This window comes from Trachurus japonicus, chromosome 16 (assembly GCF_045865225.1).
Source record: "Trachurus japonicus isolate A0001 chromosome 16, Traja_1.0".
In the NCBI taxonomy this organism is placed as follows: Eukaryota; Metazoa; Chordata; class Actinopteri; order Carangiformes; family Carangidae; genus Trachurus; species Trachurus japonicus.
In genome coordinates this window covers 12,359,667-12,496,534 of record NC_140922.1, presented here as the reverse complement: position 1 = coordinate 12,496,534, position 136,868 = coordinate 12,359,667, and the positions used below count along the sequence as shown (strand labels likewise).

The following is a 136,868-nucleotide window of genomic DNA, read 5'->3' as shown; positions in this document are numbered from 1 at the left end:
GGTGCCTGACTGTGGAAAAAAGTGGAGGCTGGTGGAGTGCCTGTTTTTGTGCACTGAGCCCTGGGGGGTCGCGACAGAGAGACACAGACAGGATGAGAGAGTAGGACAGAGAAGTCTCAAAGGCAACGATCAAAGTGTCACAATGAGTCATCACTTTACATTTTATGAATAATCCCCTGACACACTGCTGGTCCCCTGCTCAGTCTTCATCTCAGAGGGTCCCAGGTCACATCTTGTCTCACCTCCTCCTCCACTGTAAGTACTGTAGCAAGACATTTTACAGCCTGTTGCTCTGATAAATGTTCCGTCTTGTTGATTGATAATGTTAATGTCATCTCACCTGCAGTATAGGATTTTAGGTCGGTAGATTGTTTGGATTAGTATAATGCTAAATTTCTAAGTCTACTTGATTTACATGTGTTGCATTCTTTTCAAATCTGCATTTTTTGTTTTTAATGATTAACTAAGTGTCTGTCATGACTGTGGATGTCACCTGTGTTAATCTTTTGCTGTTATCATGTTACTATTCTCTTATCTGCCAGAATAAATCATATCTTTCCTCCTTCTCCTTCTCTTCCTTCTGTGTATCCTCCTCTCTCTCTCTTTTTTTACTTCCTCTTGTTTCCCTTTTCCTAGATGCAACCACTTTGTTATATCGCCCTTACTGCCCTGTGCAGCCTGTTTTTGCTCTCTTCTGCGGTTTCCATACAGTGCAATAAGTCACAATATCATTGGCCGGTCAAAGACCCCTCACTATGCTGCAACAAGTGCCCACCAGGTACGATGGCGTTTTTTTTTTCATCTTGATACATCTAACAGTTGTGATGTAGGTTGTAACAGGTCATATTTCCTGGTGTGTTACAGGTCAGAAAATGAAATCGCGTTCAGAAAACAATTGTGAGATTATCTGTGAGCCATGCAAGGGGGACCGATACTCAGAATCTGACAACGTGGATATGTTTTGCAGTATCTGCACATCTTGCCTACAATGTGAGTAATTGTCTTTTGGGCTGTACATGAGAGATCTGAAGCGTGTTACGGTCTACTTCAAACATATAACAGGGACAGTTTTGATAATAGCAATGATATTAATGCAGTGCGTGTGGTGTATGGTCACAGAATTTGCTTTAATGGGGTGATTACTTTTTCCTTAATGTTGCCAGTTTGTGCTCTTCGATAAAAGTTAAGAAGAATGCTGGAAATCTTCAGAAACTGAGGTGAATCAGAAAGCAGTACATAGCAATGAAGACCAGATGAGATATGACCTAGATATTTTTTGATTACATAATACTATAAAAACATGTTGTATTTACCCCCCACCCCCCTGTGTCTGCCTTTTGAGGATCATGTGTGAGTGAGTCATCACTTCTCTGTGATCGTGACCAACAACTTCGACCAGTTACAGCACAAAACCTTAAAGAAGACACACTTAGCTGTTAGTCAACTCTGTCTGTACATCATGATTTCAGAGAAGTTTGCCCATAGAAACCTCATATGTTAGGGGGATTTCCCTCTCTGTCTGTGATGGTGGGATATAGTCAGAAAGAGATGAACAAGAGGAGGGGAGGGACGGTCTAAGAAACCCTGAGTGAACCCAGGTCTGAAGGGGGGTTTAGCAGGGTGGGATTCTTCATCAGACATGATAGCATCAGCAGCACAACCCACCAACGGTGGCAACGACAGGAGGAGGTTCAAAAAGTAGACCATCGTCATGTCAGTGGAAAAAAATGAAAAACACAGAAAAGTGGTAAACATCGGAAAGAGCAGCAGACACAAAAGACACTTATTACTCAGGTCTCTGCCGTGCTACAGGTGAGCAAAAACAGACTGTTATGCTTATTCTTAAATGTCACTGTGGAAAACGGTGAAGAGAGAACACACAGAAGCGAGTCTGAATTATGGGTGCATGAATATTTTAGCATTTACATTGACTTTTACTCTTTATGTACTGACTGGGGTTACAGTGCATCTGTAAACAGACCTTTAAAATCTGGCAATACAGTACGTGCAGAAACCTTTGTGAGGCGTCGTTGTACAGTTATCTTTTTTTAGAATCTTAAAACTCTTATTTAGAATCTAGGGTGATGAAGGTGGGCGTTCAAAATGTCAATAACAAGGCAGTCCTACATATGCTGACGCTTTAAACTGAAAAAAGGGGATGGAAATTTATTCAGGTGGAAGTTATTCAACCCACACAATAATCTCACACACTTATGCAATACAACTGTTTTCTCTCCAGTTGGTCTTTGGTCGTTTGTCAGGGAGCTACAGTATCATTTACAAGGATATGGATCAAAGAGAGCACCATGCCAAATATTATAAACTTTGCGACTCATATTATACCGTACAGTTGCATTTTCTGTCCTTGACATCACTTCAGTTATTGCCCTTAATCTGCCATCAGCCATAAATGTTATGTTACTTTTTCATTTGATTGCATAACACAATGCTGTAATCTTAGAAAAATCCTCTGAAATAGTTTTTTCCTCATTTTATTGTAATGGATTATCATGGGACAACAGGGTGGGGGGAGCAACTTGCTCAAGTCCACCAACTGAACCCGATTGAGCTGGACTCAGTGACCTGAACTGTGACCTCTCGCCTCGCAGTGAGGCCAACAAGCTAAAACAAAATCAACATAAATCACCAGTTGTAACATTAAATTCACTTCACTTGCAGTTTTCTTTTAAGTTTTACATTTTTAACAGTGCTTGTGAGGACATTTTTTGTTTCCAGTGTTGTGAAATAGTCAGGTATAGCTGAGGAAAGAAGTCGTCTGAGATTGCGATTGATTTTTTACCTGATAATATCAGTTAATGTAAAAACTACTCAGATATGAAGTCTCTCTGAACTTTGACCGCAAATGACATTAAATTTGACGTCTTCATGATTGTCATTGTCTTAGTTTTATTACATTTCCTAACATTAGTTTCATGAAAACAAATGAGAAGTGATGACTCAGTATCAGTGGAACTCATATGAGTAGTTTTCTGTTAGCTAATTTGTAAGATCGCAATGAGGTGTGCACATTAAAGCATCCTGTTAGGATGAAACTGTTTAATCAAAATGAAATACTGCTTTCACTGAGACATAACAGTTCCGTCTGACTCTAAAGAAATGGTATCTTAAAGTGATAATAAAACTGTCTTATGACTTAAAACTAGACCCTTTACCTGCCATGCCCAATTTGTGAGTCATTTCACATTTTCTGATATATGTCATGTTTGAACGACAACCTTTGTGTGTGTATGTGTGTGTGTGTGTGTGTGTGTGTGATGCTCATAAACATACTCAGAGTTATGATTATGCTTCTCATAATGACAGCTGTTTTTTTTAAATTATTATTATTTTGTTGTGTTTACAGCAAACATGGAGTACAAGTCACACTGCAATGCCACTCATAACGCTGTGTGCAGATGTAAAGCTGGCTACAGATGCAAAGACCAATCTTGCACCGCGTGTGAGACAGACACCATCAGACCCGCACTCCCTACATCCACTACAAGTAAGCCACGCCCTCCTTCCACATGGACCTGTTGAAATAGTGAAAAATGTTTTGAGCACTTTCTGCATTACTGACACATTTTACACAAGTTAACCTGGGTTTCTCTGTTCACAATGTGCTCCATCAATCTCAACATTCAAATACATTTTCACAATCTGAATATGGAAAACACTGGGAAACTACACACACATCACTGGGCAAAAGTGAAAAACAACACGCACATCCTCTTGCCCAGTTTTGGGTGGGTGCTGGACCAAATAAGAATTACATGTAAAATCAGGAAAGTCTGAAACACTAAAGGAGCTCCAATGCAAGTATAATTTATTCACACATGACGTTTCGAGCCCAAACTTTACTCATTTTACATGTGTGCATCACTAGCGCAAACATAGTAGCCTAACATTTTTTTCCCTCTGTTTTTACAGCAAACATGGCACCCAAGACACGCCAGTCACGTACATCTCCTCCATCCACTACAAGTAAGATAACACCCAAATTAGACCTGCTAAAACAGAAAAAACACACTTGCTCTTGCATTTACACAAGTTAAATTTTATCTTTCCTGGTGGGTGGTCGGCTGCTTAAAATTAACAGTGCATTTGCTCTGCACAAATGCACTATTTCCGTCAATCCGCCCCTTCAAATCAATGTTCATACAGATGTTTGAAAGAGACAAACTCTAATAAAAAAAAAGAAGTCTAGATATGGAGAACTCTAGGAAACTAAGTTTACGCCAAGATGTTATCCTAGAAGTAACCATATGACAATAAACTGTTTCATTAAGCCTTTTGGTTCAGCATCTATTGCACCACAACCACCATCCGACTTGGGTGTGGTCTGAGATGCGGTCTCTTGCTCTCATAACCTCACATTACCCTGATTTTGGTGTGCTGGCTGAGCTGGTCGCTGAAGAAGGGCAGCCACACTACAGTATTAGTGTTACACCATCTAACTTATCCCATTCAACAACGTGAATTGTGCAATTTTGTTCACTCAAACACGTATAACAGAGTCATTTTATTTCTTGTTCATCAAAAAATTGCTTTTACGAACTATTCTGATTTTCATTTTCTGATGATAAAATTGTCTTGTTTCATAAAATGTCAATGACAATGTCAACTTTATAGCACATTTCATATGACGAGCATAAACTCAATGTGCTTCAGAGACAGAAATAATAATTCATTGCACCTATCTGCAACCATGTCAACACAATACTAACCACAACAACACTGTGACCATGGCAACATGTACTGTAGCAGCAGTCTACAGTTTTCCTGAATGGTTGCTGAGCTGAAATGCTGGATGCCATACTGATGTAGCCAGTGAACATTGGCTACACTGGTACACCCCTCACGTGTTCCGACCTCTTTAAAACAACTGTTTGTTTACACTAAAGTATCCACGGAGACCTGACCCCCACACACACACAAGGTGACACAAGTTAATCATCAATCGTGTTAGGATGATTATAAATCCTAATGTCGGTCAGAGTGTATAGTTGGAGCTCACTGTCTAATTTAAACCATGAACAGGTGAACTATTAACGCCCCACTGAGCTCATTTTTTTTTTTTCATCTTGTCCTTTCAGCCTCCACACCTAAAGCCGTCTCAACAACCGTGACACCATATAGGCCTACTAAGCCAATGAAAGGTAAAGTTAGCTAATGGTTGTGTTCTGATGAAATGATTGAACTCTTTCGCCCGTGTTATTGCATTTTCCAAATGTCTCTCTCACACATTCGTACAGATACGATCTGGTTCCTGGTGATAATTACCCTCCTGTGTATCGGGATTGCACTCGCTCTTGCAACAAAACTCAAACCCTTCCTGCGCTGGATCAGATTCAAGCATGGTAAGCTTGCCAAGCCATAACCCTGCACCCTAAAAATTCAGGCAGAGCATAGCACCACTGTCATCTTTTTTTGTGTGTGTGTGTGTGTGCATAAATGTATGTTTTGATATCTAATTCTAAATCTTCAAAAATCTTGTTGCACAGGCTACTTTCTGGCTGTGAAAGAAACACCAAGCCCTGTGGATGAGGAGGTATCCAAACCTGTTCAGGAAGTGTGTGGGAAATGTGACCAACCTATTGATGTGTGAGCTAAAGACCAGCTGCGTGCCGAGACTGAAGTTGGACGAAGAAGACGACAAGAAGTCAAGAGGACGTTTAGTGACATCAAATCATTAAAAACATCTTTTGTTGCTTTGGATGTCTACAACTAAATGGGGGGGTCAACTGGGACCACAGAGGATGTACTTAAAGGGATAGTTCACCCAAAATTGAAATGTCACTCATTACAGTATCTACTCACCCTCATGTCGACTAAGGGCTGGGAGAAGTTTCAGAGTTATCCGTGGCTTCTCTGAGTTACAGGGGGTCTCGGCGTAGCAGTCCAGGTCCATATAACGGTTGCAAACAAAAAGACACTAAGTCTATATTTCAAGCTTGTGTTGTTGCGGAAGCTTCTCGAAGCGGGAAGAGGAGCTTCCGCTACAAACAAGCTTGAAAAATAGACTTATTTAATTTTTTTGGGGACAATTTCGCATTTCGGGGCTTCAATACAAGACGGACATTACATACGAGCAGCATGGAGGTATTTGGTGTGTCTTTTTGTTACGAAGACAGTTGGAAAACATTTGCAACTGTTATATGGACATGCACTGCTAGGCCGAGACCCCCTGTAACTCAGAGAAGCCACGGATAACTCTGAAACTTCTCCCAGCCCTTAGTCGACTTGAGGGTGAGTAGCCTAGAGTGAAATTTCAATTTTGGGTGAACTATCCCTTTAATGCTTCAGGAATGATACAGTTTCCTGAGAGGAAATATGACTGTTTTACATCTGTGACGTTGATCTGATGGAAAAAATTACTATTACAAAGGGTATAAAAACATAGAGAAAAAGAATGTGGAAGAAAATGAAAATATGGAGAGGGACATATCCAGGAGTTAGAAATTGTGCACTGTGTTGCTAAAAGGTGGTATGTACTATGGTACACAAAAGTAAAAGATATTTCACATCTTTACATTTCTATGTATATATAATGTAAATAAATATATATATATATGTATAATATATATATAAATTGACTTTTTGCTGCTGCTTTGTAGTTCAAGGATACATTCATAGCCATGAATATTTTGTAATAACTTTTTCTTCATTCAAATTAAAATTTCATTGTAAATAAACTGCCTCATATTTATGCAAAACATTAAAACAATCAGGTCTTATATTTTACAGTGATATTTATCAAATAGTATTTACAGGATTTATTAAATTACAACATGGAAAAATAAATCAATCCCCGGCTTTTCGTCACAGAATTAAAGTCTCTGGTTCTTACCAACCACAAGTTTCCCAGAAACTGCAGGAAATAATAACACCATAGAGCATTGTAATCTTCACAGTTTGCCAGAGGAAGATGTAATATGCTCCGTGCTCATCTGTAGTTTAACAGTTTTATAATCCCTTCCTTTAAAAGGATGCGTTTAAAGGTCATAGTCGTAACCATCTGGGAATTCTGCTATGTATCATAGCTCTTCCTCTTTGGACACATGGCAGTCCTTCCCTTGTTCTTGGGAGGGGAAGAAGATGCTGTCAATCTCTTCGCTCCTCTCTTCCTCCGAGAGATGAATACTGGGAGAGGAGGTGGGATGACACACATGACAATCTCTTTCTTCCTCTTCTTCACTTCCCACTGTCTCAGCTATCTTCCCTCCTTCGATTGTTGAACCAACATGCCCTGTAAACTGGCTGAGGAAGCTCAAGATGACTGTCCCTGGATTGTGGAGATGGACCGGACCTACAGACATCAACGAGAAAGGAGGCACACAGACAAATGTTTTAGTTAACCTGCTATACCAACATATAGTTTATAGCGTAGACACAACAACGATTCATAACACAAACCAAGATGCATCTTTCACTTCATAAAAAACTTCTAAATGACCCCAAAAGGTCAGTCAGCTATTTCACATGAAAGTTGTCATTTCATTCATCAGTACCTAGATTGGCTGCTGACAGACATGGTGGCTGCTGCTTTGCACTGAATGAGTCTCTGGGGAACTGATGACTTGGCTCCTTTGACTTGTGAGAAGCATCTAGCCTTTCCTAAAGAAGAACATGTCCATCAGTGTAGAGAAAACAAAGTCATAGTAGAGAAATGATTCCTTGTGTGTAAATAATGCTAGAATGAGCACCGGGGTCCTTTAGATACTTACCTCATTAGGCCTCCACAACTTTGCAATAGCTGAAAAAGAGTAAATTAAATAATAAGTCACAGTTATTGATTTCTTTACACAATAAATGATGATTCAACACAACTATGATTCACATAGTATAGGAGAGCTGATGACAAACCAGTGATCACAGTCAAAATACACCTCTGATGTCAAACGTTTCGTTGTTTCCAAGAAATCATGCAACCAACCGAACTCTGTCCTGGATGTAAATGCAATCTTACCTTGCTTGAAACATGTTTCATCTCCTGGGCGACAGAGGCAGAACAGAATAATGAGGGTCAAACATCCCAAAATAACCACAGGACACAAGATGGCTGTCAGGTGGCCGCTGACTGAAAGAAAGACAGAAACAAGAATGAAGAGTTTATAGTAACACTCACATCTCTGCAAGGCTCGGGCACAGCAATGATTTTATCCAAATGGTCATTCTCACAATAACAGTGCTGATATGCTGATGTGAAACATGTGCCTCTGTTGTTTAGTGTTGTTTAGCCCATCATCATGCTAACATAATAATCAAGGCAAGTCAGTCCATATGAACAAATTTGAATTCTGACCTGAAGATGGTGCTACTGCTAAAGAAAATATATCAAAGAAACGACAACTATTCAACATGAATGTTGAGGAAGCTCAAAGAGGGGCAACAGCAGCAGCAGCAGCTAGCTGTGGCACATCCTGTGGCACATCCTGTGGCAACCTAAGATGCCAGTGACTTGCAACAGCACCTGCCATCGCTGCAGAGGAGATGTTACTGACATGCCACCATCTGCTTTGTGAGCCTCACGGTGCTAAAGAGATGCTAAAGTTTAGAACATATATTCTCGCCATCTGCAACATGGCACATTGCTATTTCGCTGCCACCCATGGGCAACCTGTGGGTTATTTTTGGAGAGAGTATGATCTTATGCAGGGTAGTTAAATCGGTTTCACTGCAAGTGGTGGTTTGACAGATAAGTGTTAAGTTGCATTGCCTCTAGTGGTAGCGTGCTGTTTGTCAACTTTCAGAGGCACTAGAGGTCGATCAAACACCTCGTAGTTCATCACTGTGTCTCAAACATACTGACATCGATTTTCCCCCAACACTCATACAGTACACACTCACCTGCACTCGGTGTCGGAGGGACTGGCTTCTGGCATCTGTGTCAGATACAGGTGCAGTGTTAAGAAAGTTGACTACCTCGAATATAGAACAAAAACTGGTTGTGGTGTCTGAACCAAATGCTAAAGTAATCATAATATAATAAGGCAACGTGGGAGTTAAAACTCCACTCTGTCTGTGGTCTGTTGTGTAGCTACTGTATCTCAGGAAGTCAGCGACTCACTCAGGAAGTTGACAGGGTGTGCTTGAAGTGCTGGCTGAGGTTCTGGTATGTCCTGAAAGTAGGGAAGGCCTCTTCGTAACATTTGCTGCCACTGGAGAATGAAAATATCACAGGTTTGGTTTCAGATTCTGAAGGGCAAAGTTATGTAAACCTAAACCAAAACTACTGGCATGTCTCAGCATTGGTAACATCCTGGCAGTAACAGATCATACACAGGTGCGTGAGAAAAGTCTGCAGGCATGGAGAGAGTCAGTATAGATTTGCTCTTGTTATGATGCCAAGACAAACCAATCTCAAACAATTAGAGGAGGTTCTGATTCATTTCAAGTACATGTGCTGTGTGAGGGAGATTTTTCTGCCACAAAAAGATCATATCATCATGTCTGACTGTAAAACAAAATCTCTGACTGGACGACTATGCCTTATCTCCCTCTGTTGTGAGATATTGACGCTTCAGGATTTCAATTTTGCCAAAAGGTTCAAAAATTAGCTTTTGTCCAGTTTTTGAGATACATTTTTTAGACCTTGCTAATTTTTAACCAGATTTTAGTCATCGAACATCTGGTTATCAGAGAAAAAAACAAATGTTATACACTCAGCTTCAATTCCCTCTAAGACGTCCTGTGTCTGCAGATGAGTATCTGAGGATTTGTAACATAAAGCTGCTTAATTTTTTTGTTTCTACTGGTTTTAACCCTCTGATCTGTTGGTTACGGACACCACTGTCAGTCAAAACCTCCTGAACATATAACTCATAACTCATAAGTTATTAGAGAGGCAATCGAACACTCAGCACCCAACATCTCGTGTGCTGCAGGCCAGTAGCATTGGTGACACACTGACTACAAATCTGAAATTGTTTATTCAGGCTTTGAACAGTCATAATCTGTCTGTTTCTTTGATGTTATAATTCAGCTCAAGCAGCAAAAAACTTGTAAATAACATCTGGAGTCGAACACAAATCTTAGATTATAAATGGAGCCTGTTCCAGCAGCCCTTTCCCAACATCCCACTTTAATGACTAACAGGACTCAAAAGACAAACAAAAAATGTTTGAAGAGGATTTTCCAAAAGGTGGCAAGATTAATGCTGTTTTTATTAAAGGCTTACAACTGATCAATAAAGCATTGTTAAATTATCTCTTAACAAATATTGATAAATCGTGCCTTATCAGTGATAAGTGGTCTTTTTTTTGGAGAGGGTAAGAGTTTTAGACAGTCTTCTAAATAATCTAAACTATGTCACCCCACAGCTGATCTCAAACCATTTCTTTCAATTTACATTTACAGTTTGGGAGATTTTTAATGTTTCATTATTTCCTATGATTGATATTGATGGTGAACATACTGATCTGACAGGGACAGGATACAAATATTATTCTATGTACTTATCTAGAACTAAAACTATATAAGTATAATTAAGTAATATGAGTAATTTTGGTTGATTGTCACTTTGTTACTGCTGTGATGGTTTCTCACAGGACTGTTTACCTCACTGAGGGGGCAGCCCCCTAAGATCAGAGTGGAGCCTATCAACATTTTTGATTAATGTCACGTGTAATTAACACGTGTAACATCTTTGGTATCATTGTTGGTCATCCTCTTACAGTGGGTAAAATCCCTTTAGAAGCACATTTGTGTTTATTACAAGGCCCCCTGCTGGCTGAACCCTGTCTAATCAGAGTTTGGAAACTGCACTGCTTGGTATTTACCAGTTGAGGGCGTTTCTGGGACACAGGATCTACAGTTGTCTTCAGTCGAGAAAGGGACCTTGTCGATGCATCTGAAACCAGCCTCACAGACGCACTTCAAATCACGAGTACTGCTGCAGTTCCGAACCACCTTTAGATGATAATCTAAGACAGAGGACAACAGTGGAGACCTTAGTTATTTAACAGCAGAAGTTCATTTCAAGATATGAAAAGGTATCATTGTTGTTTTAATCTATATTTTCACTTAATTAAAGAAACCCAAAGTTCACTGCCATCATTTCAGTCCTGACAGGGAAGGGTGAAATTGGTAAGTTAGTAAAAAAATGACTCATAGTTTCTTTACCTGCCCTGCAGTCTCCAAAGCAGCGATGGCAGCTGTCTTCGATGTTCCAGTCATTTGTGAAGCTGCCAGCAGGACAGGGCTCACACTCTGCACTAGACTTTTGAAACTCACCTGACAGAGCAGAAAGAAACAAATGAGAGCAACCGGATGACAAGAGGAGCAGAGACCGCCTGCTCCTCTAGGACTGCATATCAATGAAGGATGTGGTCATATGGCATGCAATATGCGTCATTTTTGATCAATGCAGACACAGAGACGTGCAAAGAGAGAGAGAGAAAAAGGCACAGAGGAAGAACTATAAAGTCATTTCCAAATACCAGTCAGTACTGATTCATTAATTGCAGTCATAGTCAGATTTGGAACATACAGGAAAACTAGATGCAGAAATAAAAGCTTATGACAGGTATCCTGAGTTTCTTACCTGGAGGGCACAAATGTTTGTCGTTGTCAGAATAAGACCTCTTAGTCTGTTTATGGATTGATAGAGATATAAATTAAACACTATAATAATTCAGCAAAGTCCTGAATAACTTAACACACAGGTCATGTTAACACACTTTAGCCTTTAAGTTATTTCTCATTCTTCAAAAGCAAACAAGCAAAGGTCTCGTTTTCCTGTAGCTATTCGATGATTTATGTAGATAAAGTGAAGAGGAAGGGCTTTGTTACCAGTGGAGAAGTGAGCACTAACTGTGCAGACAACATCAGGGCAATCACGAGGTATTGCACAAGTCCCATTCTGTCAAGAAAAACGTGGAGCAAATGGCAGATATAAAACACCACTTTGGAAGGTGGGGCACATGATGTTATGTTCATTACACACAACAACAAAACATCACATCTGATAAATAAGGTTACATTCAAACTAAAGGGTGGAAATTTAACAAAAGAAGAGGTTAAAAAAACTGCCAAATATTAGGCCTACCTTCAATATCATGCGTCTTTTGTTCTCCTCCAAATGTTTTGTTAACTTCCTCTATTGTAACTCTCTCTTTCTCTCTCTCTTTGTCTTCTCATACACTCTGCCCATCCTCTGTGTCACTGTTTCCTTACCTGGTTACATCTTCCTGTCTTCCAGTCTCCCCCGCCTACTGCTCTCTTATCAACGTACTGCTGTCCTGTCTACACCTCTACAGCTCTCGCACACAGACCCATCCACACTGTGACTAATGTTTCTGCATCAAAGCCTCATCACTTTCCGTGCAAACTGTCACATCTGACGGAGAATGAAGAGAAAGACTCAAATGTTCTCAGTTTAGTGAACGTGTGTCAACAACAGGATGAGGGAGTAGATCTTTTTGATAGCGGCGGTGACAAATTCTCCCACAGCAGTTACAATATATTTCAGTCATGTTTGATTGATTTTCTTAGATTTCCTTCTGACTGTTATTGTTTTCTCACACAATGTTTTTTAGCAGAATCTGAAGGTCAATTACTGTAAAGAGTTTGTCCAATTTAAAACAAATTCCTATATAGAAATCTGGCCATGCAGAAAGTCATTCAATAAAGAAGTATTGAGATCCATTCAATTATGTCAAAAATACTCCCAATAATCCTAATTGACAGTACAATTAATTGCTATTGCTCATGAAAGTATTATGTGTTAAATGCACTAAAGTATCAGAGTAATACAATGAGATTAGAGAGCCAACAAAAAAAACCCCTCTGCTTCAGAGATAAACATCTCTGAAGCGAAGCGGGTCTTTGTGGGATTCAAACCTGTGCTGCCGCAGCCTTGCTATTGGCTACAATTTGCAGGAGCACAAGTTGTTTTTTTCTGTGAGCACCGCACGAACAAAACTTCACTCATCTCCATCTCCTCTTTTTCTTCTTTGTAATTTGGTTTAGCCAACTCTTTAATTAGCGATTGAAACATATCATTGTGCGTTTTACAAACAAGCACACACACCATCTTGTTGCTCAGTTGCATCTTTTATTCTTTCATTCTCTCTTGACATGTTACATACTGTTGCTCTGCATTGAAGCCTTTTTTTTTTTTTAGCCGAAATTACTGTGTCTTGATGTTTAAAGCTGCAAAGTCGCACATCTGGAGAACTCCATCAATAACCAGGATTATCATCAAATTGTTTGTGTGAGGCCAAAAATGATCAAAAATAAGAAGTGACAAAAAGAAAGAAAGAAAAACCATACACACGCGCTACATTACCGTAATTACAGTGAAAAGCTTCACAGATCAATCTGGTCATTGTATCTTAATTGAAAAGCAGTTCAGGTGTGTGACTGTGGACATTCTCATTCTTTTGCAGTCTTTAAACACAAGTATATATTTCAAAGCTATAATTCCTTTATACGTATAATATCAAAGCCATCATACAGTCATTTTTGCTAAAGCATTTGCATTTCAATAGATCATATTTTTTACTTGAGTTATTTTTAAATTGACTTTACTTGGCAACCACGTACACTCATAAAGAAAGTACCTATGGAAAAAAGAGTTCCATTGTTATCTGATTTATATACTCACATTTTGTAGGTGTGATTGTCAAAAGACAGCTCAGTCTGACATTTTACTCACTTGGACATACTGGCGATATCAAATTAGTCCTGTTAAGTTTCAAACTTCTTCATGTTGTACATTTGCCCCAGTAAAAGTCTTCTTTTTAAAAACACTCACTGTACATAACACTCAAAAACATACACACTGGCACATGCATACATAGACTCAGATAAATTCACTCTGTGCATGAAAGTAAAACTATACAAAGGGAAATGATGTGTTTTATGTCTCACACAATATATCTCTGACATCTGCGTCCAGCATTCAAATTGTAGTGAAACGCTGAAATCAGCATCCAGCTGATTCCACCAGCCACACATGCATCCTCCTGGTTTTTATTACTGTAACCGTGAGTGTTGAAGAGTGAGTTGCAGTACAAGAAATAAGAGTCACCGGGTTCAATCACACATGAGGAGCTACAGTCAGGACTATATTTAGACAACAGTATCTGATAACAGTGATGATTGGCAGGGGGGTGTTCCCCCTGACAGTGACAATTTCCAGCAGTGTCCTCACACGTTTCAGTGTAGCAGTGTGTCTGAGTTACACTTTATTTTGAAATGTGACCAGAAAATGAGGTATGTGTTTATGTTAATTTATTATTCTAGTACCTCACCTGCGATGTGTAAAAGATGAGGAAATATGAACAGAAGGAATATAGTACATCCTATTACAAGAGTGTTGATATTTTTTCTTACATGTTTTACAAGTACTAGTGCTGATTGTTTCATATAGTACATTTTTGCTTTGCTCTTCCTCTCTATGTGCAAACGTTTATAGGCTCAAAAATAGGTTTAGTTTATATACATCAAGCACCTTGGTGAAATAGCTTCGGCAGCTATATTTAGTCATTCTGGGTTTTTTTTCAGCAATTTCCTGTTGATTCACAATATGACCATGTTAATTTAGTTTTTGGCACAAACTGGCTGACGTATTGTTCTTTCACCATCTTTAAAATGATTTCATCATGCAGCTCTGTTCTAACAATATAGGACCTTCGCGCTATACTAAGCATTACTGCTGGAAATAAGATACGTCATTAACAGCTCCTACCTGACTTCACCACAAAGTAATGTCTTGTGTGAGCGTCGGTGTTACAAAATGTAGAGCAAAAGTGACTTCAGATCAGCCACCGCACATGTCTCTGCACTGCACCGACAAGATCCTTCACTGCTACTCTGGGTTTCTCATGCAGCACCATTTAAAGAAAAAACCTCAGACAATCTTGTCCGTGACGTTCAATGCATTTAAAATGTTTTTTTTGTTTTGTTATGAGTTGCTTTAAATGACCCTGTTTATGTTCCCAGTTTCCTTAGAAAGGCTTCATCTGGCTCAGCTTTGTTATGTTGCAATCTCACTTTCATCAGTTACCGCTGAGAGATTGATGCAGGTGCTTACTCTAGGATGGATTTCTCTGTGGGAGAGAGTTGTAATGTAGGTGTGCTTCGCTCATCCCAAGACTGACGCCTTAATGGCTCCAGTACTCACTGCCAATGCTGTAGGTGCTGCTGTAATGAGTTACCTCCGCCAAGGAGATTATGTTTTCACCCGTGTCTGTTTATTTCTGCCAGAGCTTGAATTTTAATTTCCTGTTTGTTGCTGCACACTGGAGGTCTGCGCTCTCCGAATGCCATTCTAGTTTTAACTTTGTTGGAAACATTGTGAGAGATCATGAGCTATTTCCGGCCATTTATTCAAAGATTCATTGCAACATTTTCCTCTAGGTCAGCCAGGAAAAGCACAAAGCACATCAGCAACAGACAACACGGTCAAACTATTTGAATCCAGGCGGGTGACCACAGTATAATGATGTCGTTTGACCATGGAGATCAAAACTTTCTTTTCAACATCATACCCAACAATACTGGCCAGAGGCACAAGGCATCTTGGTTGGCGTGCAGAGACACAACCCTGCTGCTCCAGCTTACACACACAGCTAATGTTTTGGTTATTTTTATCATTTTTCCTCTTAATGTTTTGCTAAATGAAGCACAGATGTTATGACTTATTGATGACTTTAGCTTCACTTTGCCCATAGAGTACTACAGATACCAAGTGAGCCAATCTGCGGCTGCGAGGCAGTAAAATGCTGAATCATGACATCATATCAGACTTTAAAGGCTCAAACTCATATTTGACGCTCATCGGTGCACTTTTTCATGTATCAGTGCCAAGTCAGGTCACCAACGCTGCAGTGTTAGACTGAAATGAATCTGCCTCCTGCTTTTGTGTAGGTTTGTAGAGAGAGTGTAAATTCTAGGACTGTATATTTTGTGAAGTTGGCTTTGAAGCTGTAACCGTATAGTATATGGTTATCTAAATGTGCTAGATTATTGTACTCATTAACAGGTTAACAGGTGTTTTATTGGTGAGTGGGTGGTGAAAAAGTCATGCTTTGCTCTTTTTGCAGCCTACAGCACTGCACTGCCTCACTGTATCAGAGGGGCGCGGGCCCACGACTCGCAGCCGCTTCTTCAAGCGTCATCCAGCTCGCTGCTCAAACGCACCGCTCAGAGTCTCCTCGGACCAAAGCTGATTTGCGTGGACAGCGCGAGAATGATTGATATAGGTCAATGAAGAGGAGGTTCAGATGTAAACATGGTGTTGCCATAGTTACAGGTGTATATTGCGTCAGTGTGGTACTACTGTATAGCTGGGTGCGGCGGAGGTCGCGTGTCCGTGGCCTCCTCCTCCTCCTCCTCCTCCTCCTCCTCCTCCTCCTCCTCCGCTGCTGCAGCCGGGTTGAGGAGGTGTCAAGATCTCCCAGCGCTCGAGGACGAAGGCGGAGACGACGAAGACCGGTCGTTTTCTCTCTGGTCGCTTTCATCGGACGACACGGGCGCTGCAGTGTTGCTGTGAGAGACAGACACAGAGATGCAGGCTTGGATTTTACAGGTCCCATGGTTTCAAATCAATTTGATTGATTTTATATCGTCAGTTCTTTGTGGCTCTTTCCTCAGTATTAGTCTCAGTGTTCAGCTGGTTTCTCTGCAGAAGAGTATTTAATCCTGTGCACCGCAGGTCTGATAAACATGCAAACATATAAGATCTGTCCACAAGCGAGCAAACAGTTCAGCCTATTTGGAGAATGAAGTTTTCAACATTAAATGAAACAATTCAAAGGATTTTACGCTGAAAATCAGCAATTTAATTCTCCCCTCTTTAGAATTTATAAGCAGCATTAACATAATTAACAAATGTTTTATAACACACTAACATAATTGTAAGATGATGATTATGATGTATGGACACCCACTGATAGAGGCTGGTGTGTACAGATAATAAATAACTGAATAAATATAAAGATATTATAAAGATATATATATTATAAAGATATTTCCCCATAATAGACTTACATGTAATTGCAGACAGATGTAGTGCATTACAACTACACTATATGTTACAAAGAATTTATTTAATGTTTGCAGACTGTATACAAATGCTGCATGACGACTCTACATGTTACCTACAAGGGAAATAAAGTGTTATCAAATGAAAAGAATTGCAACCTATTAGAGAAATAATGTACACTGTGTGTGTGTTTGTGTGTGTGTTACCTGTCTCCACTCTGTGTGATGAGTCTCCTGCAGGTCTCCATCTGAACGTCCAAGCCTCTCTTCATCGAGCACATCTCCATGTACTCGTGCAGGTGTCGGTTCATGTCACTCTTCGCTGTGGCCAGTTCCAGCTGGAGCCAGAAAACGTGCCGTCAGAAACCAAACAGACAAACCACCAACCAAACTCTTAATGTCACATCTAAATGAAGAGTTGTTTCTAGAAATGTTGAGAATTTCTACAGTTTGTTTGTCTCTAAAACACGAGGACTTGAAGAGCTTGTCACTGAATTACATGCAAAAAGCTGAAATGAGTCCTAAAGAATAATTCAGGCATTCACTAAAGCTACATGATGTTGTATAGGAAAATTAAAAACAGAATCAATACAAGCCACAAACCCTTCTACACATGTACAGACATACTTGAAAGTAGAAAATATTAAACAGCTGCCTGACCTCAATCTGGTCAATTGTCTCTTGGTATTCCTTCTCTCGGGACTTAAACAGACACTCTGTGTCGTTAATCACCTTTTCCAGAGTGTCCTCCTGGTAGAGACAGAGAGACACAGACAGAAGAGAGAGGGACATTTTCAAAGAGTTGATATTTCTGGTTGGATTTAATTTGGCTGTAAATAGTATGCGATAAGATAAACAAACACATAGCAGCAAGAATGACGTGTTTGCGTGCTAATCATCTAACAAGTCAGACACAAAGAAAATGATGCTGCAGTTGGAGCACACAGCTGGCTTTCTGCTCCCATCAGCTCGAATTTCACTGACTAATGCAGCTCCTCCCTCTGAAGGGGCAGCAGACTGTTCAAACAAACACACAGCCGCTGAATGAAAACAAATACCTACACGCATTTCTTGGAAACAAACACACTGTACACCGATATAGGCCGGATATCGCATCTGTCCGTGTGTGTGTATGTGTAGTGTTTTATCCTGAAATGGCCCTCTCCCAGCAGCAGAGCAGTGAAGAGCAGTGAAGGTCAGTGGGCTGGGCTGCGAGAGATACATATAAATCGGACCTGAGATGAAACTGTATCCACTGACGGATCAACTCCACCCGTGAAGCGACTACATCAACACACACGGAGCCGTCTGAAGGATGACAACTGAGAAAAAGCAGAACTTGAACACTAACAAGTGTCCCTCCCTCATCCAGTCAATTACAGTGAAAGCAGGACTGACTAATGAGAACTTAAAGTAAGGATTCGTGTCAGCAATAAAAACAAACAAGGTTAAATTTGTCTTTTTGGTTTCATTGAGTCAACTGTGCCAGACAGTGAATAAGAATCTGAATAAGTCTAAGTAATTGTGGAAACAAGAGTGTTTGCTGAATGAAGGCTGATGTATTGTTGTATGGATGGAGTGAATGTAATAAAGGAGTAACTGTAACATGGAGTTCTTGAATTAAATTATAAGATTCACAAAGTTAGGAAATGTTACAAGACAGTTTTGAATTGAATTACCTTCTTTACAGTGTTAATTCCCTTATGTCCAAGTAAAGGTCTATGTCCTGTGATTATAATCATCATCATCAAAGTCATTGTGTGAAATACAATGTTGTTTTTACGTGATGCATAGGAATGACAAATAAAATCTAATCTCATTTTACCAGAGTCAGTTGTACTGAGATTACCTCGCCTGGTGGATGGGTGGGGTCGGGAGGCAGAGTGCATCCTGGGAAATCCTCCCAAAGAAGCAGCGTTTCCTCAGTCTCCTCCCAGGCCAGACTGTCACAGTCATCTTCAAACTCACATTCACGCCTAGAGAAAAAAGTACAAAACACGCACACGCGTTGAGAAGTAATTAGTGGAAGTGCAGGGCTGAATGACACCTCTGCTACGCTCATCACATTTCAAAGTCAAACCACTTACAGTTGGTTCAGCATCCTCTGCATCTCCTCATTGATCTGATTGGCCGATGAGCCACAGTGGTCGTCGTCTTTGACCACGCCTCCGTCACTTTCAGAGGTGCTAACAGGTTCGTCACACTCGCTCCCGTTAAATGACAGAGGGGTTTGTTTCCGGCGACAGTTTAAGGATGATTGGTTGTTGGGAACCTGCGCGGACGTTTTCATCATCAATAAACACATCCGACATCTCAACGGCAAGATGATTCGGAGAGCATAAACCGGTCAGATACCTGATACATCTGGATCACATCTTCACAGTTCCTCTGCTGAGCCACGTCGCACAGACGAGCGGTGATGTCGATCCTGCGGCAGATGTCCATGTCCACCTTCATGGCCTTCTCCTGGATCTTACTGTCCAGCTCTGACAGATTCTGCAGAGGATGGAGGAGAGAAAAAATGGAAACTGTTGAATATATAGTATATAGGGCTGCCACAAACGATTATTTTGATAGTCGACTAGTCACCGACTATTTTTTTCGATTAGTCGACTAATCGGATCATACGTAAATTGAATGTAAAACATACAGCTTATCGCACCAGCATGCAGCTGCTCTTATATACCATCATTAGCTTTCAGCTTGAAGTGTTTAAGGTATATGCTAACTAAAAATAAAGACAATTAAGATGGTAGTTCATTAAACTTTTAATGAAATATGCAGCTTTAACTGTAGCATTAAGTGCAAACAGCTGAGTAAAATAAGGATAAGGCACTGGCCTAAACAACACCAAAATAAATACTTAAAGGTTTTTTGTCTTTCTTTAATTTGTCTCTGGCATTAAACATAGCTACATTTAAATAAAATGAGGTGGACACCTGAAACTAGCCTAAGGAATTGTTCACAATAATAAAGTTTTGGTAGGCCTATCAATCAAATATAACTTGTGCTCATTGTAAATAATAGGAGTCGTTCTGTTAAAAAAATCGAATAGTTTATAAGACAATCGTCTTGTCTGAAAAAATGTAAATTACTGTCCTTTTTACTGTCACAGAAGGAGAAACATGGAGAGACTCAACAGAAAGTTCTGTGTGAAACTGTCAAATGAAAACAAGTGAAACTGAGGTGCAGCTCAAACTCTGCAAGGTGTGGACTGTGATGAGAAGCTACCGGAAAATATTGACGTAGTTTTACGCCGGGAGAGAAGACTTGCTCGTTAAGATGAGCGCTCATTACGTGACCAGGACGCTGTGACCGGACGCGGTAACGTTCCAGTATTCTCCAACACCGACTCTCAAAGTCCGCGGTTTTATTTTTAAATGACGAACGGCTGTTTTTCAGTCCGTGATTTAAAACGATGGACCGGCGGTACCGCTCCTAGTAGCGCTTCTCATTTAAAATGACACAGAGAGAGAGAGGGGGAGAGGAGCGGCGGCGGCGGCGGCGACGGGGGGGCGGGCGGGGGATTACACCGGTGCCGCTTGATGAGGGACAAGACAGGTAGAGAGAGAAAAGAGAGAGACCACCTGTAAACTCACCTTGAGTGAGTGAGTGCACGTGTGTGTGTGTGGTGGGCGGCTGCAGCGGCGGGTGTGTGTGGAAGGTGCCCCAGCAGTTTTGAGAGAAAAACAAAATTAAAAAATAAAATAAAAATACGACGCATCGACTATTAAATTAGTTGTCGACGATTTTAATAGTCGACGTAGTCGTGACTAGTCGACTAATCGTGGCAGCCCTAATAGTATATGTAATATGTTGAATTATGGCACCACTTCCTGATACAGCAATCATATCAAATGATTTCTAATGTGTAAAAATGGCTTGATCAAAGATTAATAACTCATTTACTAAGAAAGGGTCACATTTCTTTTTTTACTAATACAGTAGCCTAAACCATCAAGTCTACATTTGGAATGTTAATAGCTTCTAATAAATGGATTTTAGTTCTGCTATTTACTACTCATCCGAAGATGAGTAGAGAAATAAAGAGCCTATATGAATAACTGGAACTCCGAGTTTTGTTTGACATGTTACACTCAAACCACTAATTAGAACGTAAAAGTAGTGCCTGATTAGAGAGTGACGTCAACGAGACAGCAACAAAATCATTTACTATTCAATACATCTCTTTTGATCGGTGTGTGTGACAGTGTGTGTCCGTTTAGGACAGCAGATTACTGTTATTAGCTGAGGGTGTGTATGATGTTATATTGGTGTGTGGGCTCCTCCGCGCTCACATTGCTCATGAGGCCTTTGAAGAGAACCAGCTCCGCCTTCAGCTGCTGAACCCTCAGAGCCAGTTCGTCCTGACAGCCCTCGCTCTCCTGCAGGTCCTGCAGATACAAAGGAGGCCATCAAGAACACACATGTAAACACTAATTACAAAAATGCACACACCCACAGAGCTGGCCTGACACAGCACCCACTCTCTTATTATTACAGGAAATTAGCTGTTACATTATGCAGGCGGGGGTCATCAGCAAAAATAAAAGCCTTTACTTTGTCTGCAAGAGAGAGAACGATTGTAAACACTGAATGCATCATCTCCTCCAGGGAGCTTTACATTCATCTGATGGCATCATACTTCTCTCTTCACCCTGTTAACTTATTCATATGTGCTACAACTCTGGCCAAGCCCACCTCAGTCTCACATGGTGTTTTTGTTGCTTGTGGTCTACTGATCTACTGATGTGGTCGTGCCTGCGTAATGGGGTCACGTATAGATTCCTGGTAATGATACACGTGCATTGAATCTGAGGTAAGAACACTGTTTTCCCACACGCTGCAGTGCAGGTCTGCGGCTCTGTGCCTACCTACCTACACACACACACACGCACACACACACACACAGAGGATGTTACCTCTTGCAGGTCTGCAATCTTCTGCTGCAAATCCATCCTCATGGTGTATTCTTCTTCCCACCTGAGAGACACAAAACAAAGAGGAAGAAGAGAAGTAGTGAGCCATTGGTGTAAATAAAGAACAAACAGATCAGACACAGGTCACATTTATATTAGTAGTGGTACAGGACGTGACTGAGTATTTGGCCTCATACACCTGGTCAATTAGGATGTTTTGTCTTTATCTGCTGAAGTCAGGCAGGCATAAAGAGAAAGAATTTTATTAAGCCCTCGGGCAATCTGGCCAGATGTTGACTAACTACTACATCTGTCCCAAGGAAACCTACTGACAATAAAATCTGACAATGGCTCAACTATTTTCCCACAGGACCACACAGGGGAAGTGTATGATTGTACAGGAGCCACATTTGCAAAAGCTCCAGCCACAGTAGCAGACAATGACACTGGAGAGATGAAAAATGTCAAATCAAGGAGGAGCTCCTCCTGGCCATATGTCTGAGTGGGTCTGAGCGCCCTTGACCAAGGCACTGAACACTTGAAGGTTAAGCCAGTGCATGGGAGCTTACTCTGGTGTCTACAGTGCAGTGTTTTTTATCACAGCCTTCTGGGGTTTGTGTTCTACATGCATGAAAATACACACTGGATTTCAATCTGGCTGAGTGAAGAGAGATCTGACAGAAAAATGTGAATGAGGTGTAGTGAAATCACACTAGGATGCAATCCACGGTCCAGGAAATAGAAAAAGTGTGAGTGACCGAGTGACTGTGTGTGAGTGATTCACCGATGAATTGGCTGTTTGATGGATGGCTTGCGACTATGATATTGCTCAGATGATTGGACCATGAATCTGATTTTTAATACATTTAAAAGCCTGAGCACAGACCCCTGTGTGTGTGATCTCAGATTCTGTCACTTCACATAACACATGTGGGAAATCCACATCGCTGCAGAGACTGCAGCCTCTGTTTTTTATATAAATGCTCTTTGAAATGCAGAATGCTGCGGCACATGAATACCTATAGGGAATACTAAATCTGAAAGAAACTGAGTCATGAAACAGGAGTTGTTGTTGCCGTAGAGGAGGCTTGTTTGATCAGTAAGGTGAGAGCGCGCAGACCGTGCTTCCTTCTGCAAGCCAAGCCCCCATCCACCCAGCAGTTACAGCTTGCAGTGCATGCTGCATTGCAGATACAGTGTGGCGTGTAGAGAGAGAGGGGGGGTGCACAGAGGGGGAGAAGAGAGGCAGAAAACATGAGAGAAGCGGGGGAACAGCTCAATGTGTGGGAGTGTATCTGGTTTAAGCGAGGAAACAAAAATGGCATTGAGAGTATGGTGGGCAGAGAGAGAGAGAGAGAGAGAGAGAGAGAAGGAAACTTGTCCTTGAATAAAAGGAAAAGGGCTAGATGTCACACACAGAGGGGTGTGCAAAAACAACAATGTCAACTTTCTGCACCAAAGGGCCTGGAAACATCCTCCCTCAAGTCTCTTCACACAAATACAGTATGTGTGTGATGTCACACAGTCAGGCTCGTCCCTCTCCCTCATTCACAAAGAGCCCACTTCACTGTGGTCGTCATCTCCTCAGTGGAGAATGCATGGCTGCTCATTTGGACATAATATGAGGGGACTCATATGAGGGGTGTTGGATGTTCTGGGACATGAGGCCTCCTGTAGTTGACTGAGGACAGAAAATACACCATCCTATTACATATACACTTTATGTGTATATAAATCAGTCTGATCTGCAGCTACATAGGACACTCTGCTGCTCAGCACACCATGAGTGACCGAGTGTGGGCTCAGAGTGATTTAGTTGGAGATGTCACGTGATCCGTGGGCTGCAACTAGCCATTATTTTCATCATCATTTACTTTATTGATTAGTCTATCTATTTCCTATAAAAATCCCCATTGTGATTTCTTAGAGAACACTGTGACATTTTCAAACCAGGTACCATTAATATTTAGTTATTTTGCTTTTAAAAACAATGCATTAAAATAGGCCATAAGTAATAGAAATATTATTTTGAGTGGACTCACCAATTCAGATCTATATCTGCATTGTTTACCTGAATTTAGGGCTAACAACAGTGAAGCACAAGTCTGATGTACGCTACAGCATCACAGTGTTTGTCTCCTTATACACAGTGGCCAGGATTTGTGATGAGGTGAAATTACCACCCATTTTTTTTAATCTATGGAAATTTGCTCAATTTCAGAAATGAAAAATCGCCTGTACAGTCAAAATGAGCTGTATGTCAGGATGGATTTTCCCTAATGTTCCTGTAAACATTGTCACCCAAGGGTGAGTCATCTCTCTGTGGAGCTTCATGAGCCCTGAGCTGAACATTTGGACGTCCCTGCCAAGCTTTGACCTTCATTCTTCTTTATATTTAGCCTGTGATGTGTTAATTTTTTTGGGGTGTATTTCTAGCAGCAGCACCTGCCTCTCTGGTCAGACATGAAGTGGCTGCAGGGTCAGGCTGGAGGTGATGGATGGAGAGGCTTTGTGCTGACTCTGCTCCTGTTGGAGACAGCTGGTCTGCAGCTGCTTTACTGCTCTGCTCACTCCAACTAAAGTGGATCATTAGGAGAACCACAGTCCCATGCTCTGTGCTGTTATAAGTGTAATAAAAACATGGTTGTATTTCATTTACCTGCGTTTATACTCATCTCTCTCCCTCTTCACCTTGGCCAGGACATTATACAGGGCCCTTATCTCAGGGGTGATGGTGTCAATCTGGACCCCGACTCCATCAGGATGCACCCAGGACACTCCCGGGCTGGTCAGACGCTCTGCGCCGGGGCCAAACTTGCGGGTGTGGTTGTAGGACCAGATGGTGCCTGGAAGGAACCGTGGAGGAGGGTTGGTGGAGCTGCCCTGGCCTGCGCTGGTGTAGGGGGCAGTTTTATAGCCAGGGGAGTCCACACAGGGAGAGGACTGGCTGATGGTGATGGATGGGTTACTGGTATTTGTTTGGGTTGAACTGGTATTTTCAGAAACTGCAGGTGGGGGGGCTGATGTGAGCGGCGGGGGGAACAGTGTTGTCGGCCTCCTGGCTGAGTTGTTGGTGTTGTGGAAGGGGAGGGATCCCGGCCTGAGCGGTATGGTACCAACAAACCCGGTCTGCACACCTGCCTCCTGGGTATGAGCGCTGTTGTCACAACACCCACCCTGACAACCCTTGTTGGCATCCAGCGCCTGTTGCAGCTGCTTCTCTAAAATCTTATTTCTGCGCTCTAACTCATGCACTTTGGCCAAAAAGCATCTGAACCTCAGGTTGAGAGTCTTGAGGACGCTGATGTTGGATCCCAAGTCGTTCCTGAGAGCCATGGCTGCGGGAGGATGCGGCGCGGCGCGGTGCTGAAAGTGGCTGCTGTGGTTGTGGTGGAGGAAAGGTGAGGTCTGAGAGGGTGCGGTGAAGTCAGGCCCCGGCTGATCAGGCCCCGGGCCAGCGGGCTCACCTAGCAGGAAGGACGCTGGGTCAGCTCCACCGAAAACGGCGTCGGGCAGGAGGCCTGAGGGAGAGTCTGGGTGTCCGGGTGTTTGGCTCTGTTGAGGATGCTGTTGGAGATGCGCGTTGGCCAACAACAAAGGATTCATGCTATGGTATGGAAAACTAAAGCGCTGCAGATCTGGCATGAACACGGACGGGAATTTTTCTTGCTCAGAACAGAATAATGACTGAATAAATAAAGAAGAAGCGGCTACAGACCTGGAAGACGTGCGCACAGAACGCCAGTAGTCACCTGCTTATGTAACCGTGTCTAAATAAGAATCTGATCCTTAAAGCTGGGGTCTTAACGGCGGCTGATGGATCAGTGCTCTCTGTCGGTCCGCAACCAAACATCCATAAGCGGCTCCAGGTTTTTTGGGCTGCGGGGAAGCGGCGACGCTGGCTCTGCGCCTCGGCGAGATGTTTCGCAAAAAAGAAAACGCAATTAAGCGACGAAAAACGACGCAGAGCGTGAATGAATAACAAAGAAATCCAGTGTCACCGCGTCACTGAAGTTCTGGCAACAAGATGTGACCGCAGGCAGGAGAAAGTGCTGCGGGATTGGAAGAGCACGGCTACCGTAAAGACGCGACTAGAGGAGCGCTGAGCCATTAACCGTTTGGTTCCCGTGGATTGGCTCGGTGCCATGTTTTTCAGACGGTGTGGTGCTGAATCTGGGAATAACAGGCTGAAATACACAGGGCTCAGGCTTTATAGATGGAGAAATCAGCAGTGTCAATGTGACTGATTGTGATCTGAATCCAAGGGGAACATCTGTACAGCTGTTAGGATGTGGTCCCCTGTTGATTTGGGAAATAAAAGGCTGAAACTCACAATCACGTGTATCTAGCTATTACAAAAAGCCTAAGTTTATACCTACAGAGAGAGGGCAGCACCATCTAAACATCAGGGAAACACCCGCTGAATAAAGTGAATAATAACAATTGCTTTGTTATAATAACTTCACTATAATAACCAGGGTAATTTCAACTCTAGCCTATCCTACACAATGTCTGAACCGACCACGGCCCCTGTCTCCTGTAGGAGCCACCTCCTGCAGAGGTCGCTGTTTCTTAGGTTAAACTGTCACACCCAAGTTCATAAAGCTCAAGGCCAGATTTACAAGAGCTCAATTAAGCTTTATTAATTTCTACAATCTTTCAAATCTTTAACAAGTTTGTTTGAAAGTTCCACTGTATAAAAAAAAAAAAGATTTCTCGCCAGGAATAGAGTTAGTGAAAAACTTGACAGAACATAAATAAGTCACAGAGAGACAGAATCATATTTGTTTTGCTACTTGTGCTGCATAAAGCAAGCTACACTTTATCACACAGTATTCAGTTTAAGGTGTTTCTGTCACTTATGTGGTTGACAAGTGAAAGACAAGTGGGTGTGAAAACCTCCGCATTGGGGTTAGAGTGCAGGCATGAGACAGACAGAGCAAACAGCAGTAGAAAGGATTGGGTTGTTATGTAATTATAAATAATAACATCTATCTATCTATCTATCTATCTATCTATCTATCTATCTATCTATCTATCTATCTATCTATCTATCTATCTATCTATCTATCTATCTATCTATCTATCTATCTATCTATCAGACTGTGCTTGACGTGGTTAAATCTCCTCCTGTCTTCTTCCATGTGTCCAAAGAGGCAAAGTCCAACACATCAGCCTCCTCTGCTCTACTATCAACCCAGGGGCCTGTTCTTCCTCCACTACTTATGTTTCTCCTCCCCACGGACAAAGAGTTGCTCTTCTTCCTCCTATAGTCCTGGGAATAGGAGAGGCTGATGATGCTCCCTTAGGAGAGAAGAAAGAAAAATAAGTTCAAGAGACTTGAAATTGGCTAAATCTAAACATTTGAAACTTCCTTTAAGCTGTAAGTTTAGTAATGGTCCTTACTTTCATATAAGCTCCTCTTTTGCACTCGCCTCTTCTCTGCCTTCTCTCGACCAAACAGCATCACATAGACTTCGTCCCTGAACTCCCTGTTCATGATCTGGTAAATTAAAGGATTCATCATGCAGTGGGACTTGGCAAACATAGCAGGGATCAAACTGACCACAGGTGGCAGAGAGGAGAGCAGCTGCGGGCTCCTGGTTTTTGACTCAGCTTCCTTGCCAAGTGCGGAGGTGAACGTGCTTCCATTCAGGCCCGAGTTGAGATTCACGTTGGCCACATGACCCCATTTCTCCTCGGGGTTGTAATGCATTTGTCTATAATATTCTGTGGCCGTCCAGTTGAGCAGCGAGGGGACGTCCAGGATCTTTGGAGGGTGTGAAGCCGTGGCAGTGGACTCCTCTACCGCTGTGCTTTCTGCCTCTTGGTCGTCTGTGGGGATGAGGGCTGAGATGAGAGACATGGTGGCGTAGGGCATCCAGGCCACGAGGAAGGCGCTGCACACCACAGCAGCCATCTGGAATAAACAAGCAGGTCATTGTTCGCTTCCGGGTTGTTTATCAGGGAATGAAATGTATTGTCACAAAGCTCTACCTTTGCAAGTCTGAGGTCTTTACTGGTGTGGCTGACAGAGGAGGACGGTATAGATGCTAAGGTGCGATTTGATCTGTAGACCTAGAAACAGAAGCACTTATTTCAAAATATGCACCTTGATTCATAGCACCTTGAATTATGACCCATGTCCCATTAGAAATTACAACGTAAATAGAGAACGGCTGTTAGTTTCAATTGATTGTTTTGATGTCTGGTGGTGCAGGGTTACTGAATATTGACTGTTTTTCATTAAATTCAATTCAATATGACTTGGGTTATGTCATAAAATGACTACAAATCAATTGATACACACTGTATCTGTGGGCTTTACGTAAGACCACAGTGTCTTTTTTTGTTACCATCACTAGGAGGTGCCAGAGTTGCAATTTTACACTGGATTTTTCCACTTCCTTGATGCAACAGTAATTGGAAAAAGTTCAGGTCATAAATAACTGATTGCATTCACACTGTTGCACATATTCACACCTGGAAGCTGCACAATACAGTGAGCAGCTCCAATGGAGCGGGGACTCAAGGACACCAGAAATGCTGTTGTTTCACTTTTCCGAACCCAGATTTAATCCTGACACTCTGGGGATCGAATCAGCGACCTCCCTGTCACAATCTTGCTCCTCTAATTTTCACGCCACCTCTGCCTGATGTGCAACACATCAGCGAGAACCTTTGCAACAGTGCCAGGATGAGCTTTCTGAACGATATTTGATTTTCATGGAAGACAGAAGATCATAAGTGTGTTCAGTCCCTGGATGAGTCAAAAATGTATTAATAAGATTTATATAGTCCCTTAAATAAATAAATAAATAAATAAATGTTCAAGCTATTCTTTAATTTCAGAGTACTTTGAGACATCAGACTTAACTTAACAGAGGTGAAAATAGAGGTGTGCTAAAACATTCAACCATTAATATTTGTACACATTCAACAAAGTAAAGACCAAAGAATGGATGATGAATCAGCTGCTGTACTCACCGTCAGCAGGATGGCTAAATATGAAGTGATGATGGTGAGTGCGGGAAATCCCAAGCACCAAGTCAGGATGAGGAAGATATAGAGTCTGTCTTTTGGAGACAACCTCATTCTCCACCTGTAGTGAAACAGGCTGGATATAATCATGTTTGTCTGCAAATGTATCAGGAGACACACTCGTAACACAAATGCCTGTGTGATATTGTACTTGTATCAATAGGTAACCAAGATTACCAGTCAATGGTGCAGCTGGTCCCATACGGTTCTGGTCCATAGCTGCCAAAGCCAAAAGCAGGCAGAGTAGCCCAGAATAATGTGTAAACCCAAACCAGAGCTATGGACAGAGACACATGGCGTCTCTCGATCCATTGACCTGGAGAAGTGAGATATGTGCAAGGCACTTATTGAACTTTTCTTGTCACTACCTAAGCAGTATGGGCATGTGTGAGCATAATGGGAACTTAACCTCAAGGGAAGTCTTGACATTTCACTTAACAATTTTCCTGAAGCAACATTAGATATAATTGGCCTTTTATTGTTACATAAGCAATCACAGAGAGACTTTTAAATCAATAACTCTTCAAGTCAATACATCTGTATAATTAAGGAGGTGTATCCTGCAGACTGTTGTGGAAGCAGGCTAAGGTTTGTGTAAAAAACTATGTGACCTTGGAAACAATCATGGCAGTCGTCCACAATGAGTCGGATGGGTTTAGAGTGCAGTTGTGTGTAAGACTTAAGATTGTAGATTTTATGCCTGTGTTAGAAGAAGAAGATCTCAGACTTGCCGTATCTTAAGCAGCAGATCTTTAGGCAGCGGTCCACAGAGATGAGACAGGTGGTGAGCAGAGAGCTGATGCCAAACACAAAGCCCTGCATGCCGTACCAAAGGCACCCAGTCTCCCCAAACACCCAGGCGTGACACAGGCTGAGGGAGAGAGGGCTTAATGGATCGACAGCTTCTGTTGCACACACATGGCTGCTGGTCTGTTGTGTGTGTATCCGTGTGTGTGTTGTTAGCATCACACACAATGTCAGCACTCTGACTTTAGGACTACACTAGTTGAAAGTGGAGCATCTCCTACCTGGAAGTGATGAAAAATGGCGCTCCGAGGAGGCTGAAGCCAAAATCACAGACAGCCAGGTTGATGGTCATGAGCTCTGGAGGTCGGAGCTTCTTCTTTTTCCTACAATAGACTAACAGCACCGTGCCATTCCCCAGCAATGATGTGACACCTGGAAGAATTAGAGGCAACAACAACAACAAGAGGGGACAGTGGTAAATGTGAGGGAGAGAGCAGGGCCTGGTTTAACAAACATGTCTCACACCTGTCTGCAGTTGCAAAAACATTAAGCTCCTTATTCCCAGGGCTAATTCAGGTCTAAGATCAATGTTACCTTGGTAACATTGTAATCAGTGACACCTGCGCTGAGCGTTAGCACTCCACAAAATAAATTAAAAAATAAAAAAAAGACAGAAGCATTGCTAAAAAAATATATAATGAGGTTTTAGAGACTGCAGTGACTTTTCATTTTATCGTTTCAGTCTTTGCTGAATGTCTCAAGTAAAATGTTATTATAACTGTTGAATTCATCCAAAAGGAAAATGTGTTTCCTGATCAGTAGTTGACTTTTTTTTCTTAATGTCTTAATTTTTACAGAATCCAAGTTCAAGGTCAAGAACTGAACTGAAGTCAAGGTATGTTTTTGTAAAACTGACCCCAGATTAAATTTTTAGAGTTACTTGGGCTTCAGGATCAATGCACATTTATTCACCCATGTTTCCTCCATATCAAGAATGATCCTCTGGAAGTGTCTGAAAGTGAAATAATCTGTTTACCTGTGAAGGTGAGGAAAACAGCGACAGCCAGGTCTGCAGACGGGGACAGCTGGGAGTGGAACAGCGGCTGGATGGAGGAGGGGGCGAACCAGGAGCCGCTGTGTGCGCCATTCTCTCCCATGGAGGTGCTGCACTGGTTCACAGTGGCACAGAGTGAGGGGAGTCTGCTTGTCAAACTTCAAAGAGCCACTGAAGATCTGGAGATGGATTGAAATCACCCCTCTGCTGCAGCAACGGTAGGACAGGAAGTCTTTTTTCAGAGGAACTCCCACAGTTCAGACTCAACACACTGATCAGAGCAGATCAAAAGTCCTATCATATTTGATCTAGTTTTTTTGTGTCTGTTTGATTGTTTTCAGTGTAATTCAAGCAAAAGTGTATCACAGAACAGAAAGCCTTGTTGCTGATGCTTTATAACAGTGAAACAACAGTGAATCTCCTCTCAGTCGTTTGTCCCTGCAAAACCTTTACAGCAACAGGATTCAGAGTCCTGGGACTGACCAAGGGCTCAACAGTGTGATGGGTTCCAAGAGAAAAAGATGAATGAAAGCAATAAAATCAAGACAGAGAGATAAAAAGGAGAAGTCTTATTAGAGTTTAACATAATTTACTAAAAGTTGAACCTTTCGTAAAAACTGACACACACACACCTGCTGAAAGACAAGGCACCAAAGCATCTCTACTCACCTCCGTCTCTGTCGGTCAGTCCCCTCTATTGATCTCTCAGCTGCTCCTTGTCGTAAATATCTCCACTTATATAAATATAATTTATTTTATTTTATATAAAATGTTAATCTGAGCCCCTCCTCCATAAATCCATGTGGAATTTCTCTGGAGAGAAAATTTGCTGTCAACAAATCTGTCTTAGAAATGATCAGTGAGAGACACGCGAACTGAGCGTGCACCCATGTGTGTGTCTCTGTGTGTGTGTGTGTGTGTGTACCAGAAAGAAAATAAAGTCAAGGGAGGAGAGAGAGAGAAAGAGTAGAGGCTATTGGAGGGTCTTTAACCTCTCTCCCTCCTTTTATCTCCCACCAAGCCATCCACAGTCTTTCCTTTTAATCCACTGAATCCATATTATCCCCGTCATCCATCACTGGGGTGCATTTGTTTTTCTTTTTTGTATCAGGTCCCAATCCGCATCACTTTCAGTGTAATGCTCAGAACTGTGCCCTCAATTTTGAAGATTAAAACAAGGACAGAGACGTTCCGAAATTACTATGTTACAAAATATGCAGAAAGCAAACTGAATTTTAGTGTCTGAACCACTAGACAGTAAAAATTACCTCATTATTTTTGCTCACTTAAATGAGTTTTTGAAAAGATTCTGTCATTTTCTTAGTCTTGAAGGTTTTTTTATTTTGAGAAATTTTGACAATCACTATTTTTCTGTTTACACCTTAATATTACAATTCAATAGGAAATTGAATTCAGGAGGAAATTAAAATGTACTTAATTATTTACTTATATTCATAGTATAGCCTACTTTAAGGACAGCAACAAAAAGGAGTGTTGACGCTATGATTTTAAAGTCAGTCACATGAGCTCCATCATGAACAGGGAGTGAAAAAAGTCATCAATACTCGGTGGCTGAGTGAACAGAATCATTTTCTAAATGAATTTCCCACACGCTTTCATTCTGTGAGAGCAAATCACCTGCAGGCAAAAGCCTCAAATTGAACTGTATTAGGTCATCACCAGCAAGTTGCTATTCTACTCTCAGCCACCCACGTGGGCCAGATATCGAACGCAACTAAAGTGAAAGGAGAAAAAAAAAATTGTGACCGATTTATAAAAGCAATGTAGTGGTGCAAGGATCGATATGTGCGGCTGAACCTGCAGATATTATCCTCCAGATTTCCTCCCAATCAAGAGTCGAGGCGATTAAGAGCTGTCAGGGTATTCCCATAGGGGAAAGTGATCAATGGGCAGAAGCCCCTTGTAAGTGTTTGGTAAAGTCAGTGACCCACATAAAAATCCATCGAGCCATAGTTAATCCCACTGGAGGGATATTTGATATTCATTTGATCCATGCAGTGATAAAAGACAAGTAGAGCGTGATTCTCACAAAAGAGGACTTTATTCCACAACTGACTGCAGCACCTCAGTACTACAGACAGTCAAAGACTCTCACACCTTCACTCCATCTCACACAAGAACAGAACTGGGAATTTTACAAATAAAAAAAGGAATTGGTCACCAATTTATATCTTTTCATTTGCTCATTGTGGAACCGTTCCTCAGACGTATAGTGGGGGGGTCGAATATCAGAGGGAACCAAGTAGAGTTAGAAATGAATAATAAGACATTATATTATCTCTAAGTCTGGATTCAGGAGATTGTGGGTGATGATTGATTGATCGGCTGGTTGTCTTTACTCCTTGGAGGCCATGTGGACCATCAGGTCGCAGACACGGGTGCTGTAGCCGAACTCGTTGTCGTACCTGTTGGAAAAGTGAGACAAAATAAAAACCAAGTCAGTGTGTATCAATGGAGACAAATATGAGGATCTGACAGCAACCGCATGCTGAGGTCGTACCATGTGACCAGCTTGACGAAGTGGTCGTTGAGGGCAATGCCAGCGCCAGCATCAAAGATGGAGGAGTGAGTGTCACCGTTGAAGTCTGTGGACACAACCTACAGGAGAGAGAGAGAGAGAGAGAGAGAGAGAGAGCCACGTTAACAGACAAAAAGTGATCAACAAATTACTTTAAAATGATGAATGGGATAAATGAAAAGCACATACCTGGTGCTCTGTGTATCCAAGAATACCCTTCATGGGTCCCTCGGCGGCGGCCTTCACAACCTTCTTGATGTCATCGTATTTGGCCTGAGGGGGTGGGGGTGGTGGTTGAGAAAAGAAAGGATTTGTTTATATTCTAAAAGCTTTAAGACTGACAAACATGATCTAAAATACCATGAGAGAAGCATGAAAATGAAATGTGTTGAGTATAGAAAAAAAAACAAGAAATCATTTCATTTTGAAAAAGATAATCCATGGGCTTTATCTTAAATTATTCAAATGGAGGAAAGAGTGGCCTTGTTGGGACTAATTCCAGCGACAAATTCATGCAGATTTGGTGAAAGCTCATCACAATGTTCACTGTAGTTTACAGGGGTGCTAGTCAATTTGTGAAGTCAAGTTATGAAAGCTTCTGTTGCTCTGATACTTACGGGTTTCTCCAGACGGACTGTCAGGTCAACCACAGACACGTTGGGGGTGGGGACACGGAAGGCCATGCCAGTCAGCTTGCTGTAAAAAATGGACACGCAGCAGGTTGAGGTCAAAAACTTAATTTACTGGATTTACTGCAAGCTCTTATCACCCATAAAGTGTAGTACTGTCATGTGTTTTTGGCACTGACCCGTTCAGCTCGGGGATGACCTTGCCGACAGCCTTGGCAGCACCAGTTGAAGCGGGGATGATGTTCTGGCTGGCGCCACGGCCATCCCTCCACAGCTTGCCGGAGGGGCCATCCACAGTCTTCTGGGTGGCAGTGATGGCATGAACTGTGCTCTGATGGACAAAGAGGAAAACAGAGGATGATTAAATGAAGCTTAACACCCCCCTCCTCTAACTTTGTGTGTAAATCTGGTTTTAGGTGCTGCTTAGTGTTTTTCTGCTAGATTGTTCTCAGTTTTAATCCTCACCATCAGACCCTCAACGATGTGGAAGTTGTCATTGATGACCTTAGCCAGGGGAGCCAGGCAGTTGGTTGTGCAGGAAGCGTTGCTATGGAAAAATATTAGGAAAAACACCATCAGTAATCTGAGGATTGTCTAGATAATGATATTGTCTCAATGTTTTTGTATGGCAAACACAATTTCTTGTTTCCGTGTTCAGTGGTTCAAACTAGTCTTCAAATTTTGATTTCTCGCAAATATATAAATATGCATAAAACTAATCACCAAATAAACCGTGAGAGAGATGCTTCGACTCTTACCTGACAACCTGGAGGGACTTGTCGTACTTCTCGTGGTTGACACCCATGACGAACATGGGGGCATCAGCACTGGGGGCAGAGATGATGACCTTCTTGGCACCGCCCTTCAAGTGAGCCTGTAATGTTGTGTTAAAAAATGAATTAAAACTGCATCGTTTCACTGCCAATTGCACAGCAGGTGTCACAGGGAAATCGGACTGTATCAGGTTGAAAAGAGAGGAGTGAGTACGTACAGAGGCCTTCTCAATGGTAGTGAAGACACCAGTGGACTCAACCACATAGTGGGCACCAGCATCACCCCATTTGATCTGGGTGGGGTCTCTCCTGCAAAACAAAGGAGAACAGAAGAGTCAGACAAGGGGGGAGGTTTATTCACCTCCACCTTTTGTTGACATTATCAACAATTCGTTACATTAAATGTCTGGGTAGATTAATATTAAAGATGCCAAGTTGACGTACTCGTGGAAGACGGTGATCTTGTGTCCATCGATGACCAGCTTGTCACCCTCAACCTTGACCTCACCGTGGAAGCGACCGTGGGTAGAGTCATACTTGAACATGTAGACCTACAGAACAGGTAAGACAACGTGAAAAACTGTGCAAAGCAGAATATCCTAATCCTTTATATTGCCAATGATCTTCTCGACTCACCATGTACTCCAGGTCGATGAATGGGTCATTGATGGCCACAATCTCCACCTTCTTGGAGTGGAAAGCAGCACGGGTCACCAGGCGACCGATGCGGCCGAATCTGAAAAGTGAACAGTGTCGTTTCTTACTCTGGCCTCTAGATGGTGTTGTGACACCATGGAACTGAAGTCACCAGACGATGTGATTGCTTTAAGGTACTGTGAAACAGATCCTCAGACGCTTCCTAAGTGAATATAATCAAGTCTGAAAATCTAACATTATGTAAAATCGTTTTTTTCTATTTCACATTATGGCTTTGCCTTTACCCCCCCTTAGTGTGGGACACATAACGACCCCCAGGAGACCTGAAATTATGGCTGAGGAGAGGCCAGGGTTCAGGAGGAGGGGCAGAGGGGTGTGTGTGTTGCAGAGCTTATAGCTGCACAGCTCTCACACTCTCCTCCGTTGGGGGCTAAAGTCGAAAATGAACCTCTAGTGTGGTAATCCTGGTGACGGCAGTGCACTGTTTGATCAGTGGCCGAGTTACTTTTTAACCACGGGTCCAAAATCCTGGCACAGATACACTCTGTCCTCAGACATTGGGAGAGGAGGAGGAGGGCGGAGAGATAAAAGAACATCCAGGAAACAGATAGGTAGACTTTAACGTCAGATTATGTGTATTCAACAACATTTAAGTTGCGTAGGTTTCCCCTCCACTTGCTCCACACAGCAGAAAAACAGAGGCCTGTTGATCGGCCCCCATGCTGAGGCCACTGCCCACATTGTTATCAGCTGAGGGCCAAAGTTCAAAGATCAAGAAAAACATGAGAACAGATGTGTAACTGTGCACAGGTTAGTGAGTGTTTTTGTCCTACATTTTTTCCCCTTCCTCAGCAGCTATATAGTCACTATTAATTAATCACAAAGGCTGCAGTTCGTCCTGCTACTCAGGTGGTGAGGGTCAGGTCTGATCCAATCAGAAAACACCAGCTCCTCTGAACTGAGCACCATCAGTGCTGTGGATTCTCTGGAAGCATCTTACAGCTTCAAATAAACGATTGGCATTTCAACCTTTTAACCGAAATATCACTGCACCCATTCATATCCTACCATCTAGTCTAAAATCATCTTTCTGTGTTACAGTAATGTAGTTTCTCATTTGGATGCCAGACTTACATAGTGCATCATCTTTTAATAAAAAATACTTCTGTGTTTTCAGTTTTCTTTTCTAAATGACAAACAAACAAGCCTTAAGAAAACCTTAGATTTTGGAGACTGAACCAGAGATTATAATGATTCACAGTTAAATGCTGTGTGTGCATGTTTGACAGGGGTGTGGCAATGTGGGTTAGGGGTGCAGAGAGTGAGTGTTGAAGTTCAGTGTGTTGCCAGGAGATTTGGGTTAATTTTCCCCCCCCTGCATATGAGAAGATTAAAAATGTTCTCTTACCCATTGATACCGACTTTCACCATTTTGTCTGGGTTGGTCTAGTCCTCTGCAGGGAGACAAATAGGAAGAGAGGGATAATGCTCCCTGTTAGAGACTGATACACCAAACATTTATGGTGGCATGCATTTATGAGGCCATATACTGTATTAGCATAGACTCAATAGCAGAGACCGTCACTTGGATTGTGTATTTAGATAAGCCAAGAGTTCGAAAGAACATGCAAAAAAGTATTCTACTGATAAGTTATCTGTGTGAACACAGAGCAAGAAAGAATTGCAATGAAAAAGCTGCAGCCTGCAGCCTGTTAAACTTTTCCTGCAAGTGCAGAAACGACTGCAAAGCTGAACCGACTTTAAACATTTAAACATCTTCACATTTAAACAAGATAATCAAGCAAAGAAAATTTCTCTGCACTTCATGACCCCAGTTACTTTAAGCAGAGGCTGAGTGAAGCCCATGCAGGTGATCTACACCTAGTCGCTCAGCACTGCAGCCTGCTGCCGAGGCCCTGCAGCCTCCTCCTCTCTCAATAATCATTTCAGTAGTGAAGCCATTTACCGTTTGTGAGAATCCTCTGTCTGTCTTGCGACTCCGGGTGTGAGTGAGGAAGAGTAAAGTTAGGCTGTGTGTATTTATGATTGACCAGAGAGTAAACCACGCCCCCTCATAATGGTCACTGCTCCTCGCCCCACCCCTTCTGAATGTCAAGGTCGGCAGCCTGCAGGGAGGCATGTTACCTGGCCTACTTCACTTCATGTGTGTGAAACAGTCTAGTAAATTCTCTCTTATCATCTCATGTCTGCTGCAAAGCAGAGGCCAAATAGGACTGGACTTTATCTTTGCTTAATTCACATTATTTCATTCACAGCTCCATTGCCATCATGGCCGACTTTTTGGGGCACACCTTAGGAGGCGTTCTGTAGATATTGATACTAAGACATTAAGATCCTCATATAGTGGACTGAAAAAAGAGAGGAGTCCCTCACTGACCTTCTCAGTAAACACAGAGCTTCAGACACAGAGGGAGCAGACGGGGGATCAAATCTCTGTCGTCCGACTCTGACATTTAATGTCCAAAGACCATGACCCTTCACTTTCAGAAGCTCACCTCCGTCTCCTAAAGGCAGAAGTCAAAAGTTGAGCCTTGGATACTCAGCATGTGATCATTAAGCATGTGCAGAGGGGGCGTGTTCAGTCTGTCTGAGTCCACTTTCTCCCTCAAATTGCTACTTTTTCAGGTTATTTTGAAATGTCTGACTCAGTCTGAAGTGTTGTACTCGCAGTCATCACAATGTGTTTTTCTGCTGCAGAAATCTTCACATAATTCATTATATGCTATCTTATTTTGAAAAGAAAGCACTGCTGTTGTGAAGTGTTAGATCAGAATAGTGAGGACATCAGTTTAAAGAATCCTGTTGTAAGCGTCTCTCAGGCTGCACACTGGGCCTGGCCACAGTGAATTGTAACCATACCCATGTCGTGGCATCTCATCATGACAGTAGACTATGAATGTGCAGCGCATTTTACATGACATTCATATCTTCTATATTTTTCAACTCAGCGGGTCACATGGTTGAACCCATTACGCTGCAGGTTAGCAGACATGCTAGTCTGCACCAAAACTGGTCAGTGCTGGTGTGTTTTTTTGGCTGCTGTCCAGTGGTCTGAGCATAGCTGAACTACCACAACCCTGGGTGCACGCATGCCGGTCTTGGCCTCTGCTTTGCAGCTTAAGGTCAAAGAGGGGACGTAAAGGTCAGGCTAAGATTAGACGCTGGCTGGGTAGTCAGCACTCAGGCCATGTTGAACTCTCAGTACTGTAAATGCTGCCTCATACAGATCACATGTTCTCTCTGTACCATGACAGCCAAACTCCACCCACTATAGGAAGGGGAAGGTGGTGGATTAACTTAATTAAATATCTGGGCAATTATATTCATTTTCATTCCGTGGGAAGATGACGGTAAAATGACCTAAAATTCATTTGAAACAGCAAGAATCACAGAAATGCTGATTTAACTTCTAATTTATTAATGTTTGAATATTAATGCAAAACTTTAATTCACTCTGACTGGTGATCTGTGCACTTAAAAGGTTCTTTCAGCTTCAGCATTTATACAACTTGTATCCTGTATGTACAGTACAAAGTTCAGGTGGGAACACTGTGCAGCAACAACATGCAAACAAACATAGGCTCAGACTGCCATCTAGTGTTGTGGTACAAAACTCTTTCTAATATTTAATTATGTAAATTCGTAATTTATTTGAGCAATTAAATCCAACAACCAGGAATGATCATACTTAAATATATTTTATGAAACATATTTCATTGTTGCTGTGCTACCATTACCAGTTATGTTTTCAGTAATTATTCCAAATCACAAATCATTTTTAGTCCATTTAAAAGTTCCAACCCACATGGTAAAATTAAACTTTTGCCCGGACATACAGTATCTCTGAGTCCTCAGCAGAAGTCTGGCCTGAACACCCTGATATCTGATCCAGATGTGGAAGCAGTATTTCATAATCACAATCAAGCTTTAAATGGGTCAGATTTGAGCTGTGGAACTGGTGAGAGGAAATAAAGCATTTGGCCTGAGTATGAGGTGTATTTCATTTTCTCTCTAGGAATGATTTACAACACCACGAAAAGCAGGAAGCATTTGAATTTGAGTATTTGAGCGAGAATCTGATCTTTAATTTCCATTAGAAGAACGTCTTCCATGTTTGTCACTTAATAACCAGTCTATGTTTTGCATAGGCCTTTAAAAAAAACTGTCATTGGACCAGTTACACTGAATTTAGGATATAAGAGTGACATCCTCACACCACTGTGCATATTATTGATATTCATTCATTCATAACCTTTAGTTAAACTCGGAGATATATTGAGGAGCAACCTCATTTACAATACAGCCGAGATGAAACAGAACATATAAAGACAGAAGACAAAACAATTGAGACATACATAAATATTCAGACATAACAATAAGCATAACTTGAATACATAGTGTAGTTAAAAGCAGGAGCAGTTAGAGGTAAAATATGATTTAATTATGGATTTAAATTGCCCTATTGATAAAAGTGAGGTAAGTTTCAGATGATTTTGTATAGAGTTCCAGGTTGAAGGTGCACAGTAAGAAAAACTAGTCTTTCCAAGTTCGGTGTTGACAGAGGGAACCTGCAGTGTGAGCCAGTCTTTTGAGTGTGTACGATAGAGACCTGCATTAAAAGATACTAGCGAGTTAATATAAGATGGTAAAAGACCAGTGAGAGCTTTAAAAATAAATAAAATCCAGTGTCGATCACGCCTGGGCCATCCAACTTTGGTCACAGTGATGAGTGTTGTAGCTGTCGCCAGTAATAAACCTCAGGGCTGAGTGATAAACAGTGTCAAGTGAATGTAAAGTTGTAGCTGATACATGCTTATACAAGATGTCTCCATAGTCTAAGACTGACATAAAAGTTGCCTCGATAAGTTTCTTCCTGCATTGAAAAGAAATGATTGAATTGTGTTGAGATTTTTTAACAGCAGTGCAACTTATCTCTGCATTATTACCAAGTTTGTTCTTAAAAACTTTACAGCTGTAACAGATTCTCCCCCCAAAATACCAGGTTTTATTCTCACCACATCAGCCTTTGCATTGAATTGCCTCTGAATCTGAAACAAGCTGTTCATGCTCATGTCTTCAAGCTGGGCACACTGCTGGTGTAGATGCTGCCAGTATACGAACATTAAATATTCAGTTGCATCATATTTACATATTCTCTGATGACGATGCCAGAATATTTATTTCCGTTTCCCTGTATAACATTTGAAGATTTTTTTTTTTTTGCTCTGGGATCTTGGCTGTAATACCAGAACAAAATTACCATCAGAGGGTTTTCATACATAGAGCTGTTATTAGCATTGGCCACCCATTCTCCAGATTGACAGGGGCAAAAATGTAACTTCCTCCAAATAGCCACTGGAAGATTTAATAAAGCAAGTCAGGAGAATTTGAAGCTCTACTTTGACAGACAAATTGGGATGACGCATGTCATTAGGGAGTAAACAAACTGCGATGTAGGTGTGGGATAGAAGTGCATGATGAATCTTACAATTATTCAAAAAGCAGAAAACAGTAAATGTCAAATCCATTTATTCATGCAAATCATAAGTAGCCTAGACATAAAAAACAATGTGCAGGAAATACAGGTGTCATCTGAATCCACCACACCTGATTTTAAACACATCTCCTGACGACAGAAATGTACTGTACGCAGACAAAGCTAGAAATACATAAAGTACTGATGCACTTTAAAAAAAAACAAGCCCAGCAATCAAAGATGTTTATTTGATGTAAACACAACTCACATGTTCTAATATTCAGTTTAACACTTCAACATGAAATAAACTACAGCTCCTCTGTTAAACAGCCATGATAGTGTGAAGCATCTGATCTAAGCTGGATGAAACCACATGAGCAACACTGCGAGTTTACACCATACTACATGTAGTCTACTGGCCTGTAAACATCCTTCACTGCAGGTCAACGCCTGTTTCCCTTTATCATCATCTAAGAAGGATGTCATCAGTCTTTATTTCTCACCTCCCTCCACTAACAGCCCAGTCCGCTCATGGACCCGATCCGGTCCAGTTTCAGCCCAAAGCATCCCCGGTTCCACCCCCTCCGTGACCGGTCCGGTTCTGCGCGTTTCTGGTTGGCCAGGGCCCCCTTCAGCAGCCGCAGCCAGGGGGTCTCGGGCTGCGTTTGTGTGTCAGCCCATTTGGGGTACTCGGCCGCTTTGACTCCAGAGGAGAAGGTGGACTGCTCCTCTGGTTGGCTGTTCAACAGGTTCTCCAGGTCGTCCAGGGTCAAAAGGTCATTGTAGCGCTCCAGAAACTGCTCCATGAACTGCAGAGTGGAAAGAAAGATTCAATTTAATTGTCAGGGAGTGTACAAGGAAGAATAATTCAATCAGTGATACATTTCATTACTCGCTCCCTTCTAGACTATTCTCTTGTATCCACCATTCATCCACTCTGAATTCCCCTCAGTCCACTCCTATTCTTCCTTTTCAATACTTGCCTTCCTCTCCCCCTCCCCTTACCTCACTAACCCCCCGTACCTGTACAGCATCAGGAGAGGGATGCAGAGCGCGAGCCTCTGTGATCTCCAGGGGGGTCAGGAGGAGGAGAGTGGCACAAAGCAGCACAGGACACAGCATGATGGTAGAGAAAAGGAGCAGGGATGACTGCTGCAGGAAAACTGAAAACACACTGGCTGCAAAGACATTATTGCAAATTCATTTAGATGGAGGAAGTATTTCTGACAGGAAAAAAGTAATTAAAATTAATAACATTAATATACACAAAAAATGTTATGAAAATATTTTACATGAATCTATTTGCTTGGCTTTAAATCTAATTTCAGTGTTAACATAATTTTAACAAGAGAAATACACAGATAGACAATGCTACATATCGATAAGCTCTGCAAAAGATAGATAATTAACAGCCCCTATCACCAGTTAGGCTTATAAATCGAGGTTAAAATCAGATGAACAAAATAGTCATTCAAACATAAGCAGGATAAAAGTATCATATTATTATCGCATGAGAGAAACTTTCTGCCATATCAAATAATTCTCTATTTAGGAATAGTTAGTGTTTTAACAAAAGTACAAAACGGGTGTTGTCACCTGCAGGACTTAATCCTTTATTGGTGAAACAGTCACAATAATGTAAGAAATCTACATTACATTTTGATTTTTATAATTACACAGTTTAAGCATTGTGTCAAACTGCATTGAATGTGTGTTTGATTTTAAAAATGTTGCAGCTACATGTGTAGATTTAACCCAAATTCATTTTAACATAATTTATTGTATAGGTTCTTAAGGAAACAATTATTGCAATGAGCAAAAATTATGGAAAAAAAGAGTCTAAACTGTTTCAATATGAAAATGTTCAATAAAATTTGAGTGCTCACCTGTAGTTTTCTCTCAAGGCTCCGGGTGTCTTGTGCTCTCACAGACTCTTCATCTCTTGCTCTCGGTCTCTCGGCTACCTCTCACTTGTTGGCACCTGCCTGGAGCATCACTCTCTCACTCGCCGGACTCCTCCCACTCCTCGCTCTGTGATGGAACTAAAAGGATGATTTTCTTCTTCCTCTTGCGTCTGTCCTCTTGGCAGAAGCTGAATGTTGGGGCATCAGCTGGGATGCTGCAGGGGTTTTGTAGAGCCAGAGATGATGAAGGACCAACCCCCTCCATCCCACCTCCCCAAGAAACCCCTCCACACGCTCTCCTCCTCTCTCCCATTCTTTGAAATGATGTCATAGCCTTGGAGAGTGATTGTCATTGCCAAGGTGACTGTGTGTACCGTGCACCACACTGATGCCACCCTGCTGCACAAATCAAGGTCAGAGGGCAACAGTCAGCCAACATTTTTTTGTCAATGAGACCAAGTGAGGTATGACGCGACCTGGCTGGAAAAGGTTCAAGTTTTGTGTCACGACTTAATCTGAATTATACATTTCCCGTGTGGCAACGACGCTCCTCGTGCCATGTTAGCCTATCTCTCTCCCCTTTGTCTCTGTGGTCGTTCCCAGCGTGCACTGACCTCCCCTCTCTGTTGGGTAAGTTACAGTCTGTCAGTGCCATCTGCTCTCTGTACCCCCTGCCACCAAATTACAATACTAGCAGGTGCTGCGCCATCCAGCACAAAGACCTCAAAGTTCAGTAGCCTCTAATTATTTCAAGTAAATAAACCCCTGCAATTGTGAATGTGCATCACATACTGGGCAGGGAAGCGTATCCACCTCTGTCGATCACATCAATGGATGTTTTCTTTTAATTAAGGCAACTGCAGAGGGTTAAAAAGTTTTCATACCCAGCGAGCAGAATTCATCTTAGTGCAGAATTAAATAAAGTTATAGACAGGGCAAGTTCACTCATGTTTGCGCACTTAGCACCCACTGCACTCAGATGAAAACCTAACTGCTGGTGCAATTGTATTGTTAGCCTGCTGTTGGGCAAAGTGTCTTTACATAACATATCAATCATACGTACAGAAATGCACCCCTCTCATCTTTTCGGAGAGGACAACGTGTGGGTGAGGGAGTAGGCGAGAAGGAGAGAGATTAGCGATGAGGGGAGTGGAGGGAGTGGAGGGAGCGGGGAGGGAGGGGGGGTTTAAACTACCATGCATGTGATGTCAGTGAAGAGAGGAGCACTGTAGGAAGAAAAGTAGGCAGCGAAGAGTAGGAGGAGGAGGATGGGAGGGAGAGAAGCACTAAGCACAGAGGAGGGGGACCTACAAAAGAGATTGATTACAGGAGAACAGAGGCGGCCAACTAGGCAACAGCAAATGTGTCAGACAGAACAACGGGACGGGAAGAAGAGAAAAAAAAAAATCTTGATTTGTAAATAAACATGCAGCCAAGCTTGTGGACTTTTTTTCCTGGTCTGATAAGAATCTGATATGACAGCGTATGGCTGTGAGAGAGGGAAAAGAACATGGAAGACGAAGTGGGAGAACATGTGGGGTAGTAACACTGTCTGGGCAAGCTGTGACAAGCCATTAAACACTGCTGTGCAAACGCATAATACAAGCAGACATTCAAAGCTGCTTGTAATGATGGTATAAATTTACTTGACATAAGCCAGCATACACCCGACTCTTCACACTCTTGCTGGTTTTCTTCAGTGTCCAGAAGAAGGTGAGTGACACAACTCAAACACAGACAGCAAAGGAGTTCTTATTCACACCAGGTTTATTAAGAATATCTTGATTCTATGTCAATAGATGTGTTGTGAGGATAATGACGTTGGGAGTCTAGTGCTAGGATCTTAAAAAATATACAATTTAAAAGTTAAAACATGTAAAATAAAAATAAAAACAAAAACAAAAACATTAGAAAAGAAGCCATTCTTCTTATAAGATTAAAGATTAAAAAGAGAAAAGGACAGAGAAATAAAAACAATAAGAACAAACTCAAGGAAAGAGATTATCAGTTTCTGAGGCGAGCTCGTCTGGATGTGCGGGCGATGGGTGTTGTCACTTTAGGGGTCTCACTCTCTGCCATTACAGCATCTGATGGAAAAAACGAGATTAAAGATTAGAAATTGATTAACCAAGACAAGTCAAGTGAAATGGGCTGTAGAGCTGCCACACCTACACATCGGCCATAGACGGTTTCATGTTTTCAGTCTGAGCGTTTTTTAAGTAGTAAAAGTAACGCTTTAAAGTAGTATAGAAGTATTGCAGTGAAAAGTAACCTTGTCGAGAGCATGGTGAAAGAAAATTGGCATCTAACAGGGATATTCTCAAACACCAGATTAGTGCTGTTGCAATGCACAGATCACTTTTGACAAGGTACCTGAAGTAAGACGGTCACAGTATTAAAGCCCCGTTACAGAGCTGCCCTGTGCCTCAGACCAGTGGGCCCTACTCAGCTTTAGTGCATTGATCCAGTACATCACTTGTTACATTTATTTATTTATTATTAGACTTTGTTAGTTAGGACTGAATTTATCAATCAATTCAAAAGTCTAGTAGGATAAATGTAGCTTGTAATGCATTGATTAATTGACTGATAATAACACAACTTTTACAGGTGCATCTCAATAAATTAGAATGAAAAAGTTTATTTCAGTAGCTCAATTCAAATAGTGAAATCCATATACTATTTAGATTTATTACACACAGACTGGAATATTCCATGTCTTTAATTGTAATGATTATGGCTTACATTTAATGGAAACCAAAAATTCAGTATCTCAAAATTGTGAACAAGTTGACTATTGTAACGGTGTCACACTCTCATCAGCTTATTAACTCAAAACACCTGTAAGGTTTCCTGAGCCTTTAACGGTCTCTTTAGTCTGGTTCAGCAGCTGCACTATCAGAGAGAGGACTGCTGTCCTGACAGCTTTATTCTAATTTATTGAGATGCACCTGTAAGATCACTTGTTTAAAAATACCAAAATATTCCTCAGTTAAAACTCATGAAATGCGAGTATGTGTTTTCATTGTTTTCAGAGATAGTATTTATAACATTTGGGGTTTGTACTGTTGATCAGACAAAAACAAACTATTTGAAGTCATGTAACTGTGAAAAAAGAGACAGTTGAGGACTATTCCCTACATGTAAAAGTAGTTGCACCACTCACCCTCTTCCTCCTCATCCTCATCCTCCTCTTCATCACTGCTGAACGTGATCACAGGTTTCTTGGACTTGCGAGTTTTCCGAGGCGTCACAAAACTGGCATCACCATGACCGGAAACTGAAGGCTTGACTTGACCTGTGAAAGACAGAAAAGTTAATGTGGTCCTGATCACAATCAATAAACAGTTTTACATTTATAGCCAACAGGGTCATTAAAAGTGAAGGCTGATGACCACTGACCTCTCCTGCTCTTTGGACGGCCTTTGGAGGGCAAGGGCATGCGAACGGCCGTCTTCTCACTTGATCCTTCTTTTGGGTTCTCCTCGTCCATCTCAGGGCTTTCTACGTTCTCCAGCCCCTTTGTGTGGACTGCAGTCAAGAGCTTTTCAAACTCATCGATCTGAGCCTGGAAAACAAAGTGACCATTGTTTAACACAAACACAAAGGTAACACTAAAATTTATAAGAAAACCTAAAATATATATATGGTACCTTAAATTGGGGTTTGGCCCCACGCCGAAGCTTGGCAGTGATGGACAGCAGCGGCTGGTAAACTCCAGGTTCAGTCAACTTGTCGCTGTAGCACTCCCAGCACTCCTGCAGCCTCTTAAAACCTCGCTCACACATGGAGAGCAGAGACAGCGAGATGGCCAAGTCGCACCACTGGCGCTCCGTCCTGTGGAGAGGGGCAGAATGAGAGTCATAGGAATTAGCAGCTGAACTGGATTTGAATCTATGTGAAAGGCATAGAAATTCAAGATCCTTAGCAAAAAAAAAGGTTCATTGGCTCATTACTCATGAACATGGCTTTGCCCTGGCGTTTGGACCAAATCTCATTATCCAGGAAGCACTTATATCTAAATTCACTTTACCATTGTGTAATATAAAATGCCCTTCCTTTGAGCTCCGAGTATGGATGAGTATGAGTCAGAGCAGACTGAAGCCTGGCCGGACCAACTGTTCACTCTACGCTCCTTGGCTATATGGGAAGACGGTTTCCATGACAAAATGAGCGAATAAGATGTCAGAGTTGAGGTGAGAGGTGGGCTCTGCTCTGAGCTCGCTGTAATTGTCGATCTCTTTGCACAGTGAAAACACCCAGTAATTATCCACACGTCCACCCCTGCATCTTTCATAAATTAAATACCGCTGGGCAGACATTAGAAATGAGCTGGTAAATGATAAAGGGAAAAAAAAAAAGAAACATAAAAGATGAGGGTCAAAGGTGAAAATGGGAAAAAGGAGGTGGTGATGTACTCACTTGGCAGTCCTGAAGCGCTGACACAGTTTCTCCACTAGAGACTCGGTCTGCCTTTCTTTGGTGATGTAGGAGAACAATTGTCTGAAAATACACAAACAACACAACATCTAAACACAACGCTCCCAAAACAGCAAAGATGTCAGCGTTTCCCTTCAAATCTTCTCTAACAGGTCACATTTGTCCGGAGCATGCAGAGTCTGGACAAAGGCAGAACATTGGAGAGGAGACGTACTGTGAAGCTGCCAAACTCACTTCATGATGGTGTTGAAGTCCTCGGAGCTCATGCCTCTCTCTGGATCTGACAGGCGACTGATGATGTCTGGGAGCAGGTTGTAGATGGCGTTGTCCTGATGGGCGACAGCAACGACGGTTAGAAACCTTCCCAATTACTCTGGCTCCAGTAAGAGCTCTGGATGTGTGTGTGTGTGTGTGTGTGTGTGTGTGTGTACCTTGCCGGCCAACTCATTGAAGAAGTTGAGGGCGAGGTTGGCGATGTGCGGCTCGGGGTCAATTAGCAGCACAGCCACCTCGCTGACTTGACCTTTGACCTTCAGCACATCTTTAAGCACCAATTGAGTCAGAACTGTGACAGCCGTCTGCCTCACAGAGGGAACCTCGTCACTGAGCCTGGAAGAGAGGAGGACGTTAATTAGTGGCTAGTTAATCGTCGACCACTTTGGTACCAACACCGAGACACTGCAGCCATCCCATCACGCTGACACGTTGAATTAAAATGTCAGCGTTTTCTAATAAAACACAGAGTACAGAGAGCAGCTGAAGCCAGCAAACCAAGAAATTGATAATCACTGATTTGAATTATAGACAAATTAAAATGTCACCTGATGAGGGCGGAAAATGAAAACCTATTCTTGGTAACAGCTTTTTTTTTTTTTTTTTTTTTACTGCAAATGAGTTAAAGTTGTATTAATTTCTTGTCATTTTGTACAAGCTCCTCTCGATGATTCTTGCATATTAAGTCATGAATATTTTATGTCACAGAAAAGAAAGATTTGTCAGGGGCTAAAAAGGACAAACATTTGTATCACAATCCCAGACGATCCATACTAGGGGTGTCAACGTTTACAATTTTTTCTACACGTGTACACGGGGCTTGTAACCGACGTGTACACGGTTACACGGAGGGGGCGGGGGTTTAAATTATTATTATTATTATTAATTTCAAACAATTCTTATGCTCAGCACAGATGGAAAATCCATAATATAATCAAATGGTTCTGTTGTTACTGTTTAAAAGAGACAGAATAGAAGGAAGGGTCGGATCGAGAGCAGCATTAATTTACAAGTTTATTCTGCACCAATTAGCCTACACTTTTTCTATGGAAGCTCAGTGGCGCCGTTTCCAACTCGACCGCAACAGAAGGGGTGCGTTTGATTTCAGCTCCGGGCTGCAAGGTGACGTTGACGCGCTGCTCATCGGGGCTCATCCGGGCTCCGCTCCGTTCAGACGTTGTGCTGAGCGTGGACGCACCCCCGGCGCAGCGTGAAGAGAGAGAGAAGGAGACGGAGGGGTGAAGCGAGTTTAGTGGGTTAGCGAGGTATGTTGAGTCTAAAGCCAGGCTCTCCTGTACTACAAAGGTGTCTCTCTTTTAACCTGGATAGATCTCCATGGTAACTTATGCTTAACTCATAACCTCATCCCGACCAGGTTCAGAGTTTAATCATAAAATCGGCTATAAAAGCGCTGCCGTTTCACTATTTAACTCATTTTCAGCTGCGTCACCTTTACTTTGAAAGTCCAGTGGAGCTGGATCAGAACGGAGCGTTTGACCGGAGGGAGAGATCACGCTGAACCGCTGCTGTTGACTTTCTCTCTCCGCCTGCAGATGTTCAGCTGAGGGAATACGCTGCTCAGCTGTTGAGCTGAGCGTCAGGAGCAAGTTGATAACCAGCTTCGTAGTACCGTACCGAGGTTTTGTTGAACTGGAACATGAACACAAAGCGGCTATGTTGAGCCTCCTTTGCAGTACAGGCCGGAGGAGTCTGTGTTTTTTTTTTTCCTCGGCCTTTATTTTGAAAGGACAGCTGGAGAGAGACGGGCAGGCTACGCGGAGATAAAGTGAGGGGGGATTGACCACGCAATTCCATTATTATCTGAAGCTTTCGGGCAACATTATTGCCCCTAAAAATAATATACTATATATTGGTGAGAAATGAACGAGGGGGAAAAAAGACGTGTAAACTTGTAAAATTCATTTTTCTAAACGGTTATGATTTGTTATCCGTTTACACGTGTAGATGTTGACACCCCTAATCCATACATCAGTTTTTTGACCTTTCACTGAAAATCATGAATGGGAATCTGTCACTGTTGGAGAACAAAAATCAGTGGGACAGTAAAGTCACGTGGCCACATCACATCATCCAGTTAGTGGATGTTGAGATATTTCACTGGTTCCTGCCCTTTGACCTGCAGGTGGAAGTCAGTGGATCATTAAGTCAGAAGGATTCATCCTCTGACGAACCTGAATATCAGCACTAAATGTAATTGACTGACAGCCCAGTACTGCCAATCCTTAAAAACACTCTACTAGCATGTTTAAAAATGCCAGTGGAGGTAAAATATATTGCCACCTGGACATTTGTCATTTTCTCAATCCTAGTCAATTAAACTGTGTGTTAAGACCAGGAATCATCCAGAACGTCACTAAAACCAAACAACTGCCTCTGCCTTAGCTGAGTACAATAGGACTGGGCGGGCTGTGGCATCTGATAGCACTCCAAGACCAATTTAGATTTACCCTCATCCAGAACCACAGAAGAAAAGAAACTCATTAACCATTTCTCATTTGTGCCAGAGAGCAGGACTTATGGCAGAGGATCAGACACTTAGTACATGGCACTACCACATGCCAATGCAGAGGCTTACAACAGTAAGGAACAGGGTAATTAATTCTTAATGCGCTTATCAGGAGGCTTCAGGGCAGCAGCCTCGAGAACGTTGGAGGTGTTGCTGTGTGGGAGACAATTAGGGGACACTATAAAATACTTATCAGGTAGAAAACACTAAGAGGGCAATGGCGCAGTACAAAAAGAACACAATGTTTTACACGGCTGAAACACCTCAATGTGAGCATTATCAACCATTATAATTAAGACCACACTTCATCAAAAAGAGCAACTTCAGCCCCAGTTGACTAAAGAGAAACAGTGCAACTTTGAGCAGGAGAAACAGATAGAAAGTAGCATTAAGTGTTTTTAAAATGAAAGCATACCTACAAGCGAACACCCTTTGCAGACCCTTTGACTTCACCCAACGACTCCCTCCTGCTCATTCAACCGCTCTATATAATTACAACACACTAGTCATTGATTCCAGTCACAATCTGTAACACCAGGAATTAAGCTGTTCGTTGTCTAAAAGTGCTCTTGTCTGAGGCTCCACCCCGAGTTCACCAGTGGGGGTGGGTTTTTCTACAAGCCGTGAAGCGCTGGCTGGTTCCCATGGCAACCGCACAGACTAAGGCTTCAAAACAGATATCAGGGTTTGCCATCACAGATCATCTCAAAGTTTCCTTCCCATTAAAAAGTCGTGATGGAGAGAGTAAACTTTTCCCATAATGTGGCTCAGTGGAGCAGTGTGACAGCTGCAACACTTCAGTGGCTGAGAGGAACAGCAACACACCGAGACGTGGTGGTGGTGGAGGGGTCAGGGTAACGATGGCTCAAGTGTACAAGCACGAGGTGAATGCTGGCTGAGATGAAACATCGTTCAAAGTGAACCCACTCAGACACAGGTTGTTCCTTATCTCAAGGGAGAAAACAACAGTAATCTACAGATATTATGATAAAGTTCCTCTACCTGGAAGAAAATAAATGAGTTTGATGAAACAATGACCACGATCGGCTACTGCAACAACCTATTATATTATTGGGCTGACCATTTCAAGTCCACTTACCTGGCATACAGATTCTGTGTCCAGGGCTCCAAGATGTTTGGGAAACGGACGGTGAGGTCTCCCAGTGCTATGATGGCATTGGCCCTGACAACAGGAAGAGAGGAGCGCTCCAGCACTGTAAACATGAGGCGGACGTTGTCTTCACAAACTTCTGGGCTGCAGTGAGGGATAAAGAAATCAAAGCATTAAAAGACAAGTCACAAATTCCCACAGCCAAACTGGACACATTTGGTTTGCCGTAACTGTCTAACCAATAGTACATAATACCAAAAACATGTTTGGTTTTGTTTCCTGAGGTGGGAATATTAGCTAATAGTGAGCTTGTTTTACTTACTAGACTTAAATTGTAGCAGATTAAACTTTGGGTTTAGGGATGTCACGATTACTTGTTTTCACAATTAATTGCGGTATTAAACGCCACAATTAATTAATCGTAAAGATTCCTAAATACCGTCACTTCCCAAAAAAGATGATGTTGGAACTTTATCGGCAGATGTTCGCCAAAATAAAGGTAAATGCTCAGATACTGGTCCACTTAACTAACATAACATTGAATTGGTAGGAATTTAAATGTTAGCGTGTCATTTGTATTAAAAAACAACAACAAAATAAAACAAAAAACGATTAAAATAAATGTAAATATTTGGTATAGATGACATTTATGACCTGAATATTTCAAACCCTTCCTCTGGGGGATTAATAATTGGTCATATATTATTAGATACTTTAAATATTTTGTGTAAACAATGAGTAATGTAATTATATTTTGACTATATTTGATTTTACACATTCATAGTGTTGTGAAATTAATTAATGCATGATAATCGTGATAATCGTAACACCGTGATTATTTTTCTGACAATAATCGTGCCAAGAAAATTTGTAATCGTGACATCCCTATTTGGGTTGATTGAAAAACTGCTTAATCAACATTGCAGATATACAAGAGCATCAAAACAAACACTATATTTACCTTATCATCATGTACTGAGAGAGTGCCAGACAGGCAGCTGTGGTGAGCTGTGGGTGGGAATAGCCACCCGGGGAGCTGCAGACTTTTACCAGCAGGGGAAGAAATACAGACAGCAGGTTCTCCTCTAAACACAGACCGGGGGGTGAGGGGTTAAAGTAATACATGATGATATGAAACATTCAAAAATATGAGTGAAGAACCGAATGCAGTGGACTTTGAAGGCCGGGCTTTAAATGCAGCTTAATGTAGGGGAGAAAAAGCATGAAGTGTTCATTACCAGCCAGTAACTCAGTCTCGCAGATCTTTCTGATGAGTTCAGCCTCCGTGTCGTCAGCGGAAGCACCAATCAACCCAAGGTCCTCCTCCATGGCACTCTCATTGGCTGACTGCTGTGAGAAAAACATTAAACTGTTTCAAGAAAACAGCCATCTCTCTCTCCAACAGTGTCTGGCCGATGAAGAAAGAAGAAAGGCAGTGAGACTGGTCTCTCATCTAAGAAATACCTTCGGTTCATGTTTTTATTTGATAAGTGACACAAGCACAAGAGCAAAAGATGAGATGCTGTGAGGCTAATGACAGAAAACTACACTTCCTGTTTGCAAATCCATTTCCTTTGGGCTTCACCAAAGTCAATAAATGTCCACTGGTGAATTTCAGTCCGACTGTGGCTTAAAGAATGTGAGGAAACAGTTCACTTGAGCCAACTTTAAGCAGAATGTTTGTGTTAATATAAGTCTTAAATAATTATATCTTCCGACGGCAATCACTTTTATAGCGTGTTTGGTCCGAAACACGGGTCTGTCAGTCACTCTGCTCTGCTGTAAACCAAGGAGAAAACTTTCCTTGTATCCTACAACCTTTATCCAATGAAGAGAGAGAACGGCATAAGGGGCGGTCCTCTCTGTGTGTGCAGCCAAGGGATGCGCGTGAATGTGGTGACGTAGGGACGAGGACGGGGACTGCTAACTCCCATCGGCTGACAGGAAGTTAGCCAAAACGACCGGACCGACCGTTTTCATTAATCAAGAACGAAAGTCGGAGGTTTGAAGACGATCAGATACTGTCGTAGTTCCGACCATAACGGCGATCTGGCGGCGTTATTCCCATGACCCGCCGGGCAGCGTCCGGGAAATCGAAACAAGGAAATGCTGGGCGAGCCGACCACTAAATAATATCAAATAAATAACTATAAAGACAAAACAATATATTTATCTAGAATGGACCCATTAACAAGTGTGGGTAACGTAGATTCATCCACATTAATATGAGACTTTTTTTATAACCAAAAGCAAACGCCTCGGGGTCTCTTTAACTGCAACAATATTTCAGAAGTATCCCTAAAATGGAATTGGTCGCCATGTGATGAAATGTACATTTTGTTGTATGCAACTCTCTGTCTCTTTCTTTAGTCAGAAGAGTACAACATTTTAAAAAGTAAAAAAAAAAAGTAAAGCTAATTAAAAGAAAGATTCATTTTCCTGTTCCCCGGTGGGTTGAGCAGTTATGAGCCATCAATCATCTGATTGTGTCACTAAAATAGGTCTCATCAAGTCATCCTGCTGAGTCTGACTGTCAAGATGATTTTTTGCTACACGGGATTTGTTCGTAACATTTAAGTATCTGACAAAGTACTTTTAGCAACCAGCAGCTGACATTTATACTAAGAAACATTTACAAAGTTAAAAACAATCAAACTCTACTATACACAGTATGAAATGAGCTGGAGCTGCAGCCTGCAAGTAGTCATTTTCATGATGGTTTTTAAAAAATAATTGATTTGTCTATAAAATGTCATCAGGTAAAAAAAAAAAAAAAAATTCTGTTCCCAGAGTTCAAGATAGTACAGATTATTTTTGCCCAGTGTAAAATGCAATTATTCATTAACAGAAAAAACAATAACAAAAGAAAAGGTAACTGATTATTAAAGGTTAATGTAGTTGTTGATTGATTATTCAATTATGTAAGCTGAACTGAACTGACCAAATAAATGAGTAGTTATTGCTCGTTAAATATTGTTGCAATTGCACCACACACACACACAGCAGCAAAGTAAATTTAAAAAATAAACATTTATAAGAGAAATTCATTAGAAAAAAGACTGACTGTAACTTGTGACCAAATTTAATTTCCACTTCAGCTAATGAACAACTAACAGTCCTGCTGTACCTTATACACTATGGTACAGTATGTACTGCTGTATATAGGGTGTCTGCAGCATCATTACCTTAGCCTTGCTGGATGGGCCCTTTTCTTTCTCTTCTCTTTCCTCCGTCTCTCCTCTCCTCCTCCGCAGCTCAGTGCTCACACTGCGCTCAAGGTGAGACACCTGCCAGAAAGCCACGCAGCCACACAGAGCCAACAGCTGGGCCAGACACACACAGTTCACTGCAGGAGACAAACACACGTGATAAAGAGGATGTTGACAGCGCTAGGTGCACTGGGATATGTTGCACAGTGTCACATCAGACTTTGCTAAGTTAGTTTTAAAACACTTAAAACTACGTATATTCCACTTTTATCTCTTCAAAAAGATATATAATTGGACTTACCTTCTTCGCTGGACCCCTGAGACCCGTCTTGCATTTTGCCAGGATCTTTGTTGATTTCCCCTCCTTCTGCAATCTGATCAAGTAAGAGGCGAGCACTGCGCTGGAGCAGCCGTGAGCACAGCTGGTCAGGAGATTCAGCTAGGAAGTAGATGAGACGGACAGCCTGTTCCATGAAGCTCTGCCAGTAAGGGTCTTCCATCACGACACCTAGAGCAACAGACACAGTTGGAGGAAGAAACTGTGAGCGGTGCAAGCCAAGGCGGAAAAACTGGGACAATTTCACAGCAAAAGCCACAAATAGCTGCCTTTACCTTCAGCAATAGCCTGTGTGAGGCAGGTGAAGAGCTGATGGTCCTGGGACAGTCTGAATGGAGGGCCTTTTGATTGCTGGTGGAAATATTGAAATGTATGAAATTAACATTGTGTTGCAACTCTTGACTTGAACATTAAAAAAAAAAAAAGGTGACAAAATTCCGAGATTACAAATGAATGTAAATATAACTTCGGCCATCACTCAAGTCTTATGTTATATGGGATAGACAATAACAAATGCTACTACTATTTTTGGTTGCCAAAGAGATTTACAAGAAACAGTGTCTCCAGGATTATAAAACAGCCAAATCTTTTTAATTAAATATTCCTTCTATGAGAAGATTTTAGACCCTGATGGATTATTCAATTAGGCCGTCAGAAATACTTAAAAGGCAAACCATGGTTTATGTTTTCTTACCCTGACATGATCAGTAATACTGCAGATGGTTAAAGCTGCGTCTCTGGCCAGCAGGAAGTCTTCTGTCACTTTTTCTCCAAGAGCCACAGAACAAAGCGTGTCCAGATTACTGAGAACCACTTCCCTCTCCGCCCTGTTACATTTCACACACACATAATAGACAGTTTTACAAAGAGGCATAAAGTGTTGACCTTTTTTACTCCCAAATGATCATGTGATTATGCAAAGTAAAGTAATAACATCTCTGCCCCACATCACCCCGGCTGCTGTGTGCTGGCCTTGCCAGTGCCAGGCTGCTGCCCAGATAATGCGTGTAGGAGGTTGGGTTAGGAGAAGCGCATAAGATTTAATAGGTTATGAATGCTGCTGGTTGGATGAAGAGAGGCAGCAGTGTGGGTGGACTGCAGATAGTCTCTTTACTCTCTCTTGCTCGCTCTTCCCTACAGCAGTGGCAGTCTTTGAGGTAGATTGAGGGGGAACACTAAAACCAAATACATATATTCAGTGAAATGCACTGGCAAGGAGCCAAGTTATATGGTCGTGACTTCGATTACAATGAAGAGGAGCTGAAGCTGAGCTCGTAGTCTGACTAATAAGGATTTACTGAATGTCAAGTAGCTGTGGCAGGACCGAAATATTATGTGGTGAGGAATTTTACTGATTTTACATAATTTAAAAAAAAACATGGCCAACACTACATTACCACTGAATTACAATATCAAATAGATAAACTTGTTAAAATGTTAAATTCCAGTTTACACATGTATTAAAATACAAATATTATTAGGATTGGAAGAAATTCTTGTCTGATTAAGGTGTTAAGTAGGGGTGAAAATATTTTATTTATTTGTGACAATTGTCATTTCTGTGAAGATCAGAGTCAGGCCAGAATGTACGATCAATATTCAAAACAAAATGAGTTTCATAGCAAATAATATTCATCAGAATCCATGTTGAAAACAATTTCCACCTGACCAATACGTCTGCCTGAGTGGACATGCAAGCAAGCGAGTCGAACTAAGTCGTTTAAACTGATTTAATTCCCCACTCAGCTCTGCTGCATTTCATGATTCATACCATGACAAGTACACAGGCTCAACTGAAGACTGTTGCCTTAAAAAGCAATGTACTTTCACACCTGCACTGCTCAGTACAAAGAATAATGGAATATAAACGGATTTTAGCAAGCGCCACATGGAAATGCAGTTTACCAAATTGTTGATTGAGGACTGCTCAGTGTTGCAGAAACATCATGACTCAGTCTGAGATTTGACATGGACGTCATAGGAGCCCCAGTTACATCTGTTCTCACCAGTCCCTGCACCTCCTCCTCATCCATAGTAAACAAGCCATGAGTATAGTGCAGCACCTGCATGCAACACTGTAGTTTAGTTGCTTGTACCAAGTTTCACAACCCAGAAAACTAAAAAAAAAACGGGCTGTACAGCATTATTGTCTAATTATCATACAACTTGGTGTATTTGTTTTGGTAGACATGCCCACCTACTCCACTGCACTGCATAGTGCGTGCCAAGTGAGATCAGATCACTTTGTGGACAGAATGAGAAAATGAATAAACACAAGCTTAAATGGGACTTATGAGCATTTTAGAAACCAATCAAAATACCAGGAGTCAATCAGTCCAGCCACATTTCCCTGGCTTGAGCACTAAACAAAAAAGCACTGGGACCACTTACTTTATCCTTGCGTTGGTCGATACAATCAGAGTTGTTCTGCCCCTTCAGAACAATGTGTTTTCGAATTTTACCAAAATTATGGGCCAGCCAAACGCAGGAGTGAACCCACTGCATTTGATGAATTTGTACAAATCCTTTTCTTCATCTTATAAGTAATTAATTTACAAGAAGCACAGTGAAGTGGTCTGTGTCTTACCGTGCCGCCATGCCCAGCAGCAACACTGCAGCTCGCCTCTGCAAGCCAGAAGTCTCTCGTTTTCCGGTGAACCTTTCCCACAAGACTTGCACCACAGTATGCTGCAGATTGCTGCCACTGCTAAAGAACTCCTGCACCTACAAATACAAGTTTGTATGGTTACAAATGTGCCTCATTTCATAGTATCTAAACACCAAACAATACCAAACACCTTAAGAAAACCTAGAGTAGGCTATGCATTTTATGGGTGTTAAAACCAGGACCTTTCTGCGTAGTTGTGTTTCTTTAATTGACCATACTACTATACCACTATAACCATACCATACTTAGCAGTGAGTAATATGAAAATAATATTTACTCACTATTTCCTCAAGACACTGGATTGTTCCCAGAGATGCATCCACCATCAGCTCAGAGAGGCTGTCCACAAGAGTCTGGGCTTTCATCCTAATAAAAGATGAGACAGCTGCTTTAAAGCAACACAAACATACTTAAAAAAAAAAAAAAAGATAAATAACAGATTAATTATATTGAAGTGTTTTAAAATGTAATTTTAGATACTAATGTTAGTCAGCAAAAGCAGGCAACCTAATCTTCACAGAGACTTTTGGTAATTGACTTAAAAGGACCCTGAAAAGTTCAGATGTGGCTCTTCATGCTCTACAGACCTGGCAGTTTCTCCCTGAGGGTTCAGGTAAAGGCGTTTATAGGCCTGAACAACAGCATCTTTAACGGCAGTGTCAGTTGACCAGACAAGAGGTAACATCTTCCTCACTCCGCTGACAGAGTTGGCAACACTGAACTCGCACACCGTCACACAGAACTGCACAGCCTCCTGGACCACTGGAAACACAAACAAATCCTTTGTTGTAGGATAAACAAATAGAGTACGTTCAAAGACTTTATGTACACATTCCACTGACGAATACTGCCTGCTACCTGAAGTGGTTTTCCAATACAGCATGGCGTTAATATGAGAGATTGCCCTCTCTACTTGTAGGGCGAAGGTCTCTGTATCTATCAGGTACTGCACCAGCATCTCCTGCTTCTTCAGCTCTGCATCCTCCCCCTCTTTCTCCCCCTCTTTCTGTGGGGTTGGTGGCAAGTTCTGGCTCAGCTCAGCAGCATCTTCATCGGAGCCTGAGGAAAACACCATGGGTCATGTAATGCACAGAAAAGTTTGAGGGATTCACAGAAGAACAACAACAATTAAAATCATCTTTCCATTGTCATTTAATTACTTAACATTTCCTGCAGCCGGTGCACAGGCATAAAATTAAAGCTGCTCTCTTTGATGTGAGGCTTTTAGTCTAAGTCTGCCACTTTTATATCAACAGTAAGGAACAAGACATCCTCTCCTGATCGTCTTCGCAAACACAGACGTTGCCTCTGCAATGTCTGTTTCTGTTGTTGTCTGCCAATCCCACACAGCCAATGTGTGTGTACAGGTGTATGCAAAACTTTTGGCACCCGAGGAAATACAACAGGACAACCATTGCAATTTGTGACTGAAATGTTGGAATAAAAAAAATATTGCAAAAACTTTTAAGGACTGTAGTGTTCTGACATAGCTGTACAACTACAGCACAGTGTTGACACAGGTCATGTGTCATACTCAGTTTTCAAGTGTTATGAAATACATTATAAACGAAACGGTTTGAGAGGTGAAGTGCTCGACACTCTAAAATACATCTTCACCTCACATTCTGGTAAAGGCACATACGTATATTAGACTAGTCAGTTTTAATGAAGTGACACTGGAGGAAATTCATTTCACATTATCTTCCAAAGAACTGAATCTTAAATGAGCTTGGCCTTGCCTCCATTAAGACGGCAGAGAGCACTTTGGATAATCATCTCTTGATGGAAATGTGTCAAGTGAACTGCGCTTGGACTTCACCTTTAAAAATCAGAGCCAGTGTTTCCATTAGCGTGTCAGGGGTGACCGTGGACAGAGGCGCAAACATCTCAGATTGAGGGAAGCAGCTATGAGCTCTTATACAAAGACGGGCAGCGTTCCTGTAGAGGGGAATAGACAACACATCTCACATAGTTTACTAATTGACAGTGGATCAAAAAGAAAAACCATTCAGTTAGTGACACTTGAGTCAACTTTTACCCAGGCCAACGCTGGTGATTAGCATCACCTGTATTTGTTGACACGGAGGTACTGAGCAATCTTCACTGCAGTTGCCATGTCGTCTTCTTCCTCCTTCTCTTCCTCCACGTCCTCCTGCTGCTCCCTCTCCGAATCACTCGTGGGCTCCAGCTCTTTCCTGACAGTGACAAGCAGCTCAGGCTCCATAGCGGCCCACAGCTCAGATGCTTTGATCACTGCAACTGCCAGGAGGGAAAGGAGGTGGAAAAATATGTAACCAGGATTTCTTGGGTCAGAAACGAAGAATATTCCAGAGCTTTATCCGAAACAAAAAAATATCCAAGAAGATGCATAAATTATTCAGATGGCATTTCAGAATAATTATGTGTGGCGTTAAAAATGTAGATAGTAATGATGGGGACTAGAGTGCCACCATTTGATTGTAACAATTTCCCTGGTTCCACATTGGCTTTAAATAAAATCACTGTCTGGTTTCTAATGAAAGGGAGAGTCCAATTTTTAAAAAACAAAAAAAAAACATAGTAAAAGCATTTCTGACAGCATCTAGAATACCAGATTGGTTGAGGCCTCTTTAACATTGTTATTGACTGACAAGGAAAATGAATCTGGCAAATGCATTAAAAAGGTTTGGGGATTTACTCATCAATTGGAGTAATTGGAAATAATGATGCATTCATGATCTACTGAAAACATCCGACTATACTGGTTACTGTTTGATTCATTTCCTTCCTAGGTTCAAGTTTGTTTTTTTTTTAAAAACACTTTTCTGAAAATCTTCAGTCATTCTGGCATCTGGTTCAGTTTTACTTTTGACTCAAATTTGGATCAAGGATGTGATGTTTTAACATACTGACCATGTGACATAACTGAAAGTCACTGGTGTGAATTTTGGACTTTTCCAGGGACCTGGTCTACTGAGTTCAAATGAGTTTCTGAACTTGGCCTCAGATTACCAAAGAAGCAACTCATGGCTGACTGAACAGGAAATAGAGCTGGGTGAACTCCTTGCCTTGTACACATGCACACACATGTAAACACACTCTCACACACACTGTCAGGCTCATTCCTGTGATTACTCCACTGTAACTTTGTGGGAATAATTTGGGTCGAGCCAAGTCACTGTAGGCAGGCCCTTACAGCAGAGCAGGAATCCTCCTCTGCTCTGCCAAGATTACCTGCCAGTCAAGGCAAAGAATCACCCAGCTCTCGTTCAGTTAGCTCGTATTCGCCTTGGTCTCATCACTGGGCAAGATGTGAATTCAACACGACGATAAACATATTTTTACGGCGTTCATCCGCACCTGGTGCTGTTCCCTCCAGCTTCTCTTTCATCTCTCTGAGTTTAGCGGTCTCTTTCTCCAGCGGCTTCTTCAGGTCTGCACTGCTCAACTGAGAGATAATTTCCGTGAAATTGCGAAGCCTGAAAACATCTATAATCTCCATTTTAATTCAAGTTGATTTGAGTTACCTTGCAGCTGTAGGGGTTGTGCGCAATAAAGGCTGCCAACAGCTGAATGGCACTCTTCACGGCATTGACAGACTTGTCCATCAGTCGCCCGACAGCAACCTGCATCACATCGCTGTACCTACAGAGGGGCAGTGCCTAAACAGACAGTTTTTATTACCAAGCAGAAGTAATGACATATTATAAAATAAATTAACCATAAGCCATGAAAACTTACTTTGCTGTTGACAATACGCGTGTAGACCTGCAGTACACGTGCCCTCACATGGGAGTGTGTGTCGTGCAGATGCTCCTGCAGTGTGTCGAAGAATCGGTCGCGGTCAGCTTTACCGGACTCATCGAGGCCATCACCACACAGGACCCGCACGAGGATCTCTCCAAGGACCTCACACACAGCAACACGCATTGTGTGGCTCTGCACATATAGGGAAACAGGAGGTTAGGCTGCATCCAAGTGCGTCTTGTGTCAGTACTGTAGACGTTAGTTTGTGTTGAAGTTCCTGAACTCTGCCCTCAGATTACCAAAGACATGACTCACTGCTGACTGAACACAGAGAGAGAGCTGGGTGAACTTTTTGCCTCTTTACACACACACACACACACACACTCGCTCTCACACATACACACTGTCAGCAATAACCCAGCAACTACTCCTCTGTGACTATTGAGGGATAATTTGGGTCGAGCCAAGTCACTGTAGGCAGGCCCTTACAGCAGAGCAGGAATCCTCCTCTGCACTGCCAAGATTACCTGCCAGTCAAGGCAAAGAAGAACCCAGCTCTCGTTCAGTTAGCTCATATTCGCCTTGGTCTCATCACTGGGCAAAATGTGAACTGAACAGTAAGAAAAAAAAAAGAACTTGTGTGGTAAGGGCATTTTTCTGAGGAATAATACTCCCGTCTTTATTAGACCCATTTCTCCCAATTTCCTGTATTAGTTAAGTACCACATCTTGATAAAGACAGTGCTCAAGTCCTAAATGAGAAGTGATGTGGTCATAGCAACATTTACAAGCCTAAGTGGCAATGTGCCCTGGAGCAAATAAATGGTAGGAGTTTGTTCTTGAGAACAAGGACATTACTCATTCCACTTCCAGAGTAATGCAGGCACGATATAAAGTTTCACTGGGTGTCCCTGCCCTGTCTGAGGAACAGTGTCAAGTGGTCTGTTACCATGTGAAAGGCAAAACAATGTAGTCCTCTTCAATCACAGGAAAAAGTTTGTATACTGAAAAGATGCTCGTCCCTTCTTTTGTCATTTTCTAATGTATGTTGACAGTGTTGCACAAGCCAATAATAACATATAGAGCTATTGACTTGTGCAGAGTCCTGCCCAGTCCGTCACCACATGAATATCAATATATGCATCAAATTGGGAATTATTTCATTGCATTTGCAGCCACGTGGTCACACACTGCCACCACTGTGATAAATCATAAATATTGTGTGTTCTGCATGACACAAACTTTGGTTAGTGAACATTAGATGTGCATTACCTCTCCCTCCAGGTGTGTGATGAGAACACTAATGTTGGGAATCATTAGTTCAGGCACCAGAGCACCAAGTTCTGAGAGGAAGCAAGCATAGGCTTTGACCCCTGACCCTTCTCTGGCAAGTTCCTCGCTTGACTTCTGACCAATCTCCCTGCAGGACGGGGGGGAAACAACAAAGCCAGAACCGAGTCATTTGCAGCCAAAAGGTAGTATTTTCTCAAACTTATGCACACAAATGACGTGCTCCTCTGACCTTATCACATCTCCTATGACAGGCCTGATTCCATATTCAGTGCTCCACACAGACACTGCTTGGGCAAAAACGGATGGCAACTGCTCAAAGTGTTGCAGCAGCTGGATCACCCTTACACTTGCATCTGTAAAAGTTTGGAGGAAGTATACAGTTAAAAATTGTACATAAAAAGATTGATGTGCTGCTTCAGTTATAAATCATGCTCACAGATTTGACATGAGTGGCGGACTAACCCAGGAGGTGATTGTAATTCTTGATTAGCAGCCCCAGAAGGTGGATTATACAATCTCTGGTAGGTTTGCTCTTGACATGGCTGATGGTAGAGTTCTCCAGGAGTTTGTAACAGCAGCAGGACACACAGCTATGGGAAGAAAGGCACAGAGCAAAAAAAAAAACAAACATTGTTGGTAAATATCGTAATGTTTGTTTTTGAGGTTGTGTGTTGTTTAATAGAAGATTTAAAGAAAATGGAAACATTAACGTTTTTCTCCATGAAAATAATAAAGTTAGGACTGGGAGGAATGTTCCAATGAAAAAAAATTAATGAAGCAATTTCACACAGATCCAAGCTAATCTGCACATAATAGGTTTGGCACGACATTAACGAAACACAAGAGCAATTTTCATATAAGTTTGAATTAAGCCAAATAGTATTATCAGTGTCAACTTTTTGTGGGATATTACACCACCTAACCAAATACTGTATTATTGCCCTTGTCACGTCAGTATACCTGATGAACTCTTCTTCCACCAGCGAGAGGTTCCAGAGGGAACGGATATCCAGCTGGAGGAGCTGGATGAGGGCCTGCAGCACCTTCTCTCTTTCCGAGTCCCACTGCTGCAGCCCCTCTCCACCACCTTTACCTTTTTTACCACCCTGTGCAAGACGAACAAAATCATTATCAGTGGAGCGTCTTAGATAATGGACTGCAAAGAAAGACAATAAGATAACCTTCATTAAATTGATGTACATTACATGCCCTCAGATTACCAAAGACTAAGTTCATATCTGCCAGACCAACTATAAAGAGACTGTAGTTCTTGCCAGCTGATACATACACATTCATACAACATCCACACAGACAAACAAACATCCACACATTGTTTGACACCTCCTACCTATCCCATCCCATTGCTCTCGGACGGCAGAGGTTGTAGAAGGTGACAAGTTGACTATGGGTGGGCCCTTACAGCAGTGCAGTAAAACTCCACCACACTACCAAGACTACCCACCGAACAGCGGTCTAGAGACCACAATCTCTTGGTCTGACTGGATCATAAAACTTGCCATGATCTCATCAGTGGGCATTTAAAACAGTAGAGCACAAAATAATTCACTTCTGTGGCTACTGACAAGTTATTTCTTAGCTGTGTCATTACTAGCTATACCTTTCCAGGTGCTGTGATGATACTCGGCCTACAAGATATATTCTCAAGGGCCTCTGTGAGCTTGCAGAGCAGGTAGACGCTCATCTTAACAGCATTGAGCTTCTCTTTGCGCTCTGCAGCTGAGAGAGAGGTGGAGGCGAGGAGCGCTGGAAGGGAAGCAGCCAGGCCACTAACAACTGAAAGGAAAACAAGCCAGACGTTACATGCCTATCTTTGCTTATCAAGATGGTATTTCTGCATTTAAACCTTGAAACATAAAAGAGGACTGACCTTGTAGTAGAATTTCCAGAGCATCCTCTTTCACACCCAGGTCCAATGAAGTACCATGCCTGCAAAATAGACAGTAGTTTTGTACTCTCACAGCTCTAAACAGAAGGATTTGGGGGGGGACTATGTATTATCAACACTTACTGTAGTACACTGTAGCCTGTGTCAAAGTGCTCCAATACACACACGGGCCCCTGACTCCTCAATGCAGCTTTGAACCCTGTGTGAAAGAGATGAAATCCTGAAGTCACACGCCAGCTCTAATGAAAAACTTCTTCAGCTCCAAATCGTCATTGACTACTTACTGGTGAGGTGGGATGGTATCTGTTTTGGGGAGACCACATCCTGAACAACATACTGGTTGACCCCGCCACTCTTTACCAGGTCTCCTATGCACACAGGTAGAAAGAAGTCCCACGACATCCCTGTGTCACAAAGAAAGCTGGGTTAGTTTTCATAAGATTAAGACTAACATTCGCGCTACGACGTTTCACTAAACAATACGCTGCGAGGCAGGGAGTCTTTGATTATTATATGACTGCCATTTTAAAACGACGAGACTGGTGAGTATGCTTCACCTATTAAAGTCAGGATCTTTGTAGCTTCACCAAGTTTTAGTTGAGACTTTTAGAGACCTTCAGGAGCCGACTCTTGGTATCGTTTATTTCAGGGCATCGAGAATTAGCAGAATTTACCAATAAATCCTATTACTGAAAACTGGGCCCTTATATGCGATAGACCAAACAACATGCGAGTGCCTCCCCCTCCGCTAAGTTAACGTTACAGAAACAACACAACTGCCTAACGTTACAGAAAACAAAAGACAAAGTTTCACACGTGCCTTGTAAAGACTTTTTCTGTGCAAATATATTTCAGTGCCCTCCAAGACTTCTCGCGACCTGGAGATACTTCCGAAAATGCAATAATTACTTTTTCAATCGCCAGCAATACAAACGTTGTTGTTGTGGATGAAGCAAGCCAAACAAGCTAAGTTACGTTAGCAAGCAAGTTAGCTTGTGGCTACTTGGACTATTTAGATAGCTAATAAAGGTTGTTGTTTAAAGGGAAAACAGCTGGAGCTGTGCGAGTTAACAACCGTGTTTAAATGATTGGAAATATAACTCTTACCTGTAACGTCCGCAGTCCAGTTAGCCACAACGTCGGCCTGTAAAAACACAAGTACCTGCTGCTCCGTCCTCCGGTTGCAAACGGTCTGATTCAAATTTGCTCAGACATCGCGCCAAAACGACGCAGCTCTGACGTCACACGTATGCGTCGTAACCATAGACGACCGTGGAGTTTGACCCAACAGCACCACCTACTGGAAAAGCACAGCCACGAGCATAGGGTCACGAGACTATAGCAGATTAAAACTATACAGTATACAGTAAAAGAAAAAATAAATACAGTACAGTGCAATAAAAACCAGACACAAACATAAGCTGTTTTTTGAGGTAGTAGCTGTATTCAAATGATTGACAACACAATCACCCCCTCTCCCCTGTACCAAATGTTGCAGCTACAGAAATGACAATACTTTTCATGAAATGTGTTACTTTCTATACAGCACTCAATCAAATGTTAAAATGAAATGGTTCAACTCACTACCACAGATGACTAACATTGTCAGGATGCAGCATTTGACTCCATATTGTTTTGCCCTCTTTAAAAAAATAAAACTAGTGTTCCAAGGCTAAGCACAAGAAACTAACCGTACAAAAAAAGGCAAAAAAAAAATATCCATGGCCAAAATGTTTTCAGAGAAAATACTTAAAGTTATACATGTGAATACAGAATAGAGTATCGCGTAAATGTGACCAGTTAAACCATGAGGGGCAGTTGTAGTGTTCCTTATTCACTTGAAAAACAAATTATATATATAAAAAAAACACAACAAGAGCACCAAAAGTAACTTAAAAAAATCAAATCAAAATTATTGTTAACCGTTACAAAAAACAAATCAATACTTAAATATAATTGTAACCACTTGCTCCTTCACACACACTGCATCAGACCAAGGCAAATTACATAAACCAAAAGAAAAAGCACCAAATGTTAAGGAAGATGGGAAACAAAAACTTCTAGTAACTAATGAAGAAATATTCTTCTCATTCTCCATCTGATCAGTGTCCACATTTTGTTCCAGGACCACCAGGCATTTTTATTTTCTCTTTCTGTCTTGGGAGCATCGTGGGCAATACCTGCACAACACGAGATAAAAAAAAAAAAAAGACTCATAAGTAATGAGGTGACTGGCTTGAATTTAATTAATACAGCATGGTACATTAAATTTTCCGTTTGAGTTTCAGTTCACTTTCTTACCATTTTCCTCTTGGTTTGGTTGTCAAGCCCACACAAGCAAAATGGAACCACTCAATGGAGCACTGGAAAAAAGACAAAAACATGGATGATGTACTGTTAAATGTCCTGCAAATGGAGCACTCAGTACAGACATAACAGCATTATTCAAAATGTAAAATCAAAAACAAAATCAGTCATGTCAAGAGGAAACAATGCATACAGCACGAGTACACTCATATTTCTTGCTCTGACATCTGTGACCTTATCAACTAAGGAAGAGGCACAAGACCACATGACTCCTAAACCTTATGTAGGGGAGAGGGTGTATATCTCTTTAAAGTATAATAAGTGGTTATTACAATATAACATTATTACAAGCTTTATTTTTATAATTAATCTTATTTTGTCCTCTCAATGCCAGGACTGTACCATTAAAGTATATTTTCATGACCTTTGTCATACAAGAATGGCATTTAATGCCAATGTTATTAAAATAAAAAATCATACTTTCCTTGGACAGACCATCACATTAGAGGTTCTATGAAATTAAGAAATATGTTTTCGGTGTTGGCTTGTTTTCTTAAATCTACCTCTTAAATGTCTTTCTTTAATGCTTAATGTCAGAGAAGGGAATTTTAGCATGTTATTTACCAAAATTCAACCTTTCTTCTCCCTGAAACTAGTAATTATTTCACTGATGGTTCTTACAGTTGTCTAAAATTAATGTCTTGGAATTATCACTTTTTGTCTTGTGGCTTCTAAATTTACATCAATCAAATTGTTCTTGTACAGCACCAAAACATAATACTTTACAGGTTAAAGTCAAAACCTCAGAAGGGCGGCACAGGCCGTTCAGTTGAGAAGATATAATAAACAATGTGCTGTGAGTTCTCATCCTTTTTCAATCCACTTACTGTATATTTAATTTATCACCATTTCTTTTCCTCATATTTACAGTTCCCATTCAAAACATTACCAACATAAATAATCTTTCATTCTCCACCTCTTCCATGAGTGTAACAAGTGTAAAGCATTACTTAATAACAAAAATAAGGACAATGTTAGTGTCCCTTTTGTGTCATCTATACCGTCTACTTTTAAATGATCAAACCACATCCCTCACAGTAATAATCTCCACTAAAAAACCTGTACAAGGATTCGTGAAAAAAAACATAATCCTAAAGGCATCTGCACATTTGACCCCTGACTGAAAAAGAACAGGGGCCACCAAACAAAACTCACATCAGTGTTGTCACAGCCGATCATCTCGCCGTAAGAGACCTGATGACACAGACAATAGGTTGGCTCGTTGGGGTCCACTGGCATGTCCAGCACATCAGACGGGTGCACATTCCCAAAGTTGGTGGCAGGGCTGTTGAATTCTCCTCTGATGATGGACAAAAAATAAACAAGAGAAATAAATGAATATTGATGAGAGTACAATCATAAAACTAACTAAAAATTATTCACTTCAAGCTCAAACTGCTCCATCCCATTCTGGACTGTAGACACACAACGTACGGTTGAAGGAGTTTGACTTTCTTCTGTGCACTCTTTGGACTGCCATCTTCATCTGAACTTTTCACTTTAGACCTTGTTTTAGCCACCTTCTTTTCCTTCTGTCTGGTGTCAGCTGAAATGACACAACCACTTATATAACATATGTACACAACATAACTAAATATGCATTTTGAAAACCTCATTGAATACAAAATTAGAGGACATGTAGCAAAATTAATGGACACACACCTTTCTTCCCCTTACTGGATGTGGAGTCATAGTCTGTGCTTTCAATCTGCTTTTCCTTCAGGTCAGCTTCAAACCGAGCCAGGTCTGTGTCAAGGCGTCTGATGTGCTTGTCGACCTGCAGAAAAAAGGACTTTAGCAGACTGATTGTGGCGCATATGTCATGTACATTCAACAGGGCGGGTCTATGTATTGTCTATGTTATTCTACACATATGATCTACAGGTACACATAAAACATTGTGTTTCATTGTGAGATACTAACCATTTCATAGGTCTGCATGGCCAGCTGCACCTTATCATCTCCGAACTCCTTGCATTTACTGTACGACTGCTGAATCTGCCTCAGTATGGACAGCTTTTGCTCAGAGGAAAGAGTCCGGGCGTTGGCTGTGTATTCTTTGGCCAAAGAGTCTATCTGTCCTTTAAGATCTAAAAGAGGGGCAACACTTCTTAAACAACACACAAATGTAATGTCACTGTTTACAGAAAACATAGAGGAGATAAATGCAATCTACAGGTCATATTTTTCTCCCATTTACAATGCTTGGCCTCACATATTATTCATTTCTGGCTATGGATAGCACATGTTAGGCAACACAAGAAACAGCTAGGGTACTTGCTTACTTAAAATGTATCATACTTAACTGACAAAAGTTTATTATGACTTTATTTACAATCTGTAGGTATCTGTAGACCTTTAAAACTAAAGAAATATCCTTTGTTCAGATGCCTGAAGAAGTTAAAATCATTCTGTATACCAGAAAAATATAAGTAAATGTAGAAAGTAAAGTTAGAAAACAAACTCATTGTTATCAAACATATCAAAACATTGTTTTAATACCCCATTACTCTTCACTGACCCCCTTATACCTAACTCAGGATAGGATCTCCTGAACCCTGGATTGGGAATCATTACAGTGATTAAACAGACCATAGTTTTAAAAAGTCATAAAATTGTTGTTGCGTTTAACAGGTTTAATTTTCCCAACATAGGTGCAGTTTTTTCCTGCCACTTCTGTTTCTGAGTACACATGCAGACTTATTTCACGTCTTTGTCTCACCCTCTGTGCGTTGATCTAGGTCTCTCATCAGATTGAAGTTTCTCTGCAGCTCAAAGGGCAGATTTTCTATGCCTGGCGAGGAGAAGGAGGAGAAGCAAAGACTTTAATCCCACTTTTTCCAGTGAGATCGACATGAAGCAGTAATGAAAGCGGGATGGCTAGTAGCTTCATTTCATGTGCGGGCTGATGCTCCAGCTGCCATTAACTGTAGCTTCTACGTTAGCCTCCACAAGTAGTTTAGGGCAGTACAAATACGAGGCAGGCACACCACTCAGTCTGCCTGTGAAGTTAATTTAAAGTAAACCACAGTGGCTGGTACAGTGTGTTTGCTGTTGAGCATCCTTTCTTCGCTGCACTACGATGCGCTAATCCAGCAACTAGACGGAGCCTAAACCCGCCGACCGTTGGTAGACGGCTACGGCGCTCTGCTCCAGCGGCGGGTTAACGACGGCCTGCAATGTAAGACACAGCCCAACACACGCATGTACAAACATACATGTGCATAACGGAGCTAAGTGGGTAGAAACATGTTACAGCATGATTGAGACATGATTTTTCAGCTTACTGTCCAAATAATGCTCCAAATACATCCCCGCCGCCATCTTGGAAAATGTAAACAACACAGCTTCCTGTGTGAGATTGGACCAATGTGACTGACTGTTTCCACGGCGGTGGGCTCCAGCTCAGAGCCACATCCACACCACCGTTTACAATCTACCAGCTACTTCATAAAAAATAAACACTAGAAAGTCCTTAATCTATCAGCAGTTTCTGTTCTGACCAGTCAAAAATATTGAGTCAAGTTAAACCTAAATTTGATCATGTAAAATTACATTTACATTGAGTTGTCAGAAGTCAAATTCAAAAGATCTTTAACATAACTAGTCCTAATGTCATAAAGATTTTACTATTTCAAAAGTTACAGTAAGTGCAATTTCTGTCTAAATTTATCTTAAAACTATATCCACCCCCCACCCCCCAAAAAAATGTCTAAAATGTAAAAAGAGATAACTGATTCAACCTTTTCAAATAAAATTCCGTGATTAATAATGGACCAAACACGCAGTGAGGAAAATATCTTAAAAGATTTATTATGTCTCACAGATTTCTGAAAGTTGACCCACACTGCAATTAAATCAACAGACAAACACAATTAATATTCTGTAATACAAATACAAAAGGGAGGACTAAACTTAAATGTGAACATCGTTGACCGGTCCAATCCTTCTGTACATGGCTGTGTTACAATCGAGTTCAACACATACAGTATTGTTGCTCTGAAAGAACAGAGGTTACCAACTTCCACTGAGGGGGACGTGGATCTGGGTCTGACATGAAGTTCTACAAATCTCTTACATTACCATGTATATTTCATAATTGTACACAATGTCACTCAGGTTGCGGTTGTTTTTCCAACATGCTCTTCAGTTTCTTGAATTTATTCTTTCCCATTCTGTTCTTGTTCTGTGGTTTCATCTTTTTGGCCTTGGTCTTTTTCTCAAATCTGCTCCCCTCCTTTTTGCCAGCCTTTGATGCTTTTGTCTCCTCAGCTGTCTTCACTGCGGGCTTCTTGGCCTCTGCCCCTTTCACAGTCTCTCCCTCCATCTTAGCCATCTTTGCCTTTTTTGGTCCAGTGGATGAGTTCTTTTTGCCCTTTGACTTGACGTTTGCTTTGTCCTTGGCTGCTTTTCCGTTGGTTTGGGCCTTCTCCTTTAAGCCGCCTGCCTTGCCGGGGACCGTCTTTTTGGCCTTGTCACCTTTGGACGGTTTCTCCTGAGGAGATTCTGTGACCGTTTCAGGAGCTTCAGGAGCTTCAGAGCTCTCTTCTGCTATATTAGTAACAGAGACAGACCGTTAGTGTGAGATAAACACAGTAGCCATCATGCAGAAGGCTGTGCAGGACTCATAAAAAAGAGTTACCTTTCCCTGCTGGTGTGGTTGGAATTACATTGGAGAACTTCTTGAGTTTGGCCACAAAAAACCCATCCATATTGTGGGAATGAGGGTAAAACCGCCGAGTGAGTCGCAGAGAGGGATGGAATCTGCGTTCTTTGAACCTAGAAGAATCGAACAATAAATGTAGCATTAAAGATCAAAGTATTAGCCTTTCAATAACTTGTAGTAGGCTGGTGAAAATACACCTCATATTTACCTGGTGAAGCCTTCCTTGCCGAAGTCGAGTCCTGTGGGAACTAATTTCACGTTCCTTTTCTTCAAAGCATAGTCCACCACCCATTCATTCTCCTCCACCTAGTGCAATACATTTTATAGTTAAAAAATTGATAGATTAACTTTATTGTGCATCTACTTTATTGATCTTAAACTAGGAGATTGCTTCATTAGCCAGACCTGTCTTTTGCATAATCTCAACCACACAGCACAGAAATGATTTTGCATTTACAAAGACTCAGACTTAACAAAGGCTTCTAGCTGAAACGCTGTCGTGAAAATAAACAAAATACTTTTTTCTGTACTTGGAGCTTTGTGTGTAATTTTCCCTGATTGCCTGCTCCATTGACAGCACCTCCATAAGTTTACCTAGGGTGGACGCGACTCTCTTCCATTTACTTTGCATTTACACATACATACCATTATTGAACATGTGCAGTAGACCAGATATCCTCCTGAGGGTGACTCAGCGTTGACAGAGTCTATGGCAGATAGAATCAGCTCTTTCTGCAGGTGAGCAGAGCGCTGGATGTCTGCCTCATCCTATCAGGGAGCAGGATCAGAGGAAAACAGGGACAAAGTGTTATTTAAAGAACCAAAGTAGATATTACAGTATATGATAAAATGGTAAACGGTGGTTTACCTTGCTGGTCTTCACAGCTGGATCTTTGGCGATGACTCCTGTGCCAGAGCACGGAGCATCAAGCAGTACTCTGTCAAATCCACCCATTACCTGTGGATATATTTTTCCACAAGTCAGTACACTCTTGAGTGAATGTAAACCACAGTTATTATCTTTTTTTAAGATGATGGATGTTACCTTTGGGAACTGCCTGCCATCGTAGTTGCAGACCACAGTGTTGGTGACGCCCAGACGGTGGATGTTTCCCACCACACTCTTCAATCTGTCAGCGTTGGCATCGTTAGCCACAATCGTGCCAGTGTTTCTCATCAGCTGGGCTAAAGGTGCAACATTCACATTCATCATCACATACAGTATATCATTTAAGTAGCATGCAAAAATGTGTATATGCTATACGTGTCAATTGATGATCACTCATTCCACCCAGTCTAAATTATTTGCAACAACTTTGATATGCAATTAATCATTTCAATACATTTTCCAAGCAAAAATCCACTGGTTCCAATTTGCTTTAAGTTTTTAAATATAGAATGGGAAAGTGAATATCTTTGGGTTTTGGACAACTGGTTGGATAAAACAAACAATGTAAATATGTTGTGAAAATGACCAGCAGGCAAGACAATAACATAACCAGCCCTAGTCCATGTTAACACTGTTTAAAAAAACATAAAATCACACTAAGTATAACTGAAGTACATCTTACCAACATAAGTGGTCTTGCCTCCTGGAGCTGAGCTCATATCCAACACTAACTCTCCCTCCTGTGGAGACAGCGCCATCACTGGCAGAAAACTGGAGGCTCCTTGCAGCATGTACTGACCAGCCAGGTACTCTGGTGTTGCACCTGTTTTAAAATAATTACAGTTAAAAGAGGTTATGCTACAGTTTGTCTCTGATATTCTCCATTAAAGATCCTTGATAGCTTAAAGGAGATTTTTGACAAAGATGTTCTGAAACTTACCTATAGGTACTGAGGAGTCATAGATGACCAGTCCTACTTTGGACCATTTCCCCAGTGGATCAAGGTTCACTCCTCTGTTGATCAGGGCCTGAGCGAGGAAAAACAGACCAACACATTCAACATGTAGGTATTTGAAAACAGCATTGACTTAATTTACATTCAAAGTTCAATTAAACCAGTTGTGTGACAGGTTTTTATGTTTAACCTAAATGCCTGCATTTAAAAAAAAAAGAAGCCAATCACATTTTATTTTCTCATACTTCAATGTTATCCTCCTATGAATTTAATTTGCATCTCCCAACATGAGCAATTACCTGTGCAAGGTCCCGCCTCCTTGTTTTAAGTGTGTTGGTCCGAATAGTGACAGGTCTGTGAATTTCATTGGCCTCAAGGAAATCAACCAGCTGTCAGGAAGAAAATAAAGACAAATGAAGCTAATTCAATTCAATTCAATTCAATTCAATTCAATTCAATTCAATATGAATTTTAAATCAACCCAAAGTGTTAATTGGCTCATTCAGTTGCAATCACAGTGAGATGAACTACAGTATTTCTGAGCACATGCTTTCTGCAGCAAGAACACACACCTCTGAGAGTGGGAAGAGGTCGATTAATTTCTCAATGAGGAAGTTGTTGTAGCTGTAGTACATGCACAGATCTTTCTTCAGGAGCGAGATGTACTCTGCTCTCTCTTTGCCCTCCTCCCTTTTTGTTGAGAAATTACAAAGGACATCAATGTTGTCCTTTATTCTCTGATAAATTGTCTTCAGGTCTAGAGGCAGGACACCTGGAAAATACGGACAAGAAAGAACAGATTTCACTGTTTGTAGAGCAGTTGGGGTCAATCTGCTGCAACATGTGCTGCTTTAAAAAAAAAAAAAAAATTAAAAAACACTCACCTTCCTTCTCAGCCTCCTCTGCCCCTGGTAGCCTGAATTTGTCCATGTCATCTATGTTGGCTTGTACCGTGTCTTCTTCATCCATGTCAGCATCTGATTTGTCTTCGTCATCATCATCGTCATCTTCTTCCTCCTCCTCATCATCATCATCATCATCGTCCTCGTCACTCCCTAGACCCATGGTCTTTTTCAGCTTTTTCTCTTTCTTGGCTGCACGCTCAATAGGAAGGAGCTGTATGGGAAATAAGAACCAAGAAAAATAATCACTGAATCATAATAAATTACGTTTATCACCATATTAACGCTTTAACTCATAGACGCCTTGATTTTGTTGCAGCAGTGAGAGCAAAACTGGGTGAAAGTCAGACAGTTTCTGGTGGTTGGTGGTTGGTTTCACATACCTCCTCCTCATCATCACTGTCCTCTCCTGCTGCTGCTTCATCTGCACTGCCATCATCAAGAGTGCCGTAGTCATCAACCATTTCCTCATCATCGTCATCATCATCATCATCATCGTCGTCCTCATCGTCATTGTCATCATCATCCTCTTCCTTCTGTTCAGCCTGTTTGACTGCTTTTGCCTTTTTTCCTTGTTCTTTTCCTCCCTTCTTCTGCTGCAGCTCCCCTTCCTCCTCCTCATCCTCCCAGTGCTCCTCACTGTCATCCTCACTTTCAGGTTCATTCATTTTGCGCTTCCTCTTCACTGGTTTCAACCATTTGCTGTTCTCGTCAGTGAATCCTTCGGAGAGAGAGGGAAACAAACAAAACATACAAGCATAGATTAGATTGTTTTGTTTGAACCACCATTCATAGATGTTGAATTTCTGGAGCTACATAATGCATGATAGACATTTCTTTTGTTTGGGCATAATTCCTAATGCATCACATCTTAGGTAGTATGTTAAGTAGGTATGTAAAAAAAAAAAAAACCATGATGTGGTTACCTTTCTTGGGCTGCTCCTCTGCGACATCTTTTGGCTTTGTTACATTCTGTGCTCTCTTTGCAGCTCTGAAAAATGACAACATGAATGAGCAACTTGTGAACACAGTAAAGTAATTTGCTGTTATACAGTCAGTCAAACTCTCACCTTTTCCTGCCTCTACTGGAGAGACGTTTTGTCTCACTCTCCTCTGGAAACAGTAAAGAAACAGAACATCTTGATTAGCAAGCCTTGATAATGTTTGGCCATATTTCTGCAGTGCATATACACGTGTGTTATGAGAGCCGACAGAAAGGACACCATAATCACCATCAGTTATGAACTTGGCCAACTCAGTCTCTGCTCCCCGTTGTTTCCGGGCTTTCTTCCCTGGCCCTCTCTTCACCTTGTTGGTGGGATCCAACTTCCGACCCATGACTCCGAGCTAAACAGATATCCTGAAAATCAGAAGAAGACAAGGACCTGTTCACGGCCTGTACAAAATAACAATATTGGTGTATAAGACCAGAGGCCATTTAGAGCTCATACTGATGTGAGACTCATTTGCTCTGAAAATAAAACTACTACAGAGCTTCATATCAGGGAGGTTTGAGTGAACCACAAGATGAATGATAATATACACACATATATGAATAACACTTGTATAACTTGTCAAAGGATTGCTGTTTTTATTTTTGAGCAGCCACCACAAAAATATAGTTAGTTGGTATAAAACCGTGTCAGTATCTTTGAGCCTTCAGAGAAGTTTGTTGATGTGAATAGGCCACACGTTTAGGTGAATCAACTAATATTATTGATTCAATTTGATTGGGAATTCCCTATATTTCAACCACTTCTAATATCCACACACAACAGACTAGTTAACTAGTTTTGAGCCCCATTAGGATGTAAGAGGAGCTTGATGGAGGTGTTTGGATCGCTTATGGTTAGGAGGCAGAGTTTGGAAATGTCAAAACACGTGAAGCAGTGAAAGAAAAGTCGAGTTGTACTTTACAGGTCTGCAGATAAAAACTGATGTCACAACATATTCACCATGTTACACCAGGCAGGTGTCACGTGTTTTCTATATAAAAACGTTGAATTATTTCGTGGTTGTTACTGAACTTTGGCAGTAACAGAGTAATGTTGTAACGAACTAAAGACCACCTGCACGTCGACTAACAATCGACCCAACTCCGCATGCAGTGTTGCTAAGTAAAAGCTAATAGCTCCGTTATTAACACGGACTGACCGAGTCTTTGGCCCGAGACTGAAACTTTACAACAGGTTTTCACTTACTCACCGATTAGTCTGTCCCGTTTCGCTCCAACTCTTGACCGTACGGTGGAAGATCAGAAAATATCACACGTGAAATTTCCCTCAACACGTTGTGAAAAACCATCCGGCGCACAGTGATGACGTAAGGGCGGCGGCGGCGACACAGGCGCGTGCACATGTGATTTTTAAAAGCAAAGTACTGCAAAATCTAAAGTACTACAGGTAGTTATCTACGGCAACACACATAAACACAAAATAATCAGTTAGATGAAATGAAAAGTAGCGTTATCATATTGAAATAACAATCTTTAGGTAGGCTATTAGTCAAAATGTATTCTGACATTATTAATTAAAAGTTTAAAGTTGTCTTTATAATGTTGGAATTGACAACTAACATGTCAAAATGGGTTCCCCACAGTTAAAAGAAATGGGAAATAACGGATAGAAAGAAAAAAAACATTTGTGGAATAAATGTTTTGTAAAACAGTTTATACTGTTATATATTCAAAATCTGTTTTATATCAAAATGACATTTAGTATATAGACTATGATGTGCACTCAAAAAGAAGGCATCACTCTGCTACAGTCCAAACAGACCACAGGTACCAGACAACTGTGAACGCGCACGCCTGTGATGACGCAGACCGTGTGCGACAGTCCTACAGGAAGCATCATGGCGGCACCCAACGAGAAGAAGCGTGGTCTTGAACATTTGGACGAATATGAACCTAAACCGGCCAAACACCTGCGCAGCCTGCACGACCGCATGGCCGAGCGGAGGCTGGTCGTGATCCTGGAGGGCGCGTCGTTAGAGACGGTGAAGGTGAGGCGTCAGGGCCGTGCCGGTGTGTTGTTGTGATGCCTGCTCCCAGTGGAAGTGACATCAGGAGCCACGCATCTGAACTGTCTCACAACAAGTCAGTTAGAGCTACACAACATAAATACTGTACGTTATGTTTGGTTTTCTTCCAGGTCGGGAAGTCATTTGAGCTGTTAAACTGTGACCAGCACAAAAATATGATCGTCAAAAGTGGAAGAGATCCAGGACACATCAGACCTGACATCACACATCAGGTAACCTTCATAGTTACAGCCCATGCAGTATATTTAACTTTTTATCACTTAAATAATCTCTGAAAGAGATCCACAAATATTTGCTTTTCTTCACTCATAATAATTATAATAATATAATTCCACATCTGTCCTCACACCAATGACAACACAGCCAGATGTACAGACACAGTGTAACAAGCTTATTTCCTCTGACCAGTGTCTGCTCATGCTGATGGACAGTCCGCTGAACAGGGCAGGTCTGCTGCAGGTTTACATCCACACAGAGAAAAACGCCTTAATAGAGATCAACCCACAGACCCGCATCCCAAGGACCTTCACCCGCTTCTGCGGCCTCATGGGTAAACTACCACCTCGGTTTTTGTCATTGTTTCTCCTCTGCCCTCCCTCCTCAGCCATTCATAACGTCTCATCCTTCTTTTCCCACTTCAGTTCAGCTGCTGCACAAGCTGAGCGTCAGAGCTGCCGATGGCCCACAGAAGCTTTTGAGGATGATTAAAAACCCGGTGTCCGACCACCTGCCTCCTGGCTGCCCTCGCATCGGCACCTCCTTCTCCTCTTCTGGAGAGGCCGTGTGTCCCCGGTCTCTGGTGCCGCAGGGACCAGCTGCAGTGGTGATCGGAGCGTTTGCACATGGAGCGGTGAGAAATGGCTCCACACATAGAGGGTGGCTGGTTAACTACTTTACTTTAAGCGTCTAATTTCTGTGTTACTGGTTTCTCTGTCTTTAGGTGAATGTGGACTACACAGAGAAGACTGTGTCCATCAGTAACTACCCGCTCTCTGCAGCACTGACCTGTGCTAAGATGTGCTCGGCCTTCGAGGAAGTGTGGGGGGTCCTGTGACAAGCTTGCGACGGACTACTGACTAGACAGTAGACTGCATGGACATTTTTCAGTGGACTAAGAATGGATGAACCAGAAACGTGGCAGCAAATGTGAGGCCTTGTGGACTACAAGTATGATGCTGGTTTGGCCACCATGTGGGATATATACACTCATTTTTGTACCAAATCTTCCCTTTTCCATGTTTTATTACAATTTTTGATTGTAGTTACTAATTCCAGGAGCAATGGCTGTGCATTGCACAGGTCTATTAAAATATACAAATGAATAATGTGTGATTTGATTTCATAAAGACAGGGAAGAGTTCAGTATAACACAGTGAATAAAAAGCCTCACAGGGAGGAGTACGTGGGATTCCCTATGTCACCTTAGTGTCAATTAAAAACAGCAAGACATTTTTACTGTAGCATAAAAAGAAAATATTCAATTTCACTTTGCTCAAAAGGTTTCAGTTTATTATTCCTTGCAAAAAAGTATGCTGTCTAATAGTAGTAAGTCCTTCTCCTGTCATTCTGATAATGCCGTAGTTTTAATCGTGCTTTGGTCTTAGCAAGCCTCCGTCTGGAAACTCGTCTTTTCTGGTGGGTTTTATATGTACGGTGGTTTCTTTTTGGTTGTCGTCTCCGAGTCCTTCTGGGCTTCCTCGCTGCCTTTTGAACCCGTGCAGGTCGGTAAGGTCGGCGTTTCTTCCCTGCTGTCTTGTGGGTCTTTCTTCTTGCTTTGGGCGTCTTCTTCCTTCTTGATGCGTGTGATCTGCCTGCCGGTTTACGAGTCTTGCCTTTTAGTTTCCGTGTCTTGCCTGCTGGTTTTCGAGAGTTGCTTTTTGGTTTGTGTGATTTGGCTGCTTGTCTGTTTGTCTTGCCTCTTGGTTTGTATGATTTAGCTCTCGTTTGAGGAGTCTTTGCGGCTTGTTTCTGTGGCTTCTCTTCTACTTTGGGAGATTTGCTGACTGCTTTATTCTGCTTCAGAATTCCTTTGGGTTTTGGAGATTTCACAGTGCTCGTCCTCACATGTGTTGTCTCTGTTGGCTGATTTTTGTTGAAAATAAAGTATTGAAAATTAGTTAAAGTTATCACAAAGATTATTGTTGAGACAAACCTGATATGTCTTAAATCCAAATTTTGAGACAACATCAACACTAAATCACAAGGCAGCAATTATCTGTCCTAATGTATGTCATTCAGTGTTGCCTTTTAACCCATACCAGTGTATTTGCAATTAACTAAATGAAATGGGCAAATGCTCTTTACCTTATTGTTCAGCCGCAGCGATGCATTTCTTGTTTGTACCAGTGTGACATTATCAATCAGCCTCTTGGTCACCACTTGGACCTGCCTGTTGTTCTTGGTGACATTGTAGCCTCCAGCAGCCAGAGTCTGCCTGAGCTCTGCCATAGAGAGGCCACCTCTGTGTTTACACAGGGAAACCACATTGAGGATGAGCTGGGAGATGTGCTGAGAGGCTTTTATGGTCTGTGCAGCGTTCGTCATGGATGCATTCTCAGCCCCAGTTTGAATCTTATGCTTGAAAAACCGTACGGGGGTCTCTGGAAAAAAAAAAAAAGAAAAGACGAGAGGAGGTTATGTGACTTTCTGAGATATTGAATAGATTTACATGGAGGATCACTGAAAATAGTGAATCACTATCTAGTTCCAAGATACTCATTCAAATCATAACTTAAGGAAATAAATTCATAGTCTGTCAAATATGTTTTTAGTCATAATCTGTTTGACCTGTTAAAGCTGTTGAAGGCCGATGTTGCATTCTTTATGTTTTATGTCTTTCTGTGTATTTACTTTGTAGTCAATTGTGGGGTCAATATTTGAATTTGACTATCAAGCCCACAAACTCTTTAAATATTGAGAAATCCTCATAATTTTCCTGTAAACCCATGTGAACATACTCAATGTACCCTGAGCATCTGTTCAAAACTGCAAAGATGTTGAGTTTACTGTCACAAAAAATAATGAGTCCATCATCAAAACTGTCTCCAATTATAAGTCTCTTCCCCTGAATTTAGTGAGTTCAACGTGTTAATTTTTGCTGTAGAGCACCACTGGTTTCTGGGTACCAGGAGAAATGAGGAAACTATGCACAGTGGAGGTCAGTTACAGGCCCAGCAATCTCATCACTGGCACCATTATGTTGTTGTTTTTTCTTAAATTCTTTCTTTTGATTAAAAAATGTGTCAAATCATTGTAACAGTCTAAAATCTTCCAGTAAACCAGCCACAGGGTTACATGTTGATTTGATTGTAGCTAGCTACATTTAGCTTTAGTTCTTGTATATTGGTTGTGTTACTCACTTGGCACAGACGCTTGCCCCTTCCCTGCCGGCTCCTCCTGGCTCTGGATTGCCCGTTTCAGTAGCTGGCCCAAACGTTTGGCTCCTGCTTTTCCAAGGCCCCTCCCAGTCGGAGAATTAGGAGGTCTAATCGGCCTCAAAGGTGTATTTTCTCCTGCTTTTATATCGATGTTACCATTTCCCTGTGCACGCCACTCTGAGGCTTTTTTGGCCGTGGCTTTCCTCCGCATGGTTCCCGTCAGGCTATTTCATATTTCAAAAAGAGATCTGAAATATGAAAACACTCCAGCTGATTGTTTGAGAGGCAGACTGGCACATGGCACAGCCTGATTTTTCAAACACTAATTTCAGGGTTTGATTTTGAATAATAACAGTTCTTTGGTTACTGTGGAACTCATGGAACTGGAATCAAACAAAGTTAATTGGAATACTTTGTCCAGTCATAACCCATGAATAGTGTACTTTTTACCACTTTGGTTACTAGTTTAGCTTTATACATGAATTTATCTTGTTTTAAACCAAGCCATCAAACAGAATACACATATAAGTAAAGCTGAAGCAATTGACAGAAATTGAGAACTTATCATGACAATCATTTGTTATTTTTCTTGCAGAAAAGCCATATCCTTATAGTTCCAGCTTGTTAGATGCAAATATTTGTATTTTTTTCTCCCTTTAATAAGTAATTTTTGTATTAATGCAAATGAACACATGTTAAGCTTGATAAGCTGACTGTGTCTGAATAGATAAATAAGATGAAAATATTGCTGCTTTCCACAGGGGGTCATTTTACTCCATAACTTGTATGATTTTGAAAGCAGAACTTTTATGGGGTGCTTTTATCAGTAGTGAAGGATCTGGATACTTTTTTTCCAAATGTCTTTTTTATTTCAATAATTATTAAACAGGTTGTGCAATTCATGAAACATGCAAACATATCTTATAGACAATTAAGGCTAATACAAAAAACAAAAATAAAATGTCAGTGTCACAGGGGTTGTACATACTAAGAGTATTCTATATAAACTTTCTTTGTAACAACAGTTTGCCATCATCCAGTGTGCTTTGTTACAGCACCTCATGGATGTGAGTGTTTTTCTCATATTCAGTAACAAAACAAAATCGAGCCAGTCTTCAGAGGAGTCTCCTCAGCATGTTTGTAATGAACGTTGTTGGGTTTTACTGGGACACTGTAGGCTTGAAGGACACAGGTGAGATTTGGCACAAATGACTGTAATCAGGAAGGAAGGCTCCAATGGCATGAATTCATGGTAGGGGTCAAAGTCACAGTTAACCTGATAAAGAATGAATAAAAAAAACATGAGGGGATTAGCTGAGAGACGAGGGGGTGAGAACTTAAAGAGAACAATTTAAGTGTTTTACCTGAGAAAAAGATGAGAGGAAGAGGCGAGTGTGTGACAGGCCTGAGATGGAGGTGTCCGCTGGACGGCTCTTCAGACTCTGATGATAAGCCTGAGGAACGAGGGCGGATGAAATGTGAATGTATGAGTTGAATGTTGTCATGCGGACACATGCACACATGCACAAAGACACTAAAGCCTGAGGATGGCTCCTCACCTGCAATGCTATCTGCAGTGCAGAATACTGCACCCACACCTCCTGCTGCTGTGCTGCTGAGAGAGAAAATGCTCCACCTCTGCTTGTTCTCTCTGTCACAGTGAGATAGTGAGCCCACACACATTCCCCCACAGCGTGCACCGTCTCACTCTGAGAGTAAACTACAACACAGCAGAGACATGGACATCATATTACAGTGAACAATCTGTCAGTGGAGCACAGAGGATGCAGTTTTTATGTCTGCACAGCACGTTTATAAGGAAATTTATTATGTGCGTAACCATAACACAACAAATGTGAGCATCTCTTACTGTCAGGCAGAAACAAGTGGAGGATATCTTTGGCAAGAAGGAAACCCATTACACCGTAATTCATTGCCCTGTTAAAACAGAAAGTGTACCATCATGTTCAATCATAATAAAATAATGAATGCCTCTGACAAGCAGTTTAGGGTTGATGTGAATTTTCAAGTAAATTGTTTGATGTGTCTGCAGTGACTTTTGATGTGTAACTACCAAAATCTAAGTGGTTCATCTTTGAGTCCAAGTGAACATTTGTGCAACATTTGTGGGGAATCCCTTTAGGTGTCCCTGAGATATTGTGTTCACAAAACCAGAAACATGTTTTCTGAGGTCGAAGTGACTGTGACCTTTGACCACTAAAATCAAATGAGTTCATATTTGCGTTAAATGTCTTAACAAATTTGTAGAAATCCCATTAAGGTCTTATTACTGAGATTTTTTCTCAAGTATAGGGTAGATAGACAACCTGAGCACATAATGTTGCCAGCATGGAGGCATAAAAACCATGAAATTACAACAGTGCTTTTAAAATCATTCTGCTCTTTACCTGGGATATGTTGGATGGAAGAGAGGAGGGGCAAACATTCCCATGGGAAAGAGGAGCTCATCACCCAGAAGAAGTGGTGTGACGGACAGACTAAAAGAAATGAGAAAAGATTAAATACGTTCTTAAAACATTTTTACATATCTCATCTTTTTAAGAACAGAGCCGACACTCACACATCAGCCTCCTCCGTCTGCTTGGCCAAGAGTTTTCTGCGTCTCTTCTGCCACAAGGAGAGAATCTGGACGTAGTTGGAGAAGAAGCTGTCTGAGCTCACCGACACCTGAAAACACAGGTCGAGTCAGTGGTGTTCTTTGTCTTCATTTCCATTTTTTCTATTTTCTTTATCTGTATCTGTCTATTGGACAAAAAGTTCACTGTGAACGAACTCCTCTTACACCTTATGTGTTTGAACTACTGGATGTTGAGTAATGTACCTTTGAAAAAAGGAGATCAAGCTCAGCTTCACTAGAGATCTCATTTGAAGTCCACACTCTTGGATTTAAAGATTCAATCTGGAAGATAACAAACGATCAATGACAAAATGGTTACAAAATATAATGTTAAATTAAAAAAAAATAAACATATCAATTATAGCTTGAGTTACCTTCTTCATTACAGACTGGAGAGCTGTCTTATTTGTCCAGTTAAGTTCATGTAACTTGGACTTGAACATTGAAAAGATGTTTTGAATCATCTCCTCTGCCTGTTGGACAATAAAAACATTTAACACACTGTGCATCCCACTCATAACTTTATTTTTCACAGTCCTCTCTCACCTCTCTGTGTGCCGTTCTTTCATGCAGAAGGTGTGTAAGCACTGAGTCAAACCCTCTCTCCGTCTCCAACACACAGCGTCTCCAGCGAGGAGCCACCTGTCCCACAAAAAGATTCAAATAAATCAATTCATTAGACTAATAAGTATTACTTTATTAATCTCCAAAGAGATATTCATTTCATTCATTTGTTACATGGGCCAAAACAAAAAACGATCATATTTTCTTGTTAGTGGAATACGATGATTCATTGTGTGGACTGACTCACCCCTTCAGTGTCGCCCAGAGCCACAGATAAATTGTTAGCTGTTTCTGAGAATCTGGAGTCCAGGGCCGGCATCAGGGTGTGCAGCAGGTTCAGGACCATGTAAGTTTGAAGTGGGCCGCTGAGTGTGATCAAATGAGGCAGCAAAGTGTCAGAAAAGGGGGGAAAAAAGGGGAGAGTGGGTCTTTGCATGTTGGAGTGTATTTTTCCACATCACTTACAGTACCTGGTGCGCAGCTCGTGCTTGTTCAGCCACTTCCTAATGATGGGCGACATTTGCACCATGTAGGGTAAGTTATGCACAAGGACGAAATCGTCTTCCATCAGAGCCAGTGGATGGAAAGTGGCCCTCAGACAGCCCAACCAATCAATGGCCGGGGCCTGGATCTGTGGGAGCGTTTACATGAAGGCAATCTATTACTATATTGGATTCAGACACAGCGAGCAAGCATAGCAACACAGCCCCCTCCTCCTCCTCCTCCTCCTCCTCCTCCTCCTCCTGTACCTGTAGCTCTCTGATGGTCATGCGCTGGTAGAGCTGTCCTTTCGACAGGCGGTACTGCAGAGGTGCAGCAGTGACAGCCAGCTCAGAGGACAGAGACATGAACATGCCCACGTGGAGCATGCTGCTGCTGGCCCCCAACAGCGCTAGGTACTGCTCACATGATGCCAAGAAGGGACGCAGTTTCTGGAAAAAAAGAGACAGGAGAGTGATTGAGGAGTGCATTAGTGCAACGGAGAAGTATTATATTAATTAAAAGCTATTTATATAGTGTTATATATAGTGATTGCCAACCTGAGCTTTAGCCTGAGACTTCTGTGTCCTGTTGTTCCATTCAATTGGGATCAATAGATCTGGCTGATCAATCTGTTGACAAAAAGGGGACTTGAGATAAGTAGCAGCACAAAGCCCACTTTACTGTGCAAAGTGCTCGCTTATCTTAATGGACACTGGCCTGTATGTATCTCTTGGTCGTCCCGCGGGCAATTTCATTTGGGTCTTTGCCCACATAGAGGTTGAAGAAGGGGAAGGTGGCGTAGTCTCTCATCAGTAGGCTCAAGGTGGAGTTGAAATCGGTCTTATTCCATTGGCCTGATGCAGCCCAACCTCCCAGCTGCACGCACAAAGAGAGAGAGATTCAAAAGAGTGGGATTATAAGCATCAAGAGAATGGGCCACAAAAATACAAACAAGCAAAACAACATTTGTCTTTCAAAAAAAATGCAGCTGTCCTCTTGGACAGTTTGCAGCAAATGTGCCAAGTGTCTATCATAGTTTCACAGAAGTTACAGTTTTTTTAAAGACTCGAGTGCAAAAATCCAAAAAAATATTCCATAAATTGAGGCAAAAAAACAAGTATCAGGTCACTTCCTGTCCATCAGTTAAATGTATGTAATCAAGTACTTGTTTGACTGCTAGTTAACTTCAGGTGCAACAAGGGAGCAAGGTACAAAGGGTGCAACAACTGAATGACTAAATGAGTGTCCTACCTTCTGGATGAGAGTGAGGAACGGCTTCACTCCAGCTGTTTCTATGGCTCTAGTGTCCAAACAGGAACTGTAAAACCCTTTGGCCTTCTGCACGGCTGAACTACCTCCTTTGTCGTTTGATTCTGACAGAAACACAAAACAAAACACAATTCAGACCACTCAGTAATCACATGTGTGGCTGGTACAGCTAACAGTCCAAACCCCTTACCTAAAATCTGCCTGAGATACTGCAGCAGCACAGTTTTTCTGTCCAGTCTCGTCTCCTGTCTCACTCCTCTGTCTTCTCTCTCTTGACCTTGTCCCGTCCTTTGCGGCCATCCGTTCTGGTTCTGTGGATGTCCGGGGATGCCCTGTCCTCTCTGTCTCCCCCCACCGTCTGGTGAGAGTCTGTCAGATCTGCACGTGAACAAGAAGTAGTCACACGGCTCCTTGAAGGGGTCGGCAGAGGTGGACAGACGGGCCGAGGCCCACTGACAGGCCGGGGACAGACAAGCAGTCACTAGAAGAAAGAGTGAGACACAAAGTTAGACAAAATGACCAGTTGTGAATTGTGTAATTTGTTTTGCTGTGTTGTTGTATTTAAGGCCTACCGGCTTCTGTCTGGCTGCTGCTCCTATTTTGCAGATTGTGGTGCCTGTAGTAAATTAGTCCAAGAAAGACCACACATAGAGAGAACCCCCCAAAGAGGAGGAGCAGCCTGCGACGTCTTATCCACAGTGACTTTGCTTGGTGCTGGTGCTCGGGGTTGGACGTTGACAGTTGTTCCTCAGGCTGGGGCTGGGTTTGTTGCAGGGTCTCAGGGGGATCCGGGGAGGGGAGTGGCAGCTGAAACACAAGTGGAAGCCCCCTCTCAAGGTCTGGCTCTGACGATGGCTGGATTGATAGCTGAGGCTGGAGGAGGAGAGCAAGTTAAAACAGAAAAAATAACTGGCACCACGGCAGTGTTTGGAATATTGTTTTTTTTGTTTTAATGTATTTGCTGACCATGGAAATACACAGAAGGGTGATGTTGCTTATTGTTTTCCATCTTTACTCTAGAGCGGTGTTGGGTGGTTGATCTTACATCGAACAAAATGTGTCAAAATTCCATCGTTTCAGACTCTCAAATGGGAATATCTTGTGTTTTTCTCAATCTTATTGTATCATAAATAGAATATCCTAGTGGAAATAAATAAAAAACAATAGTCAGTTGCAGCTCATCAGAGCCACTTCATCACAGGTTACACCTATAAGCTGTGAAAGTGAAAGTATCACTGAGTGATTTTGCTTTATTCCTCTCTCTCTGACATCCTACTCCACCTTCTGGGATCCAGTGATGTTTCTATTTCCTCACAAACAGTGACTGTAGTATACACACATTTAACCAACAGACTATGTGATCGTATGTCATCATAAATCTACAGGACCATCACAAACTAATAATTAGAAAAAAGACAACATGAATGAGCGCTCTGACCTTGTCCCATCAATAACCAATAACTTCTGACAACTCAACAGTGATTTCTGTCCGCCTCTGACGTAAACACATTTATTCTTAAAGTAGCTTCTACTGCTCTGCATAAGGTTGTTTTTATTCATTTCCACTAGGATATTTAATTTATGATACAATACCAAGAACCATTTAAATAAGTGGATATTAATGTATTTCATGTTTTCGATATCTGTGATAATTTAGACTGCCCCGCTGTCATGTACTTTAAATATTACTTTCCACTTCAGTTAAATCATGATGCACATTAATATCAGCAGTGTCTCGTTTCTGTCTTAACTTCAACATTTGCCAGTGTTGCAGGAAAATGCTGATTAAAACAATATCAGTTTGCCCAGTTGGCCACTAACATTATACTCGCATTGCACTCTGCAGACCTCACTCAATAACTTCAAAACCACAAGAGCCTGAATAATATCATTTCCCAGCAACATGAATGGCTCAGCTCCAGTTTCCAGCGACTAAAACTCACATGAGGCTGGTTCCCATGTGAACACACTAAACACAGCTCCACAACACCACAACATGGCACATTTGTGTTTCGGTGAAGGTCTTACCTCAAGCTGTATTGGAGATTCACTCATTCTTATTATATGGATGTCTTGCTTTGTGTTTCTGCACTGTGTTGCATCCTCTCTCTTTTATGTTTGATGTGTCTCATGTGCACCTCCTCCTGCTGCCCCTCCGTCAAACAGCTGTCATCTAAGCTCTCTATCTCTTTTCATCACTCACTTCTCTTCTCATCTGACACTGATAAAAAACAACTCTGAGCTACGTCTTACTCCGCTCTCCAGAGCCCAGATAATCAAGCAAAGACTATGGTTTCACTCGGGGACTGTCTTAGGGGATGTTTTGTGGTTTGTGGAGCTCGGGAGAAACTCAACATGAAGATCACAACTTGTATTTTCACTGTTCCTCGTGCCTGCAGGGTCAAAGGCTTGACGACACCAGACTGCCGTTGGTAAGTCAAGGCCGGCACTTAGCTTCTGCATACACATTGTTGCATTGCATTGAATGAGGGGAGGCACAATTTCCTGGAAAGTAAACACACTTAGACGTACTTGCACACATGTCCAATGTCGTCATTATCAGCGCAACACATGGCTGGTAACGACTGATAGAGCGGCTCTGCGTCCTGCAGGTTCATGTGACAGTGTAGCACATTAATGACATGGTGCATGGATGTCACATGGAGAGATGTAATATAGTGGCACACATAAACAAGTGTAGTAGTCTAATACACCAACTGAATGCTAAAATATTATGTGTGGTGTGAGGTATAACTTCAAGTTTGTGCTGCTTAAAAATGAGAAAAACTTGTGGTATTTAGCATTTTATTTATTTACTTGTTTATCTTTTGATACAGCCAGAGGAGTGAGGGGTGGGGCTAAATAATGTTTTTTTTTTAAACATATACACATTCACACATATCAAACAGGAATTCATAAAAAAGTTATATGAAAAGACAAGGCATCTGCATGTAGTACAATAGGACGTAACACAACAAACGCAACTGTGAAGGCATCAACGCATGTATAATACCACATGGAGATGACAACGGCCGTAAAAGGTGGAGTAGTTGGTGCAAACAAAAGACATAATACTAGAGGAAATGCCGCCACCGCCCACACAGTTATCATGCAATGCTGAGTCACTATTGCCATGTTTTGTTAGTCATTCTGGTGTTATATTGCACCAGGCTCAATGCAAAGCACAAGTAACAACATATTTCTTATTGAGGAATTCAGTTCTGAGGCTGCAGATCAGGCTCAATTCAGAAAGGAACAATGGAATACAAGAGAGTGGAGAAGGCACACTGCCAGGTAACAAAGGACTGAAGTACAGTACAGTAACATAGGAAAAAAACATTATATATATAACTGTCATGAACAGACTGAAGTACAAAAGATGAATAATGGAATAGTGGTATTTAGTATCAACAGAGTAAATCAAGACCAAAAAATGGGCTCAAACACAATAAAGGTGATAAAAAAACAACACATACATTAATGTCAAAACATTGAATCCTGTGTAATTATTTTAGTATCTTGCAAAAGTTTGGTCACTAATGTTTTAACATCTGTTACCTAAAGCTCAAATCTATCACCTCTACTGATCTACGGTCTGGTTGTTTTAGCACTGGTACACATATAACCTTAATACAGGATAGAAAAAAGTCCTTAAATTATATTATTTAAAGCAAAAGATTCTGAGAAAATGCATATCAAAAAACTATACTTTTATGTTTCTAATGGCGTCTACTAAATCTATCATGTGCAGGGGCTTTAGAGTCAAAGTGACGCTAAAAAGTTTTTTTTAATTATTTCTCTATGAAACTGTGCAACAATCATTTAATAGGTCCTGTTTTCAGCCATGCTGCCGATATGTTTCACTACAGTTTTTAAATGATGAGATCCCTGGAATGGAATCAGTGTGTGGCATATCTGTGCTATTCTGTTTGTTCATAATTTCTGCATCCAAAATGCATGCATCTAAAAATACTTAACACTGTTCAATCAACTCTAAACTATTTATAAGAAAGAAAAAAAGGCTGATTGTTTTTTCTTAATCTTGTCCTTATACACTATTACCAAATAATGAAAAGCAACAAGACATAATTCAATACATGCCTGTAAATGATCAGAGTTACATCACAAATAAACTAAGAGCAACATTCACTGTTTTTATCTTTTTTGCAGTCAACGTTTAGCCCTAGACGACTTTAAAATGCTATCAGAGTGGACTGGCTGATATAAAGCAAAGGGAAGCATCATTAACCATGCTTGCAGGCACAGCAACAGCCAAAGTGTTAAAGATATGCTCTATCAACAGCCAACCAGAGTGGTGAAATCTGTGCAATAGTCAAATGGGAGGTTCTTGATACTCCTCACCCAACTCTAACAACCTTTCTCAGTAATGTCGGCATAGCTACACCGTTCACAGGGAAAGAGCAGCCAGTTAAAGTCTTAAGATGGAAATAGCTCAGTACATGGTGCTACTAACAATATTTAGGCGAGAGATAAGGAAAGGCAACTTTATATTCATCAGACTGCTCTTTTGACCAAACTGCTCTTGTGCAAGTTCTGCTGGAAATTTTTAGAGTAAACATAGAATTGGCACAAAAAATACACCCTAGCTCACAAAGAAGGCAAGATGGGAGATTGGAGAGTTGTAGATTGGGAATAAAAGATGATGCGAGTCTATTTCAATGCAGTACATTACTTCTGCACTGAGGTGAACACAGACAAGGGAATACTACACTGAATCTGCATGCAAACATTTTCACTCAGCACATTCACATTCACACCTGCGCACATACACTGAATAAAGCCCTGTTGCAAAGGCAAAAACGGTAGCTGAGTGAATCCTGTGCTTTTTTTGGATTTGGTTCATAGTTAAACAGAGTGACGCTGGTTCAGCCAATCACTGCGCAGCTCGCTTGGCTCGCTGGGTGTGGCACTTCATACACAGGATCCGACCATCCAATGGATAGCAGCCATTTTCATCCGCTTCTATGGAGAGAGGGCGAGCACAGTCCTAGAGAACAAATACAATTATTTATGAGCAGTCTCTTTAATACACGGTGAACATTTTGATTAAAGTTTTGGACGACAAATGCCTCACCTCACAACGGTAACACTTGAGGTGGAAGTTCTTGTCGAGAGCCACCACTCTGACTGTCTCCTCGCTGCCTGGGGCAGGAACAATGGGCTCATTGCAGCTCACGCACAGGGGAGAGAAACGCCTGAAATACAGAGGTGGAAAAGCGGCTGTTAGTGGATGGTGTTGAGTCACATTCTCACACATTCACTTACAGACTCACTGAACGCTTTAAGCATCAAATTCTAATGGATTCAACATTTTCGGGGCCTAATCAAGCCTCTTAAGCAATTTTGTCAAACCAAATTATTACATCACACAGTTAGGCAAGCTGTGTTGATGTTTTTATCACCATGGGGATAGAGAAACAAGTTTTAGTCAGGCAAGGAAGAAGTGCTGCTGTTGCCGTCTCTTTCCTCCAGTAATAAAAGGAATCACATAACTGGATAAATCCAAAGCCTGACAAAAATGGATTTATCCTTAAAACACCTGTTTGGCCAGCTAATGCTTCCTTGTGCTGAGAAATTATGTAAATGAAAATTAAATTATGATTCAATTACCCCAATCTATGGTAAGCAGATTGCACTGCATAGCAAACAAATCACGGTGAATTAGTAATGAGGTGGAGAATGGAGATGCAATATTTCAGCAGGTTAATAACCGAGCAATCAACAACCAGTGGCCACCTGTGGTAATCCTGGACACAGTAGGGGTTGTTGTTGTCATCGGTGATGAAGGGCGCCCCCTCAAGTACGCAGGAGCAGGTGCTGCAACGGAAACAGTGGGCATGGAAACACTGGCCCACTGCCTTCAGCACACGGTCTGTAATCCTCTCCCCACACCGGGAACAAATGGCCAGGGAGCTCTGAGGAAGATGAGACAGAGATATGAAACAGAATAATAACCTGAGAGCACACCAGGAGATGGTATATTGACTGTGGATAAACTGTTCAGCATTTTCTACACATTTCAATATACACTGAATATACGCTTGGTGCTTACTCAGAAATATGTGGATTCAAACTTGTTTTGCTTATTTTCATAGTTGAAGTGTTGAAGAAAAAGGTACTGTTGCTTACATTGGTTCTGTTTAGTACAAACATATCATGACACTGTGTGTAGTTATAATACTAAAACAAAAAAATCATTTGGTCCCTTGACTGTTTCATGTTCATGCTAACAGTAACACAAAGATGATCATGTGTTTTGCATGAACAATAACCAACAGCTCCAAAACTATCTTTCTTATCCATTCCCATTCTTACTGTTTATTTAACTATTTACTAGGTCATACTGTCTGTGTCCTCACCGTGTAGCAGTCCTCGCATTGAGGTGCACCATCCCTGTCGTAGAACTGCATGCCCTGCAGGGGGCGATGACAGCTCATGCAACAGAAGCAGTTGGAGTGGAAGAGTTTATCCATGGCCCTCACTGCTGGTTGAGTGCGGGACAGGGCCTCGCCACACTTCCCACAAACCTCTGAAATGGGAAGAGAGGGAAGGAGAAGGAAAGAAGGTGAAAGAGAGAGAGATTATTTACAAATATATGCATCATCCTATTCAGCTCTGCTTGTGTAAATGACAACATCATTCTCTAATTTAAGACAACAGCACTGTATTTAAGTAAGTAATTTCTACAGGTGAAAATAAACTAATCATGTTACGGATTTGCTGAGTTGTACAAACTCTTTATTACATCAATTCTGTTTAAACACCATACCACAGATAGATGAGATTGAGATGATGCATTAGTAAAGAAACAGCACAGTGGGAACGCTGGAGAAAAGAACATCGACACTACAGCAGTAAACAGAAACACTGTTGAAATAAATACAAGCCTCTCACACTTAAACTGTAGTGTGCAAAGAATAAATACGGAATAAATCTTGATATCAATAATAGTTTAGCTTTCGTAGCCACTCAGCAAAGAGACACACACATAATTTCTTTCTCTCTTTTGCCTACTTAACGTTTCCAATGTGCAAAATTAGAACGTTATTGGCAATACTCCATGTCCCGACATTATATTAGAATATTACAGTTACCAATCAAAAAAGTTAATATATCACTGGAACACATCACTCTCTCAACACATAATGCTTTTGCAAAAACTTGTGCATACGGGCAGAAGCTTAATGACTGTAATTAGCAGCTCTGACATTCATCATTAATCTACATACACAGAGTACACGGGTTCACAGTGTGAGATAGAAATGTGCTAAACGATTCTCTAAGCATGTGAACAATGGAAGTTACAGCTGTACGGGTGGTGCAGTGAGAAATTAATGTACGAGTGAAAATGAATGTGTGTACCTGTAGGAGGGGAGGTGATGACAGGCGCGTGTGTGTCCATGTCTTTAATGAAGTCCTTGGTCATTCTCTCCAGCTCCTCCACTTCCCTCATGTTGAGAGGAACGCCTGCACCTGGGATGTGAACTGGGCCAGGGGGTGAGGGCTGAACACAAACACACACAAAAAGCCATTAGTACACACCTATACATTATTTACATTGTTTCATACAGCATGCCTTATAGAGTATTCTGTTAGTTACGATTGAGCAGTTTACCTTTAAAACACTGTTAGTGCATGTCCAGAAAGGCATGATTCTCATCTGTTGTTTTATTTATTTGTACTTCCTGGACCTTTTATACTGTTTATGCGATGCAAATATAGTCTCTTTGTAACTGAAATAAAGTTGAAACCTACCGATGATGCAGGGGGAGATTTCATTGGATGGTTAAAGGAGGAGGGTGGAGATGCCATCATCTTAGGTTGAGGGGGAGGCACAGCAGCGGGAGGCTTTTGGTTTGCATTGGCCTGACTGGCAAATGGAGAACTCTTTACGTGATTAGAGGCCGGGGGAGACGCCATGTTGCTTGGTGGAGCTGGGGGTGCGGGTGGAGCTGCAGGAGGTGGAGGGAAAGAGCTGGTGGCAGAGAATGGGGAAGGTTTTGGTGCTACACTGACTGGAGTTGGGATCTGGTTCAGATTCTGGTTCAGTTTTTGTGCCAGAGAGGCAGAGGAGCTTCCCATTCTCGCTCCGACTCCAGACTTGGGCGCTACAGCTGGGGCCTTGGAAAATGGATGAGCAGCAGAGTTTGGTGCAGAGTTGTGATTGGCTTGACGGTTCGTTCTGGCTTTGAGTTCTTCGGCCCAGGGCGCTGGGGGCGGGCGGTCTCCCATCTCAGGAGGTGGGAGGAAGGAGAGGGCTGGTTTGGGCGCTGTCGGGGGTGGAGCTGAAGGCTTGGGTGCTGGTGCTGAAGAATACTGGCTTGGTAGCTACGGATAAAACAACAGCATTAACAACATAATAAAATGAGCTTTTCACAGATGAATTTACCTCAAAACAAAGCACAGAGAAAGACACTATGTGTGACGCTGCTCTGGACAAGTGTTGTATTTACTCATTCCACTCCATTTACTACGAACTATAACTCAACACAGGAACGTTCGTATCGGGTGAATAACATGTCACACTTGCTGAATGTGTAAACTTTATGATATTGAATGAGGTACTTTGATTAAAGTAAACACTGGAAGTGCTCTACAGTTTGAGCTTATCAGAAGTGTTTCGTCTTGCTGACATTTATTTTGCAGGTTCGAGCCAACATTATTCTGCACTGATCCAATACCTCCCAGTTGGATAAAAACACTCTCCATTTATGGGCCTCTCACTAGGTCTCTGGCAGCACACTCTGGCTTCATCAGACTCGCTCGCTCCCCGCTCAGTTCTGCGTGCATCACCCTCTCTCTCTCTCTCTTTGCAAGTATCTCCTCTCTCAGTGTGAATCACCAGCTACCTCACATTTTGTTTTCCCCTTTTGATCTGGTGGTGCTGTGTGTGCAGTTCACTTATCATTGAGCTTTCAACCTGAACTGATGAGAAAAGACTAATAAAACCAAGCTGGCATCTCTCCAAACTGCTTCCACTGACCCACCTTCCTTTTTCACTTTTCCACCCTCTGTCTGACTCATTCTGTTTTTCTACAGCGAACTGCCTGGGAGTCAAAGTCGGCTGTGTTGTCATTTTCCCTCTCATTGCTCTTTCGTTCTCCAGAGGAGCAGACCTTTCTAACTGTGCCTTAATGTCTTACATGTGTTACAGTGTGCTCCCCATCCCTCTGTGCTTTGTACCTTAGGGTTAAACGGCCCTCTGGTCTCCATCTCTGACAGCAGGTCAGTCAGGGAGTCGAGTTGTTGATCAAAGCTTGTCTGCTTCTCCACCAGTTTCTGGCAGAGGAAGGCAGAAGGAGAAAAGAGTCACAAAAAAGTACATTTTTACATGACTAAAACAAAAGCAAAGATGCATGGATGAGTCCAGGATAGATAGATAGTTGGATGATGATGTGAAATTGTTACAGACTACAGATGAGAGATGTGTTTATGCAACTATGTTTGATTGAGGCTCAAAGAGTGTTTCATTTTTTTCCATCTCTTCAAAAATGCAATGAAACATGACCAAAATGTCTGTGCTTGCACCTAACCTGGAACAGTTACTGAGGTGGGACGCACAGAATCAAAGAACAAATGCGAAACAAACAAACTTCACGATGTGAGTAATGATGACTAGGAATAAATGAATGACATTTGAATGCTATTTCCCTGCTTGGATGAAAGAGAATGAATGTTGAATTATTGAAGTTTTGATTCAGTGAGTTGTTTGCTGGGAAGAATTAAGAAGATCTTTGCTAATTTAAACATGTGGTATGTTCCTGTCAAGCTACTTTTTTAATTCTGCACTTTTTAAAACTCTTTTAGAAAATCTAATTCCGGAGACTGATTTGGAGCCGGACACACAATTACAAGTGCACTTAATTGGAGTCCAACAATAATCATGTCTACAATAAACCTTTCATTGCATGTCTAAAAACACTTTTGGTGACATAAATGTGCGATAATCTTGTCAGAGGCATGAAACTGGGCGATTTACCCCAGACGAATGCTAATATAATTTGTGGGAAAATCTCAAAAGACAGTATTCTTTTATATCTCTATATATCTTTACAAGGGAGTGTTTCTGTCAACACTCCACGACAGTGTCCTCCAGTGTCCTAGCTGATTATCAAATTATACCTAAATGCAGTTGCATGCACCACAAGGAAGAAACATGCAGACAGCCAAAGCAAATTTAGATACCACGGTGACTTACCTTTGGGTTCCCAGCAGCACTGGGAATGCTGGTACCGGTTGGAGGGAGGGGTGGAGGGGGTGGGGGGAGGGGGGGAGAGGGGCAGGAGGATGGACGGGCACTGTCCTCAGGGGGAGCTGGGAGGGGCAGGTCATCTGCTACTGGAGGTGGAGCAGGGAAGGCGGGAGGGGGGGCGTCAGAGCCAGAGGGTGTGATGTGGCATTCGGGAGGAGGTGCTGGCAAATCATCATCCAGTGGAGGAGGAGGAGGGGGTGGGAAATCTGACAGAAATGAGGAGGGTTGATTGATTAAAATGTGTGAAAAAAAGGGACGTATTTATACTCAGCTTTTACTAAAAACTGATAATTAGGGGTGGGAATCAAGAACATGTTCCAGTCAGGACGCGACTCCAAAGTCTACATGCAAATCTAAATCACTTCTTTTTATAGCCGCCAGCATGTTTTTTTTCCCCCCTTGAAAATTGCACATTGCAAGACAGTGATGTCAAACTCATCCGTCTACCCTTACAACAAGAAAGCATCGTGGCAGAGAGGGCCCAAAGAATGGCAGCTTCACTTAACCAAGAAAGATGACGAGAGCGTTAGTCATAATGTCTGTAAAATGGTAATTTGAAGTAAGGCTGGCAGCTCCGGCTACATCCTGAAACATCTTTCTAAACAACATTTTGAAAGTCTCAACTTCGATGCCATGTATTTGACAGTCGATTAGTTCCATTAGGGGCACACAGGCAGGCTAAGCAGATGTTTTTTTGACTCAGAAAACCTAAATGAAAACAGTGGTTATACAGTGGAGATTTTGACACTTGAGTCATAGTTAATGCCTTTTTCCTTCTCTGCTTCTATACTGTGCTGAGGCTCACAGATAGTCTAACACTGAGTCTCTAAGTAGGATTACTGTTTTCCCCACTAAAAATATTGATTAGTGATCATTAATGAAATCAGCAAAGCATTTGTAACAGATACTGATGAACTGAATTGTTACTGTCATCGGTATCGGTAACCTATGGTATAGGTTATATCTTCTATAAGATACACCCAATATTGGCCTATCACAAAAATAAATGATTGATTTATTGATGTATTTTAGAATAGAAAAAAAGAAAAACTGTGGGGAACATTTTGCAACTTTAGGACATATTTAATGAGGTTCAGCTGTTCCTCTGATGGCCTCTTAAATTCAACTGTCTCGTGAGAACAAGAGTCAAAGGGCGAAACTGTGTCCTGCATGGAAAATGTGGGTTTTTGTTACTGCACTAAAAAAGGTGCTCAGTGGAGCTTTTGTGTAAACAAGACAAGTTGCGTTTACATTCAATGTTTCATACCAAAATACATCTAGCAAACACAACAACAGAATTGACTTCCTCGTATAACTTTTGGACAGAGGACTTTTTTTTTGGAATATCTTAAATCCTGCTTGCTTGCTTTCAATCTTCTTCACAGTGTGCATGTCTCTGCAATCAAGTGGCTGTCTGAACGGTGTGAAACTAAAAGCTTGAACGTGACTATCTGTGTCTGTGCATGAGTGCCTTCATGCAAGCGCCCACTGAACAAGACTAGGTCAAACCTCATATATAGCTGGACTGCGTCACAGGCTATTTGCATTCAGCCAGTTTTACCTCTTTATCTGCTTGCTTCTCTTCTTCTCCATGTGCTCACTGATACAATATTTAGAGAGCTGAATTTCAAATAAAACTGTTCTCCTTTACATGTTTGTTGGATAACATTGTTGTCAGACAGTAGAAAAATATGAAATAAGGAAACGCTGCTATCACTCTGCACTGCTAAAATCCTGATGACCATTACATCATCTGAAAGAATAAATGCTGTGACTTTGGCTAAATTAACTTGTAAAATTATTACTTGGGTAGGGTGTCAAACACTCATTAAGATCAACTGCTGTACAGTTAGTATGGAGAGGGAATACCCAACCTTACAAATGCAGAGCCAATACTGGCGCCTCTATACTAGCTTAGGTTAGTCTACAAACTCACTGGACTTGTTGACCGGGAATTTCACTGAAGGAGTCTGAAAAGTTGGTTTTTCTAGCAACAACAGAAGAAATGCGGTTTGTTCGCTCCAATTCATTTAGAAAGAGCAACAACCGAAGGGGAAACTCCAACGTTTGGCCAGCTGAAAACTCCACAGGATGCCCTTAATACTTTGAGGTTGTCTGTCTGTGTCCATGAATTAGATGAGCTCAGACATCTAGTGGTATAATTATTCACAGCTCGAAAAGTAAAACCCCAGCACTTCACAACTTATGTGGTTTTTCATATACTCAACTGTGAAGCTCCCTCAGCATGGTCTAGCATAAGAAGCAGCGGGAGGCGGGATAGGGGAGGGCTGCTCGCTGAGTGGATCACTCAAGCTGGTTAGGAAAATGGTTCACAAAAGAGCATTAAGAAGGCAAATACCATCACAGAGTGAAGGGGGTGGCGGAGGCAGGTCGCCCACTCGACCGATCACTCCTGTGCCGATCGGTGTTGGTGATGGTGAGGGAGGTGTCTGGCTTTTGGGCCGTGGCGGTGCCACCGAGGCGAACCTCTTTGGCTGGTTGTAGAAGGACGGGGTGGTGACTTTCAAGTTCAGAGAGGATGTCACCATGAATGGCTTGTCGTTGTTGGAGTCCACCATTTTGTGTTATTTATCTGAGGAGAAAATGCAGGAAACATTAAGGACAACAGTTAAAACACCACACAGGATGATAGAGATTCTTATGAGAGGCCGTTTCTTTACAAAAGGTGTCAAACACGATGCAGTGAAGTTCAGACGACTGCAGAGTCCTACTCTCACACCCCACATGAAACCAACATTAATCAGCTGACGAAAGTCAAAGGGCTCGCATTCTTTGGCAACGTATGCATGTCGGGTCTTTTGCTGGAGAATTAGGGGTGATGACACATCAACAAAACATTTGGCCTGTCACAGTCTCTAATTACAACCAGGTTTTGAGTTTGTAGTGCCTCCACACCGAAAAGCAACAAAATTACTACATTCACAGATGTGAGTATTCATGCAGACTAAATTTTGGATGGTGTTGATGAATAGCTGTTCACCAGTGTATTGCAAAATGGAAACAGAGGAGCTACCCGCTGTAAAATCTAAAACAAATTGTGGATGGTGGTGAGGCTGCTGCAGAAACAATTCAAAAATAACAAATAAGAGTAATAAATCTTTTTTTCTTTCACTGTGTTGAGTTTCCAGCTTTAAAACTGGCTGGAGCTTCCAAAGTTGCAGAGTAATTTAATCTGTGCAGCATTTCCTATTAGTTCAAAACATTAACTTTGAGCTATACTAACTGCAAAAACCGTATACTATCCAAATTGGTACCTATTGTACACTTTATAAACAGTGCCACAGCTGTCTTGACCCCTGAAGTCTTAGTAAAACTAATTAAATAAGGTTTATTGTGGCTCACTGTGTCCTTTAAATTCTAGTTTGAACTATTTTTGGATTTAGTGAAATAGCAGTAAAAAAGAAAACAACTGCTGGGCATTCTGCAAGTCCAGTGTTTCCAAATCCCTTAAGATACAAAAGCCTGGCAAACAGTCTTTAGTGGCATGAGAGAAAAGTGTGTGAAGATCTCCCCAGGCCATGCAGAGAGAGCCCACACAGTATGCATTGGTGCACTCCCAGATGCCAGAGACAATTTACAACATTTAACACATGGCTGTTCACAGTGACTTAAACATATCGATCCTCTAATACTGGCTCGAGGCTGCGAAGGTAGCAACCATAATAACATTTTCATGTGAGGTGCGTCAGAAAGAGGGCGAGCTCAAATATTTGCCTCACACATGCTGGTGGTTAAACAAATGTTGATACTACTTCAGTGTCTCTGCAGAGATTCTTCACAAAGTCTGGACACTTTTCCCTGACGGCCGAGGGGGACCCCGAACATGACCTTTAGTCAAAAGCACAGTTGTTCTTACTGAGCCTGCAGCACAGCCTGTCCCAACACACACAAACAGCCATGCGCCATGCACACATCTGTACTCAACCCTGAAGCTTTGAAATAGTTTCTCAATGACAAAAATGATTAAACCTGTGGCAATGATTAACACAGAAGTGCTCTGAACTATTTAAGAAGCATTTAGTAGACTGTAAAACATAAATGCCATGCAGCCACAGCCTGTAACGGTTTGCAGGTGGTAGGAATAAGACAAACTGGAGATAGCTTCTGGGAACAAATAAATGTTGAGTGGTGAAAGTTATAGAGTCACAGACAGTATAAGACATATGTGGAACTGTGTTGTCCTATAGCGCTTTAATAAAAGCATCAATTGTTTGTTTACTCAACTAAAGCTGTACTGGGTCAGTCCCTCCTAAAAGATGTATCCCCAACTAGAGAGTTTGATACAGCTTTCTTAACAATGCTGCAAGTACTCTTTGGTTTAATAGCACAGGGATATGATGAGCAGTCCTCACCAAAAATGGTGGCCTTTTAAAGTTGTTACACTGACATATCCTGAGTTCACATAGTTCTGGGTGACTGCCAGCTAGACTGCACCATTTAGGTATAACAGAGTTAGCATTAGGAAAAACAATCTTTCCATAAAAACATCAAGTCAAACATAGCCTTGAAAATGATTATGTTCATGGGGCCCAACTCAGAGTAAAAGCTGTGTTTCATCCTCATCGCTGCTCTTTGTTGGGACACACAGAGGCAATGATTCAAGTTCTGACAAGAAAAAAAAAAACCTCAGTTCCTGAAAGTATCTCTGGGGCTCATGACATCACTCGCTTCTCTAGTGAGAAAGCAGCACTTCTGCTTTTTGAGTCAGCTTCCTTCAATGCGGGCTGAATTTTGAATTAGAGCCATATATGTCCAGGCCATTGTGGTGTCATCTGTTGCATTGTGTCACAGTCTAATCTTTTCCATTATGATTCACAAGAGGATTACAACCTTTAGTTACACATTACTTTAACACACACATGACTGGGCCTTTGTTAGAGTATTAATTATACCTTTTTAATTGATAGCTTATAGGCGCTTACAGTATATGTCATCAGATGCATGTTTTATCATGTAATTAGGCAAGGCAAGGCAATTTTATTTGTATAGCCCGTTTGTCTCAAAGGGCTTTACATGGCATCACAACAACATCCTCTGCCCTAGACCCTCACATCCACTGAGGAAAAACTCCATGGAAAACCCTTTTAACAGGGAAAATTGGTAAGACTGTGTATTTTTTATACAATAATTAAGACTGGATGTTTTATTACAGCAAAGCTCTCAATTGCTCAGGACAAAATTTGCCTAAATTAATCCCTGATGAAACATTTGACTATAACAGCATTATTGATTGATTATAGTCATCAGTACAGCTATGCCACAAGACAACTAGCTTTAACCATCTATCATTAAACCAGGCAGATGGAACAACGTTAGGAAACAATCTAATGACACGAGTTTCACACTCTGTCACACTCTGAAAATTGCTGCATGAATCAATATGAGAAGATGGTGAGGCTCATATGCAAAACCTTTGTGCTTTTGGTCTAAATTTGGCCAAGCTGATAACCTGCAGCAGTGGAAAACTAAAACAACTAAAAGAGGCGTTTTGAGGCTTTTGGGGAAATAGCTGGCGACTTAACCCTGCATACATACTGCATCATGATGAATGCAGTGTAAAAACAGGCCGACTGGTCCTGAAATGAGGTTCACACATCTGAATATCAACAGAGCACTCCAAACATAACACATGGATCAATAATGGCTCTCTAAAGGAGTGCTTGACAAGAGTGAGTACGGACTGTGATTTAGTCTTTTTCATTACAGCACTTCAGTTACCTTCTTTCTATCAGACAATATGCAACAGCCCTCTCAATTATTCAACACTGGGATGATAACTTGTGGTCAGGCTCCATCTGTTCTTTGATACGGTCCTGAGGGATTTAATACGGTGACATCAGCTACACACTCAGCCCCAGCCATCCCACTTCAAATCTATCTTGAAACCTGATCCTTGAGACGAGAGGGACCCTCAGCTAAGGAACGTATTTGGCACTACAACTCAATGACATCATCTTTTTAGCTTTTCTGGTTGCACTCCACTCGGCCCCCTTTCTCTACATTTCCTCTTTGTCATTTTTCGTTACCTTAATGGGGACGTGTACTTGTCTGAAATTCTGGCTGACTCTCACAATCTGATCTTTTTGGCTGAGCACATTTTTGTCTCTCTCATTTTTATGCGTGCCTCAACTTCTCATTGATCTCACACCCACCACTTGAACTGGATGACATCACTTGAGGCTGCATTTAATCATACTTTGTAGCTTGGAGGGAGCATGGCACTGCGTACCCTTTACATAGGGCCCCAGCATCACATACTGTTCTCTGTAGCCTTTGAACTTTGTATAAACTCCACATGTATTTTACAGGCTAGAAAATTGGTCCTCAGCCCTGGTTTTAATACAGTTGTTTTTCATTGCATCTTATCAGGGGCTGATTTACACATGGATTGGAGGGAGAAACTAATAAGTCTAAACCGCCTTGTAGGATATAAAACGTAGCAGGGTAGTGGCACTCGGTGACGTGGTGGGAGAACCACTGCCCTAGAAAACTGCAAAACGTCTTCAAGACATGAAATGAGGGATGAGGGACTCTATATTTGAAGTCCCACATGTACTACTAGACATCACAGGCAAACCAAAGTAAAACTAAGCTCTTTTATGGCATACTCGATATTATCTTTTTTTGTTTTATCTGAGTGTTGATTGATTTGCAATGTGGTGCAGTAGCTGTTGAGAAGTTTACCACACTTTTAAATAAACAATTTCACTCAGCAGTGGTTCATTGTTTTGTGATTATAGAGGAACTTAAATTGATTTATATACTGTACTGTACTGCTGCTGTTTAAACAGTCCTATGGGAAAATGTTGTAGCATGGTTCCCAAACTGAACCAAAGTCTTCTGTCTTTTTTTCCCCCCAAGAAGCAACACTTATACACGTGCAAGTAGACTATGTTTTCAATCTGCAGTGGTTTCTTTATAGTACTGCAATGCAACACAAAGGTTCAGGAATAACATTTAGAAATGTGTCTTTTTGAAAACACTCTAGTAAAGAAAGAACTCATAAGCTCTATTGCATCTTGTGTGCTATCTAGTTTGGAATTACAAATAATAGTAAAAAAAACAATAAGAAACGAAAATATCAGAGATGTTTTCCATACAAGCACTTCCCTTGTCTGTTAACCTGATGGAAACCTGAATGTCTGACAGTACTTCCAGTAATTCCTTCCATGTCTGGTCAGTCATTATATCAGTGACTAGTGTGTTGTTTGTGAAACTCTCTATTGTTCTGATGTTAATAGCACGCAGAATTTCTGGGAAAGCGTGTCTAGGCCGGGGGTCACTAATGCGGGCACAAACATCCCTTTTGAGGCCAATCTTACAGGTCAGTGGACATGAATTCTGCACCAGTGTTATGCGCCCTCTCAGCCTGCAGTTAGACGAACGATTGAACAGGCAGCAATTCAAACTGTTAATAATGTCAGCCAATGGGGCTCAGTGTTAAGCTCAAGACCAAAATCAAATAGCTAGACATGCAGTGATTTGGAGCTGAGGGATGCCCTAAAATAACTTAAGTGTCTTGACTCATGGAGGCTACAGTTAAAGGAGGATTTCTCGCTTCAACAATCAGAAAGGGTAGCAGCACGCAGCCATTCATAGATCATCTTCATTCACAGATTCTCATTTGCCTCACCACGTTACTGAGGCGTTAGCAACCACAGTCCCAGTCTGTTCAAACAGATGCGCCACACAAACCTCAGACGAGAGCCTTCTCAATGCAAGTTATTCTTAAACAAGGCAGACTGTGGCCATGGACTGAGGCTCCCACAGCTGATGAAAAGGCAAATCAGAGAGGCTAGGCAGTGGCACAGTTGTGTGGCTACCACTGATAATCACAGGATTGAGTTGTAGTAATTATATGCTAAAATTATCTAAAATCTCATGTATTCTACACAAATCCTTTATTACTGTGGTTTGGTCATATCAGATATGGCTTTTAAATGGAACATGAGGAATATGGCAAATCTTGGTTCCCTGCATACACAGTCATTACAGCATTCAGGTTTCTGATCATCTGTAATAATCCCTACAGTTTATAGTGATATCTACAAATACTTTGTGTTGCACAAATCTACAGTCCAAAACCCCCAAAATACTAAATTCACTTAAAAACAAGATTTAGAAAACCATATATGACAAGCTGGAATCAGAGAAAATAGTTAATCGGTTATCAATAGGTTATTTATCAATTGAACAAGCCAACTCATACTGCTGCAGGTCTATTATACGTCTCTATCAGAGCAGAGTAGGGAGCTTATCCACGTTTCCCACCACAGCCGGGATAGGACCTTATTATTATAGGTTTTTCTCCGAGGGAGATAAGATAAACATGCGCAACGAATATGCAAAAGATCAAATAACCTGAATACTAGTGTGCATGTATGCAGACGATTGAAAGAACAATACTTACTGGCCTCAACGAGGGGACAGCAGAGTAGAAGAGCGGAACAAGTGATAACAGATTTCTATTTTCTCGGTAGCATGAAAACCTTTTTACATACAGTCTGTGGTGAAAACACACTGTAGCTCGGTGCTCCACCCACAATTAGCCCCCCGTTAATTAGACAGGGGGCTAGCCAGTGTTAGCAGGCGCTCTGACAGCTGACACCCACGGGTGAACGGTCACAACCATGGCCAACGAAGAGAGACAACTCGGGTTAAATAGCCCTTCATCTCTCTTTAGCAGGTTTCTAGAAGGTGTCCTAGCTAAATCTACCTACAAACGAAGGGGCTAGCGTCGCTATGATGCCACCTGAGCGTGGTTTAAAGCTAATATCAACCGTTAGCCGCCTAACGTTAACTTACTGCTACAGAATGTGTCCAACGGTAGCCGAATTGAGTTTGAATTTACACTCGCGCACCGACGGTTGAATGACAACTGTCACTCACACACGTCTGCCCAAACAGCGCGCGTGTGTGTGTGTGTGCGTGAGAGAGAAAACGGTACCGACACCTCTCGGGGTTATCATTCATAACCACGCCGACGGATACGTTAGCTCAGGTCGGACGGCTCGCACACACACCTACAGTAGGCTACCACCTCGGTCGGCGGCAGCAGCAGCAGCAGCAGCAGCAGCTAGGTGTCGAAGGCGAAATAACCGCTTTGTTCTTCTTACCTCATACGGACATCAAGTTTTACCGTCTGCTACTCGCCGCTCGCTGAAGCGGACACACACACACACAGCTGCACAGCTAGCTCCAGAGCTCAGTCAACTTTTTTTTAAGCTGGACTTCCTCTTGGCGCTTCCGCGTAGCTCACTCCCTTGTCATCCGTATCCATCAGCCGGTGTGGCAGCCACCAGTAGGCTAACGTAACGTACTTTAGTGGAGGTTTATTCACATCTGTGCAGAATAAATACTCAGCCAGGGAGGCAGCAGCAGCAGCAGGACCACCACCCACTGAGAGGTAACTTTCAACCAGAGTGTAACTTAGGCCTACAATAGTTTGTGTGTGTGGTTTTTTTACATGCATATGAAGCGCTACAAGATCAGCCATGTGACATATTCACAGAGGTACCCATTGCTTGAGGCGTTAACCACAGCTCTCATTGAGTAACAAGGGAATCTGTGCAGTCATGATACCTGCAGTAACAAACAAAACTTTACCTTATTAGGTAACCTGTAGCAGTAAACCTCCCCCCCTTCCTCCTCCTCCCCACCCCACTCACTGCCCTAACATTTGGGAGCTATGTCACCAAAAACACTTACCCTGTAAATGCAGCTGCAGTGTGGATCTTCTCCTTCTTCTTCTTTTTGAACTCCCCCCCTATTCCTTTTGTTCTTCTCTTTCTGTGAGTCCAAGCTGAGTAAAGAGTTGTCTGCAGTGGTAACTTCTCTTTCTCTCTTCCCCTCTCCAGCAGCTGTTAGACCCTCCCCCTGTGCTATTCGGTCTGGAAAAGGAATGACACCATCCTTCCAAACAAGTTCGCTCTTGTTTGACTTTGGCTCAGGACTTGTGTATTACAATGTAAACAGCACCTCTCTCTCTCTCTCTCTCTCTCTCTCTCTCTCTGATTGTGTTTGTGGTGTGTGTGTGTGTGTTCATAAACTGTCCAGTCAGACCTCAGACCCCTCCTCCTCCTCCTCCTCTTGCTCTCTTTTCTCTCTGGATTCTTGCAGCATTCTTCATTCAGTGACATCAACCCTGTTGCCTCTCCTTGTAAGGTCAGACTGAGGGAGTGAGGGAGCCAGAGGGAGGGAGAGATAATGGGGCTAGAGGCCTGATTAGATACAGACTAAAAGTGGTAAGAGGTTTAAACTCAAGGAAGCCGAAGACAGTATGCTCAAATGGTCTCTGAAAAAGTTTAGCTCTTTGTCCTTTTATTTACTTTAAGAAAAAAAAGACTTTTCATGTAAGACTTTTTCACTCGCCTCAGCGTGAAAGCTGAGGATCAGACTGTGTCTGTTGCCAAGTGGGCTACCTCGTCATTATTTACTTTGCATGAAGGCAGTGAGAATGCAATGAGTTACACTGCTTCTCTGCACTCGTGATTACACGTTTATTGGCTCTTTCTCACTCCTCTGGCTCTCCATTGTTCATCCTGACATTGAGGATGGGATTTCCCTTAACCTGGCATGAAATGACACCTCCCATCCTGCACACCAGCCACCTATATTATATAATATCCTTTTATGTCACACACACACATTCACATATGCCACTCACACACACTCCACTGTCATTGCAGTCCAGTCCCTTTGCCCTACATTTAAACATCCCTCTGACACTAATAATACCAAAATCAGTGATTAAATTTGAAATGATTAGACAAACACTCAAACAGAAAAAATATAATCTGTAACTATTTGATTGTAAGTCAATTGTTTTAGTTATTTTTGAAGCATAAACACAAAAAACTTTGCTTTTTGATTTTCATCGGTGAGAATTGTCTGTGTTTTCAATGTGTTGTAGTTTTCAAGTATTGCTCTGATGAAAATAATAATTTCAGGGCATCTCTTGGTGCTTTAAATTCTAACCAAGTGAAAGTAACTCTCCTTTTTTTGCATTATTTCTAGATTTCTAGGAAACGATTTCAGTTATCTCATCCCACTAGCACATGTTTTGTCTTTGCTGAAAGCTGAATGTGTTACTGGGTAGATAGCCTATGTTTTAAGTGAATATGAGGTTAATGGAGGCTATACGTGATCTGACTCACTGAGACTGATGACTTTATGACACACAGCAGTTGCACTTCCTTCAGATTGTGAGACTGAAGGTACAGTCTCGGTTGAGTTCTCTTACATGCATACGTCTGCTTTAACTGTTGTGTAACCTGTTGTTGCCTGATTCATGTGTGTGAACTACAGGGAGTGGTCATTGAGGCCTTTGATAGCCTATTGTCCCACAAGGAATGTTTCCAGTCTCTCTCCACTTCCACTGGGACTAAAAAATGTGTCGAATTTCCACTCAGACCTTTCCACGGCAGTTCTGGTGCTGTGCCGAGAGAGAGAGAGAAAAGTGCATCCCACCCTGGCTGCGGGTGACGTACTTAATGTGAGAAGAGGTCTGTGTCTGTCGCTCCAAAGTCCAGCTGAGTCAGGAAGCTGAGGTGACATGTGTGTAACGCTCTTCTGCCCTTCCTCATCCAGCTGCAAGCCGTGGGTGGTACCATTGTCGGTGAAGTTTGGAAAGTTTGGATCAGGCGGGGAGAAGGCAGCTCTAGGGTCCAGTCAGTCTGGAGGTAAGACAAAAAAACAGGAGGCCGTCAGAATCAGAGCCAGACGGCCTGGAATGCAGCCAAACCTTGGAATGAACAGTTCCTCTCCCCCTCCTTCTCTAAAGTGCCATATTTCTCTTCCCCTCTCTCTCTCTGTCTTCCATGCTGCATTTTTCACCACTTTTCTCCCTCAATCCTTCCATTTCACAGTTTGCCCTTCATTCTCTGCACTTTTATTTCCCTTCACATCTTCCTTTCTTCTCCTCCCACTTCACCTCCCACTGCTCATGTGAGTCAGTACCTACTCATAAGTATCACTGTGAGATTAATACCCCCAATCATAGATGATTCACTGTTCATACAGTGGCATACCCTCTCTCTTGCTCTCTGAGAAGCTATTTGGATAAGTAAAAGTTTTTAATTGCTCACACTCAAGCAAATGCATTTAAATGCTGGAGACAGTATAAAGCACATCTGTTGTGCTCTAAATAAGCAGATAGAAATGAAAACTTTCAATTGTTTTCCTCTTTTCCTCAGTTTTTGATATGATGTGATGAATGCTTAACTCTTTTTTTTGTGAATGATGTACTTTCAAGCTTTCAGATTTAAATAAAATGCCTCAAACAAACAAATAAACATACAAAGTGGTACAATTATAATCCAGCAGTTGCAAATTCTCAGTTCCAAGTTTCTCAGATACATATATGCAGTCTAATGCAACAGCACTGCAATAGATTCTACCTTTATGAAATTTTTTTTGTTTGAGAGAGGTGTTTATTCAGCTTTATGGTCATTCTGGAGTTTGTTTTCCCCCCAGTGCTGTTGTACTGATATTTCTGTTACTTTGTCCACCCCATTTAGATCAGTAAGATTGAGCTCAATAGGTTTGGATTTTTGCAGCATCTGGGGTGTGAGATAAAGCAAGTGGCGGATGTTTTGTTTGATGTATGTGCACAAATATTCTCCCTTGTGGTAAAAAAGTAATCTAGCCTGGTGGAGGTGCAAGGTAGATGGCCTTGCAGACAAAAAACCATCAAGCAGGAATTCCAGGCATACTTTAGACATGATGAGAATCTGCATACTCGTGACAAGACATGGTCTCTTCATTCAGCACCAGAGGAAAAATGTTTCTGCTGCCAAACTGGCTTCTGTTCAGATTCAGCGTCAGACTGCAGTGCTGTAGTTTCCCCAGCAGGTGTCAGACCGATACACCGTTGGCGCACACAGCCAGACTAAAATGCCTGAGGGAAGAAGATTCCCCAGAATCTCTGACAGCAGGGAAAGCCACTTCAGCTCGAGATGTGTGAAAAACAAAACAGGATGGTATGTAAAGTAGAACATAGATGGATACTGCTTTTTAAGGAAAATGCACACATGAGAAACAAAGTGAACACAGAGGCATCAGCAAGGATAAACAGAGCGGCAGTGGTGATGGTCTGGACGAGGATGGCCGAAGCAAGAGAGAGAGAGAGAGAGAGAATGTAGGGTAATTGCAGGAGAGAGGGAAAGAGAATTGTAAATAATAGAGGAGAGTTGGGAACTCCTCGTACGCAAGGTTTTGCCTTATGAAAAAGCTGAAGTGTGCAAACACCTAAAAGCCATGAGCCCCAGAGAGACCCCCATACCACCCACACACCAAATGTGCATATATGCACACAAATACAAAACACCCTCAAAAATGAAATATAATTCAAGTTGGAAATAGCAGCCTGGAGCATCAGCTAATAATACACATGAACTCCAACTCCCACTAGCTAAAACAAACGTAATCACATAAGCATGACCACTAGAGATCACCATATCAGGGACTGCCTCTATTCACAACAACATTTATATCGCTCCCCCTATCCCCACCCACCTCCTACGCCCTCTTCCTCCTCAAAACAACCCACACGGTATTTCCCCCTTCATCATTTTCTCTCATCTTCTCTTGCCCCTATATCACTCCTCATTCGTTCCTACTCCTCCTTCCCCGCTTACATATTTTCTTTCCCCCTGCGTATGTGAAACCCAATGCCGACTGTCAGATACAGCCTCCCTCCTTTTCTCCTCCAGACACACACACACACACACACACACACACACACACACACACACACACACACACACACACACACACACACACACACACACATACGTGCACACACACTTCGTCTAACTAACTTGATGCCTCCTTGAGGGCAGATGCGTAACATGTGGTTCCAATTAACACATATAGTAACAAAGGCTAGCAGCACTGGGTTCAGCAGTGCAGAAAGCAGAGGCTATGTGGTTACTTATATAGAAAAGAGGGAAGAATGACAAATAAGAAACATTGGGAAAATTGTATATTTATAATGGTTATGACTTTGGAAGTATTTCCATTCATGCAGAACTTCTTTAAAGTGCTTGAACACGGCAGTATTGTAAAGCTGTTATTCATTATCCTTGAGGTGCATCCGACATAACAGCCAGGAGCTGATAGACAGATAGTGACAGGTACATGAAAGTCACTGATTACAGGAATAAAGTGTGTGTGTGTGTGTGTGTGTGTGTGTGTGTGTGTGTGTGTGTGTGTGTGTGTGTGTGTGTGAGTGAGTCCCCAAGATAGTATTAAGCAGGCGCTGTTTTGCATTTAAATTCAGTGCAGCATTCATCACCCCCTGATAAGAAAACAAGAGACGTGTTGACAGGAACATGGTGGAAGTCGTCTGTGTCATGTGTTGCAAAGCGGTGTCATGGTGCATGCTTTGTTAGCGCTGGTGTGAATGTGTGTGTGTGTGTGTGCGTGTGTGTGTGAAGAGTTAGCAAGGAGCGGACAAAGACGGTGAGAGGCAGTCATCTTTGTGAATGGCCCATGTATCATCAGTGAGATTAGTGTCAAGAATTTCTTCCCTCTGTGGTTGACCTTGTCTCGCATTGATGGCCCCTATCGTAGATCACAACGTTGTCACCGCTATATGCAGTATGAGGTATGCCAGTATGTATGATGGGGCTGACATTATTTTCATTATTGATTGATCTGAAGATTATGTGCCCAATTAATCGACCGATCATTTGATACACAAAATTGAAAGGTGCTGGGACACAAGGTGAAATCATAAAAATGTCTTGTTTTGTGCAACCAACAGTCCAAAACCAACGCTATTCAGTTGTGATGCTTATTTTCTGGTGATCGAATGTGATGACAGCTCCAGTGTATGTATGTGTTTATGTATGCAATCTGACCTAGTTTGTTCAAATGGTTAAATACAAGAGACAATGCAAATCAAACATGAATCATTGATACTGAAAAGCGGGGTAAAGCAACACAGATACACCAAGATTAACTGGGGTTTCCAGCTAAAAAAGCTTGTTTCCTGTTGTGTTATGAAAAAAAAGAGACTGATTGAAACTTTTATAAAGATGTCCACACAGTGGCTGACACAGTGATGGGCAGATGGAGGGGGAATAGAGAGGCTGAGATGCAGACATGGGTTTGCCGACAATAGACTCAGTTTGCTTCAGCAGTAATTACACACATCAGTGGGGAGCAGTGTTTTTTTTTTTTTTTAAAGCAGGTTCAGGGCATGCGAGTGACCCCTGCAGCATAGCCTCGTCTTCTCTGCCCCAGTGGGAAAACCAACAGAGAGAGTGAACACACATCTATATATAAACCCACAATGCAGGGATTTGCTGGATTATGTATGATCTGTTATGTCTGGCAAGTCACACATTCACAGTAAACCCTTTATTGCTACACACATATCACATCCATGCCTATTCATCTCTTTTTTTATTTGATATATTATCTTCAATTCCCAAACCAAGTGAGATGATCTGTGTTTTTTTGTTTTTTTTGTTCGTTCATTTGTAGGGTTCTATTTTTTTAAATTTCACACAGCGTCATCTCTCCACACCTCTCCCGCACATGACTCAACTGTTCTTTGCTCTCCTTCCCATCACTCTCCCCCATCTGCCCATGTCTTTTTCTTTGAGTCCCTCCATCTGTCTCGCTCACTTTTCTGTCTTCTTCGCTCAGCGTGTGTAAAGTCAACAGGATATGAGTGGACACACATGCACCCTTTTCAACACATACTCTCGTAGTGTCCAGACCTACACTTGCATCATTTTCAGGGCAAACACTTCTTTGAAACAGCACGCTATAAATTCGTAATCAGCAAAGAGAGGGGCTGGGGGGGCTGCCCAGACTGAGCGGGAGTGATATGGGTAAGAATAAGACAGAGAGGTAGGAGGAGAGGAGGAGAGGAGGAGAATAGCGAGTGAGAGTTGATGTAAAACTGTCAATGAGACAGGTGCATTGATAGGGAAGGTGGAGGGGTTGGGTGTGGTGGTGTTAAGACATACTAGATAGTCAACTGAGAGCATTAGATAGGTGAGATGATGATAAAAGAGCTTCTCTTTATTTTTTCTCCAGGGAAGAAGGGAGCGTGATATGGAGAGAAAAAGGCGAAAGGAAAAAAGCGGGGGGATAGAGAGGGAGATCTGGAGGTGTGATTCACAGCGAACAGAAAGGCGCAGAGATGTCTGAGGGGTGGATCAATACAGAGAGACGACAGAGAAAAGAGGTGGAGACTCAGCAGCGGCTTGACTGTGAAGGAAAACCCTCCGCTGTTTTTTTTTTCCCCCTCTTGCTCTCAATTGTTTAGTATTGGGGTATGTGCGTGCAAATTTTTTTGAGCGATCAGTGCGAGAGGCAGAGAGAGAGAGAGAGAGAGAGAGAGAGAGAAGGATGGATAGGCGGTGGTGGAGGGTGATTGAGAGGGAGATGAAGAGGGGAGAGGCGCGAGGAAACCGCTGCAGTGTATTGTTAGGCTGAGTGCTCACAGGAGAGGGAGACAGAGAGAATCCCCCATTTTAGCTCAACAATATTACAGCAGTGCAGAGATATCTTCAACAATGGCAGCACGGTACTCTCAGCACTGTGCTATTGATCTGCTAGTGGCAACCCAATACACACACAGTCAATCTAATTGTTCTTTTAACCTTTCATTAGATTTTTGCCGGTGGTTGTTTTGATCTTCCAGGCTTAGATTATCCAATCATACTACGTATCAGTGTCAGTCTCAGTAACTCAGATTTTTCAGGTAAATGTGGTAATTGCTGCAAATTGAACTGGATATTATGAATCTGATGCTACAGGTTAGATATTAGTAATGTTAAAACATGTTATTTAAAAATAAGAAATGGCATATGTGCTTTGAATTAAAGCCTCACATCTTTATTTAGTCCTAATCTATTTCCCTCAGGCATACTGACTTACTAACCGGATCGCTTCTAAGACACTGCACCGGAGAGAGAGAGAGAGAGAGAGAGAGAGAGAGAGAGAGAGAGAGAGGGAGAGGGAGAGAGGGAGGGAGGGAGAGCAAGTGATCCAGCAAGCGCAGCGAGAGAGGGAGAGAGAAAAAGAGAGAGCAAGAAAAAAGAAGCCAAAGCCGAGAGGAGGAGAGAGTCGCAGGAGGTAGAGGGAGAATGCACGGTGTCTGGGTTACACTTCCACGCTTGTGTCCAGGGCCTTTGTGAATACACCATGGGATGCATCGGCTCCAGGAGACTGAGTAAGCTCTCGCTTCTCTTCCTTTCGCTCATTGCGGGCTAGAGAGAGTGGGGGGTGTGAGGGGCTGTGAGGGGGTGTGAGGGTTGGGGTGGTGGGGTGGTGGGGGTGAGATGAGGAGGAGGTGGACGGGGGTCCTGCAGGAGCGAGGGTTTGTATAGAGACTGGGGACAGGCTTTCTATATGTGTTTGTGTATGTGTGCATGCGAGTACGTGTGTGTGTGTGTGTGTGTGTGTGTGTGTGTGTGTGTGTGTGTGAGCGCTCTCAGCCTCTCTGTCAGGGCAGTGTATGAGCAAGCTGTGGATGTATGGCCACAAAAGCTGTCTACAGTGTACGGGCAAGATGTCAGAGGCAATATGTGCTAAAATGTGCTACTGAGTGTGTGGTTGCATGCATACACCGCCCCCCTCCTCTCCCTCCCTCCCTCCCCTTGATTTATGATGCTGTTTGGCAGTATGTATATGTGTGTGAGTGGGAGGTAGAGAGGGATGGAGAGGAGGGAAAGAGAGGCGGGAGATGGAAAAGCCGTGATAGTGCTTATTTATAGGGTGGCATGGCTTGGAGAAAGAGAGGAAAAAGGGAAAGGGGATAATGCCATTGTCAGGGGCGTTTGCTCAGTTTGTTATTATTTGCATGAATAATAGGGATAGAGGAGGATAAAGAAACGAGCAGCAGAGGAAGAATTTCAGTGCAGGCAGGCAGGCAGGCGGGCAGGGAGGGAGGAGGGGAGACCGACGGATGGCGATGGAGAGAGGGGAGAGGGAGGGGCGAATACGTGCAGGCCGGGGTGTGTGGGCTTGATGAGAGTTGCAGGTGAGGACTCTCCTGGATAGACACCATAACTGACATGTTGAGTAAACAGGGGGGAGTGAGCAGGAAGAGGCTGGGGGTTGTATCAATAATTATTTAAGGTAAACAATCAATTTCTCATTCAGTGTGATTCAAAGACGTAACCATGCACATCCAGGTCCTGCACGACTTAGTATGTAGCATGAATCATGCTCAAGGTAAAAATAAACACAGACTTCCGTTGGTGTTAAATATTAATGAGCCTCTTAGCACATCAGGCTCTTTAACATATTTATGGCAGAGCGTCAGTCTGAACTCATATTCAGTGTCACATAACCTCTGTAGGGGTCATAGAACTGAAAGCCAGGTTACAGACTCTACAGCTACAAGAGTGCACCTTCATGCAACTCTTGATGTAGATCCTTGATGAGGAAGATTTTTTTTAAATATCTAGAATACACAAGTGCAGAGGAAGAAGAAGAAGGGGAAGAAGAGTACTACGTGACACAGTTAGGAAGGCAGGTGTGAACTGAATACGGCAGAGGCAGCAGCTCTGGCTCTCCAGATTACGGTATTTGACACATGGCAGAGCAGGAGAGGAGGTTCAGGATTCTTCTGTCAACACTCAGGTCAAGACAGGAGACCTGCTGGAAGTAATGTGGTTGAAGTAGACAGAAGGCTTTAGTCTGAATGGGAGCCACCTGAATACTGATGCTGATTTTTTTTTTTATATATATAAATACAATGATCACAGAGGTTTAAGAATAAGATATGGCTGCTGTGCTAAAAGCAGTTACATTGTCTAACAAGCAGATGATGAAGAGCTGTGATAAATGTGAATATACACAAGTCAAGTACACAGCCAGAGTACACTGTATGCTGCCAGGCCTGTGTAGATCTCTTTAATAGAATATTTCTCTTCATTGTGCAAATGTTATCCTAAGCAGTGTGCACTATAATCTAACACAAACGTGTAAACAAACAGTACTTAAGAGGAGGTAAGCTCAGTCGTTTTCAAGCAGCTTGTATGCCTGAGTCTGTGATTCTCTTGTAAGCAACAGAACCAAGCAGCAGGCACTGTCGGTGTAGAGGCGTGGTTGTGTTTATCCTGGGTGAGAATGGCTCTAGTGTGTGCTATCGATCGGCCTTCTCAACTGCAGTCCACGCTGCCAAGCAGAGATCAACAGGAGGAGCAGCAGGCGGCAGGACTGGATCTGTCTCTGCTACGGGAGTAGCCCTGATGTATCTGTCTGCCCTCCGGTAACACTATCTCTCCCAGCTCCATCATATCTGGGAGTGAGCTCCGTGGTCAGGCTCTGATATCCGTTTATACCTGCACACTACTATAGTACGTTTTCTATTCCTTGCTGAAATCGTGGCTCTAGGCAGGTTGACATGCCACATATTGCACGGTGTCCTGCACGACTCCATATTTGGATGTAACCCCAAAGATACTAGTGTGATATTTTCAGTATAAAAAAGTGTATCATTCCCTGTAATGACAATGCATTACCCATCATTCCTAACACTGATATCACTTGTCAAGAGAGGCAAATATTATATTATATAAAGATGTTAATTCACACCAGTTTGGAAAATAAGGACTTATATAAATACAAGGTTTGATGTTAGTTCATGTTTACCTTTAGTGGTGTAGAATGCATTTTCTTTAGTGCTGAAAACTTGGATTAAATCAACCAAGAGCTACTTCCTTGTCTTTGTAGTAGGTGTGTTGTACATTCATTCATGGTTATTTTAGGTTATGCTTTAAACTGAAAAGAAAAAAGGGAATATCCGCACACTGAATTAAAGCTCCCATTTATTGGATATGCTTTAAACTGATACAATAGTAAACATAATGTCCTGCAGCCTTTTTACTGTAACATCTGGTTTAGCCTCTCACCACCGCTGTCAGTGTGTCAGATGAACACAGACAGTGATGTACAGGCGTCTGCTTCCATCATCCCTTTCAGAGAGCGGAGGCCTTGAGATACAGTCGATGGGAGGTGCACAAAATAACGACAAACAATATTTTCCCTATGTGAATCAGCTCGTGTGTAGTAGTAATAACTTATGCGGGCTTCAGCTGCCAGGCACAGCGTTAGTAAGCCTGTCATGATGAGGATCTCATTCCTAGATGTAGTGTCGATAATGCTATTACCCATAATTGTGCTGAAAGCTTACACATCAGAAGCAGTTTCTATATCCAGTTACCAGGCCACATTATACCTGTGAGTGCTGGAAACATTAATCACTGTGTAATTTAGGGCGTTGTGTGCAACGTGAATACAACTGCTATGGTTCAGGTTGCTGCGGTGAAATTATAGATATGAATGTGGGACATGATGGCAACTCTCACCTGTGTGTGAACCACTTTCCCTTCTAACATTATCTAAGTTAGCTTTGGTACGATACCAATGCTGACACACAATTTACTGATTCATTAGGGAGTGAAAGCCAATCAAACATTTTGTTCGTAGCATTTTGTAGAAAAATATTTGTAGGGCAGATTTTTGTATTGACACTGCAGGTTGGCAGTAGGGATTTTAATTAATACCGAGCCCTTGTGTCTGTGTTTTATGTGTGTGTGTCTTTATGTTCACGTGTACATGTGCGTGTTTATGCGTCCACCTGTGAATGACCTCCAGTTTTCATCTGCCTCTCCTCTCACAGCGCTTTTGCTGCTATATTTAAGTGCATGTAGGCCCATGTGTGGGCGTCCCATCCCTCTGCTTCCACTACTGCATTACGAGAGGGATTCCCTGCCATTAAATTAAAAATCCCAACACCTCCGCTGCAACATTGCCTTTACTCACATTCAGTCAGCAACTGATACCATGTCCTGGATTTGCCATTTCGCAGTCTGCCTGTACAGTATAATCTGGTAGATCTGGCAGAGTGTGGTGGAGGCTGATTGATTGGCTCCTGTGGCGGCTGGAAAAGCCTTGCGCACATGAACACATTCAAGGTGAATGACTCAGTGATGTAGTACCTCAGAGATAGGGTGGGACCTGATGACCCTTACCTGTGTGAGTGTGTGTCAGGACATGTGTGCACATGCTCATACATCCAAGGACTATAGGTTACTGTGTAGCACAGGGTCTCCACCTACAGATTTATGTGTGTGAGTGCCTCTGTATCATACTATCTAATGTGTGCTATTATGGTTTGCCTTGTCCTGGATGCCAGGTGAAAGCCTCAAACATTATGGGCAGAGAACAGATTAAAATGTATATGCTTGTGTATGTGTGCGTGTCCTTGTGCATATCATTTTCAGGCTATATGTGTATGTGGCAGATCAGAAATAAGAGGCCTGTGTGTGGGCACACGATGGCAGGCAATTCTGTAAACAGTGTGACTCAGCCACAGACTGACTTATGAAATTGAAACATAATGCTGTGAAAGAGAGAATTTCATGACTACAATTTGATCTCCGTATGTGCATGTGTGTGCGTGCGCGTGTGTGTCGGTATGTGTGAGTGTGTGTGAATTTAATGGACATTTGTGGATGTGCTCAGCATTCGCGTGCGCCCGGCGCTGATTGTCTCCGTGTTATCTGCAGCTACTAACAACTTCGGTGCTGATAAAGAAGAGGGCCATGTTCTCAAAGATGGGAAGTCTCCTTTGAATATCAAAGAGCAAGAAAACAAAGATTTCCTGCATACAAAGTGCTATCCGCCGCGCACTTAACTGGTTGATTTCCTCCGCCTCTGCAGGCTTTCTTTGCTTCATTTTAACAGAAAGGAAGGATAACACGATTTGTCTTTTCCATATCAGGTCTAAATGTTCATTATATATTTAGCAGTCCATTAGGATGTTTATGGGAGTGATCAGGTTTATGATGCTGCAGCAGCCTCTGCCAAGATACTACATGCTGCTGTATGTTTTTAGTCACCTCAGTCAGTGTGCCGACGACTGCTGTAACCTATTTACCCTGTATCTGCGCAGGATGGCAGATACATTCATGCCTAAACAGACTGATGAGGCGTGTCAGGCCTGCAATTGACAGGGGCATATAGGGGGAATGTCATTTTAACAAAGTGAATGACAGTAACTCCATGTGACCTGCTGCATGTGTGTGACTATCTGTGCCCTGAAAAGCACTTAACTCCTCTTCCTCCACCAAACTCGCCCAACCATCTGGGCTCTGGTCCTCAGCTGTGTTCTTGTTGAACTCTGGAGCTCAGTCACCCAGCATCTGCTCATGTCGTTGTAAGAGGGCTGCTCTCCAAGCCGGTACCCCGCCGTGGCAACCAGCTACACTGCAGCTGTCACGGTAAACAAGCACCAAGCCCCCCTGGTTCCTCGCCGTTATTGCTGCAGGGCAACGGGAGTAAAAAAAGACAGATGATGCTCAAATGCCTCCCGCTTCAGCAGGAGCCGTCAAGCCACTCCAGTCAGAGCTGAACTTGACAGTGCAGCCGCTGCAGATCTGTGGTTGTTCGTTACGCATAGGCGCGCTAGCTGCTCCCTCTTTTTCCTCCTCCATCTCCCCTTCCCTCCCTCCTTCGCTCCCTCCTTCGCTCCCTCCTCCTCAGCTGAGCTAAGCCTGGCTCCCCTATGACCGCAGGGGGGGTATCCAGCATCGTACCGATGTGTGTGCGGGGGAGGGCGCCATGGGAGGAAAAGCTGGCTCAGAGCACTGGTCATGTGCTCCGTTGTTGTTGCCGTTTCCTCAAGTAGGGATCCTGCCTGTCTTCTCAGGAGCAGAATTACGCATTTGCTTACTGTACCGCTGAGAGCCCAAGAGCATCACCTACCCGAGTGCAGAAATACTGTGTGTGCCATGGCTTAAGAAACCACTGAGATGCTGGGTAATGACTACTGACCCATCATCTACAGAGCTATTCTGAGAGCGGTGAACAACTCTGACTAATCACTGCATGATATAGACATCAAAGCTGTGGTGTAATCTCATAAGAAGCTCTCACTGTAAATAATATACATACAAAGGTACACAATCTGTACTTAATGTCTCTGGCCCGTGGCTGTGTGAAGGCTGGAGGGCCACCCAATGGTAGTTTTTGCTGCCGCAGTCCAGAGGACTCCAGAGCCAGATTGTGATTCATGTGGGGAGAGAGAGTGACTGCTAATCTACTAATTGGCCAAACGAGGCTGAGGGATGGCGAGAGGAGAGACCGACAAAGTGAAAGAAATGGAGAGAAAACAGAGGAAGAGAGATAGTGCCGTTGTGTGTGTCCCTACTCATTATACTGTATGTAGCTGGAGGCCCGATGTATGTGGGTGTGCATATATGTTCATGTATAGTTTGTGTTTGCAGGGCAGATTTTTTTAACCCACATGAAGAAAAAATCTGGGACGCTCTCTCCCGTTCAGGCAGAAAATGAGACATCTTCTCTGTCTAACTGATATTAGCCAATAAGTAGCCATCTCATAATGCACTTCACAGCGCCAAAAAATCGAACACGCTTGACTAATCCTTCTGAGGTCACTCGGAGTTCATTTCTAATAGTGCTTGCTTGAATAGAAATATGTCCATCCCCTCTGAAAATGGCAAACCCTGATGCAAAGCAGTGCGTTTACTTCTACAGTTGGGGGGCGTCGATCAGCTGATCCAAACTTATTCCTAGAAGCTTTGTTCACACTTGCACGCTTTCTCACAGCTTCGTAGAAAAAAAGGTGGATTTTACAGCAGAGCAACGAGTACTGACAGCTGCTGTTAGTGCCCTTGAACAATTTTGAAAAGCACTTGGAGTGTCAACACAATAATTAGCTGTGTACACAACATTTATTGCAGCATCTTTTTTGCCTTTGAATCGTGTTTTTCAGTTCAAAGACAACGTTATCTAATCGCTTCACTGCAGTTTTAATGGAAGAAAAAATGTAATCCAACCAATGTTACAATGTTACAGGTCCTTTGACTATGAACAAAGACATGTTTGTCTCATCATTTCACAACAGCTGAAAGACTGATTTGATTCTCCACTGACAGACACCTTGATGGAGCAAAATACAAAATTATGTTTACGTTCTGTATAAGAATGATTGTTATGTAAAACTGGAGTGAGTCATTTTTCCCAGTTTCAGTCAACTTGTCTGACAAAAATGTAATTTAATGGGGCACTCCAGCCATACCAACAGTAGTACTACACCCCATAAAACCAGGGAACATAAAAAATACCATGACTTATAGACCCAAGTACCAAATCAATAGCATCTTCAGACCAGATCCAACTTCACTACTCTTGAAAATGGATATGTCCCTGCCAGTTTTGTGTGAGAGGTTTTCCTTGTGATACCAGGTTGAAGTCACTCCTGCAGAGCTACACAGGACATTATACATCTGTTTTTTTAAACTGTGTAACAGCCTGGGAAATTGACTTAGTCACATAAAATCTGCGGAGCGTTCTTTTAATGTAAATTGACCCCGGCAATTTAAAAAACAAGCAGCTATTTATACATACAGTAACTTCATGTAGCTTCGTGTGGAGATGCATAGGGAAACAAAGGGGACATTAGATATTAATACACAAAGCAGGTTCAGGGAAACTGGGTCAAACAAATGTGAAATAAAACATGGAATGAGGAAAATGCATTAAAATCGCAAACTGTTGATAAATAATGACAGTCTTTGCAAAAGAGGAAAGCTGAGATGAAAACATCTGAGGTGTGTATACTGTATTAACTGTACAAATGAAGCAAGGCGGCCCTAATTTGTAGTTGGCACACCCTTCTCCACACACACAAGCAACGGGGGTCGATTTCTGGAATGAAGTCTGTCCCTCGTCTCCTGCCCTTGCAATGAGCTGATGCGACTGGACGGAGTTCAGAGGGAAGGGTAATATCTGAGAGCCCAACAGAGACAGAGTCGAGCTGATGTTTCTGAATCACTGGGTCAGTGGGTCAGAGACATCACTGGACATCCAGAGAGCCATCAACTCTCTGTGTTTCTCAGAGCTCCAGAGAAATTGCTCACGATTGCCAAATGCAGCTGTGGAAAACGTGATTGGCTCAGCAACACACACACACACACGCACACACGCAGACATATACACACAGACACAGAGTGCTGATACAGGAGTGAGCCCCTCAGAGACTTGCACACACTAGCACAGACCCTCTGATACAGAGAGCAGGCACCTAGAGACTAAAGCTGTGTTTAAACTCCATTACCAGTACAGTCTTTCTAATTAAACCAATGTTTTAATTAGGATTTGGACAGCCAGGAAAGAGGAGGGATAATAGCATCCATTTATCCAACAGAGAGCATGTATTTCAGATGACTGGATGAATGGCTCTGTGTATGATCATCCACTTACTTCCAGTAGGGTGGTTATTAAGCATTGCACAGGTGTCATTTATGTACATGTGGAGGAAGAAGAGAGAAAAAAGACTAGATTAGCACTGAGACTCCATCAGTGGAAAGAAAAAGCGTAGACTCCTTTCATTATGGAAACTCTCAGTTGAACCTCCTGGACATCCTGGAGGTCATGGAGATGATGGAGAGGTGGTGAGTTGTGAAATAGAGAGACTGTCTCACTGATGTAAAAAATGACCCCACAGCAGCACAATTTCATGACATGCTCCGATCGGTCATATCAGAGGGCACCGGAAAACAATGTACATGCACTTGTTGGAAATAGTCGGTACTAAAGACGGATTGACATAATTTCAGGACCATTTAAAGAACAAGAAATGCATCCATTAATCAGACATGGTGAATGAGAACAAATACAAACACAATCCGCAAGTGTTTGTTGTTTGTGTTTGTGTTTGTTGAAAGTAATCTCCCCTCTGTTTCAGCATAGTGTAATAGATTCTCAGGTTGTGGTGCTTATGGGTGACGGCCTACAGTATATGCAATTTAAGGGAAACCCCTCTGATGTATTGTTATACATTTGGGGATAACTGCTAAAGATTTCATTGAACCTAATCCAGTATCATTTGCTGTGTTTAGTATTATTGATATATTTATCTTTAATTATCATTATGACTCTGGCAGCAATATTTTCGCAATCATTTCATGTGTATTTGCTGTTCTTTTTTGGATGGAGTTAAAAAGTGTTAAAAAATAAAAGGGGAATAAAGGAAGAGGGGATGTAGGGATTTTGACACAGAGAAGATTAGAACCAGGAGACATGGCAGAAATTCACTCACAGAGGAATAAAGGCTGAATAGGAGGAAAAAGCTCCCCTTGTGAACAGACTTCATAAATGATAGGCAGAGAGGTAGATTAGAGGCAGTAAGACTGCTTACCTGATTTGAATGAAGATTTGAGTTAAATTGAAACAGTAAAAATTGATTTTTCTTCTCCCTCTCTCTCTTCTTTGGTCTTCCTCTCTCTCTCTCTCCCTTCCTTTACTCTGCTCTCAGCGGCAGATGGCGTGCCAGTCCAGAAGGATGGGGAGCAGGTAAGTCCTCAGCGATCCCTCTGGCTCACCACCACTCCCGTTGACTTCCTCTGGTAGTGGACGGTTAACCGCTGCACCTGAGGAACCAACGTGGCTGCTGATAGAGAAGCAGTTACACAGGCAGCTACACGATGAGCCTCTCTGCTTTTTTTTTTAGAAGCGGCTCACCCCACTAGCTCTCTGTAACTCAAGGTGCTTCTGCTGGTAGATGAGTAGAGTAGCACACGTCATGTCAATGTCAGTCGCTTACCTTCTTCCACTACACCACGCCCAGGCCGTGATGGGGTGGTGTTGCTGGAAGACCGAACAAATGCTGGTTTGGTTGGCTCATTGCTGTTGCTATTACGTCTGTTGCTTGGTTCACAGCAAAACAACAGAGACATCCAACTTCTTATACACCATCCTCCTCCTCCTCCTCCTCTCTTATCCTCTCTCCTCTCTCTCCTCTCCCCTCCTGCTGCTACACTGATCCCATGCTCTAAAACCGATCCCTCTGAGACAGGACACAGGAGCGGGAACCATTTTGGACAAAATGTAGAGAACTCTACTTTTCCACCAAATGCACTGAGGACTGATTCAATCATTTATTTATGCATTGTGCCCTAGAATGCCCTTCGGCCCTAGAGAGAGGGAGGGAAAAAAACAACAACCACACACACACACTCACACACTCACAAATCAGTGTTGTCAGGGCTATTGGAAGAAACATAAGAAAATCAGCTTGAAGGGGCCGAGCTCTACCAGTCAAGTGTGTAAAATTTCTCATCACACCCACTCCTGTGGAGGGAGAGGAAGAAAAAAAAGAAGTGAGATGAGCAGAGAGCCACTGTGGGAGGAAGTGGGAGCAAAGAATAGAATTACAATAATAAGAAGGGGTGAAAAAAAAAGAACGGGAAGAGGCCGGTATCGATTAACATGAGCTATCTGAATACATGCTGCGTGTGGCTGATGGAGATAGTGAACGCTGCCCTGGTCGTCTCTCCCCCTCATTATGTCATCCGGCATTGAATTACGTGCCCTTTACATATCACAGTCTGCTGCCAGGTGGTGGAACCGAGCATTAACTACAATAAGTGCTGATATGTTTACACTGAAGTACTTCTTCTCAACTACAATTTAACTTTTACTCTGCTACCATATACTATTAGTTACTCTGCAGATTAATAAGTATAAATTCAAGAAGTGATTCAATTGCAGAATATAAAGTATTTAAAATTTGTTCCGTAGCAGCCAGCTATAATCTTAAAATACTGCCAATAAGTTTAAAGCATTACTACAACAATCAGCATAATGTTATACCATAATGAGTTTTGCTTGTAATTCTTGAAGTACAGTTTGCTGATGCACTTGAATTTTGACTGCAGGGCATTTGCTGGAAATAGAGTTAGGAAACATGGAAGTAGAGTTTATTTTGTTATTATGTTATTTAATATATTAGGAAACATATACAGTAAGAAATAGTTTGATGTGAGAAATTATCTTATTCATCTTCTTGCTGCGTTTAATGAGAAGATTGACCCCACACTCCTGTCTCTGTGGTAAATGCTGTACAAAGCTACAACCAGCAGGTGGTTAACGCAGCCATAACCCTAACCCATAAAACAAGGAGAAATAGTGTCCAGACTATTTCTGGAATAAACTTTTGGGAAACTAACAGTGAAAGTAAGACTGCAGGAAGATGTTTATATGGATTAAGCAAATCATATATGTAGAAATTGTGCTATAACTTTAGATGTGCTGCAGGTAAATATGCTCAATTAGACAGAGCCTCATTGCAATCCCCCTTGTTTCTAGTCTTTATGCTAAATCAATATATAAATTAACCAGCTACTACTTGTGGTACAGTACAGACATGAGAGTGGTACCTTGCAAAATAAAGCACAAAATACCAAATGGAGTACCTGTTCCACTACAGTTTATATTGCAGAGATTAAAGTGTATAAAAATGAAGACATTGCTCCTTTGTGGCAGCTGTTGAACTAATCTGAGTAAAGAAAAAAAAAATAGATGGGGAATAAATATACACAGAATAAATGTTTGGGCGAGTGTTATTTTTGCAGTCGCTGCTCAGCCTCAACTGTCTGTTTATATGGACAGGAAGGTGAAAACATTTTAGCGCAGCTGCTAAGCCCCCAATGTCCCCGGTGTAGTGACTGTCAGTCCAGCTGATAGAGAGAAGTGTGTGTGTGGCAGAGGCTGCTGCTTATCTGCTTTGTCCCCAGCATCTGCCTTTGCACACACACACACACACACACACAGTTAGCCCCAGTCCCTTGTCTGTCTGTTGCATCAGATACTGTTCAACACAGCCCTGACATCTCTCTCTCTCTCTCTCTCTCCCTCACTGCGACCCTCACACACACACACACACACACACACACACACGCGGTTTTCCGCTGGCTTTCAGTGTTTTTGGCAGCACATGTAACCAGAGAAGACAAGTCATTCATCTGTACCATATTCACTCTGCTATACATAACTAAGCAAATATGAACTGATCCCTGTTTAATCCCCTCCCTTCTCCCTGTCATTCTGGTCCTTTACTCTTGCTTTTACTCGTTCCTGGAAAATCCTGTGTATCTGTCTCTTCCTTTTTTTCCTCCTCCCTCTATTTATTTCTTTATCTTCCTCTGCATGTCCGTCGTGCACCCCCTCCCCTCTGCCCCCTCCTCTCTTTGTCTTTTCCCATCTCCCCCTCCATGCATGTCAATGTTCTCTGTCCTGTCACTCTCTTACTCTCTCCCCATCCCTCTCTCCTCCTATTTCTCTCCCTCAGCATGGACGTTCAGAATTTTCATGGGAAGGAATCAATGTAAGTGTTGTGACACCATTCCTTCACCTACTACTTTTCTTTCTCTCTCCTCTTTGTTTCTTTCACCTGGTTTGATTTAACGCACCCTTTAGCGATCGGCTTTCTTTCCCTTCACGACCTCCCTCCACCTTGGCTTTACACCCCCGATCTCTTTCGGTTTTATCGTAGTGGTGCACAGTAGTGAGCACAATCAAAATCACCTATTGGTACGAACGAAAAAACAAAACAAAACAAAAGGCACAGTAAGTTGGAATCAGGATTTGGTTAATGCAGATTTGATCTTTTGTATTAACTCGACATCTCCATCACCTCTCCTCTCCACTCACCTCTCTTTAACACACACTGTCTCGATGTCTTCGTGTGGCCTGTCACACCTGCCATACTATCCTTTTCTCCACACTTTTTCCCCCTCCTCCATTCCTTTCTCTTCTCTTCCCCTATAGCTGTCTATGGAAGACACCACATCAATTCTACCGAAGCTCAAGAGGAACTCAAATGCCTATGGCATCGGGGCACTGGCTAAGTCTTCTCTGTCAGGTGTGTCAGGTGTGTGTCTGTGGTGTAACTGGTAAACTGACCCCATGTTGGCTCCGTCCTCCATGGGCGCTGGAGTCAGCATGGTACCCGAAGACGGGTTTCCCTGCATCACCTCCTCTCCACACTGTAATAACACTTGTCAATGGCTCCTCATGAGTCATTGATGGAAAGAATTCAGCCTGAAAACAAAACACAACACACACACACAGTGCACCTCATGCAGCTTGTTTGCTCTAAGAAAAGGTGAGTGGTGAGCAGGAAGTGTAGTTTTTTTTCTCCATGTTAAGTGGTTGTGAAATTGTGGTGTCCTGAACAAGTATTAGTATGGATGTTTTGAATTGTGTTAAGTTGAGTACAGTGTAGTGAAGTGTTTCCTTTCAGTGCAGTGTCTTTGGTTTAATCCAGCTGTTTTGTGCAGTGCAGTTAATTGGAGTGCAGTAACATGTATTGCAGTGCAGTGTATTGGAAGTGCAGTCGGTGCACTGTGTGATGTGGTAGTGATTTGTCCTTTAATTTATTCCCATAATTTATTCATAAAACTCATCTCCATGCGCCACCATCTGAGAGAATCAAAGAACTAGGGATTTACACTACGTGTCATCATATGTTGGTCACATGAAATATGGAGCAAGGCCATTATGCAGAGATGCTCAGCTGGTATTTGCTCGGTAGCAGGAAATGTATTACTTCTTGGAAAATAAAGAAAGAAAGTATGTTTTGCAGTGATTGTAGAAGTCAAGTTTTCAGATGCCGAGGAGAAATAGAACAGTTTTCTGCTTACCCAGTGCAGCTTAGCAGAGGTGTGAGAGCTATCATGTCAACAAGGCAACCTCTCATTACTCATGCCACACAGCCACCTCACCCCAATTAACCTACCCCATCCCATGATGCACCTTTGTCAGACAAGACACATCCATTGCCTCCACTCCTCCATGTAGTGTGAACAGGCGAGGGCTTAGAGTCATTAAACGTATGAATGCCACCTCCACCACCCTTGTCATTTAGCTAATCTATGTTCATGAAGACCCTCATTAAAGATACAGGCATTTGAATAGTAGGATTTGACTGATAATGTTTTGTTTTTTTTGTTCATATAGATTTATCTTTATTTCAGGCTGACAGTATTTCCTGAGAAATATACAATATTGTTGCATCTCTACAAAATGAGATGCTAGTTGTTAATATCAAGGTAATATTATGGATATATATTCATGCAGATTTGTGTGAGCTCTGAGCCAGTTCAGGTCAACTGCTATGGCAATTATTGATAATACGATAACAATGCAGTACTGACTTCCTATTACATCAGCCTATTAGCTCACACTGGTTTATCAGTCCAGCCCTACTGGATGTCCAATCCATACTTTCACTGGCCACCGCAGCTCCCATGATCAAGATTTCATATAATAAAATCCATCATATCTCTCTCCCTCTTTGAACATCCTCTGCACCACCGTATCTCCATACAACAAACCCACCACTTCACTCTCTCCTCCATCTTCCTATTCCCTTACTCCCTCTGCTGCATCCTCTGACCCATGTCTTTCTTCAACACCAGGTGTGAGCCGCACCATGAAGGAAAGAGTAACCAAGCCCACGGCCATGGCTCAGGGTCGTGTCGCTCACATGATCGAATGGCAAAACTGGGGTATGCAGACGGTGGGCGCGGGGGGCATCCCCCAAGCACGCATCACCACTCAGGAGCGGGAAAAGGAGCGGCGGCTTGAAAATGATGCGTACAGCGACCTCAGCGATGGAGAGAAGGAGGCTCGTTTTGCTGCAGGTTTGAAAACGCACTCTAGGGCAGGCACTGAACAGAGCTTGTTAGCTGTCATCAGCAAAATGATGTGCTCATCACCTCAATGCATGGGATTTATGCCAGTTATTCAGCCAATTAACCATGATGCAGGTCCTCGCTGTGATCCTGACTGGCCCTTTGAACTCTGACCTCAGGTATCCTGCAGCAGTTTGCCATCTCAGAGGCGACACTTCTAGCCTGGTCGTCGATGGATGGAGACAGCCCGCGATCCGGTTCGAACCAGGGCAGCGTGGCACATCTGAGCGAGGTTAACCAGGAGAGCATCACCAGTCGAGGTAAAAGACAACAAACGTGACTGAAACTCAAACTAAAGAATCTGATATTCATGAATTTTGTGGTGATAGGGTGATTATTATAAATGGACAATATTTATCTATTGGCTGTGTCGGTTACCCCTGCAGGGTCATGGGGAGGTCATAGTGTGTAGCCTGTATTTGTAGACTGTGAAGGAAGCTGGAGAAGCGGGAGAGAGCCTGCGAACTCCACACAGACAGGCAGCAGGCCTGGGGAGTCAAACCTAGGACCTTTTTGTTCCATGCACAGTGCCACCCTAGTGGACAATATGCTATAAGGAAATATTTCATAAGCTACAGAAGAAGTGCACTTCAGTATGCTCCACTATAAATTAAAGCCTTGCATTCAAAATTCAACATGGTATAACCAAAACATATTTATATATAAAAGTTATGCAGGAAAATAACTCTTGTCATAGATATTATTGATTAGTATTAATGTCTATTATTGGGTACAGTAGTCAAATCTACAACAATATGCCATATATACCATATTTTTTCTCTGAAATTCAGTGGGGTAGAAGTTTAAAGTAGCATAAAATGTACATACTCAAGCAGAGTACAAATAGTGTCAAGTAAAAGTACTTAGTTGCTTTTGACTGCGGGCATACAGTAGGATATATTTTGTGAAATAGTTTAACTATATATATATATATATATATATATAAAATAAATGATGATGATAAATGATGGAATACAGCCAGCCAGTTCACAGTGTGAAATGTTAGTGTTTGTGTAGGTGCAGACCGGCAGCTTGCCATATACCATGTGTCATGTAGCTTAGTAATGAGAACATACCGATCCATCCCCTCTCTCCAGGCTGGAGGGTTCCCTCATTAGCAGCTCCACATTTTCAGCGATTTTGGACATTGAGACATTTAGAGCAATCCATTCTCCATGAAAACTTTTTTTTTCTCCACATGAGGTTAGAGGTGCAGACAAATCTAATGAGTTCTTTGTTGCTGTAAGATAAACCTCCTCAAGGACGTAATGCTTCATTAGTGCATTTGCATCAAATTATCTCGTCATTTTTAAGCAAATAAACCTTTAGCACAGGGTGAGAAGTGTGTGGCAGTGTTTACTCCGGGGCCCAATTTGTACACTTCTCTTGAGAGAAAGATAAACTGCACAAAATCAAAGCTGTGTCTGCATTATACAGTCTGACACAAGTGATGAATCAACAGTGCAAGGCGTGCCAGAGAGTTTCTGTCATAACACTTATTCAGGCAGTGTGGAGACTTTTCTGCTGAGTTTTTGGATCTGGCTTCCTGTCAAATCTACTTACTCTTTTCAGCAGGACAGATCAGAGCCAACATTTAAACTCAGTTAGTCTGCCCTGCCCAGAACTCCTCTTAATTGATAACCGAATAATCCAAATACAATTAACCATATGACTTACTCTTTAAACTCTTAAAAATGATGTCAGTATTGTTTCAAGTTAAAATTCCTGGTCATTAAGCGTCTGGGTATTTCATCCGATTACCAGATAAACAGTGATCTGTGTGTGATTTTGTTTCACTTAAATCCCAGATTAAAAAACAACAACAGCAGCACTGGGTCATGATTTGTCTGCTTTTCTATTTCTTGATATTATATCAAGATAATTTAATCTACTGTGCTTTTTGGTCCTGAAACCAGATCAGTCTTGACCACACCAGCTTCCCTTTTTTCACCAATTTTGCAATAACAGCAGCTGTTGCATTTCTCATTTTTTCTAGACCAGATATTGCACCACTCATCAGCAGAGGTGTGGCCTCACACATATGTCTCCCAGGGCCACTACTGCCTCTCCTCCTCTGACGCCTGGGAGCCGATCAACAACGATCCCTCTGGTGTGGCATCTCCCCCTGCTGGCTCCTACGTTATGGGGACAGATGGGTACGACGGGCAGGCAGCAGCTCACTTCCTGTCGCAACAGCAGCAGCAGCAGCAGTTCAGTCTCCAGCAGCAGAGTCAACTGCAGCAGCTGCAGCAGATCCAACAGATCCAGCACTACCAGCAACAGCAGCTCCTGCAGTATCAGCAACAGCAGGTGACTGATGGAAAGCAGGGCGAGCTTCAGTTCTATGGGTGGGACTGAATGTGTTGGTTTGGCTTCTACAGTGAAATGCAGCAATACATGTGGTTCGGTGGGAGATACTCTGGTTCCTATAGAACAACTCAGGGTTTACCACTGTCCTCTTCTAAAGGGAGTCTTCCACTTAATTCAAAATAATTGATGAAATAAATTAGTAAATTTAGTGCCTGCAGAACATGCAAAACATTATATATCTACAAATATAGAGAGCTTATATATATATATATATAGAAAAAGGAAGTAAAACTTTTGAATTTGTTCAATTTGTCTTTAAATTTGATTAAATGTTCATCTACGGTAGGTTACAACAATGAACCAACACCATTAATTGCTAACTGATTGCACAAAGACAAATATTCACAATATGGGCTGGAATAAGCTTTTTTCTTTTAGCTAACCAATTACAAGAAACATTTATATTTTATAAAAAAGGTGAGGCTGAAAGGGGTTGCGAAGCTCAGATATGCATATGCCGACAGCCCACCGAAATGTCTACAAGATTTAGCACGGTTACTACTCTCCTCTCTCCATAAAGTTGGGCACCCTGCTAAGATGACGCCAAAAACACTATGCAGAATGCTTATTAACATCACAAGGAACCTGAGAGTTACGCCTGGAGGCCTGAAGAAATGATTGGAGCTGGTTAACATCTCTGTTCCTTAGTTTACTACACACAAACCAAGGTTCATGGTTGCCTAGAGCAGGGCGTCCTACCATGGACACAGCAGGAGAAGATTTATGGACTAATAAAACGTAGGTTGAATTGTTTGGGAAGAACATGTAGCTCTGTGTGGTGTAAAAAAAGACGCTGCATACCAACATGAAAACATCATCCCAAAGCTGGAGCGAGGTGGAGGGAGGATTCCTGAGTTTATTAAGGTGTCTTACAGGAGATTATGTCAGGGTGTCTATCCACCTGCTGAGGCTCAGAAGAAGTTAGGGAAGGCAACAGGACAATGACCTTAAACATAAAGGTAAATCTAGTACAGATTATTTCAGACAAAGAAAATTCACCTAATGGAGTTGCCCAGTCCGAGCCCAGACCTTAAGCCACTAGAGATCCTGTGGAAGAGAGCTGACAAGACATTGCATGTTAAAAACAAGTTTTAAATGGTTCACATACTTTTTCTTGCAACTGTGTATATTTAAAAACAGAAAGAGCCGCTTACCTGTGCTTGTGCTCAAGTGCTACTCTGTATACTATGGCTGAATTCCAATCCGACCCTTTACAGACTCACCGACCTAGAGGCTCGATCACGTGAAGTTCGTGAGTGCGTGAGGGCTGTCCCATTGTCAGATCATCAAGTCAGTGAGTCAGTGAATGTGCCCTTTATACCCCCTTACCGTAAGTCAGCACTGATGCTGATTTAGCTTAAGGAAATTACCCACAGTTCATAGCGTTGTGAAGTCCATTACATGGGAGCTCCCAGGTTTCTTTATTGTTAATGGGCGGAGCAGGAATAAGAAGTTTACTGTCAGTATTAACGTTGCTTATCACAACTGTGTGTAGTCTGTGAATTACGTATGTATGATGATTTGGTCAGATCTGATCCAAGAACATTTGTCTCGGACTCTTTTGAGTCTGTCCCTCACACACCTTGTGCGTGCTGAAAGTAGACCGTAAATTATAAGTCGCAGACCGGACAGAGTCAACAACATTTTGGTAACGTGGAAGAGGGTAAGTGCTGTCCCATTCCTGTTTACAGCATCTGGAGCCTTTACAGACTCTCACAGTCACCTACAGCTGACGACAGCCAGCGAGGGTTCAGGGCCTGAGTGAAACTGGGCTTATGGACTGGATTGGTTTGCTTAAGTATTTTCTTGGCTGCCAACACCAAAACAGTGTGTCAGAGAGGATACACTTAAAGTGGAAAACCAGTTGCAAACAAATCACTTTCCTTACTAATCACAGTCTAATCCTTTGTGTTTCTAGTCTCTGGAGCACAGGCTGCACAGCGCCAACCACTCCTTGCAAGCGACGCCCAACAGCACCATTCACAGTCTGGTCCATCAAGTTCACCCTCCGCTGGTTGATCTGTGGAACACGGGGCAGATGGAGGCCTATCAGGCGGAGGCCGGGGGCTACATGGGTGTGGCGGCAGTGGTGGAGCCGAGCCTGTGCGTCCCCTCTGGAGACGACATGGGAACAGAACACTCCCCACTGCTGGAGCAGCAGGAGGTGGAGGAGGAGGTCAAGGTGAGGTGAACGAGAAGTTTGATTACATAAAATTACAATTACCTAACTGATTAAGTTTTATTTGCCCTTATCAGATTCTTACTTTCCATATTAGTCCATAACATTGGCTTCCTCTCATCTATATGTAGGTACTGGCTGGTTTTGTTTTATGCCAGTAGAACTACCACTGGAACTATTGGTTGATTAACTTGAATTAACTGAAAATTAATCAACATCTTAAAAGAAGCCTGCAAGCTCGTCCAGGCAGTCAACTCAAGCTGCACTGCTTTAGTCATGTGACATGCATCACTCAATCATATACTCACCCCCAATTTGGCACGCCATTTAAAGGGATAGTTCAACATTTTGGCAAATTGGCCCATTGCCATAATCGCTAAAGTCATAGCAGTAGGTTCATTACCTTTAATTGTAGGTGTAAGCTATTTTCAGTACGGCGGAGCGCAGCAGCTGGCTGCTCAGAGCTACACTATGGAGGCTAAAGGAATTTCTTGGTTTCCCTCATTAAACTCATCAAATACAACATCCCAAAACTCCACAGCGCTTTTGTAGACAAGTTGTGACCTGCACAACCACCACGCTATGAGATAATGACGGAACGATACGAAACGGAGCCGTTTTCGAGGTAAATACAGGGTAAATACGGAGACTGCTTGCTGAAAAACTGTCCCTGAACGCAACGCGCATCAGCGGTTTTGTATGAATTTACCTCGAAAACGGCTCCGTTTCGTATCGTTCCGTCATTATCTCATAGCGTGGTGGTTGTGCAGCTCACAACTTGTCTACAAAAGCGCTGTGGAGTTTTGGGATGTTGAATTTGATGAGTTTAATGAGGGAAACCAAGAAATTCCCTTAGCCTCCATAGCGTAGCTCTGAGCAGCCAGCTGCTGCGCTCCGCTGTACTAAAAATAGCTTACACCTACAATTAAAGGTAACGAACCTACTGCTATGACTATAGCAATTATGGCAATGGGCCAATTTGCCAAAATGTTGAACTATCCCTTTAAGCTGCAGCATTTTTTCCCATCTTCCTCTTTGCCTGACAGTAACACTGCTATCGCCTACTGCCTACTGTTTCAGCCCCAGCATCCAGGCTCCGGGGCGTTAAGATATTTTAATTTCATCATCACATCCCACATTTATTTAATGAAATCCTACTCAGGGAGTGATGAGCTTGAAGCCTAGACGCCAAACTGTAAATGTACACTGAGGCTACAATAAACATTTAAGTTGTGAGTTGTCAGACTGAAAGACAATTTAACTCATTTATCACGCGAAAATACCAAAATACCATTTTCGATCTTCCCATATGTGAGGATTTGCAGCTTTTCTTTGATTATTGATTACTGGCCAGATAAAACAAGGCATCTGATGACATGACCTTGGGAGCTCTGAGAAATTCTGTTCATGTATTTCCACACCCTTAATGAAATAAATAATTTGACAAGTTAACTAAGAAAACGCTATGTAATAATCAGCAATCATCAGTAGCAGCAGTAGAAAGACAGTAACTTCCAGTCACTTTTACCTTCTTCCTGAAGTGGAGTGGGAGTTGGCTTTTGGCCGGCAGCCTCTGTAAAGGGACAATTTCCACCAACTCAGCCTGTGAAATGTCTTGTATGGCTCTGGAGAGAGATTTCTAAAGTCACAAAAAATAATGAACTTGACTTGACCTTGAGACTTTGTTAGGAGCTGGAACTGCTGGGTTTGATCATTCAGGATGCAGGGGTGAAGTGTTTTTTTTTTTTTTTTTACCACCTTTTATTTTTAGATCTGTTTCTTGAAGTCCCGTAGCTTCATAAAAATATAATTGTAACTTGATTGAATACTCTTTAATGTGCAAAACTATCAATTTTATTTATATGGTCTTCATGAAGACAACTTTACATTTGACTTCCCATTGACATAGCCTATGAGTGCAAAGCTCTTCAGCAGCTCACCCTCAAATCTGGGACATCAAAGCTTCGTAACAAACCAACAAGAGACAAACCCAACACTGGAAATGTAGTTTAGTCTTCACCCTGGGGACAAGTTTTCCATAGATACTGTACCCTACATACGCATACAACTATGATTTCATTCAGGGCGGCGTTTAGCTCACTTGGTAGAGCTGCCGCCCCATGTTGAGGCTACAGTCCTCGCTGCAGGTGGCCCTGGTTTGAATCCCACATCGGGCAGCTCTTTCCTGCATGTCATTCCACCTCTCTGCCTCCCCATTTCCTGTCTCTCTCTCGACGGTGCTATCAATTAAAGGCAATAAAAAGCCCCCAAAAAACTATGATTTCATTTATTCATAAAAAAAGAAAGACACAAATTAATAGCAGCTACATATTGAATCATAATAAATTATTCTTCACATGACATTGTTTCCTTCAAGTTTTTAATTTTGGACAATTGGAAGTGATGTAAACAATTTATGACTAACCATTTTTATATTTCGGTGGTTAACTAGTCATGAACGGTGCGAAGCTACTGTGTGTGACCTGAGTTGACTGAAGCTGCTCTGTGCTGTCTGTCCTGGCCAGGAGGAGGAGGTCACGCTGTGCATGGAGCCAGAGTCCGTCACGTTGACTCCGCCCACGCAGCAAGGGGATGCCTCTGGAGGCAGTAGTCCGGGGCAACCGCCGGCGGAGCCAATCACGGAGCGAAAAGCCTCCGATGTCACCTCCGGCTTCATTCAGACACTGGAGGAGGAGGGGCCCGCCGCTTCCATGGCAACCAACTGAGTTCCTGGCTGTCAAGAGACTCCTTATTACAAACTGACCAGGGAGTCAGCGAGGAATGAGCGTAATAATACAACATATATCTATTAATCTGTTCCTTTTCAGGTATCACAAACACAACTTTTTGGTTGCGAGAGGAATTCTTCAAGACGGTGGGAAACAGATTTGGAAGTAGACTCTTTATGAGACATGAGCTGATGCAACAAAGGACACCAATTTCTTTGTAAGCCTTACATCCCAAAGGTAAAAGAAGAGAGGAGCGAGGATGGAGACACTGAGGAAGAAAAGGAGGAGGAGCACCAATGGACAGAGACATTTCTATGAGGGAAATGAAACCACACTGAGAAAAGGAGGAGAAGAATGGAAACATGCATGCTTTTTATGAAGACAAGCAACTTGACCCTGTCATCGTCTTATAATGATAATGAAAATCTAACATAATAAAACATTATAATAAGAATAATTTTATAATAAAGTAACAAAAAAAGAACACAAGAAAAATCTATGTATAAGTGTATTATAAGATATAACAGTTTTCCTGTGGGAGAACTACTCTGTTTACAGCTGTTACTCAACATATTAGATAGTGTTTAAGCAGATTCATTTCCCTGTCGCATCAAACACACACGGTATACTTTAAAAACGGCCACCCAGTCAATTTCACGTATAATTAAAGTAGGCTCAGAAAATGTAAATGTCAGCATTTCAGTGAAATGCAGTATAACCCTCTAAAATAAAAAATCCTCTATGATGTTGGGGCACCAGGATGCCTGAGGCACAACCCAGGGACAGGCCTGTCCCTCTGACTGCACACACTAAACACTGCACAGATAAGGATTGTACTGTAAGATAGTGTGCTTCCTACTCTGTCTCTCTGTATGCATGTTTCTTCAGAATACTATGGAGTACCTGTACTATACAGCACTGTATAGACTTTGCACTGAACCGTAGTATCCCAGGTGGGGCCACACTGGACCTGCGCTGGGCTTGAGCAGAGAAATAAAGACAGAGCTGCATAAGCGAATCTCTTTTGCACTGATGCAATCCAACAGATCAGAGGTTGCCTTTGGACTGTTGACATTAATTTCCCACTCCGAAAGCTTTCAGCACCACCGACAACCAAAACCGAGCCACTTAACAACAACACGGACCCTCAGCTGCTTTTCTGTTTATTTTTTCCGCAGACGTAGTTGCGATAAATTGAGGATGATAACCACTATCTTGAATGTACTGGAAGACAGATGGCAGTACATGAGCCTGGTTTTTTGATGTCTCCTTGCCGTCCACATGGGAGAGAATAAACCGCTTTCTTGAGAAACAAAGATAAACAAGGAAGTCTTTTTAAATGTGTGTTTAAAATGGATTCGCTGCTGGCTCACCTAGACCACCACTACACACACACACACACACACACACACACGAATATCTAAATTGTAACCAGCAATAGGCAGGTGAAACACTGGCTTCCCAACAGTGTCAACTCTGTCGTATAGATGTAAATAGTCTGAGTATATATATAAAAATCGCCTCTCGCTCACAGTCACAACTGTCAGTACAGTATGATTTCTTTATTTTTTTACACCTCAAAGTCCCACTTTATTTGGGGATTTGCCCTCAAGCTCACACTTTAGGCCTGAATTTTGTTTTGTACCACCACACAAATGAAAACGCAGGAATGTTTGTGTTGTGTAAATGGAGCGATCACTGAAACTGGCGGGTGTTTTACCCGCCAGAGGAATAGGAAGTACAGTAGTAGGTCTGAGTTCACAGGGGGGAAATCGTATCCCCCCAATCGTGTGTCGCTCAATGAGCCAATCAGGGAACAGGACAGAAGACTAGGACTGAACACTAGAGCCGAACAGATCGGTGTCTTCCTGCTTATTGTGATTACTGTGAGGCAACTGCCTGGAGTGTGACAGTTATTGTAACGATGTTTGAGGAAGCATGTTTTCATTTGGTTTTTCTTTCTCTGTCTTCCTCGCCTGGGGAACGACGGGTGTTTTCTAGTGTGGAGGGGGAATGAAATGGAGACAGCGAACAAAGTGGACTTCCTCTGCATGTCTCACTGACAAACTTTACAACAACAATATACATCCACTGTTTTCATCTTTTCCCTGTCGGGGAGCACCTTCTCCTCTCACTTTGATGATTGTGTGAGAACCTTTTAAGATAAAAAAAAATAATATATATATATATAAATATATATATATAAATGGTTTATTGACTTGAATGAATTTATTTATTGATTGCTTCTTTATGCAATGTTGGGGACAACGTTTATTTTTCTACTAACTTGTTGAAATCCCTTCCAGTATAAGTTAGAATAGGTGTCATGGTTGTAAAGCAGTCTTGTTTTGACATGGTTTTGAGCACT

The 136,868-nt window shown here is 42.1% G+C and overlaps 14 protein-coding genes and 3 non-coding genes across 26 annotated transcripts; 3 read left to right on the top strand and 14 right to left on the bottom strand.

Moving 5' to 3' along the window:
* The first annotated feature begins 636 nt into the window (after positions 1–636).
* LOC146971930 (uncharacterized) lies at positions 637–5,695 on the top strand. The gene is made up of 7 exons (XM_085801603.1): positions 637–778; positions 865–990; positions 3,365–3,505; positions 3,931–3,984; positions 5,097–5,159; positions 5,256–5,360; positions 5,505–5,695. The coding sequence occupies exons 1-7, from the start codon at positions 637–639 to the stop codon at positions 5,606–5,608; spliced, it is 735 nt and encodes a 244-aa protein (XP_085657729.1). The 3' UTR covers positions 5,609–5,695.
* Positions 5,696–6,769: 1,074 nt separating this feature from the next.
* LOC146971929 (uncharacterized) lies at positions 6,770–12,254 on the bottom strand. Its single transcript, XM_085801575.1, has 11 exons — positions 12,050–12,254; positions 11,794–11,863; positions 11,546–11,591; positions 11,125–11,235; positions 10,782–10,925; positions 9,071–9,161; positions 8,851–8,885; positions 7,970–8,080; positions 7,728–7,756; positions 7,512–7,617; positions 6,770–7,309 (listed from the first exon to the last, which is right to left on the bottom strand). The coding sequence occupies exons 2-11, from the start codon at positions 11,860–11,862 to the stop codon at positions 7,038–7,040; spliced, it is 1,014 nt and encodes a 337-aa protein (XP_085657701.1). The 5' UTR covers position 11,863; positions 12,050–12,254; the 3' UTR covers positions 6,770–7,037.
* A 2,914-nt stretch (positions 12,255–15,168) lies between these two features.
* On the bottom strand, positions 15,169–25,965 carry iffo1b (intermediate filament family orphan 1b). The gene is made up of 9 exons (XM_085801543.1): positions 24,571–25,965; positions 21,915–21,975; positions 21,291–21,386; positions 19,348–19,488; positions 19,080–19,264; positions 18,842–18,968; positions 17,653–17,742; positions 17,200–17,330; positions 15,169–16,495 (listed from the first exon to the last, which is right to left on the bottom strand). The coding sequence occupies exons 1-9, from the start codon at positions 25,554–25,556 to the stop codon at positions 16,396–16,398; spliced, it is 1,917 nt and encodes a 638-aa protein (XP_085657669.1). The 5' UTR covers positions 25,557–25,965; the 3' UTR covers positions 15,169–16,395.
* Positions 25,966–26,893: 928 nt separating this feature from the next.
* Positions 26,894–30,933, bottom strand: opn9 (opsin 9). Its single transcript, XM_085801599.1, has 8 exons — positions 30,736–30,933; positions 29,981–30,131; positions 29,684–29,823; positions 29,130–29,268; positions 28,899–29,013; positions 27,909–27,989; positions 27,318–27,831; positions 26,894–27,215 (listed from the first exon to the last, which is right to left on the bottom strand). The coding sequence occupies exons 1-8, from the start codon at positions 30,854–30,856 to the stop codon at positions 27,010–27,012; spliced, it is 1,467 nt and encodes a 488-aa protein (XP_085657725.1). The 5' UTR covers positions 30,857–30,933; the 3' UTR covers positions 26,894–27,009.
* Positions 30,934–32,796: 1,863 nt separating this feature from the next.
* gapdh (glyceraldehyde-3-phosphate dehydrogenase) lies at positions 32,797–37,362 on the bottom strand. The gene is made up of 12 exons (XM_085801577.1): positions 37,318–37,362; positions 36,760–36,805; positions 35,331–35,430; positions 35,139–35,245; positions 34,913–35,003; positions 34,680–34,795; positions 34,387–34,468; positions 34,101–34,252; positions 33,910–33,988; positions 33,482–33,565; positions 33,275–33,372; positions 32,797–33,179 (listed from the first exon to the last, which is right to left on the bottom strand). Exons 2-12 carry the CDS (start codon positions 36,780–36,782, stop codon positions 33,110–33,112), a joined length of 1,002 nt encoding a protein of 333 aa, XP_085657703.1. The 5' UTR covers positions 36,783–36,805; positions 37,318–37,362; the 3' UTR covers positions 32,797–33,109.
* A 3,522-nt stretch (positions 37,363–40,884) lies between these two features.
* Positions 40,885–42,954, bottom strand: nppcl (natriuretic peptide C-like). Its single transcript, XM_085801592.1, has 3 exons — positions 42,735–42,954; positions 41,872–42,026; positions 40,885–41,657 (listed from the first exon to the last, which is right to left on the bottom strand). The coding sequence occupies exons 2-3, from the start codon at positions 41,968–41,970 to the stop codon at positions 41,361–41,363; spliced, it is 396 nt and encodes a 131-aa protein (XP_085657718.1). The 5' UTR covers positions 41,971–42,026; positions 42,735–42,954; the 3' UTR covers positions 40,885–41,360.
* A 1,787-nt stretch (positions 42,955–44,741) lies between these two features.
* ncapd2 (non-SMC condensin I complex, subunit D2) lies at positions 44,742–65,487 on the bottom strand. Its single transcript, XM_085801529.1, has 32 exons — positions 65,349–65,487; positions 64,526–64,645; positions 64,365–64,440; positions 64,224–64,282; positions 63,954–64,129; positions 63,296–63,441; positions 62,798–62,925; positions 62,565–62,688; positions 62,315–62,462; positions 61,038–61,235; positions 60,824–60,958; positions 60,657–60,744; positions 59,384–59,576; positions 59,137–59,255; positions 58,176–58,376; positions 57,905–58,079; positions 57,599–57,683; positions 57,237–57,373; positions 55,344–55,476; positions 54,925–55,000; positions 54,614–54,820; positions 54,289–54,449; positions 52,342–52,453; positions 52,065–52,188; positions 51,092–51,247; positions 47,624–47,801; positions 47,427–47,521; positions 47,175–47,255; positions 46,406–46,589; positions 46,155–46,320; positions 45,912–46,050; positions 44,742–44,820 (listed from the first exon to the last, which is right to left on the bottom strand). Exons 2-32 carry the CDS (start codon positions 64,641–64,643, stop codon positions 44,757–44,759), a joined length of 4,182 nt encoding a protein of 1,393 aa, XP_085657655.1. The 5' UTR covers positions 64,644–64,645; positions 65,349–65,487; the 3' UTR covers positions 44,742–44,756.
* Positions 60,296–60,603, bottom strand: LOC146971924 (small nucleolar RNA U85). Its single transcript, XR_015037978.1, has one exon. It is a non-coding gene; the product is annotated as a small nucleolar RNA U85 (small nucleolar RNA).
* On the bottom strand, positions 61,329–61,643 carry LOC146971923 (small nucleolar RNA U85). Its single transcript, XR_015037976.1, has one exon. It is a non-coding gene; the product is annotated as a small nucleolar RNA U85 (small nucleolar RNA).
* LOC146971922 (small nucleolar RNA U85) lies at positions 63,542–63,871 on the bottom strand. Its single transcript, XR_015037977.1, has one exon. It is a non-coding gene; the product is annotated as a small nucleolar RNA U85 (small nucleolar RNA).
* A 178-nt stretch (positions 65,488–65,665) lies between the features above and the next one.
* On the bottom strand, positions 65,666–70,005 carry ing4 (inhibitor of growth family, member 4). The gene is made up of 8 exons (XM_085801582.1): positions 69,896–70,005; positions 69,331–69,402; positions 68,532–68,698; positions 68,271–68,385; positions 68,043–68,154; positions 67,764–67,908; positions 66,543–66,604; positions 65,666–66,421 (listed from the first exon to the last, which is right to left on the bottom strand). Exons 1-8 carry the CDS (start codon positions 69,930–69,932, stop codon positions 66,382–66,384), a joined length of 750 nt encoding a protein of 249 aa, XP_085657708.1. The 5' UTR covers positions 69,933–70,005; the 3' UTR covers positions 65,666–66,381.
* Positions 70,006–70,396: 391 nt separating this feature from the next.
* nop2 (NOP2 nucleolar protein homolog (yeast)) lies at positions 70,397–76,317 on the bottom strand. 2 transcript variants are annotated; one of them, XM_085801541.1, is made up of 16 exons: positions 76,222–76,317; positions 75,253–75,380; positions 75,091–75,133; positions 74,947–75,011; positions 74,404–74,741; positions 74,003–74,234; positions 73,691–73,890; positions 73,418–73,507; positions 73,104–73,191; positions 72,846–72,986; positions 72,320–72,459; positions 72,143–72,232; positions 71,920–72,042; positions 71,483–71,580; positions 71,251–71,387; positions 70,397–71,159 (listed from the first exon to the last, which is right to left on the bottom strand). In XM_085801541.1, the coding sequence occupies exons 2-16, from the start codon at positions 75,356–75,358 to the stop codon at positions 70,720–70,722; spliced, it is 2,331 nt and encodes a 776-aa protein (XP_085657667.1). In that variant the 5' UTR covers positions 75,359–75,380; positions 76,222–76,317; the 3' UTR covers positions 70,397–70,719. The 2 variants fall into 2 exon arrangements, with proteins under 2 accessions (XP_085657667.1, XP_085657666.1); XM_085801540.1 differs by having other exon boundaries at positions 76,226–76,317.
* A 532-nt stretch (positions 76,318–76,849) lies between these two features.
* emg1 (EMG1 N1-specific pseudouridine methyltransferase) lies at positions 76,850–79,178 on the top strand. Its single transcript, XM_085801581.1, has 5 exons — positions 76,850–77,023; positions 77,173–77,274; positions 77,471–77,612; positions 77,704–77,912; positions 78,003–79,178. The coding sequence occupies exons 1-5, from the start codon at positions 76,874–76,876 to the stop codon at positions 78,114–78,116; spliced, it is 717 nt and encodes a 238-aa protein (XP_085657707.1). The 5' UTR covers positions 76,850–76,873; the 3' UTR covers positions 78,117–79,178.
* LOC146971917 (uncharacterized) lies at positions 78,544–80,786 on the bottom strand. The gene is made up of 3 exons (XM_085801574.1): positions 80,422–80,786; positions 79,367–79,662; positions 78,544–79,144 (listed from the first exon to the last, which is right to left on the bottom strand). The coding sequence occupies exons 1-3, from the start codon at positions 80,648–80,650 to the stop codon at positions 78,599–78,601; spliced, it is 1,071 nt and encodes a 356-aa protein (XP_085657700.1). The 5' UTR covers positions 80,651–80,786; the 3' UTR covers positions 78,544–78,598.
* A 499-nt stretch (positions 80,787–81,285) lies between these two features.
* Positions 81,286–87,593, bottom strand: kel (Kell metallo-endopeptidase (Kell blood group)). Of its 3 annotated transcripts, none has more exons than XM_085801536.1 (18): positions 87,422–87,593; positions 85,966–86,266; positions 85,584–85,874; positions 85,376–85,497; positions 84,842–85,000; positions 84,682–84,753; positions 84,391–84,573; positions 84,112–84,272; positions 83,889–84,006; positions 83,624–83,719; positions 83,452–83,550; positions 83,282–83,359; positions 83,021–83,127; positions 82,848–82,937; positions 82,310–82,377; positions 81,999–82,159; positions 81,804–81,893; positions 81,286–81,715 (listed from the first exon to the last, which is right to left on the bottom strand). In XM_085801536.1, the coding sequence occupies exons 1-18, from the start codon at positions 87,446–87,448 to the stop codon at positions 81,569–81,571; spliced, it is 2,370 nt and encodes a 789-aa protein (XP_085657662.1). In that variant the 5' UTR covers positions 87,449–87,593; the 3' UTR covers positions 81,286–81,568. The 3 variants fall into 3 exon arrangements, with proteins under 3 accessions (XP_085657662.1, XP_085657663.1, XP_085657664.1); XM_085801537.1 differs by having other exon boundaries at positions 85,966–86,260; positions 87,422–87,584; XM_085801538.1 differs by having other exon boundaries at positions 85,966–86,200; positions 87,422–87,584.
* Positions 87,594–88,181: 588 nt separating this feature from the next.
* Positions 88,182–105,496, bottom strand: zyx (zyxin). Its single transcript, XM_085801544.1, has 10 exons — positions 105,396–105,496; positions 98,026–98,259; positions 95,613–95,872; positions 94,598–94,693; positions 93,170–93,742; positions 92,777–92,918; positions 91,774–91,943; positions 91,151–91,329; positions 90,489–90,609; positions 88,182–90,401 (listed from the first exon to the last, which is right to left on the bottom strand). Exons 2-10 carry the CDS (start codon positions 98,243–98,245, stop codon positions 90,288–90,290), a joined length of 1,875 nt encoding a protein of 624 aa, XP_085657670.1. The 5' UTR covers positions 98,246–98,259; positions 105,396–105,496; the 3' UTR covers positions 88,182–90,287.
* A 1,730-nt stretch (positions 105,497–107,226) lies between these two features.
* Positions 107,227–134,984, top strand: fam131bb (family with sequence similarity 131 member Bb). 7 transcript variants are annotated; one of them, XM_085801561.1, is made up of 9 exons: positions 107,227–107,368; positions 122,002–122,039; positions 124,816–124,851; positions 125,295–125,388; positions 126,947–127,171; positions 127,342–127,482; positions 129,219–129,532; positions 131,511–131,774; positions 134,297–134,984. In XM_085801561.1, exons 1-9 carry the CDS (start codon positions 107,242–107,244, stop codon positions 134,495–134,497), a joined length of 1,440 nt encoding a protein of 479 aa, XP_085657687.1. In that variant the 5' UTR covers positions 107,227–107,241; the 3' UTR covers positions 134,498–134,984. The 7 variants fall into 7 exon arrangements, with proteins under 7 accessions (XP_085657687.1, XP_085657686.1, XP_085657689.1 ...); XM_085801560.1 differs by having other exon boundaries at positions 125,295–125,397; XM_085801564.1 differs by lacking the exon at positions 107,227–107,368 and adding an exon at positions 112,632–112,881 and having other exon boundaries at positions 125,295–125,397.
* Positions 134,985–136,868: the final 1,884 nt, after the last annotated feature.

Excerpts from the sequence above, each read along its gene's own strand:
- fam131bb (XM_085801560.1), top strand. The coding sequence starts at position 107,242 with ATGTGTGTAACGCTCTTCTGCCCTTCCTCATCCAGCTGCAAGCCGTGG. Across the intron at positions 107,369-122,001 it reads AGGGTCCAGTCAGTCTGGAG|CGGCAGATGGCGTGCCAGTC; the intron begins GTAAGACAAAAA and ends CTCTGCTCTCAG. Across the intron at positions 131,775-134,296 it reads AGGTGGAGGAGGAGGTCAAG|GAGGAGGAGGTCACGCTGTG; the intron begins GTGAGGTGAACG and ends TGTCCTGGCCAG.
- LOC146971917 (XM_085801574.1), bottom strand. The coding sequence starts at position 80,650 with ATGCGGAGGAAAGCCACGGCCAAAAAAGCCTCAGAGTGGCGTGCACAG. Across the intron at positions 79,663-80,421 it reads GGGGCAAGCGTCTGTGCCAA|AGACCCCCGTACGGTTTTTC; the intron begins GTGAGTAACACA and ends TTTTTTTTCCAG. Across the intron at positions 79,145-79,366 it reads CGCTGCGGCTGAACAATAAG|CCAACAGAGACAACACATGT; the intron begins GTAAAGAGCATT and ends AACAAAAATCAG.
- LOC146971930 (XM_085801603.1), top strand. The coding sequence starts at position 637 with ATGCAACCACTTTGTTATATCGCCCTTACTGCCCTGTGCAGCCTGTTT. Across the intron at positions 779-864 it reads CTGCAACAAGTGCCCACCAG|GTCAGAAAATGAAATCGCGT; the intron begins GTACGATGGCGT and ends GGTGTGTTACAG. Across the intron at positions 5,361-5,504 it reads CTGGATCAGATTCAAGCATG|GCTACTTTCTGGCTGTGAAA; the intron begins GTAAGCTTGCCA and ends CTTGTTGCACAG.
- zyx (XM_085801544.1), bottom strand. The coding sequence starts at position 98,245 with ATGGTGGACTCCAACAACGACAAGCCATTCATGGTGACATCCTCTCTG. Across the intron at positions 92,919-93,169 it reads AATCTCCCCCTGCATCATCG|CCCTCACCCCCTGGCCCAGT; the intron begins GTAGGTTTCAAC and ends GTTTGTGTTCAG. Across the intron at positions 90,610-91,150 it reads TGTGTCCAGGATTACCACAG|GCGTTTCTCTCCCCTGTGCG; the intron begins GTGGCCACTGGT and ends TCTGTATTTCAG.
- ncapd2 (XM_085801529.1), bottom strand. The coding sequence starts at position 64,643 with ATGTCGTGGGACTTCTTTCTACCTGTGTGCATAGGAGACCTGGTAAAG. Across the intron at positions 59,256-59,383 it reads CTCCGTGTCAACAAATACAG|GAACGCTGCCCGTCTTTGTA; the intron begins GTGATGCTAATC and ends TCCCCTCTACAG. Across the intron at positions 46,051-46,154 it reads CCGTCCAAAGAGCAGGAGAG|GTCAAGTCAAGCCTTCAGTT; the intron begins GTCAGTGGTCAT and ends TGTCTTTCACAG.
- opn9 (XM_085801599.1), bottom strand. The coding sequence starts at position 30,856 with ATGGGAGAGAATGGCGCACACAGCGGCTCCTGGTTCGCCCCCTCCTCC. Across the intron at positions 27,832-27,908 it reads AAGACCTCAGACTTGCAAAG|ATGGCTGCTGTGGTGTGCAG; the intron begins GTAGAGCTTTGT and ends TGTTTATTCCAG. Across the intron at positions 27,216-27,317 it reads AAAGAGGAGCTTATATGAAA|GGAGCATCATCAGCCTCTCC; the intron begins GTAAGGACCATT and ends TTCTCTCCTAAG.
- gapdh (XM_085801577.1), bottom strand. The coding sequence starts at position 36,782 with ATGGTGAAAGTCGGTATCAATGG. Across the intron at positions 35,431-36,759 it reads GTGAAAGTCGGTATCAATGG|ATTCGGCCGCATCGGTCGCC; the intron begins GTAAGAGAACAT and ends TTCACTTTTCAG. Across the intron at positions 34,469-34,679 it reads AAGTCCCTCCAGGTTGTCAG|CAACGCTTCCTGCACAACCA; the intron begins GTAAGAGTCGAA and ends ATTTTTCCATAG.
- LOC146971929 (XM_085801575.1), bottom strand. The coding sequence starts at position 11,862 with ATGGGACTTGTGCAATACCTCGTGATTGCCCTGATGTTGTCTGCACAG. Across the intron at positions 11,236-11,545 it reads CAAACATTTGTGCCCTCCAG|GTGAGTTTCAAAAGTCTAGT; the intron begins GTAAGAAACTCA and ends CTGCTCTGTCAG. Across the intron at positions 7,310-7,511 it reads TCTGTCAGCAGCCAATCTAG|GTCCGGTCCATCTCCACAAT; the intron begins GTACTGATGAAT and ends TGATGTCTGTAG.
- ing4 (XM_085801582.1), bottom strand. The coding sequence starts at position 69,932 with ATGGCGGCGGGGATGTATTTGGAGCATTATTTGGACA. Across the intron at positions 68,155-68,270 it reads ATCCAGTAAGGGGAAGAAAG|CTGACACCAGACAGAAGGAA; the intron begins GTGTGTGTCCAT and ends GTGTCATTTCAG. Across the intron at positions 66,422-66,542 it reads ACCAAACCAAGAGGAAAATG|GTATTGCCCACGATGCTCCC; the intron begins GTAAGAAAGTGA and ends CGTGTTGTGCAG.
- kel (XM_085801536.1), bottom strand. The coding sequence starts at position 87,448 with ATGAGTGAATCTCCAATACAGCTTGAG. Across the intron at positions 86,267-87,421 it reads AATCTCCAATACAGCTTGAG|CCTCAGCTATCAATCCAGCC; the intron begins GTAAGACCTTCA and ends CTCCTCCTCCAG. Across the intron at positions 83,720-83,888 it reads CTCTGGGCGACACTGAAGGG|GTGGCTCCTCGCTGGAGACG; the intron begins GTGAGTCAGTCC and ends TTTGTGGGACAG.
- nop2 (XM_085801541.1), bottom strand. The coding sequence starts at position 75,358 with ATGGGTCGGAAGTTGGATCCCACCAACAAGGTGAAGAGAGGGCCAGGG. Across the intron at positions 75,134-75,252 it reads GGCCAAGTTCATAACTGATG|AGGAGAGTGAGACAAAACGT; the intron begins GTGATTATGGTG and ends TACTGTTTCCAG. Across the intron at positions 73,891-74,002 it reads AGAGGAGGCTGAGAAGGAAG|GTGTCCTGCCTCTAGACCTG; the intron begins GTGAGTGTTTTT and ends CGTATTTTCCAG.
- nppcl (XM_085801592.1), bottom strand. The coding sequence starts at position 41,970 with ATGCTGTGTCCTGTGCTGCTTTGTGCCACTCTCCTCCTCCTGACCCCC. Across the intron at positions 41,658-41,871 it reads CCTCTCCTGATGCTGTACAG|TTCATGGAGCAGTTTCTGGA; the intron begins GTACGGGGGGTT and ends TCCACTCTGCAG.
- emg1 (XM_085801581.1), top strand. The coding sequence starts at position 76,874 with ATGGCGGCACCCAACGAGAAGAAGCGTGGTCTTGAACATTTGGACGAA. Across the intron at positions 77,613-77,703 it reads CCGCTTCTGCGGCCTCATGG|TTCAGCTGCTGCACAAGCTG; the intron begins GTAAACTACCAC and ends TTCCCACTTCAG. Across the intron at positions 77,913-78,002 it reads GAGCGTTTGCACATGGAGCG|GTGAATGTGGACTACACAGA; the intron begins GTGAGAAATGGC and ends CTCTGTCTTTAG.
- iffo1b (XM_085801543.1), bottom strand. The coding sequence starts at position 25,556 with ATGCCAGATCTGCAGCGCTTTAGTTTTCCATACCATAGCATGAATCCT. Across the intron at positions 19,489-21,290 it reads TCAAAGGCCTCATGAGCAAT|AATCTGTCAGAGCTGGACAG; the intron begins GTGAGCGCGGAG and ends CATCCTCTGCAG. Across the intron at positions 17,331-17,652 it reads AGACAATTGACCAGATTGAG|CTGGAACTGGCCACAGCGAA; the intron begins GTCAGGCAGCTG and ends TTCTGGCTCCAG.